Raw genomic sequence first — 117,384 nt, 5'->3', positions numbered from 1 at the left:
TATACAATAAACCTAATTGTCACTCATTGTGCCTAGAAGATACTTTTATACAATGACTATGTTTCACAAAATGGTAAATAACACTGGGCTAAGATATCGTATCAACCATGTAAGGTCTAGAGTTTCATATGTTGCTGGTTTTAATTTGCGAGATGATTCAAATCTTCAGACTACAAACTGTACAACTAGATACTGTTAAATTGTTAAATTGTTAAATTGTTAAATTGAGTTCATTTCTAGCAGGATATACAGAACCATCGTGCCTATCGAGATTCACAAATGTACCTATAAACGATTCTAATATTTACATTCATTTTTAACTAAATTTCGGTAGCAGACTTTGTCGATTCATACATTCTGGATTCTCGATTTTCCATGTACTCTTTACAACGATATACGTCATGTGAAAAAATTATATACAAAAGGGTTTGACCTAAAGTCAGTTTTGCTTGGAAACTGTTCCTAAATAGAACTTTACATCTCAGTGCACTCGTTCATAGATTTAAAGGGCAGATTTGATCCAATATAATTTGTTTATATAATATTTACTGTTTAACAACGATTGTCGTCATTTATCGTTTTTGAAACATTTATATATCATTCAAATTGTACATTCACATTGTACATTCACCATGACACGTTTACTCTTCCCTCCATTGTATCCCGGAGTGGTATTCATACAAGCGTTTACTTGTTTACCAATCCGGTTCCTTCCATTGGGAATAAACATGTCTCAATCAGGTTTCAGAAATAGATATATGTATATATTCTTAAAAAACAAGAATAGAATTAATTTTCTTCAGGACTTTTGTTGCGTGTATGAAACAGTTGTTTTATGCTTCGGTCACACACTCTTTGTCATTTCATTCCAATAGCAGAGTATATATATTCTTGTAACAAGTATAAATATATAACAGTTCATCACACAAACAATTCTTTCGTACTTTGATCTCATACTCTTGACATTTCACAACATGAGTAGAATCAAAATTTTATGAAGTAGGAGCCGTCAAGGTCCGGATAAGGATATTGGTCTTCAGTAAACTACGCTTGTCGCAAGAGGCGACTAACGGGATCGGGTGGTCAGGCTCGCTGATTTGATTGACAGATGTCATTGGTTCCCAACTGTGCAGATCGATGCGCATGCTGTCGATCACTTACAGACCGCAGCCATACATCTGGAATATTGCTGAGAGTGGCGTAACACATATTCACTAACTTGAAAATATTTCTGAAATCTGCATAAAATGTATTTCGAATAGGAAATAAAATTACATTCTTACTCCGCTTTTCTAAGAATAAGATATTCAAAACAATCAGTATTCGGAGAAGACGTATTGACTTAAGTTTGACCATTACCTCGCATTTCGCACAAGAAACGTCTATAGTATCGTAAGGAGCATGACCTTTGCTTTAATTAGTGCCTTCCGTATGACTAGAGGCTGTATAAAAACGGGCTTATGACTAATGGGATACAACCGTTATTAGTACCCTTCTGGTGCACCACACACTGATTGTGGTTATGCACGTGCCCAGTACGTGTACCCGTCATTAAGCAAATACCAGGTTTCACCAAACAAATCTTACAGCTCAAGGGCTTGAACAATCAATTGATTTTGCTGTTGGTAAGCACATTTGAAGCCTCCTCAACAGGCAGTTGCCCATTGATGGCATGTTAGTATGAGGAATCCTGGCATGTCATTGACGGATATCGATGCCTTAGGGGCTGTAATACGTTTCCGGGAATAGACAATAGCCTCCAAGGATTCTTTTTAAAAAACAACAGATATCTTGCTGCCACATATTGAATTCATATGCAATGTGGTTTTAGAAAATGGAACATTTCCGGAAACATGGTCCCTTCGGGTTATTCTCCGGATATATAAGCAAGGTAACTTATATGAACAATTACAGAGATGTCTCTATTCCAAGCATATTCGGAAAAAGTATTCACAAGAAAGTAGTGTAGATATATTGAATAGAATTAGTGAATTAGTGATTCAAACAAGGATATTCTACAATCGACACTATTTTCACTTTACAAGCTATGATACAGAAATATTTAAGTGCCAAAGCAAGTAAATTTTATGTGTTGCTTGTTGACTTTGCTACAACATCTTACTCAGTAGAAAGAAAAAAGTTATGTAACTTCTTAAAATTTCACAGTTTAAGCAATAAAAAAAGAATAAATTAGTATGCAGAATGGCAAAGTGGGTGTCCGGAATAACAATGAGTGAGTGAGTGAGTGAGTTTAGTTTTACGTCGCACTTAGCAATATTCCAGCTATATGGCGACGGTCTGTAAATAATCGAGTCTGGACCAGACAATCCAGTGATCAACAACATGAGCATCGATCTGCGCAATTGGGAACCGATGACATGTGTCAACCAAGTCAGCTAGTCTGACCACCCGATCCCGTTAGTCGCCTCTTACGACAAGCATAGTCACCTTTTATGGCAAGCATGGGTTGCCGAAGGCCTATTCTACCCCGGGACCTTCACGGGTCAGAATAACAGTGACATTTCGGAAAGTTGTACAAGGCATTTGGGAGTTCTCACAAGGGCACGTGCTAGGCCCATTTCTGTTATTATTTGCAGAAGATATTATCCTATTTTCTTAAACTGTAAATTGCCTGTAAAGACAAGTCAACGAAATACAAAGGTATTCAAATGAATACTAAGATCTAAGTCAAAAGTAATGGTGTTTAAAAAGAACTATCAAAAGGAGACAAAATGGTACTGTGAAGGGAGACTTGGAGATAACTTCATTTCATAAATATTTCGGCGCATATTTCAGCAAAAAACCTTCATGGCACAGATATTCCAATCATGCAGCAACATATATGCTACCCTGACGCTGGTTATCTCTACCTCCACACTTTTTTACAAAATATTTGATGGAAGACTTACACAATACCAAATAGAGAAACTAGACTTATGAGCGTGCACGATATTTCTTGGAGTAAATTTAAATACACCCAGCTATATCATTGTCAATGCTTTTGTTATAAACCTTTCCAAATTCAGTTTCTATAAGGACGACCACTTATCAAATATATCTGGTAAAAAAGTTAGAACAGCGTTGGCTCGTCTCGATTTCCTTGTTGAAACTGGTCCTTGTACATATGTCATACAATGAAAACGAATTTGCAAACTAAGTAACTTATAATTGATTTAAGATGATACCACTTCATGATTATCCGACTGTTATTAAATGTCGACAATTCACGTGTGAAAAAAAATATTAATGTTTATAATTTGTGCCTTTACGCCTGGGCATAATTTGATAAATGAATAATTAATTCAATAACAACTCAGCATATGATTTAATGTAAATATGTATGCGCTTTATGGCTTGCCTTTATTGTATTGACATTGAACTGTACTACAGGCCCATGCTTTGCGAGTACTGGAATAAAGAACAAAGATTGAAGAGATGTAGGCTGTCATCCATCGACTGTGGGCTGACTGAACAGGAAACATCACCACAGTAATGGCGTTAAGGGTAGGCAGCATGATGGATGACGAGTTACAGTTCCAAAGGAGGACACAACCCTTCTCAGAATCACCCGTTGATGTCAGATTGTCGACAGAGCGGTCCGCATGCAATCGTATAGAGCCAGGCGGCCATCAGATGCCCGTCGTTATTCCACTGAGTCCACAGGTCTCGAGAGGACTGACCACATATGCTAGAGTCGAGTTGTCGTGAGACAGCTAGTGACTGACATGTCCTGTGTGTGTGGTGGTGGTGGTGGTGGTAGGGGTGTGTGTGTGTTTCTCATGGAATTTGGATGGCAGTTTCTTGCAATAGGATTCTCATTAATACGTTCCACTTTAAGGTTATGTTTAGCTAGTAGTGGACCTTCAACCGTAGACTGAAACCCCGCTGCAGGTTGTATACGTTCTGCAGTCCTGGGTAGTAGAGGAGGGTGAAATTTAACAAGACCATCGCGCAGTGTCTCGTCATGTTTCTCGTAACTAATTAATCTGACACAAATGTGACATGTTAGTGTTTGTCAAGTTTCATGACATCAGCTACTAGTGATAGCCCCAGTGAGCTATGTAGGCAACCTGTGGATTGAGGGTGAGCAACATTTGAAAATCTCCAATGTTGCGGCATCAGGATGACACGCATGTGTGAGTCTGTCCAGTCTCTACAGTCGGATAAATCCCGCGACAAAGCTTTGTGTGATCCTTTTCCCTGCTGGGCATATGTCTGAACAGTTTCCTGTTGACAGGCGAAGAATGTTTCAGTCTAAAGCAGATAACTCTTTTGGGACGTAGATTGTTTATCTATTAATATCTGATGGCAAGCTTTTGTTGTCTGTGATGATGTGTTCCAAGCGGCAGTCTGGAGGAGGTCAGAGTCTAGGTTTGGCATTAGTGGTTGTTTGGACTTGTAATAACCTACGTCTACAAACACCGTGACCAATCGAAGAACCCTTTGTTTTTCTTCACCCCAGTTAAGGGGTTGAGATATACACCACAGTTGTACATACATCCTCTGGACGCACAAACACTCCACTCTCTTCAAGATGGACCCGTGCCCTACCCAGCTTCACCTTGGCTGTTCATATCTTGGTTTCACAAGGGATTATGATCTGAGCATCTTCGAGATGAGCATCTTCAGCCGTTGATGAACATTGATGTCCTGGAGTATGCTTTTCCTGAAATATAATGCAATTTTTGCTTTATGAAGGCAAAATGGCTCCATGTATGTTATGTCCAATTTTGAACAAATTGTCATTATTCCCCGCTACTTGTAACCATCTTTTTGATATTTTTAAAAATTCTTTCTTCAAAATTGTAGCATCTGTACATAATGCTATGAATTATGGTTACACATATCTGTATATATGCAAAACAACAGTTTTAAGCATTAATATTCTTCTTAAAAATAGAAGCTTGATATGACATTATGAAGTTTACTTGCTGACTGCATATAAGTGATTCAAACATGGCATCACTGCTTACACTGATATTATCACTTAACAATTTTCCAAAGCATGTTTATCCAGAAAGTGTTTGGTAAAGCCACAGAGGGGCTGTTAGAGCCTCGGTCAGAGTAAAACGTCAGTATCTGGTGTGAAAACAGACAGACAGACAGTTTAAAACCACGAGCATCGATAACAGCTTGCCAGCGGTAAACCATAGAATAATGGAGATGCCGAATGTTTTCTTGAGGTATGTTTTGACTCTTGCTGAAATGCTGTGTGCAGTTTTTGTAAAGTCTGAGGTGGCGGATTACGCTGACACGCTGGCGTTGTTCAAGAGTATGCCATAGATGTTCAATGTGGGGGTAAATCGGGGGATCGAGAAGACCAAGGGCAACACATGAACATTGTTTTGCTTGGGGAAGTCCAGACAATGCAGCGTGAAATCGAGAATAGTCATGCTCCATAGGTCCGTGGCTGATACTGATGAAGGTCACGACTTGATTTTCTCGTAAAGAATCTAGCTTCTGCGTACTGTCTGCTCAGTGATGTGGGTTGTTATGGATAATGAGGCTGTGGTGTTTGAACGAAGATGTTTTAAACGAATATAGCGATTCTGGGCGACGGTGTTAACTCTAGATCGACCTGACCTGTGGCTGTCATTAACACTCCACGTATTGTTGTATCGGGCCCGTATCTTTAAGATAGTTGTCTGGACACGCTGAAGTGCCTTGTCACCTCATGCTGCGATGCTCACCCTTGTAAATGGCTGATGACGTTGTGTCGATGAGCTTTGGTGAGTCTTTTCATCTCTTGTCTATAGTGGCTTATAGCAATGCATACAGTCATAGGTCCCAGCTCAGAGTGAGCCAGTTGCTCTTCTACATTTCATGTAGGGTGCATTTTACTGGTTCACCGCAGACGTGAGTTTAACGTTACGTTTTTATTCAACGTTTCTGTTTTCAAATGTTTTCTTCCCCTACATGTTGGAATTCAGCATGGTTTGTGTCAAACAAGGTCCCAACATTTACGTTGTTCCTGTGTCAAGTTTCTTTGTTTTTGAAGAGTGTACAATAGTTGTATCATTTAATTCTGTTGACAGGTCAGATGTCGTTGAGCTCCAGTAACTCGTGGCCTCGCAATGTCTTCTTTTGTGACTTCATTGTATTCATTGTTTTGTAAATTATTCTTTATTTTGTCTTTCCTGTTTGTTTTTGCTATGTGGATTGAATACAATGTTTGTTTTTGTTTGTTTTTGTCCTAATGAAGTCTTTTGCTGTTTAATTTTCATGAGGTATTCCACGATATGCCTTTAGTTTCCGAGTATTCGTTGCCCTGGAACCCTTGTTGAATATACAATTGGTTGTTGTAATCAAATGTAAATAGTGGTATCTTTGTTACGGTTAAAAAATTGCCGTGGCAACAGGTGTAAGAAATCCCCTCAGAACCGTCAAAATATACAAAACTGAGAAGTTTGAAATTTTCAATAATTTTGTATTCAGCAAGACAAACACAAAATACAAAGCAAAATATAGAGATTCACAATAGAGGTTTCATATACAATGCAAATGAGTCAAATCTACAGCAATGGGTCACAAATATAATGTCAACTCACCGAAGTCGTGATGTGAGAGTGAGAAACAGTTGTGCAGAATGTAACACAGCGAGCGGTTATGTAGATCAGGCGTTGGCGGAGATTGGCAGGCTCCAGTTATCTGTGTGTGTTTACGTATCGACAACACAGCAACTAGCCTTTACATATACATTCAGTCATCAATTCAAGAAATTTCGAGCACTTACGACCACCGCCACTAATGCTGTCGGTCAGCCTAATGTTTACCTTTTTCAAAGGGAGGTAACTCTAAAACACTTCCTTCAAGGCCTGCCGATACAATACTAATAGCACTGAACATTTATGATACGAAATATGACCTATAATAATTATCACTTAAACACTAAACGTTGTAACCCAATAATAAGTATTACTTAATTAATAATACAATTTACAGAAAATACACTATCGTAACACATTCTGATACCGATCATCTGTACATGTTAATACAATCCTTTGAATGAATTCTTGGGGATGGGGACCAACAATATTATAGAATTAAGCATTACAAAAGCACACAAAGGCCTTGTGGATCTCAGTATTACAGCCATGAAGGTATCAACTATAGTGTATACCTCGAGTTGCTTTCCTTGTATACAACATTTGTTTCTGAGAATTGCAGTAATTGAATGTAAATGCCGCTTGTCCCCGTCAGCTTCTGACGTCATTTCCGAGAACTGATACGCTAGAAACTGTTCCAAACGCCCACGGTGCCAGTCACAGTGTGACCAGTAGGTCGTGGTGGAATCGATGCCTCCCGTTTGGATCAGCTCCCGGAGAAAGGGAGGTCATCGATAGCTTGCCTCCACACAGAGGTAGCAGAAGTTACCATAATTACATAGATACCTGTATGTTGCCTCAAACGTAAGTGTCGTTTTCTGATTGGCTGGACGCTCTTCTGTTATTTTCAATGTACCACGCTTACAAACATGCTACATTGCAATATACCCCGCTGCCAATGACAACTCATTCAGAACTTCGTGGTAGTTTTATTTTCATCTCGAATAACATTAAATGACGCATGATTACCGATGTTTTGCGAATGTAAATCAATCTAAGGGAGATAAGTCTAAATCTGTCTTTCTTGTGTCGTCCGCAAAATCTAGCGATGGCTACGAATGCATTTATCTCTCTTTCCAATAAATAAATTTTGACAAAACATTCAAATGTAGACCCTGTGAATATTAAGAGGGGGAATTACATCGCGGCGACTTTACTAAGGCAATGCCTACTGGAAAAAAACAAAAAGATGCAAGATTCGAATCGTTTGATTCACATAGGTTGATTGAAGTGTTTGATCCGGTACCCATGCTTCAAACAGTTCAAAGGTTAGCATTGAAGTGTCCGGTAAGATAAATACGTTGTTCACTGGTCCCTCGGGCTCAGGAACATGAACAAACATCGAGGGCACATCAACCGATGGCCCCCTCGTGACCAGCGAACAACTTAAAATATTCACTACTGTGTGAACAGAAAATATTTAGGACAAAGACAGTGGTCTCTGGTCACACCTACAGACATCAACTACAAGCAGGGCCTTTTGCATTAAGGTGACGTTCGCGACCAGGCAGTAGTACCGTCTGACAGTATTTGTCAACGTTCAAGCAAGATAATGGCTAGATTTCAAAGTTTCAACGTTTTCAAGGTGAATATGAAACATGAATTCTTTGTCATATTTTGACAGGCCATCTCAATGACTTTTAGTCATATTGTTTTTCTTGGCTTTGCGTGGCCAATGACAACGGTCATCTTGTCACAAGGGTTTTCACACAAATGTCATATATTGACAAATGTATAGCATTTGACGTATTAGTAGGTGATCCTTAGCAAACTTTGAGTGGCATAATGGTGTACTAGTGAAGGGCAGGCAGTTAGGCGCGAGAAAGTCAGTTGCACGTTCGGTTGAAGAGGAAACAGATTGTACGTATCGATTTACGTCCTCCACCTGCAGCTGATGAGGATATTGCTTAAATATCAGTCTTGGTTTTCTGTTGACAAATAGTCTGTGTCTGTATTTTTCCTCATATATCAAATTAAAGGTCCCATGCAATAAAACAAATCAAACATAATTTAAAACACAGTTATCACTTCACCACTGGTTCATTTGTCGATACGTTTAGCCTTTTTGTTTACGGTTTATAAGTACACATACTAATTTCAAATTCCATATGGTCAATGATCAAAGTTGTGCATTGCATATTGCCATTAGTCAATAAACCATTGAGTTTTCCCTGTGAGAGAGTCTCCTTATCATAATCAAAACACGTTGTTGTTGTGTTTTTTTGTTTTGTTTTTTTGGTTTTTTTTATTCTTTTTGTTGTTTTTTTTTGTTTGTTTTTTATTCTTTTTGTGTTTTTTTTGGGTTTTTTTGTTTGTTTTGGTTTGGGTTTTTTATGTAACGATGAGAGTATTTACTTACTTAGGTGACCAAGATAAGACATACTGTTTCAAGCTCAGAGAACCTATTCACTGCCCTTGCGTTATGAGCGCAGCGCAGCATAGCTGTTGAACCACTTTATTCCCCAGCGCTGGGGGAAAACAGTGAATCCTTTGAACTCAGATTTCGCGGGGTCTTTTCATAACGCTTAATTCTTTAACTTTATAGGCTGAATTGGCATTTTTGATGATTTGTTTCGGTAAGTGCATACCGAAAGGTATGACGAGAAGCAGAGAAGAACAGAGAAGCGAGAAAAAGATTTGACTGTCGCCCGAATGTAACAAATATAGCAGAAACGATCAACATAATTCTCAAATAGGCCAGACATTAATTACTGTTCCTATTAGGGTACACCCGTGAAGGTCCCGGGGTAAAATAGGCCTTCAGCAACCCATACTTGCCATAAAAGGCGACTGTGCTTGTCGTAAGAGGCGACTAACGGGATCGGGTGGTCAGGCTTGCTGGCTTGATTGACACAGGTCATCGGTTCCCAATTGCACAGATCGATGCTTATGTTGTTGATCACTGGATTGTCTGGTCCAGACTCGATTATTTACAGGCCGCCGCCATATAGCTGGGATATTGCTGAGTAAAACTAAACTCACTAACTCAGTCACCTATTAGGGTAATGATTAAAAGTACTCGTGCGTAACTGAGTAATGTTCTTGGAAAGTGCGAAGCAGGTAGGCCGAGATCTGCAGGTAGGCCGAGATCTGCAGGTAGGCCGAGATCTGCTGTGAGGCTTCGGCATGATAATGTGGGTATTTGTATAGCTGTACACACAGGTATTTATACCGGCTCATGGCGCTACCATAGGTTCTTATCAAGCAAGAGTGTACTCAACACAGAACCGATCTATATACACAAGAAAGACAACATGGAGGTATGCTTTATAGTGATATTAGTAATATTGCAGTAACAGATGAGAAACCAATGGTTGTTCATGAACAACAATCACAACAAATATATCTTTCCTGTTATACAGAACATCAACTGAACATCTCTGCGTCATGCATGTTAATAGTTCGCAGTGGTGTATGTTCGGAGAGCATATGTCTTTCCATGTCAAGAAAAGTTCAGTTTGAGTACTGTATGATTACACAACGCCATTTCGAAAGTGGTCTTATGTAGCATATGTTATATTTTTTTGATTGCATTTTTTTAATAAGGTACAAATTCTAGTACGTTTTTAGTGTTCTGGAGCGGGTTAGACGGTTGAGTTAGTGTGCTGGCGATTCGATTCCCGAGGGGAATTTAACTCAAAAAAGTACTAGAATTTGTATTGTACTGAGAAAGCGTAATCCCAAATATAACATACCTTGATTACTGTAGTCTGTTTAGTCAGTTCAGATAACTAACGTTCACGATTTACAAATATTGATTTTATACACCAATTTGTTTGCCTTCTCCGTTGACCACGAAATGCCACCTATTGCTCTGGAGACATTGCGTGAAGCACGTCCATCAGAGTTAGCCAGGGAATGAGTGTCCGCTTGGACCATATTTTTAACATCACCCTTCTATTCAGGTGGAGCTTGATTAATACTGTACACATAAAGTTTACATGAAACACGTGCAACCCAGAAGTGTTAAGCTTCACAACACTAGGAAATCCTGATGTCAATGGCACGATACATATAGGGAAGTAAAAACGGGTAAGTTAATCGCCATAATTTGCAACACCATCGTTAGGAGCCATTAGTGATCAACACCGATTCCACACGGATGCACCTCGCCGTCGACGTGTAAGGTAATATTATTCCAACACCTTTGGTTGTTCCGTTTTGACGCCATGGAGCTTCCGCACCACATGCGTACACCAGCCCGGACTTTGAGATCGATCAGTGCTGATCAAACGCTCAGCCAACTGGTCGCTGTGTGTCGGTAGAGTTCGCTGTGTTCCAGTCGATGCTCCCAAATCTCTGTCGGTGTTGGTGTGGTGAATGGCACAAGTTAGGAAGTTGTCATCCCGTGGAATACGAAAGTTAGTCCTGGCATAGTATGAGTGATTGCCATTGTGATCGAAAGCGGGACATATTGTGGTTCCGATGTGTTTGGTGAATTTCAAACTTTGAAACGATGATAGGTTTTCAACGTTAATAACTTTCTCAACTTTGATAGATCGTTAATTACAAATGTAGCTTTTAGTTTTGTCGTCTGCGCTTTTAACATAATCTTGACGATAGAAACCACATGGTGTCTGTTGTTTTACGAGCATGGGCCAGTTGGAGTGTCCCCAGTGCTTTTATCGCCATCAATTCCGCTCATTGGTTTTTCACTGAGGATTATCGGTGGCCATGTTCCTGGTTCTCCTTATGGTGTCACATTCTGAGGTTTTGGGATCCGTCGAACTTGTAAGTACAACATAATATTTATTTGCGACATGACATGCCAAACCCCGCGTTGTTACATCAGCTACTGTAACTACAGCTATCAGTGTTTAAGTTCCGGCTGTGTTTCAAATTGATAATTTGAGTTAATATGTGTTTACGACCCAGTTCTGAAGTTACAATGTTTAGAGAGTGAGCAACAACAGTAGCGTTCACACCAGCGTCATCTGAACGTTGAAGTACACCAGCGGCAGACATTTGTTTCCTGGGTGTTTTATTATATTGCATATTACAGCATGATGCATTTAAAGGAAGGTCTTAATGGAAGTGGTTAAAACGTTTGCTCGTCACGCCGAGGGCTCGGGTTCAATTCCCTACGTAGGTTCAACGTGTGAAACCTTTTTCTGGTGTCCCCCGTTGTGACATTGCTGGATTATTGCTAAAAGCGGCGCAAAACCAGACTCACTCACTCACTTCTATCGACCGATGCCAATGAGCGAATATTGCTTAGCACCATGTGAGCATTACTGGAGCTCTATTGCAGGGAAGATATGAAATTAGGAACTTTCGAGTCGGTCGGTCAAAACATGATCTGGATCAAGTGATCACACAGTGTAAATGTTCTCCATGACATCTTTGTTTTGGGTCTAGATATGTAAAACGAGATCACCTTTCTCGTTGGATTTTTCGGTCATGCTTTTCACGTTTCCTCAGTTCTCGCATAAATTACAGGTGTATCGTGATCATTGTTCCCTGTCCAGACACGTGTCGTGTTCTCACAGTCACGATATATCACGTGATCACATAATCATGACGCTCACCAAACTTCGCTCCCACACCCAGGGTGTGTCGCGGGAGCTATTCTCGCAGCGTGTTGGTGTATAACACATAATCACTGTTCTGGGTCTCCATATATCACATCATCATTGTTTTCATATTTTCGTCGTTTCATTACATCATCTGATAATGTGGACACGTGGGGTGTCCATGTGCGGTATCCTAGGTGCCTACGTCAAGGGGATTGTGCTCCATTTTGCCGTCAATGACGCCCGGCGTTGCCTGCAATGTCAATAACTGGATTTTGATCGGTGCACGACTGTAGAGTCGGGTCTTGCTGTAACATGTGTTTCCTGTCGACATTCTCATCGCACCTAATCGTGACGGCTGATATCCAACTGTCAGTGTGGTAGCGAGGGCAGCTTGGCCCAACACAGATCGCACCCTAATCGTGACGGCTGATATCCAACTGTCAGTGTGGTAGCGAGGGCAGCTTGGCCCAACACAGATCGCACCCTAATCGTGACGGCTGATATCCAACTGTCAGTGTGGTAGCGAGGGCAGCTTGGCCCAACACAGATCGCACCCTAATCGTGACGGCTGATATCCAACTGTCAGTGTGGTAGCGAGGGCAGCTTGGCCCAACACAGATCGCACCCTAATCGTGACGGCAGATATCCAACTGTCAGTGTGGTAGCGAGGGCAGCTTGGCCCAACACAGATCGCACCCTAATCGTGACGGCTGATATCCAACTGTCAGTGTGGTAGCGAGGGCAGCTTGGCCCAACACAAAAAAACAGCATTCGCTTTAAAGCGCTGTTGGAGTCCCATTTGAACCTTTCATCTGTCATAAACTGGAGTTGGTCTTTTCAGATGTTCGTATCCCAAACACAGTAAAATATATTAGTATACAACACCTTCATGATAATATATTTCATGCATGTTCACTGTTAAACAAAGGCGGAGTTGTCTGCTGCCGAGCAATCATGACTTGCACTTTGTACAAACATTCGTTCATGTCTCATAAGATTCGATGCTGTGACATATCTCACTCCACGACCACGCGAGGCCTTACAATGGCGTCCATGTCAGTTGTCTGCAAGCCTCAGTTGTCTGCAAGCCTCATCGACAACACGATCGCACGTACATTACAGAACTTGTTAGAATGAAGAATTTCAGTATCGTGGTACGTATCGTGTCCCCGCCCCCATATGGAGCAACATATCGTTGTGACGAAAATGGAAGCATCTTGATGTATGACATCGCAGGTTGTATGAATGATATCATGAACATCGATCTACCCAATTGTGGATGCACTGGCATGGCTGACCACGCAATCCACTGAGGTGTCGCTGAGGGCAAACCTGTATTGCTGCAGACCAATGTCACTCGGGGTCTTCAGGAAACCCTGTATGTGGTGGAATTGAATCATTGACAGTTGTCTGACAAAGACGAATGACCTCTTTTGATTTATCATTAGTAAAAACTACTTTTGGCATCTGTCGTGTATTGACGATGTAAACGATCTAAAATCCTCAACACTCATTCTACAGAAGATATGACGGAGCTTGATTCTGGATTTCCGATATCCACTGTTCCTCTTGGTGATTAGAGAAAAAAAACAGGCTAGAACATTACTGTTACAATTATGTTTCTAGTTGGCAGGGAAACAGGCCTGCACAGGAGCAACAGGAGACAGATTCTAATCCATTATGCAGTTAATGTAAATGGAACGATCTTTTTAGATGTCTTTTTCAGACCCGCCACGTCCAGGTCTGTGTGCAACCACAAAAAACGTTTTGACACCCGCAATGTAGGACTTTTTCATTCCATTTGATAGTTACAGTAAACATGGGGGTTTATGTATACTTTTTGGAAACGGAATAAGGCTTAAATATAATTGACTGCCTTTTCCATTTTTATGTAACTTTCCTCTGAACCAGACCTGCCTGTTCAGCACTATATGTTGCTTTTTACCGCACTTATATGTCGAGGTAAGATTTTCTGTATTGTCATTGTGACCTAGATGCACGGCATTGTATATTGTCGTCGTTAGTAAACACTCATTCCAAATGGTGATATACAACCCTACGAGAGCGCCGTCAGATTGTTATTTGAGCCTGGTCCATTACCGTATACAGCCGCACAGGGTCAGCAACTGTTAGGGAGAGTCAGAGTGGCGGAAAAGTTAGTTAGATACATGGGATTTGGTGTCCTCATTAGAATCTTGCAAGCGTTCGGAGATAAAGGAATAAGTTAATATTCATGAAACTCATATTTGTAACATGAAATATTGATCGACCATACTATTTAAGCGCTCGTGGCTGGTAAAGTCATCAATTATTGATGTTCATAAAACATCACTTATTGACAGGAAATCTGTTCCCCAGACATTACGAAGACCAGTAGAGATTCAAAATCTCAAAACGAACAGTCTCTGCTGTTATAATTTGTCCAACAATCAGTAGATACGGCACATACGAAGATTAATATTTCAAGCCTTTGTAAAATGTGTATAAATATAAGGTTTAGAAAAGAAACAGCTCACTTCAAGGCATATAACTGTGTTTCTTAAATAAATAAAAGGTCCAACCAACCAATCAACCCAAACCCTAACACGCCAACCATGTCCCTCGACCAGTCTCAATCCTCAACACACCAACCATACCCCTCTGCCTATTTCAATTCCCAACACACCAACCGTATCCCTCTGCTTGTCTCAATTCCCAACTCACCAACCGTATCCCTCTACCTGTCTCAGTTGTCAGCACACCAACCGTATCCCTCTACCTGTCTCAATTCCCAACACACCAACCATACCCCTCTGCCTATTTCAATTCCCAACAGACCAACCGTATCCCTCTACCTGTCTCAGCTGTCAGCACACCAACCGTATCCCTGTGCCTCTCTGAAATCGCTAACATCCCATAAAAAGCCAGGTTAGACCTGGTCTTGAGCATCTCAGGCTTATCTTAATAAGCATCTTAGTAGTTCGGATGAACTATTGTATCTCAATACAATAGGTCGATGTTCATGACGTTGATCACTGAATGTTTTCTCTGATCGACCTTGTCAGTTTTATGTTTTTTTGTCAGTGTTAAGAATAGAAATAATTTGACTTGACATATGGTTTTGAAATGACCACTAATGACCAATTTATACAGCGTGTAAGGCGTTTTCGGGAGAAAGGGGCATTTGATGGACAGCTGATCACGTGGCCGTAAGTCTCTGTTAGCCAAATATAGGAGTAGTAACTTTGGACACGCTATCGAAAGTGAAAGATACACTGGAAAACCAACTGAAGAAAGAGTTTGCATTTTCTGTTCAAATTATGTTAATGTTTTTAAGCATAGAAACATAAAAATACTATTGTCGTTCTGTAACTTTTTCGTGTCAGGAAAATCAGGAAATCCTACATTCAAGGATTACATATCGTATGTACCCTTGAAGTTTTCAGTGACAAATAATTTGTATTTTGGACCAGTACCGGCCTATATTGGATGAAAATGTCTGCCTGTCTCCGTGCAAAAAGAAACTTCAAGCAAGTGCACTCGTTCTTCCGGAATATAGTCAACCCCACCCACGACAACCCTTCCATAAATATGTTTAAGTATATGTATGTGTGTATGTTTCACAAATGTCATCAGAAATATTATCATTGACTATAGTAAATGAACAATTGACAATGCCTGTCTTCTTAAATATTGTTAAGTGAGGGTTTACAAGAATAACTATTTACTTCAAAAACGATATAACTCTGGACACTTAATGATATGTTGCAATATTCGATTTCCATTCAGTGCGGTGACTAATGTATGTTTAAGGCAAAAACACGACTTTATTGAAGGCATTGTGTTAAAGTGTTAAATGTGTCTCACGTCTCCAGCATATTTTCCGGAACCAAACTTGTTTTTCTCCAAGAGATTCTGTTTATATCATTGCTATGGTAACTGACTTGACAGAACCAGTAAGCGTGTTGTTATGGCCATGAGCTTGAACGCCTGCTTCCAATTGAGATGTGTCGTCTGCTGCGATGGGAAGGTGTCTGCTGCCCATGTTGATTTTGAGGAATTTTCACTGAATGCTAGACCTGAAGGTATTAACTGAGAGACATGTGACGTCAATTGACAAACCTCTACAATCTTTTGACTTGCGGATCTATTGACTTTGTGACAAGGCTACTAAGTAGCCAGTGTGTCTGTTTAACAAAGATTTTGTAACATTCCTGTTCTCCAACACTGGATAAAGTTGAACCTATAGCATGCTAAGGGGAACCCTTGGCACCTATAGGATAATGAACGCCTTACCGCCTACATGCAGGTGAGTTGTACACCTTTTAACATGATGAGAAATATATACATGGATAATTGGAGATACATGTCAACAGTCACATCGCTGTTTACGCTTGAATGAACTGACAGCTTAAAAGAATAAACAGTTCGGTAGGTGGTCAGTCATATTTGCAGATAACTCAACAGTGACATCGATAGGTCGACGACCAGGGTGGACAGACAGATGTCCGAGTGTTTCATGGACAGACTGTCTCAACAGTCACATCAATAACCAAGCCCGGAGTCAGAAAGACATGTGAAGTGTCTGTTGCTCAGACATTTAGAATTGTTCGCAGAGCTCAAGAGTTGAAAATACGTTTACGCGAGTGCATAACCCGCCATCTTCGTGATCTATCGTCGAAATTATAGATAAACGCTGCAATGATGCTAATTATCCAATTCCCCTAACAATATAATTTTACTAATTTTACTCGATGATCTAATTCATTAAGCACGAAGGACGTAGATGCCAGTGTGGGTTCTGTCAGGTCAGAAAAGGTCACTTTGATTTTGAAACATTTGGATTTAAGGCTTTAAACTCATGCATATACAAAATACGGATTTCCCATGGTAGAAGTGGAACTGCCTTTCATATGTGTATATACAATATATTAAACAGTGATGGCCTACTTCCACATTCCTGGGAAACACCTTGTGAATTCCCTGATATGAATGAACTCAGAACCGCTGAATATTATCATTTAAATACTTTAATCTAGACGATTTATCATCTTTCAAACGGGTATGTAAACATGAATCATCTCATGCAGTTTCTAAATGACGTTTCCATGCCATTCCATATTTCACAAGATTGGTGTAATTCGTTTTCGACACTTATATTCACTCACACACAGTCAGAAGAAGAACTAAAGCGGTTACGCTTTGTCGCGGTAATCAGTCACGGTCGCAAGCTTCTGACAGTTTGGCCCTCACTCGCAGGGAGTTCATACTCATCAGTTCCTGCATCAATACAGCTTGGTTTATCATAAGCCAGATATAGAGGACCAGTAACTGTTTTTATGCAAATCGCCCACGGGGAATCGATCACTGCTCACAAAGACTTTCATGACAGTCCGCACGATCTCTATGTTCAATGAGCAGATTACCCCTGGGTGCAGGAGCTGATCCCCCTCCGGGGTATGTTTAGCATACCAAAGGCTGGTGGTATCTTACCTCTACAGGCTCGGGCTGAAATGTGTATCGATCAGTCATAATTGTTGCACAGTATATTCATAACCTGTCACATGTCACGGTCACTTGCAATGTTCCTGCTAAAAGACCTTGGAGTACCAGTGTGGTGATAATGGCGTTTCCAAGCGAAAATGGCATTTTGTGTTTCCACACCCACTTCTGTCAATGTTGATGAATTGTTTAACTGATATAGAAGTTGAATAGTTAGTATTGTTTAATGCTTATTAGTATGGGTGGGAGGTGAGGTCAGGTCAGTTCAGGTCAAGGTCAAGGGCGTCATGGTAAACATTTTTTTTTGTATATTTGTCACGGCTAGGATCTGGTCAAGGTCAAATATTCTTGTTGTGAGAACGTTTTTTTTCAGTTAACTTTTTCTATTTTTCGTGACAGATGATAAGGTAAACAGACGGTTGCCAAATACAACCAGCGGCTAACGATCTATGAACGTGCCTCCCGGGTAGTTAATTATGGGGTGCGGCAGGATGCGATCCCTCCTCTGCCTCACCGTTGGTCTACTGTACCTTCAGCTCGTGGCCTCCACACCATCCGCTGTGGGTGAGTACAACGTTAATGATTACCAATCTAAAGCCAAGTATTGACATTATGGTAAACTTTATGGGGTATGGTGTTTTTGTCACTCTTCAGAGAGAGGTATAGTAAATACTGGAATGGCGGATATGTAATAATGGTTTGCCTCCATAGGGAATATTTGCATGGAACCGATCAAATATGGTATCAGCAGTGCCATATTGAGTTGATGCCAGTGCATTGATAAAAGGTACTCTGCGATGGAATGATACAACACCTCGCGACCAAACACAGCATGGAGTGCACACAAGCAGACACACGTGCATTTACGCTCCAACACATGCACGCGTTTAACAGATATTCTAATTTCTTGAAATCTCTTTTTTAAAGCAAACAACGTATCAACAATGAATTAAATCAGATGAAATGGCAACATTGAAGGATTGAACTCATCTTCTCATGACACAGTGATTCAATTTAGATCTCATCCAAAGTGATCACATAAATTAACATTTGCCCCTTTTTATTGTATTGTGAAATCCGGGTGAGCGTGTGCCATGTATATTGACACTACGTGTCCTCATATAGTGGTTGTAACGATTCTGAAGAAAGCACCTCATTAAAATCTGCTTATATTTGTTGGATAAATACCCATTGTTTGCGTTTACACGTACTTAAATACCGTATTTGTTTTCAATAACGCACAATTGTTGGCGACAAGAACACGATGGCAATAGACATCAAATATTTTTTTCAGCTGGTGTTGAATATTTTTTCAAATACTCTTTGAACAGTCCTAAAGGGTACAATTATATTAATTTTGTTCATTACCGACTGCACGTTGATCCCTTTGGGCAAACTGTTCATATGTAATCTGTATTGTCTGTGAGACATCGTACCGTAACATTATGGATCAACGATTGACACTTGTCTAAGTCGAGGGACATGAAGACAATCAGAGCTGTACCTCTGAACTACCTGGCGGGTTGGGCGTCCAAGACACAAAAGTGAATGTGCTGGAGTTAGTGGTATTTTCATTCCAAATTCCAACACCGGCTCCTTTTGTTCTATTCTATTGTGTACAGATTGCTTTGATGTAAATATCTGAAAATATATGAAACTCAAATTTTTAAATATTGTTATGACTCACACTGTTGCCATAGAGTCAGACACAGACAATCCACAGACCATTCTAAACAAAACTTCAACAAGCATAACTGACGCAAGTCAGTATGAAAAAGTATAGAGGCATTGAACACAACGCGGTTGAATCATTCGAATCTGTTGCTCCATTTAGCAGAAACATGAGTGTCACATAACTTTCCTAATATACAGTCAATCCCTATGTCGCTGAACATGCACATGCTCTAATACCAACGAAAATAACTATTGAGACACCAAAGTAAAGATATTGATCCCGTGTCATCTATTGTCCGTCTTGACCAGCTGAGGTCCGGCGTAGTATAGGCCTTCAGCAATCCATGCTAGCCAGTAGATGTGGTAAGAGGCCACCAACGGTGGTCAGACTCGCTGACTTGGTTGATACATGTCATCAGTTCCCAGTTGCGCAGATCGATGCTCATGCTGTTGATCACTGGATCGTCTGGTCCAGACCCGATTATTTACAGACCGCTGCCATACACCTGGAATATTGCAGAGTGCGGCGTAAAACTAAACTCACTCACTCACTATTGTCAGCTTTAAAGCTACACAACAACCAGGCACTCAGCCATAAAACCACTGCCGATTCTGATGCACGACAAAACCCACTAAACCCTAATCATATTATCTTATGTAATCTCTGCTAAAAGCAGACACACTATACGAAATTTTCGATTAAAATGCAAAAACGCCTTGAACGAGATTTTTGCCTGTTCAATTAAACCATAAGAAAGACGTCTAAAATTGGCTCCACTCGCGGTACCACACAATTTATAGATAACTTCTGTAACGTGTCTACCGCCATTATGTAAAATGATTCCAACTCTTCTGGTCGTATTCTAATTGAATATAGCGTAGTAGCATCTTTGAGTATCTGTAATTAGTTCTGATAAATGGGAGAGACGTTTCAGAAAGTGTAAGTAGGCTGTGTCTACCTAATGGTAGCTGACAGGCTGACCTAGGGCGCAAGCTTGGGCCATACAACATCCCCTCTCTTGACTGCTATAATACCTGAGTGAGTTTGGTGTAACGATATCGTGAGCAGCATGTCAGGTGTGGGCATGTAAGCAATGGTTACGGTGGTTACAGTGCTACAGTGGTTACAGTGCTACAGTGGTTACAGCGCCAGTGCTTTATTCCCCACAAACCTCGAGTGAAGTCCATATCAGGTGTATCTTTTCAGGACATTACTGGAATGTTACTGAAACAGGCAGATGAAACACTCTCTGTTGCGTCTGAAAGCTAAACTGAACACCTGGTAATGGGTTCGAATCCTAGATTCTTCCTACTATGATTTCTATTCTGTCTCCCCATGTTGATAGTAGGTGTTGAATAGTGATAACTTTTACAGTTTGCTTCCGTAGATTTGTCCTCGCTTACTATGGTGACGGACCATTATGTGACGAATACTGCACAACGTAATGTTGCGATCTACATCACTATGACACCTATGCAACAATATTCCAAGGTACATATGTTAATATTGAATATTTGGTATCCATAGAAACAAAAAGTAATAACAAGACCTTAGAAGACCTCAAATTGTATTCATCAACAATATACAGTTTTGCATATGCATGATATTCCATACCCTCTCCAATATTCAGACAACAAAACTCAATGCTATGAACAATGCGCATTGCTGGTGAAAGCATGCTCAAGGTAAAACAGTTCCAAAAACAGATATGATCTTTTGAACATAGCCTCACTGCCCACTGGTGAGTCAATAGTCTTTGTTGATGTGAGTACAACTTGCTACATCTGAAAGATATTGACGGAACCTTTGAGAAACCTGTGCAAACACGAAGCAAGTGTTGTGTTAAGGACACAATCAGGTGATTGGTTACCTACACCGGTAGAGAAAATCAGGGGGTGTCGGTGAAGTGAAGTACATGCTTTCACACGCTCAAACTTTTATAAATGTGAATAATTACAACTCCAACCGCCCATTCAATGAACCAGTAAGAAACGGTAATTCGTTTATCGGCGTCGCCCACTTTTGATTTAATCTTATGCAGCGAGTATGGTTTTACGCAGCCTTTTCAGCATTGTCAGCAATGTCATGGTTGGGGTACAGCATAAATGGGCTTCACACTTTGTATCCTTGAGAGAAATCGAACCCAAGCCTTACGCCTGACGCCGATTTAACGCTACCCACCCTAACTGTGTAGAAACAGACCACGAACCAATACTGTGTGCTGATCCAAATGCCACAGCATTTAACATAAGCAACATCCGATACATTCACTTGTGGCCCTGAAGAATACCACATGTGTATTCTTCAGGTGAATAGTTATTGGTGTCGTGGCTGTAGTTGTTGGAGTAGAGGAAGTGGTTATTTGTAGCAGCTGTCTCCGGAGAGACGTTGTTGCTGCAGAAGCCGTGGTGCTGTTGTTGTTGCATCTGTGGTTATCGCTGCTGTTATGATAGTAGTTTGTGTTTCACATGATGTCGTCAATGTAGTTGTTTGTGGATGTAGCGGTAGTAGTTGTTGCATTAAGGTTACTACTTTTTATGGTAGTAGTTGTTGATGCAGTTGCACTGGTAGTAGCTCTTGATGCAGTTGCACTGGTAGTAGCTGTTGACGCAGCTGCTATAGTAATAGCTCTTGATGCAGTTGCACTGGTAGTAGCTGTTCCTCTAGATGTCACTGGTACTAGTTGTTACTGCAGTTGCACTTGTAGTAGCTGTTGATGCAGTTGCACTGGTAATAGCTGTTACTGCTAAAGTTGCACTGGTAGTAACCGTTGCTACAGTTGCACTGGTAGTAGCTGTTGCTCTAGATTCCACTGGTACTAGTTGTTACTGCAGTTGCACTGGTAGTAGCTGTTGCTGCAGTTGCTATAGTAGTAGCTGTTGCTGCAGTTGTACTGGTAGTAGCTCTTGATGCAGTTGCACTGGTAGTAGTTGTTGATGCAGTTGCACTGGTAGTAGCTGTTGATCTAGTTGCACTGATATTAGCCTTTGATGCAGTTGCACTGGTAGTAGCTGTTGGTGCAGTTGCACTGGTCGTAGTTGGTGCTGCAGTTGCACTGGTAGTAGCGGTTGATGCATTTGCACTGGTGGTATCTGTTGATTCAGTGCGAGTAGCTGTTACTATGGTGGTAGTAGTAATTGTTGAAGTATTTTGTTGTTGCTGTGGTGGTCGTAGATGTTGATGAAGTGGATGTGCTTGTCGGTTAAGGCAAGAAACTGTGTCGTGTTTAAACTGGTATTACTTTTTTGCTGAGTTTAACGCTGCCACTTAACTTTAAAGCACACATGAAGTGAAAAAAATCAAACATAATTAAAACACACTCATCACTTTTTTATGACATGTAATATGTACTGTTGATTGTGAAACAAACAAATAAACAAAATTATAAGCGTACAGTCACGACACAAAAGTGCATTATTTTGTACTTGGGTTTACCTCCCGCGAAACTAAGCACCTGGGAGATCGAATCCCGTCAGAGCGGGTGGGTGTCAACTCAAATGTAAGGAAGACTTTTCATTGGCTCTTTCATTTGCCGATACGCCGAGGGCTCATTGTGTGTATATAGATATGATGTGTTTGTAGTTGCTGCCTTAGTTGTAGATGTACTGGTTGTTGGCATAGTATCTGCAGCAGTTGGTGCTGTAGTTGTAGAGGTGGTTGTTGTCGCTGCTGTCGTAACCGTTGTCATTGTAGAACAGAGGTTATTGATGTGGCGGTAGTAGTCACTGCCAACTGACGCATCGCTTTGTAAATGGTAAAACAATGACACACGTGACACAAGTCACTACCATACAGACGTACTGATAGAGGGAACTCAGAGGGTGACAAACATGTCACAACCAGGCGTTGAAGTCATCTGCTGCCAATCTCCGCCAGTATCTATACACAACACCTATCCTGATCACGGGGAGAATGGTTAATAGTTATTGGTGGATCACAGCGATCTGACTGTACACCATATGGTTAGATGAGGTATAGGGTTCAGACACTGGTAGACCATACATAACTAGCCCCTGATAAATGCTCCCCACAGTGGAGTATTATTTCGATAACAGGCTTGTTGTCACAATATATACCGTAATACAACTGCCAACAATGTGCATAGAGGTCATATTCTGTTGAATGAGATGTTGAAGATTGTTTGTAGTAGATATAGTTGATGGGCTTCAAACTGTATTAGCAAAATATTGTACATTTTGCTTAAAAGAAAACGGACACGTTTCAATGCACATTTAGTTGAGTTTTACGCTGATATTCCAGCTATACCGCTGCGGTCTGTAAATAATCGAGTCTGGACCAGACGATATAGTGATCAACAATATGAATATCGATCTACGCAATTGGGAACCGTTGACATTTGTCAAAGTCAGCGGGTCTGACCACCCGATCCCGTTAGTCGCATCACAGGATAAGCAATTACTCAGATCTTTATGGGTAATATGTTTTATGTGTATTGTGCTTTGCATGTGTGACGAAAATACATACACACGTATATTAAGATTCACTGGCATGATACGAATGTGTAATAAAAACACAACACTCAATACTCAATGAAATCTGCATAGGCCACAAAGGTCATTTCAATATGGTTCGATATGATTTCTGAATTCCCGCCAGAAAAATCTTTTTTATCCATATAAATCTGATTTTGATGATGATCGAACAATCATACACACCCGATCACCCGATCACCTGATTGTGAGGCACATTTTGACCTTCATTAGTTAACCCCACATCAAGTAAATACCTGTGAAATTGCATATTGTAGTTGTGGTATGATTCTCGCCACAAATACCAACAGGCTAGTTATGTATACCGCATGTTCTAGAATTGTTTCTCACCCAAAGTCGTGTTTGTGATACAAAGTAACTTATACTTGTTGGGTAAACTGTTTCTCTCAGTACCCTCATTCTTCGTTAAAGCCTTCTTTTAATTGTAATATACATACGTACCATAATTACCCAGAAAGACCTTTTTCTTTTTCAACTTAAGTCTCCAAGGGAACATGGCATATTTTGCTTCATGGGTTCATGCAGACCACATGTCAGGAAGTCTGCTTAATCTGCTTAAACAACACGGTCAATCAGTTATATATCAGTTTCCAGCCTTCTCACAATGAGGACATTTTCTTCAGTTTACACAAGCTGAATATTTTAGACGAGTAGTTTTCGGTGCTTCAGTACATCTAGCTACAGTCATAATAAACCTTATGCTACGGTTTGACATAGATTTGGAACAGATTTGGAGGATTGTAAGTTAATTGTGGCTGGAGGGAAACCGCTTGTGTGTTCCCTCTGGAACTTAATCTCGATGAGGCACTTTGCAGTGGTCATGTGTGTTTAAGTTCGATTCGTCACCTTTGAGGAATATGTTCTGCCCATGTTCACAGCCTTAGATGGAAATAGAACTGAAATTCTGGTTTTATTAAAGTTAGTGGTGTTGAGTTCTTGTTCGTGTGAAAAGAATGGCAAAATAGAGTACCTTTTTATTAAACAGGAAACTGATATGTTTCACAGTCCATTGTGCATTGCATATGTGACAGGTATACAAGCATACTTCCATTACGATTCACTGACATGATTCCGATCGACAAAAGGCTTATTCCTGATATAAGACATACAAGGAGGCCAGACGAGACAAAAACAAAGCCTGCACAAAAATGGTGTGACGAACTGAACGTGAGAGCCAATGCCACATGCATATTTGCTTTCGATTTTGGGGATTGTCGTTTGGCTTCTTCTAGGGGGCAAGAAGCAATCGCCTCAATCTCGACTACGTCACCAGTAGAGTCATGTCTCAGTCAGCTGCCTCATCAACTGTGGACGCTGGACTTGGATCAAAGTTGGGGCTCATCATGATCGATTGACAATCTTCGTCAGTGAAGCTATATAGTTCAAAGTCAGCGTTCAAAGGCACTTTGGAAGCAATGTTCTTGGTGAGATACATCAGTAAGTGGTGTCTTGCGTCTGCCATGCTCTCTTTTGAGTCAGATATAAGTCCCTCTCTATGTACATGACTCACTCCTTCTTTTGGGAGTCAGTCATGCGGGTGGGTGTACGCCCCCATCATGTATACATATCGCTAGAATGATGATTGTGATGAGTGTGATGATTATAAGACCAGTTTTAACAAAGTTAGTATCACATGTAGATTATGTGCCTTTAGTTGCCTCTGGGTGGAATCAAAAATGATGATTGTGATGATTGTGATAATTATAGTCATGAAACTACTGCTAAAGATGATGAGAATATGAATAACATAGATGAAAATACATTTCTTGGGAAGAAAAAATACGTAAGTCTTTCAGTGCATTAGTTTAATAGCAACGCGATCATCCCGAGAAGGCTTAAAACAGGAAGGAACAGTAAACAGCGGAGCTATTGTCTGTGTTCCGACCTCATTCCGTCCGTCTGTGGTTCACTACCAGGGACCAGTAAACAAAGGACAGATCTGACAAAGTTCACTCCTGTGTGACCTGAACTGAGTTTTAAAATACCGCTGGAAATTTTTAACAATAATCTAAAGGGCATTTTTTCAACATAATTACGCAGTATGCAATACCTTTAATTTACTTGATATTTTTAGCACATTTTGACTTTCATTGGTTTCATGATGCGATTCTCACCATAGGGTTTAACAGGCTTTTTCTAATACCATATATACTAAACCCGTTTCTCACCCGACTTTTAGTTTGTTTGTTTGTTTGTGATATGCAGTAACTTGTAAATGTGGGCAAATTGTCTTTCTTTCATCAAAACCTTATTTTAAAACATAATATACTAACATTACTAGAAAGCATCTTTTTTTCCTTTTTTTCGTTTCCAAAGGAAGATGGCATAATTTGCTTCGTTGGTTCATCTACACTCATGCAGACCACATATCAGGAAGTCGGCATAATCTGGTAGTTTTAGACAATGCGGTCAATTAGTTATATATCAGTTTGCAGGATTCTCACAATGAGGTCATTTTCTTCAGTTTAGCTGAATATTTTAGACGAGTAGATGTCGGTGCTTCAGGACAGCTAGCTCCAGTCATAATAATGCGTATGTTGCGGTTTGACATAGATTTGGTACAGAGTTGGAGGATTGTACGTCAAGTACGGATGTTACGACAATGCCCCCAGTCTTAGATGAAAAGAGAACTAAAATTCAGTTTTTGTTATTAATTTGAAAATCTGGTGAGAAGTAAATATACAGTGTTTGTTAATATAGTGCACGATTGTTGCCGATTTCATATGCCTTGATAGGAATGACGGACGATTTATCCCAGATGTTGAAAGACGACTGAGATTCTATGTCACGTGCTCAGCTTCTGATGTTCCAGTTGGATTCTAATTTTATATGACATCCTACTTTCTGTGATAGGATTAGCCAAGGATTTTGTCTTTCTGTGATAGCGCCAGTTGACCTGCCAGTAAACGTTCTCTAGTCTGGAATGTAAGTGAGTGAATATGACCCGTGACATGTACTCACAGACGGGTGACTGATTTCTACCGAACCCAGTCTTATTTGTCACGCCTAGCTTCATCTGACAGGGTGCGATCTACTCTTTGCATCTGCACCATAGGTCTGGACCATATTCACCCTCTGACATCCGTACGTTGTGTATTTTTGCGAAACCTATACAAATGTTGGGGAACCCGCAGTCTCTCCTACATGTCAATCAGTTTGAAGTCTCATGCCGGGAGAGCGTATTTGTAGGTATTTGAGTTTTTTCAGTACTCTAAATGTTATTCGTTCTTTTAGTTATCTGAAGCTGTCACCTGAAAATGGTACTTAAATCTGAAAATGGAGTGTCAACTTTTATAGTGAAGTCTGACCTGTGTATTCCAAGTGTGTGGTGCTGAAAAATGGTGGTTATAGCCAAAGAGATAAATACCAAGTATTTCAATCCCCATGTGCGTAAGGCGTTAATACATGGGTAAGGGTATTCCACTTAGTACACGGGACCTCCAGATCTGCTCGCGTGTCTTCCAAACGTGTGAACAAATCAACCAAATAAAATCGTTGTTACAGGACAGCCATCATCCAAACATTTCTAACAAAAACAAAAACAAAAAACTCTGTAGCCAGGTCATATGATAATCATTTGTTGTTATTTAATCTGCATTCTTAATTTTTATCACTGCCACAGCGTACATCGTCTTGTCGGCTACCTTGTTCCTCTTCGTCACTTCCATTAATTGCTGCATATGACATTTATGACCTTTATTGGTCATCCCCCTTGGCTGTGTCTGTCATCATATCAACTGTAGAAGGAAGTGCTACTGTTCCTCTATCTGTCCATTGTTGAATCTTTGCCTGTCCATTGTTTTTGAAAACTGCATACACATATGTATGCTCACATTTGTGTGAAATGTTAGTGTGGAGACCGGCATTCCGACTGTCTTTGTAGGGACCACCGCGAACAGGATTATGCCGCTCGCAAGAAAGGCCCTGGGGTTGAGCTTGAAGTCCGCTCTCATCATTCATGTATACTTGTTTGGCATGTCTTGTGAAACCAACTGAAGAAGTTTGAACAACTAAACTATGCCTTCGTCTTCATCAACGTATTCATTTGTCTTCGTCAGCGTAATGTTCATCAAAATCATGAGCTAATTCTCCAGTCATCTTAATCATGAACCGATCCCCATCGACGTTATCCACCCGTTGACAACTGGTATTAGAATCCGGCTGGAGTAACGTCTAGCTTACTCCCCATCTTGAAAACTCTCTATGTGCCTAGCAAGTTCTACGTCAAAATGAAGAGATTGCAAGCGTCTTGATCAACATGGATCCTCAAAGTCGCCATCTTGAATGGAGACCATACAGCAACCACCCAATGGACACCCTACAAGTTAAGGAAGAAGCGAGATACCACAGACCAAGCAAGTAGGTACGTCTCTCCCACAGAGATCTTATCACAGCCATCAACATGGAGATCGGGTATTCATACAGAAGACACCTTACGGACATCTTCAAGATGGACATTGTGTACAAGACAGTTCATCAGGACTTACTTGTCTGTGTTGCCTTCAAAAGACTCAGTTCAGGATATAGTATGTGTTATTGTTGATACGTGCAACCAGGTATGTTTGATCATAGACCAGTACATTACTACCTTCTTATGTCTATACCACAATGTATAGAACATTGTGAACACTGATTACTTATGTAGATATAGAATGAAGTCAGAATAGGGATATTCTTTTGTCCAGATACCCACAACCACTTTTCTATTATGTGTCAGTATTAAGCCATTAACGGCAAAGTATTATTCAGCATTTCAGAATTTTGAAGTCAGAGAAGAGTTATTATTATTTATTTTTCTAGGGCACAGAATCCACATTATACGGGCAAGCTCTGGCAACGACACAGGAATAGCACCCATTGTAGGTGTACTTTTTAACTGGGCATAGCACCCACACTATATGGGCAAGCTCCGTCACAGACACGGGAAGAGCACCCATCATACTTAAAAGGGCAACAGTACCAACAAGTACCGTCTGAGTCACGCGGTAAAGTTAGACTCCTGGTTTCAAATTTCCTATTGTGAAATATTTGTTGAGATGTTAAGTGCATACTTTTCATGACACTCATCATTATCATTGATGGGTACTAAGTCTCACTACAAAGCCAGACTCCAGATTTAAATATCTTTCTCTGAAATATTTATTTAATCTGTCCGAAGTGACCAATACCTGAATGTGAAATGTACATTGCAACGATCATATGATTATTGTTCTGATGTCAGACTGACAAATGATCACCCTCTTACTGTCACTGCATAGATATATTTGCTGCACGGGATGTCAACGACATCAAGAATTGCCTTACAGTGATTATGTACTGATTCACACAGTCGACGCACCGACCTTATATGAACGCGCTGACATCCTTATACCATACAGCCATACCTGCATCCAGAATCCAGCACCACACCAAAACACTGCTTATATACCGTTTTCATGTAAATTCTACTCAGATGTTGGTATGACATTTGTTGTCTTGAAAAGGGCCAGCAGGGAACATACAGACTGGAGTGCGCACTAATCACTGAAGAGTTGCGGGTAGCTCTGCCATTCATTTAGCTAGCGTGAGGCAAATAGAGTTAGCACTATGTAGCAACATAGTGTGTGATTAACTCCACACAAGGAAACACACTGTAGTATGATTATGTACATTGCTGTAGTTAATACGTAATCACGGCCAAATCAAATCTTCAAACACTCAACACGCAAGTCACAATTCCTCGAGGAACCAATGTTAGCTCTAGAGACCTTTATCGTTGCATGTTGTCCCCATCCTGCCCGTGCACCAGTATATCGTCCCTGCCTAAGTCTTGTTTAGCAATCTCAGATAAAACACATACCAAATCTTCCTTCCTTGGTCTATCTTTAGAGGTTCACGACAATATGACAACGTTAAGTCACAAGCAAACTGTAGCGCAGATGGGGTTGCGCAACATAGAGAATATGACAAGTCTTCATACATGCGAGCGAAGCGAGCAAAGGTTGGCAACTACTTTCCTCGCTTCGGATCGAAAAATATTTTTCATCTCAAAATAAAATATTGCCACCATTAAAGATACACTCTCATTTCCTCACTTGGTTGTGCTGTCACAATTCCTTCCTTATGTTTACTAATTACTCACGTGAACTATGTTTTATTCAAAAGGTTTAAGCGCCACACGCGGTATTCAGATCGTTCTTCGCCTCCATTACCCCTGCCAGCTTCCGGTTGAAGGGAGCGACGGAACAAGAATAAGCAGAAATTGAAAAGAAATACCATATTGCCTAAATGTATCATGAACCTATCCCTCCCCTATTCCTTCACTCCTTTGAACCGGAAGCTGGTAGAGGGAATGGAGGCAAACAACGGTTGCTCTTAAAATGTTGAATAAAAAATATTGCACGTGAGTAATTTTTCAACATTGGGTTGGAAATGTCAGAGCACAACCAAGTGAAGAAATAGGTGTATACTTTTGATGGTGGCGATATTCTATTTTGACATGAAAAATATTTTTCGAACTGAAGCGAGGAGAGTACGGTGCCAACCTTTGCTCGCAAGAAGACTGGTCATTTTCTCTATGCTGCGCAACCCATTTGCGCTACAATTTGCCTGTGGTTAAGTGAAGTATCATCTAAAGAAAACTTTGAGAACACTGTTAGATGTGCAGGTTAGCCTCCCTCATTGAAGGCATTACCATAAAACAGTTATGGGGCTTATGGACAATGCCTGGTCGCATTGTTTCAATACTTCCATTGTGCGCCTTGTGCAAGGCAAGAGTCGCACCGAGGGTGTTGTTGTCGCTTTCCGTTTCTGTAGAGCGACATCAGTAGGCGGATCCAGAGAGGGATGTTTGGTGGTGGTGGTGAAAATGAATGTACAGTTTAATATATGAAATTCAATAGATTTTCCTCAGATTGTGAAAAAGTGTGTTGATATGCATCCATATTGCAACCGCGTTGGTCTTGGGTATATATTTCTCCAGTTGTGACCACCAATAAGATGAAGGTATATATTTCTCTAGTTGTGACCACCAATAAGATCAAAATACATATTTCTCCAGTTGTGACCACCAAAAAGATCAAGGTATATATTTCTCCAGTTGTGACCACCAATAAGACGAGGGTATATATTTCTCCAGTTGTGACCACCAATAAGATGAAGGTATATATTTCTCTAGTTGTGACCACCAATAAGATCAAAATACATATTTCTCCAGTTGTGACCACCAAAAAGATCAAGGTATATATTTCTCCAGTTGTGACCACCAATAAGACGAGGGTATATATTTCTCCAGTTGTGACCACCAATAAGATGAACGTATATATTTCTCTAGTTGTGACCACCAGTAAGATCAAGGTATATATTTTTCCAGTTGTGACCACCAATAAGATGAGGGTATATATTTCTCCAGTTGTGACCACCAATAAGATCAAGGTTGTATTTCTCCAGTTGTGACCACCAATAAGACGAAGGTATATATTTCTCCAGTTGTGACCACCAATAAGACGAGGGTATATATTTCTCCAGTTGTGACCACCAATAAGATGAAGGTATATATTTCTCTAGTTGTGACCACCAATAAGATCAAGGTTGTATTTCTCCAGTTGTAACCACCAATAAGATGAAGGTATATATTTCTCTAGTTGTGACCACCAGTACGATCAAGGTATATATTTCTCCAGTTGTGACCATCAATAAGATGAACGTATATATTTCTCCAGTTGTGACCACCAATATGATGAAGGTATAAATTTCTCCAGTTGTGACCACCAATAAGATGAAGGTATATATTTCTCTCGTTGTGACCACCAATAAGATGAAGGTTGTATTTCTCCAGTTGTGACCACCAATAAGACGAAGGTATATATTTCTCCAGTTGTGACCACCAATAAGACGAAGGTATATATTTCTCCAGTTGTGACCACCAATAAGATGAAGGTATATATTTCTCCAGTTGTGACCACCAATAAGACGAGGGTATATATTTCTCCAGTTGTGACCGCCAATAAGATGAAGGTATATATTTCTCTAGTTGTGACCACCAGTAAGATCAAGGTATGTATTTCTCCAGTTGTGACCATCAATAAGATGAACGTATATATTTCTCTAGTTGTGACCACCAATATGATGAAGGTATAAATTTCTCCAGTTGTGACCACCAATAAGATGAAGGTATATATTTCTCCAGTTGTGACCACCAATAAGACGAAGGTATATATTTCTCCAGTTGTGACCACCAATAAGATGAGGGTATATATTTCTCCAGTTGTGACCACCAATAAGATCAAGGTTGTATTTCTCCAGTTGTGACCACCAATAAGACGAAGGTATATATTTCTCCAGTTGTGACCACCAATAAGACGAGGGTATATATTTCTCCAGTTGTGACCACCAATAAGATGAGGGTATATATTTCTCCAGTTGTGACCACCAATAAGATCAAGGTTGTATTTCTCCAGTTGTGACCACCAATAAGACGAAGGTATATATTTCTCCAGTTGTGACCACCAATAAGACGAGGGTATATATTTCTCCAGTTGTGACCACCAATAAGATGAAGGTATATATTTCTCTAGTTGTGACCACCAATAAGATCAAGGTTGTATTTCTCCAGTTGTGACCACCAATAAGATGAAGGTATATATTTCTCTAGTTGTGACCACCAGTACGATCAAGGTATATATTTCTCTCGTTGTGACCATCAATAAGATGAGGGTATATATTTCTCCAGTTGTGACCACCAATATGATGAAGGTATAAATTTCTCCAGTTGTGACCACCAATAAGATGAAGGTATATATTTCTCTCGTTGTGACCACCAATAAGATGAAGGTATATATTTCTCCAGTTGTGACCACCAATAAGACGAAGGTATATATTTCTCCAGTTGTGACCACCAATAAGACGAAGGTATATATTTCTCCAGTTGTGACCACCAATAAGATGAAGGTATATATTTCTCCAGCTGTGACCACCAATAAGACGAGGGTATATATTTCTCCAGTTGTGACCACCAATAAGATGAAGGTATATATTTCTCTAGTTGTGACCACCAGTAAGATCAAGGTATATATTTCTCCAGTTGTGACCATCAATAGGATGAACGTATATATTTCTCTAGTTGTGACCACCAATATGATGAAGGTATAAATTTCTCCAGTTGTGACCACCAATAAGATGAAGGTATATATTTCTCCAGTTGTGACCACCAATAAGACGAAGGTATATATGTCTCCAGTTGTGACCACCAATAAGATGAAGGTATATATTTCTCCAGTTGTGACCACCAATAAGACGAGGGTATATATTTCTCCAGTTGTGACCACCAATAAGATGAAGGTATATATTTCTCCAGTTGTGACCACCAATAAGATCAAGGTTGTATTTCTCCAGTTGTGACCACCAATAAGATGAACGTATATATTTCTCTAGTTGTGACCACCAGTACGATCAAGGTATATATTTCTCCAGTTGTGACCATCAATAAGATGAACGTATATATTTCTCCAGTTGTGACCACCAATATGATGAAGGTATAAATTTCTCCAGTTGTGACCACCAATAAGATGAAGGTATATATTTCTCTAGTTGTGACCACCAATAAGACGAGGGTATATATTTCTCCAGTTGTGACCATCAATAAGATCCAGGTATATATTTCTCTAGTTGCGACCACCAATGTGATGAAGGTATATATTTCTCCAGTTGTGACCACCAATAAGATGAAGGTATATATTTCTCTAGTTGTGACCACCAATGAGATGAAGGTATATATTTGTCTAGTTGTGACCACTGATAAGATGAGGGCATATATTTCTCCATTTGTGATCACCGGTAAGACGAGGGTATATATTTCTCCACGTGACTATGTATTTCCCCAGACCGACTGCGAGAAGCGAAGCAGGCCCTGGAGTATGTAAGCAGGGTGGAGTCCAGCAAGTGCGGGGGTGGGACGGAGGAGACGCTCACCCTCGCGTTCAACCACACTGCCTGGATTACCTACACAGACCCCGCTATAAGGACAGCCAATTACTTAAGCAAGGTAACAAATATACATTACAAGAGTTGTTACATTACACATGTTATATATTGCTGTTCAGCTGTTTATTCAAACCTCTCTAAACCACTTCATCCTCAAAAAGCTATAGTTACTATTTGATAGCTGGACTTCTAAGTTGGGGCAGTTTTGGCTCATTTCGAGGAGGTTTAATGCTGTGTCCATCATTTCGCTAGAAAATTGCTGGACGCCAACTCAAATTAGCTCTTACGGCGATTTATTTATCGTCAACGGAGTGAGTGAGTGAGTTGGTGTAGCTTGCTGTGGAAGGAAAGCTTGAAATGATGCAGGCCTCGAGAAAGAATGATTGATTTCTTGGAAAGCGTACAGAATAATGATAAACATTGATATCATTCCAGGTACTTGTGATGGATGATAACACGCTGAACCGCTTCGATGATGCCATGTTCTACTCCTTCGTACGAAACAATGTCCACGGCGATTCGCTCATCTTTGGTTCCGCCATTGCGCTGGAACCCGGGGTTTATGATAAATATGCTCGCTACTGTCCGTATGCTCACAAGAAACAGGACTCAGTCGTTGCCTTTGACATCGCCGTTCGTTACAACTATCTTAGTAACAGCACAGAATGGTATCACGGAGTCAGAGTTAAAGATTTCTCCAATGCTTCCGTCCACATCGACACCGTCACTTTCAAGTAGGTCTTTGCAACGAGGAAAGTGAGTGAGTGCGTGAGTGAGTGAGTAAGGTATTAGTTTGTGAATTGATAGATGAGTGATGCTTGGTTTGTGTTTGACCTTTCGACTCTTAGAATCATTCACTAAGTCTTCCTTTTACCAAAATGGAAAGTACAACACTCATTATCCCTTTGTAACTAAAATAGAAAAATGAAACATCTATAAAGAATGTTTTCTTTCAACTTCGCCCTTGCCGGTTTACCCACAATGAAAATAGTGAAGGTTCATGGAAACACGGAATCTCTTGTCAGTACTGAAAATGTTCATTCCGAGATGAAAGAGGCCATTTGTCTGGTCCATTAGTGACACGTGGTTTTGAGACAGACGCTCACGTATGTGTTCTACAGACCTTCATGGTTAACTCGGGAAGATCTAAAAACTTGTGCTGAGCAATTAGCTTCTTAGTGCTGCTGCACGGTTTGTCAAATACCGCAGGTGGACCAGTTAGTTGCACATGTGTTCATGTAACAATCTATAGGAGATGTCCAGATTGTACTTTGACTCACATGCAAAGCTCCCTGTAGACCCATCACCGAAATCCTATAGCTCAATATGTCTGCATTGTTGATCTTGCCTGCGCTCATCAATATTGTGTTAGGTACGTGGATGGATGGATGACTGGATAGAATGGATGGATACCTAACCAATTAGAAATGATAAAATGAGTAAACTCAAGGCAAGGCCAGCGGCCATAAAATAGGTCTACCGTCCACTCATGAATTATAGAACTTTTTTTTTCTCATAGCCTATCTACGACAACCCCTCGTTGATTCCTCACTGTCCAGTGCTCAGCCATCCCATTATAAATCATGCATTTGTAACTGAACTCCCACCCCCAGCTGCCTTCCGATCATTCAACCAGCTATCCTATAGCAATCCCACATTCAACCATCTGTCTCATGAGAACCCATAATACCCCAACGGTCAGCCATTTGTCCCACCAACACATCGGCCTCCGTTGTCAGCATCATACCCGTGCCCGCTGTATTGACGACAGTGGTGAATATGATCCCCATATCACCTAGGTATATCCTCCCACATAGACTTAACTGAAATATTTTCTCTAACTACAGCATAAGAGCTACATAATGTTTATGTTTATACAACATAAGAAATTATATAGAAACTGTATGATAGATACAATGTCCATTAAGAGAAGTTATTTCTAAAATCAAGCACAAATTGTTTTACAGAAAATTGAAATTTTTCTTGAACTTCCTAGCTTATTGGTGTTAAAAAGGACATTCATTTCATTTATATTTGGTCTCATATAATAAAACTTCTGAATATATTTTTCTCTTTCTAATTCTAATTTAGGACATATAAATGAATAATGAAATTCAATAACAATATCATTTACTGACTGACAAGTATTAGATGAATCGCGACCTAACAAATGACCCCAATTTGTATATATGCGAACGCCCTCCAGAACATTTCATTTGAGGGAAGAGGGAAACAAGGTGTCGTCTAAATATTGAAAAGTTCATGCTTGTAGTAAGAGGCGACTAACGGAATCGGGTGGTGAAGCTCGCTGACTTGGCTGACACATGTCATCTCTTCCTAGTTGCGCAAATCGTTACTCATGTTCTTGATCACTGAATTGTCTGGCCCAGACTCGATTATTTACTAACGGACGCCATTATACCTGGAATATTGCTTAGTACGGCGTAAAACTCAACTCACTTACTACATCTATGGATTAGAATACCGTATGGTTGTAGTTTACCAATATCTTTGAATTTAATAAAATCACACATTTCTAAATGAAGTATTTCCTAATTCACAATACCATAGTCCCATGATGTATAATCTTCCAATATTCCCGACTGGGATTCACATCCCCGATTAAGAATAGACGTTCACATATATCAGATAAAACAGACACGCCATGGTTTAACTAGATCTCTGATCACCCTAATTTACCCATCATCACCAACATCATGCAGATGACCTCTCGCCATCCATCTTTATCCACGCTTCAATGGTTCTTCCATCATGCACCAGCCATGCAAATTATCTACAAGTTTTGTATCATAGTGTCACTGGTTCTACCGCTTTACTTCCAGTTCCTCTGATCCCTCCCAAAATGAAGTGCCTATTCGCCAACCAGTCGCCAGGTATGAAGACGGACGCTGGACGTACCCGTATTATGACTGTGGGGGTGGCGACATCTGGATGGTTACATATTCTGCACCTATATTCGCAGTGAACTCTACCAACGCCACAGTCTTCAAGTGAGTACATGAACACCTTCCTGGGAAACGGTGAGGACCATCTCATATCCGTCTCTGTTACCCCAGCACAGGCGACGCTGTGTGTCCCTGTTCCCCGTGCACAGATGACGCTGTGTGTCCCTGTTCCCTGAACATAGGCGACGCTGTTTGTCCTTGTTCTCCGAGCACAGGCGACAAATACAATTGTCCCTAAACCACAGGTATCAAGATACTTTCCATGTCTATGAATGCTAAACGCCGTTTGGGGGTCAAAGGTTTGAAATACAGGGGTTAAATAAATTAACCTAATGTCTGTATGGTATTTTATCTAAACCTCAATGCTCATCAAATGCAAACATCTTAGGTGTTCATTAAGATACATCGTTAAATACTCACTGTCTGAGAAGCAGGTGCTTGGAATACTGTTTTATATTTCATCAGAGGCGTGGCGACAATCGACATCGAACTCACCAACATCGACATTAACCAGTGTGATGCCAGTGATCACGATAGTTCTGGAGCCCTGGACGTTTTCCGTGGTACCCACAACTGCCAACCCACCACACAGGTACATGCAGAGAGTCCCCGTGCCGATTCCGTCCCCAGGGCTGGTGGTCCGGGGAGACTATATGGGCCAGGTGGTCAGGCTTTGTGATATGTGTGCTTAGTACGTGTCATCGTACATCCAAGGCGTTGATTGTTGCTCACAACATCAATCACTTGATCCATGAATAAAACTGTAAACTTCTGAGGTGTAAACCTCATCCCGCGTAATCTATACGCAACAGCGTTCTTTCGAGTCTTTGAACGTTCCTCCTGACTTACTCACAGTTACTGATCACTAACCTCAGATTTCTTTGTGCGCCGTGGTGTAACTTGAATTGGTAACTGCTGTGTTAGAAATCATTCTATCACAAGTCTCTTTACTTCGTTTTGATTAACCGGAATATATGCATTACACAGATCCATGTAGATATCAAGATCTCCCACTTATGATATTGTTATCGAAATTGGCAAAACTCGGAATCATGGTATGTAAGCAACATGATTACCACAATAATGGTCACGTGACGTCCGCATAGCTTGATCCAGTGTGTGTGTGTGTGTGTGTGTGTGTGTGTGTGTGTGTGTGTGTGTGTGTTTGCTTGTTTTTATTTCTATTGTTGTTTATCACTCATCATAAGTGTTTCTTTTCTATTGTTCAGTGCAAGCCCCTGATTGGTGAAGGTTTCCGTCGCGGAGCATATGAGTGTGCTTGTGAAGAGGGTTACTATTTTCCTAACACCTCGTCGGCAGCAAGTGCCTACAGTGGCTATGACATTGAATCTTTCATTGACTTCAACAACGAATCCAGTATCGTGCCCCGCTTCCAATGTCTGCGTTGCCCCCGGGGATGTGAGACGTGCGTAGATGACACCCCCTGCCTCTACCCCTACAACGTCCCTCTCAGAGTGGTCGTCCTGCTGGTGATTGCCTTCATCATCGCAGGATGTGCTATCGTCGCCATTGTTATTCACAAGAATAGGAACGAAATGGTGGGTAATCATTTAATAACCAGCAATGTTTGTATAGAGAACTGTGGGTAGCTTGTGTTCTGCATAATCCTTGAGTCAGTCTGGTAGTTGTATAGTGGCGACTCTAAGGGTGTGGGTTCGAATCCTGGAAATGCCCTTCTTCAGTCCAGTAAATACTTGTGGCCTGGTAGAGTATTAGCAGGTGCCCGGTTAGAAGCAGTATCCACTTTGCCACAGGGACTTGTGGACACAGCAGCTGTACACTTGTATTACATGAAGCGATCCCAGCCACTCTTATGATGATTCGCACTAGAAGTAATGTTCTGTCAACCACGCTTCCCACTATGTGACTTTTGTACATGATACAAATTTGGACTAAATTTCTTCAAGAAAGACCATTGCTGAGATTGCCCATGCAAACATTAAGGTTCACAGCCTATAAATCCCAAACAATAAACGTGAATCAGTGCACGCATTCAACACTGGTGAGAGAGTGAATGTTATGTGAAACATTGCAGGTATGCTGTCGTGTTAGCGTGATGTGAGTCAAACATCCAAAGAGATGCGAGTTGTATAAGTTTAACTCTTAAGAGAAACCTAAATGAATGTGTGTTACGAAAATGGGTATGATGTTAAACATGACCATTATGCAAACATAGCTGCGCTAACAGAATGATAGAGAGAAGTATGTGAAGAACACCTTTAGGGCATTTATTCTGTCAGACACTGCACTTTCGAGGATGACCCTACCCCCTGTATTTGGAACCAAGCCCCAGTTGCAATGTCCGTGATGTCTGGTCACGTTGAAATCATAAACCACAATCGTACATTCATTGCAGTGTTCCAAACATTGAATATTGTTACGGTTAGGAATTTACAGTGACAAATGACATAAGAAATCCCCTTATTAACCAGCAAAACAGAACAAAGACAAGTCATAAACGTTCAAATTATGTATTATTATGCAACGAGAGCAAGGTATACAAAGTCAATTTCACAATGCTGATTACAAATACAATTCAAGGGAGACAAAATCAAAGTCAGTGGGTCACAAAATACAATGTAGCAAACTCACCAAAGTCTTAGTGCGAGAGAGAATCAACTATGCAGAATGTAAACACAGCGATCGGTGTGACAGCGGATGATGTAGATAGGGCGTTGACGGATGCAGACGATAACGATGATGTAACTGCAGTGATGTGTCCCTCAACATGGCAACCAGCCTTTTTATATATACTCAGTCATTTCCCGAAAGTTCGGGCACTTACGAACATCGCCAACACCTTAGAAAGCCCTCGAATAAGTCTCCCGGAGGTAAACACATAGAAAACTAAGAGCAGAAAATTTCCGGAAAACCAGAATCCTAAAAGTGTTGACCATTTATTAAACGAAATGTGACCCATTATAATTATTACTGAAAACACTAAACATTGTGACCCAATAATAATTATTACTGAATTAATAACAAAATATACAGAAAATACATACTCGTAACAATATATAAAACTACTGTTGTTAAGCGTTAAGAGCACTACGATTAAAATGTCATGTTGAGTGTGCATGCCAATATAAAACCACTCTCGGGATTAGTATGAATTGATCTCATTTCTGGATTATTTCGCTTTCATGAAATATAACTTATTTATGCTTCAGTTTGGAAGTAGTGTTCCAACATTCAGGTTAGGAACCCGTGTAAAATGTCATTATTTAGTATTACGATGTAGCGTAATCCCGACTGGCAACAATGTGAGGAAGTCATTTGGCTGTTACTAATGCCTCCCCCGGGTATTACGACGTACGGGTGTACCCGTATGTATGGAAGAAATCGAGGTTCTATTGATCAACTAGCCATTTACAGAAACCACACTTTGCGTGCCAATGTAGACCAGCCGTGACATAATCTGGTTATCAGTTCCTGACAGCCATTATTTTAATCCTCACCTCCTGGATCAATCATGATCGTTGCTTTTGTCAGGAGCCTGCTTTGGTTCATTTGAAGTCATCTTTTTGTCACTGGGATATTTGCACTAGAAACGCCATGACATAAACCTATGTATGAATGTTTAAGTGCATGGCGGCGTTATTGCTGAAAGCGAGTGAGAGTGATGTGATGTAGGTTGAGGGCATATTTCTATTTACGACGAAACTCGTTCCCTGATCGTAAACAATCTCCATGGTGACTGACTCATCTGATCGTATTTATACCTTACTATGAAACAGGTGAGTGGCAGGAAACATGCTAGTTACTTGTGATCAAGGTACCACCGAACTCTCGAGTACATATACACTGTGCACAGAAAAACGCGCACGTACATGAGCGTACTCACACTCAGTCACACGGACACACGGACACATGGACACACGGACACACGCGCACATCATGGACGGAAGTTTCTGCACAATTTCCAGATTTATATTGAACCCCGGCAATATGAAACTGGACGGTACTATCCGGGTACCACAGCTTGGCAATAATAGCTAATGGTGGGATATAAGCTCTTGTGCTATAGCACCGGTTGTGCCCTTTTGGCCTATTGTTGCTGTTTGCGATACAAAGCCATGGTCCGAATTGATTACGTATAATGAATATTTAACAGCTGATACAGCCATTCATGCAAGTAAAAGCAACAAAGCCTCCATTATAAACCCCGTTAATAGCGGAGTCCATCGTTCTAATTATTCCATATGCGTCTTCGTCGGGATTTGATTCAAACAAACATACTCGTCAGTGCATAAATACGTACCATGCCTCGAAAAATAGAACTACCTGACAACCTAACAAAACATCGCACAGGTTATTGTCACGAGATCTCAGATTCTGATCTTTCTTCTCGTTTCCTGTATCGGAAGCCTTTAATGCCTGTCAGCGGAAATACTCCTTCCTTCCGTCAGAAGTGCCAACATATTTGACCACGAGATGGACGGATGACCATCGCCATTAGGCAGAGTAATGAGAGCCTCCGTTGTCCTCGTTGTTCTTCAATGGCGTGAATTCGTCTGCATGCAATGACGCCCCGTGAAGATAGTCATTTATATTAACAGAATATTGCTCATGGCCTCAGTAGTAAAGAAAACCCTGATCACTCAGCTAGAGAACTGAAACGAAGTGCCCTTGGTAACTGAAATCTCCAGATATAAGTGTTTCTGGCTTATCGAATAATTTTAGTATCGTTTTTCGTGTAAATTTCATACTAACCACACGATATATCTGGTCAAGTTATTTTGTTTTCCCAAAGTTTTAGATAATGTTGCAATCAAGAGAGTGCAGCACAAACGAATTTTCGCTGGGCCTTTGGAACCTAACAATTTGATGTAAACTACGGAACATAACATTTGCAGTTTACACGTAGTTGCTTCTTTCTGTGACCGAAATATAAGGAATTACGTGCGCGCATACACGCACGCACGCGCACGCGCACACACATGCATACATACTAATTACATAATGCTTAAAACATGTTTATTGTACTTTGGGTAAAATACAAGCTGCACCTCTACACACCTAGTAGCAATGTCACCATGTCATTATTTTATTCTCTCACCATTGTCTCATGACTGTCTGTACCTGTGAAATACACGCACAGCCGTCGGGATACATACACTATCAGTTATATAGCTTTTATATGTAATCGGAAACTTGAGTGACTTTCTTCAAATATTATTTCTTACAGTCCCGGTCGATATAACGTGCAGTTATAGTAGTCGCGCCTGTTCAAAAGTTAAGAGTGTTTCTTTTACAGGTGATCAAAACTGCTAGTCCTTTGTTTCTTCACCTCATGTGCCTCGGAGCTGTCATCATGTGCTGTCATGTAAGTATCAACTCATTGTACTCTTGTAGCATGTTGTCGTCATAAACGGTTCATCATAATCCGTCCTCAGGGCTGCCATTGTGTGTCGGTGTGCAGTATGACCACATTTACCCTAGGAACATTGTCTTGACAAGTTTCTACTAATACCGTCACTGTTTCGCACCTTGCAGTCAACAAATGTCACATCGGTATTGTATACAACAGAGGTTGTATTATCAGTTAACTGTATACGGGGGTTGTGTTTACAGTTCACTGACAATACAACCTCTGTGTACAGTTAACTGATAATACAACCTCTGTGTACAGTTCATTGACAACACAACGTCTGTGCACAGTTCACTGATAATACAATCTCTGTGTACAGTTCATTGACAATACAACCTCTCTATACAGTTCACTAAAAATACAACCTCTATGTACAGTTCACTGGCAAAACAACTTATGCAGTGAGAACACCGGCAAGACCATATGTACACCGAAGTGACAACTGGCTTGATGTCTTGCCAGTGAACTGTACACGGAGGTTGTATTGTCAGTGAACTGTACACAGGGGTTGTATTGTCAATGAACTGTACAAGGAGGTTGTATTGTCAATGAACTGTACTCAGGTTGGAATTGTCAATGAACTGTACACAGGGGTTGTATTGTCACTGAACTGAACACAGGGGCTGTATCGTCAATGAACTGTACACAGGGTTGTATTGCCACTGAACTGTACACATGGTTGTTTTGTCAATGAACTGTACACAGGGGTTGTATTGTCAGCGCTCTGTACAAAGGGTGTATTGTCAATGAACTGTACACAGCGGTTGTATTGTCAGTGACGAAGATCCAGGGGGTGTATTGACAATAAACTGTATACAGAGGTTGTATTGTCAGTGAACTGTACGCAGAGGTTGTATTGTTAATGACCTGTACATGGAGGTTGTATTGTCAATGAATTGTACACAGGGGTTGTATTGTCAATGAACTGTACAAGGAGCATGTATTGTCAATGAACTGTACAAGGAGGTTGTATTGTCAATGAACTGTACACAGAGGTTGCATTTTCAATGAACTGTACACAGAGGTTGTATTGTCAATGAACTGTACAAGGAGCATGTATTGTCAATGAACTGTACACAGGGTTGTATTGTCAATGAACTGTACACAGGATTGTGTTGTCAATGAACTGTACACAGGGGTTGTATTGTCAGCATTCTGCACACATGGGTTTCTATTGTGAAACCTCTGTACACAGAGGTTGTATTTTCAATGAACTGTACACAGAGGTTGTATTGTCAATGAACTGTACAAGGAGCATGTATTGTCAATGAACTGTACACAGGGTTGTATTGTCAATGAACTGTACACAGGATTGTGTTGTCAATGAACTGTACACAGGTTTGTATTGTCAGTGAAGAATATCAAGGGGGTTCATTGTCAATGAACTGTATATAGGGGTTGTATTGTCAATGAACTGTACACAGAGGTTGTATTGTCAATGAACTGCACACGGAGGTTGTATTGTCAATGAATTGTACACAGGGGTTGTATTGTCAGTGAGCTATATCCAGGGAGGTATATTGTCAATGAACTGTACACAGGAGTTGTATTGTCAACGAACTGTACACGGAGGTTATAATGTCAATTAACTGTACACAGGGGTTGTATTGTCAATGTTCCTGGTCGATACAGATGTTCCATTGTCATTGATTCTTTATACATGAACTGTCGTCACCAACGTCATGTTTCCACGTTGTGGTGTTGCAGGGGTTTGTGTTGTATGGAGAGCCCAGTGATGTCAGCTGTACTATAGAGATCTGGCCTTTCCACTGTTGTAGGGGTTTGTGTTGTATGGAGAGCCCAGTGATGTCAGCTGTACTATAGAGATCTGGCCCTTCCACTGTTGCAGGGTTTGTGTTGTGTGGAGAGCCCAGTGATGTCAGCTGTACTATAGAGATCTGGCCCTTCCACTGTTGCAGGGGTTTGTGTTGTATGGGGAGCCCAGTGATGTCAGCTGTACTATAGAGATCTGGCCCTTCCACTGTTGCAGGGGTTTGTGTTGTATGGAGAGCCCAGTGATGTCAGCTGTACTATAGAGATCTGGCCTTTCCACTGTTGCAGGGGTTTGTGTTGTATGGAGAGCCCAGTGATGTCAGCTGTACTATAGAGATCTGGCCTTTCCACTGCGGCTTCAGCGTCATGTACGGAGCCCTTATACTGAAGACATGGAGGTACGTGTGTACTCAGCGATGAGTGAGTGAAAGAATGAGTGAGTAAGGGAATGAGTGATTGAGTGAGTGAATGAGTGAGTAGCGTTTTACGTAGTGTTCTTATGGGTTCTGCGTACTTGTTTGTAGTACATGGAGCGAACACTTGAACAGTTTAAACAGTTTACTTTACCATCAAATCCAGGATCAGCGATACTGACGGATGAATGTGTATTACCTTGGTTCCATGTCTATACAACCTCTTCACAAACTAATACTTACAAAATCTTTTCCACATAAATTGCATTTAGCATTGTTGCAGAACGAACGGCATTACTATTTTAAGAAATGAAAGCTTGCACGAGTCATCCCATTGAAACATTTCATCTCAATAGGCCTTCCATAATGGTATGACTGTCAGTTGTATTACCCAGTACGATCACTAAAATCAATGCAACTCATTTTTTTATTCACTCAAAACAAATTACTATTTCCCCTGTGCAACATTTCATCTGAACTGATCTTCCATTATAACTATCAGTTGTTTATCTAGTACGATCACAAAAGTCAATGAAGCTCATTTCTTTTCTTCACTCGAAACAGCTGCGGCTTGAAAAACCTTGTTCGATGTCCTCCCATCCATAAACTCAACACCAATGTACTGGTATCGAGTATAAAACAAACACACCTGTGTTTTGGCCGTTTATAAAGCGGCCACACCCTCATATGGTTCTACCCACACCAGTGCCTGTTATTAACATATCAAAAGCTTACCTGCCAGGGCTGCTAAGATCATTAGTAAACAGACTGATTAGACGGATTGTATAGGTCCTTGAATGGAGCATCCAGACAACGACAGTCGCTTCCAGGTGGTCACAACCGTACATCAATAATGTTTTCCACCATTTTGCCTTTGCTCTGAAAGAGTGTTCTCCTCGCGTGTCTGGGTCAAAAGCCCTTCTGGACACACCGCCCTCGAAAATTGACCAAAAGCCCCTCACTTTATATATTAAAGGGAAAATAAGATTAAAGACAAGAAACGATTAATGACATGAAACTTGCTTCCTAGCATGACCCTAAATAATATTATGTTACCCTAAAATAAATAATATAAATTAGTGTGTAATCATCAAATACTGTTAGTCAATAAGAAATATATATCATTAAACAAGTGATAACGAATCCACCAACAAATTATTAATGACATGAAAAATTGTATTGCATCAAAATCAATTATTAAAGAAATCAACACAACCTAATGTTGTAGCCGAAGGCGCAAAGAAAGTTCATTGATGCCGTGCGGTGGCGTCATCCATTAGCTGTGGCCAGAGAAATTATCACATTTTCTCCATTTCGCAAAACACTTTATGAATTGTACAATAGCAATGAGAAATTAAATACAAAATACCTTTTCCTGCTTAAAATATTGTATACCGTTTATAAGAGCAGTGAGAAATGTTTATTCTTTTATGAAATACATGGATCGAGGGTACTCAAATTAGCAAGTGTCTTTTGTGGTGAGAAGCTTCTGGCTGGTACCCTCTCTTCGCATGGCATGACATATCCTTTAGTTTCGATGTTATGCAGTCAACTTCTGTGTTTTTGTGAGCGTCAAATCCCTGTTGTGTATATGAATTCCCATCTCGAGGTCATTATCCTATATGTGAAAGCCCGTCATGGAGTCCTTGTTGCATGTATGAAGGCCAACCTCATCTCTTGTAAATAACAAACCCATCTCGAGGTCCTTATCCTATATGTGAAAGCCCGTCATGGAGTCCTTGTTGCATGTATGAAAGCCAACCTCATCTCTTGTAAATAACAAACCCATCTCGAGGCCCCTGTCAAATCCCATCTCGACGTTATTGTCGTATCTATGAAATCCCATCTCGAATCCATTGTACACACGAAAACGCATCTCGACGTCTTTCTCTTATATAACGAAAGCCCATCTGAAAGCCCATGTTGTCTATATGAAATCCTATCCCGACGTCCTTATCGTATATATGAAAGCCCTACTCGAATCCCTTGTATACATAAAATCCCATCTCGAAATACACGTCTGGAGTCACTCTCGAAGTCCACATCTTACGTGAGAAATCCCATCTTGAAGTACTCACCGTATGTCTCCGAAACCCATCTCGAATTCCTCGAATGTCCTGTTGTGCATATGAAACCCGAATAACTTTTAGTACAAGCCCACTAGTGTAGTGTAATTGTTATAAAGCATAATGGTCAGCGGGTACATTACACAAGAACACGTATGTATTGAATAACGTATCATTGCTCTCAGATGACACGTGTTGAAGTCCCAGAAACCGATCTAAGCTACCCTGATACACACTAGTAATTAGAGCCCATTGTGCCTCACTACTCACAGACCAACGTGTGCTGATATTCATTTTCTACACTGGTGTCACCGCTCGTCATACAAAATTGTCTTAATCTGGTTTGTATATTCCTCTCGGCTTACAGCCAAACGCTGAAAGAGCTGATCAGATGTCAAGAACAGCGTTACAGTGACTATATACTCTATACTTAGTCCATGAGGAATGGGAGTACTTCAGTATCCCATTGTCGATGACGATTTTCAGATGACCTTTGCTTGAATGAAGATACTATAACATACTATAATGCAGTTACTGTAGATTTCACTGCTCTTCATATTTAAGTGGGTCCTGAAGTATAATGTGCCCCAGCATCTCACTGAGTGGACGACTGAAGTGGGAATTCGGAGGAAATCCTGGCAGATTAGGTTTTAGCTAGCTGTAGGAGGTGGCTGAATGGTTCGGGTCGTTAGACTCTGGCATTTTCCCTGAGTCTGACGACTTGGATAACTGATCATCATATCTATCAATCATGGGATTGTGTAGTCCAGATGTCAATCAATACAGGTGAACGTTACACTACCGGTAACCTAGAATATTGCCGAATATGCCCTCACCCAAGTTTGTCTGTCTATGATATATTCCAACAATAAAATAATAAACACTTCGCTAAACGTATAAGCTGTAGAGATATACGTGAAAGGTATCGTACTGGAGCAGTGTACATTTCACACGCATTTGCTTCCTCCAGCTTCGACAGACATTGATTGCGAGATCAATGACTGTAATCCCTATATGCTGCGCGGTGTCGATACCTTAATCAACTCCCACCAGGTATGCGTTAGGGAGACAGGGGAGCTACAGGTGCCACAACTGAGTCATATGCTGTTGCTGACCTCGTAGAAAGAGTCTGATCGACTGTAGTTAACTGGTAACCTTTTAACACTAAAGGCCGGAGCTGCTGCAAGACAATTAGACATACAGGGGTGCTGGTTGCTAGAAAGAGTCATCAACACACCACGCAAGGGCTTGTGGAGAGTTCTTTTGTGGAACAACACGCTTAACTCTAAGTATGAACCGGTCTCTTGTTGCCTTCCATCGTGGGTACATTGTATTACATTGTACCACATTATATATATAGTACAGTATATTATATTATGCTACAGATATTATACTACAGTATATTACAGTATATTACATTATATTTCATGTTACATATTACATTATACCTTTTTGTGTGCTGTTCGAGTTCTTTTTGCGATATGTATATGACATTGCCTTTTGATATACGTGATGCACAGGTGCTCACACGTTCATATTTAGCTGCGAGTGTATGTATCCACAGCCACGAAAACTCGTGCCATGGATGCAGGTTCTGAAGTAGTGCGACATGTGATCACATGAGGTTCACAGAAATCGTGCCGAGTTTGTCGATGGTCGTCACCACGAACTGTTGCACCTACTGGAATGCCCTTATTGTCGCCTTCATGTCAGATGATCTGTAATGCTAAGGCTGCCCTGTTCGGTCCACTGTTCGTTTTTCTCAGGGTCTAACGTGGTATCCGTGCGTCCCGGAAACACAAAGGAACTTTACAGTTCGGCCCGCAGTCTATTACGTTTCCTCCCGGTCTGTCTCGTTCTGGTGGATTTCCACAATCAAGATTTGACAAGTTGTTCGCATTCTATCAAGACTTTCCACGAATAAAACGCGGGCGGCGGTCAGCTTTGGAGCACGTTTGTGCCCACTGTATCAACATAATGCCTTCCAAGAAATAGCAGCAGGAGAAAAGAGCAGAATGAAATCCCAAGATGAAGATTGAAGATTTTATGTCTGAACCTTTGCTGGGGGCATACATTGAGTCCTTGCGTCAGCAAGAAGTCCAACATCAGCTGCAGAGAGGGAATGCCAGAGAACACAACATGTTGTTCGCGGACGTGTGATAGAACAGGACGAATCGGCTACAACCTAGCTTGCCTGGAGAAAACGGAGAGCAAGGGCGAAACAACCGTGACAAAACGCCAAACTAACTTGGCCGAACGTGACAAAACTCGAAAGAACCGTGAGAAACCATGGACTACACATGCATCCCGTCCCACATCACACAGTGTACAAGTTTTGTTACGGCCTATTATGTGTTGTCACGTGACCGCCGTTACAAATTTTTTAAAAGTTTAAGTATCTGTCACACCATCCACGGCAATCACGGACTGTCACGTTTGTTCATTCAGGTCCCCTACGTTGCCTCACGTCCATCCCGGTGTCCACGCTGTTTCGGCGAAACGAGTCTGCCGTAGCTGTCGAGAATATAGTGAAACCCTAGCTTAAGATCAGACATAATGTAACTACTAGACACACTTCAATATCAGCGACTTGAAACAACCTCTGTGGTGGTTTACGTCAGCTATTTCGATGTGCATAAACCTGAGTGTACTACGAGACAATGTCTCGGTTAAGTACTAGTTGCTGCTCCGATGCTAATGTGAGTAATTTCAGTGTGTGCGTATGTTAATCAAGGATATATATGCAACATAATAATTGAGCAGTCGCACTACTTGATGCTGACTTCATCCTCCCCTAAACGACGTGATGTGGATTGTGACTGTGATTGTGACTTTGATTGTGATTGCTAGTTAAATACACTAGAAAATTACTATCGCCTGAATCATCTCATTCTATTTGAGGATAAAGAGTAACTTTCTTTAATGTCGTTTCTATAACGAGTGCGATACGAAACGGCCAATTACGGTGCTCCTCCATAAACCAAACACGGCGTCAAATCAAAGAAACCCTAATGAATTTCATCCCGCAATAAATTGCCTGGGGATATTCGATCTTTTCACGTGCTTGCTATGTTAGTTATAATCAATGTGATAGCAACAGCAACTGGCGGCAGCACAGTGAATACCAATAAGGTGACATTCCCAAGCCTGACAAACCCGTGAGCGATAGCATGAAGATAGCTGCAGGGAGCCTGGAAGATCTGTCGTGCAGGCCACTGACCAGTGTCGGACAAGTCTACCGCCATTGTGCCCACACGATTTCCTTTAGCTTTATTGTGGAACACTGTTGTCAAGACGACTTGTAAACGTCGTCACTACCACTGAATTCTAATACATAGTATATTACCTGACTTGACTACTTACATAAAATATATATTGGCTACAGTCTATTATTCTCAGATTTCATGATAACGTTTTATATGAGTTTATAAAAAAAACCCAGACATATTTAGAAGCGGCCTTTTCATATGCTGTTTAGCATAACCAACCCAAGGCCAAAAATGTTTCCCTGAAATGAATTTTTCCTAAATTTAGAAAACCAGAACACGCACGCACTCACGCACGCACGCACGCACGCACGCACGCACGCAGAATGTTAATGGCAGCCACCTGTATACACAGTTTTCCAGGAAGAAAAGCAAAAGTTCTGTGACAACTATGAGTAATTACCTCGGCACAGCGTGTATACCTACAACAGTCAGCAACATGACCATTACGTATTACATCACATGTTCAATGGACTGGGTTATAGCTCCTGTAGTCACACCTTGCAGCCACAGGTGCGTCACAACCACGGCGACGGGATAACATCGTTAGTGTAGATTAAACAACAACCTCCAGATGTATTCCCGGGTGGTATCGAGTGAACACGCACCTTGGCTAGTACAGGAGTAGCCGAAACGAGTGACATATACTCAAGATCCAATGTCACTGTACAATTTATAGCTGTAACATCACATCAGTCGCTAGACTATCTTAAGGTATGGAAATTAGCCTTGGGATTGCACTGTACAGCAGTGATCTCACCGTGAGTTTATGGTATACTTTGCATTTCTGAAGTGGCATTTTTCAGTTATCTCACTCATCCACTCACGTAAATCTCACACTCACTCACTCACTCCGGAGAAGCATGACGCCACGTTTGTTATCCCGTAATCCCGTAATTTGCGTCCATAAGCTGATTCTAATACACCAAAGTATGTAACGCGAGTTTTGATTGGTCAGTGTTATAAATTTCCAATCGTATAATCAGCATATGTAAGAAAAACAATTCTCCCAAATGTATCCCTACACTATAGGGAAACGGTATTTTTCAGGGCGCCCCTTCACAAAGCACCTAGGGGCGCCTAAGTCATGAAGGTAACCAGAGTGCAAAGTTGAAGAACTTCTTACGCTCATCCTTAAAACATTGTCCACGATCGAAGTTAAGAATCCTTGGACTGCGAACGTTTCGCGAATAAGGGCTCATTACATTATCATCTTCAGCATATTTGGCCATGGAAACATGGCGTATGGAAACCTTAGTGATATAACCTCGAATGATATCGTGACATAGAATGCAGTTCGTCAGTCTGATAGAGAAACAGTGGGGTTTGTTGAGTCTCTTTCCGTTTCGTCGATGTAAGTCATGTTTTGCAAATAGCAAGGTCGAAACAATATCGTACTTTTACTGTTTCTTTTTTCAGAATATCCGTGATTTTCAGTGTGGGTTCAATGAAGCGAATCAGTCTGCCTGACAAATCCTTGTTACATCGTCTTGTGCCTATTGTCGTTGTGGTTGTCGTGTATTTGTCATGCTGGACGGCAATAGAGCCTCCACGTGCCGTTACTATCACCGCCTCCAACTCACTCAAGTTCTTTCATTGTGGCCCTACATGGTGGATGTTTGCCATATATGGAGGTAAGTGTGTTTAAGTTAAATTTACATAAGTAAGGGTATCTTTATCTTCATGTAGATGTACATTAGTCAGGGCGTGTTTATCATATATAGTTTCTATTACAGAAGCGATCCCAGCAAACCGCCACATGTTGTTCCATGTTATCCTGAATGATCTGACACAAACCTCTACTTCTTAGTGAATGTAGTGTATTCGTGCCATGGATTCTTGAGAAATTAGTTTTATCCGTTATTCAGCAAGTGGCATTCGGACACAGCAAATTATATGACATGTGTCCGACATTTATGGCTGTGATTTCACGATTACGATTACTATTGTAGGCAAGCATAGACAGAGTTTGTGAAATGTTAGAATGAAACAATATTGTAAACCCGAACGCTGACGCCGCTCATAATGTGACTGCAGACATGACTTCACTTACTATTGGGGCGGTAGGTAGCCTCGTGGTTAAAGTGTTCGATCGTCACGCCGAAGACCCGAGTTCGATTACTCACATGCTTACAATGTCTTAAGCCCATTTCTTGTGTCCCCCGCTGTGATATTGCTGGAATATTGCAAAAAGTCGCGTAAAACTGAACTCATTCCTTCACTCACTAGCAAATATTGATTGGTTCGGATGTGTTTTCACGTGATCATTGCCGACTGTAATGGTGATATAGGGACCGACTGTAACGGTGATATAGGGACCGACTGTAATGGTGATATAGGGACCGACTGGAATGGTGATATAGGGACCGACTGGAATGGTGATATAGGGACCGACTGGAATGGTGATATAGGGACCGACTGGAATGGTGATATAGGGACCAACTGTAACGGTGATATAGGGACCGACTGTAATGGTGATATAGGGACCGACTGTAATGGTGATATAGGGACCGACTGTAATGGTGATATAGGGACCGACTGTAATGGTGATATAGGGACCGACTGTAACGGTGATATAGGGACCGACTGTAACGGTGATATAGGGACCAACTGGAATGGTGATATAGGGACCGACTGTAACGGTGACATGGGGACCGACTGGAATGGTGATATAGGGACCGACTGTAATGGTGATATAGGGACCGACTGTAACGGTGATATAGGGACCGACTGTAATAGTGATATAGGGACCGACTGTAACGGTGATATAGGGACCGACTATAATAGTGATATAGGGACCGACTGTAACGGTGATATAGGGACCGACTGTAACGGTGATATAGGGACCAACTGTAATGGTGATATAGGGACCGACTGTAACGGTGATATAGGGACCGACTGTAATGGTGATATAGGGACCGACTGGAATGGTGATATAGGGACCGACTGTAATGGTGATATAGGGGTCGACTGTAATGGTGATATAGGGACCGACTGCAACGGTGATATAGGGACCGACTGTAATGGTGATATAGGGACCGACTGTAATGGTGATATAGGGACCGACTGTAATGGTGATATAGGGACCGACTGTAATCGTGATATAGGGACCGACTGTAACGGTGATATAGGGACCGACTGTAACGGTGATGTAGGGACCGACTGTAACGGTGATATAGGGACCGACTGGAATGGTGATATAGGGACCGACTGTAACGGTGATATAGGGACCGACTGTAACGGTGATATAGGGACCGACTGTAACGGTCATATAGGGACCGACTGTAATCGTGATATAGGGACCGACTGTAACGGTGATATAGGGACCAACTGTAACGGTGATATAGGGACCGACTGTGACGGTGATATAGGGACCGACTGTAATAGTGATATAGGGACCGACTGCAACGGTGATATAGGGACCGACTGTAACGGTGATATAGGGACCAACTGTATTGGTGATATAGGGACCGACTGTAACGGTGATATAGGGACCGACTGTAATGGTGATATAGGGACCGACTGGAATGGTGATATAGGGACCGACTGGAATGGTGATATAGGGACCGACTGTAATGGTGATATAGGGGTCGACTGTAATGGTGATATAGGGACCGACTGTAACGGTGATATAGGGACCGACTGTAATGGTGATATAGGGACCGACTGGAATGGTGATATAGGGACCGACTGTAATGGTGATATAGGGACCGACTGTAATAGTGATATAGGGACCGACTGTAACGGTGATATAGGGACCGACTGTAATGGTGATATAGAGACCGACTGTAACGGTGATATAGGGACCGACTGGAATGGTGATATAGGGACCGACTGTAACGGTGATATAGGGACCGACTGTAACGGTGATATAGGGACCGACTGTAACGGTGATATAGGGACCGACTGTAATGGTGATATAGGGACCGACTGTAACGGTGATATAGGGACCGACTGTAACGGTGATATAGGGACCGACTGTAACGGTGATGTAGGGACCGACTGTAACGGTGATATAGAGACCGACTGGAATGGTGATATAGGGACCGACTGTAACGGTGATATAGGGACCGACTGTAACGGTGATATAGGGACCGACTGTAACGGTGATATAGGGACCGACTGTAACGGTGATATAGGGACCGACTGTAACGGTGATATAGGGACCGACTGTAACGGTGATATAGGGACCGACTGTAACGGTGATATAGGGACCGACTGTAACGGTGATACAGGGACCGACTGTAACGGTGATACAGGGACCGACTGTAACGGTGATATAGGGACCGACTGGAATGGTGATATAGGGGCCGACTGTAACGGTGATATAGGGACCGACTGTAACGGTGATATAGGGACCGACTGTAACGGTGATATAGGGACCGACTGTAATGGTGATATAGGGACCGACTGTAATGGTGATATAGGGACCGACTGTTACGGTGATATAGGGACCGACTGTAACGGTGATATAGGGACCGACTGTAATGGTGATATAGGGACCGACTGGAATGGTGATATAGGGACCGACTGTAACGGTGATATAGGGACCGACTGGAATGGTGATATAGGGACCGACTGGAATGGTGATATAGGGACCGACTGTAATGGTGATATAGGGACCGACTGGAATGGTGATATAGGGACCGACTGTAATAGTGATATAGGGACCGACTGGAATGGTGATATAGGGACCGACTGTAACGGTGATATAGGGACCGACTGGAATGGTGATATAGGGACCGACTGGAATGGGGATATAGGGATCACAGGGTCTCGAATAGGGAAATTAAGCTATGAGAATGAGTGAGTGAGAGTGAGTGATATTTTACGTCTCTTCTGTCATAACTTAAGCCATCTGATGCACGCGACACCCTACCTGAGTCTCCTTCTGATATTATGTTTCTTTACGTTACATGCATGTTATCATGTCCTTCTCTCAGCCGAGGCGCTCCTGTTGTTGTTCGGGGTGTACCTGTGTTTCACGGTCAGGAAGGCACCTGCTCACTTCAACGAAAGCAAGCACATCACGTGGTCAACGTACAACGCCATCATCCTCGGCAGCTTCATCCTCATCCTCAAGTAAGTGGTAAAACGACTACTTTGTTTTGCAGCTGTATTCGGAGACAGAAATAAGTAACGACTCACTGCTCTGTAAAGCAAGGAAGCCTTTAGCTTAATTAGCATGGAACATCGTTGCCGTTCTTTTGGGTCGTATCCGTTTTGGTAATAGTAATGGCAACTTCGAAAAACTCATTTTCTAATGAGTTTTTTGTATGAGTATTAGTTTCACCTAAGTGGTGTCCATCAAAGGCATATATCATCTTTGAAACCTAACGACCTTTTGTCCTCAGTGCTCCGATTATCGATTCAAACAGACGACCTTGTTACCCAGTGCAACTTATCTGCTTACACTAATGACAATGCTTTGATAGTTAATGACCATCAGTTCTTCACTCTAAATGAATATACGCAACGTATCTTCACAATTATTATACCTTTCCCTGCTCATACTAACGACCAGTTGATCTTCCTCTGCTAACGCAAATGTGTTATGCCTACCCCGTTTTATTAACAACACGTACACCTTACCCGTCTTGCTAACAACAATTATACCTAACCTAACCCCGTCGTGCTAATTATACCTTACCCCGTCACTCTAACAATTATACCTCACGCCATCATACTAATAACTATACATTATAAGGTCACGCTAACAATTATACCTTACCCCGTCATGCTAACAACAATTATACCTTACCCCGTCATGCTAACAACTATACCTTACTGCGTCATGCTAACAATTATACCTTAGCCCGTCGCTCTAAACATTATACATTACCACATCACACTAACAATTATACCTTACCCGGTCATGCTAAAAACTATTAATCCTTACGCCGTCACTCTAACAATTATACCTTACCGTGTCATGCTAACAATTATACCTTACTGCGTCAAACTGACAGTTATATCTTATCGCGTCATGCTAACAATTATACCTGCATCATTCTAACAATTATAACTTACCTCGTCATGCTAACAATTATACCTTATATCGTCATGCTAACAACTCTTGCACCTTACCGCGTCACTCTTACGATTATACCTTACCCCGTCATACTAACTGTTATATCTTACCCCGCCATACGAACACTTATACCTTGCCTCGTCATGCTAACAACTATTATACCTTACCTCGTCACTCTAACAGCTATACCTTACCCTGTCACTCTGAAAATTATGCCTTACCCCGTCACTCTAACAGTTATACCTCACCCTGTCACTCTAACAATTATACCTCATCCCGTCTTACTAACACTAATTATACCTTACCATGTCACGCTAACAATAACCATATCTTAACTCCGTCATGTAAATAACAATTATACCTTACCCCGTCACTCTAACAACAATTATACCTTACCCCGTCACTATAACAACAATTATACTTTACCCCGTCAACCTAACAACAATTACACATTAACCCGTAACTCTAATAACAGTTATACTTTACCCAGTCACTCTAACAATTATACCTTACCCCGTCACTATAACAACAATTACACCTTACCCCGTCACTCTAACAATTATACCTTACCCCTTCACTCTAACAACAATTATACTTTACCCCGTCACTCTAACAATTATACCTTACCCCGTCACTATAACAACAATTACACCTTACCCCGTCACTCTAACAATTATACTTTACCCCTTCACTCTAACAACAATTATACTTTACCCCGTCACTCTAACAATTATACCTTACCCCGTCACTATAACAACAATTACACCTTACCCCGTCACTCTAACAACAATTATACTTTACCCCGTCAACCTAACAACAATTACACATTACCCCGTAACTCTAATAACAGTTATACTTTACCCACTCACTCTAACAATTATACCTTACCCCGTCACTATAACAACAATTACACCTTACCCCGTCACTCTAACAATTATACCTTACCCCTTCACTCTAGCAACAATTATACTTTACCCCGTCACTCTAACAATTATACCTTACCCCGTCACTATAACAACAATTACACCTTACCCCGTCACTCTAACAACAATTATACTTTACCCCGTCACTCTAACAATTATACCTTACCCCGTCACTATAACAACAATTATGCCTTACCCCGTCACAATTATACTTTACCCCGTCACTCTAACAATTATACCTTACCCCGTCACTATAACAACAATTACACCTTACCCCGTCACTCTAACAACAATTATACTTTACCCCGTCACTCTAACAATTATACTTTACCCCGTCACTCTAACAATTATACCTTACCCCGTCACTCTAACAACAATTATACCTTACCCCGTCACTCTAACAACAATTTCACCTTACCCAGTCACTCTAACAACAGTTATACCTTACCCCGTCACTCTAACAATTATACCTTACCCCGTCAATCTAACAACAATTATACCTTACCCAGTCACTCTAACAATTATACCTTACCCCGTCACTCTAACAACAATTATACTTCACCCCGTCACTGTAACAACAATTAATCCTTACCCAGTCACTCTAACAATTATACCTTACCCCGTCACTGTAACAACAGTTATACTTTACCCCGTCACTCTAACAATTATACCTTACCCCGTCACTATTACAACAATTACACCTTACCCCGTCACTATAACAACAAGTATACCTTTACCCCGGCCAAAATCAAGACCATTAGACCTTACTCTGCACTCAGCAACCGTGTGTTTCAAACTCACTTCAAATTGCAATGGTATGTTGTCCCGATTTTCTGTTCCTGGAGTGTTGCTCCTTGAGTACAGTTGATGACCAGTTGATGATGACGTTGATGAATGTTTCAGTCCTGTGAGAAGTCGTTGATGAATGGTTCAGTCAGCTGACATATTGTTGATGCATGATCAGTCAAGTGACATGTCGTTGATGCACGTTTCAATCTGACATGTCGTTGATGAAAGTTGCAGTCCTGTGACATGTCATTTATGCATGTTTCAGTCCTGTGATATATCGGAGATGCATGCTTCAGTCATGTGACATCGTGTTGATGAATATTTCAGTCCTGTGGCATGTCGTTGATGCATGTTTCACTTTGACATGGCGTTGATGAATGTTTCAGTCATGTCACATGCCGTTGATGAATGTGTCAGTCATGTGACATATCGTTGATGAATATTTCAGTCTTTTGACATGTCGTTGATGCATGTTTCAGTCAGTTCATCGTGGTGTCGGCAGGCCCGGACATCGTGTACCTCCTCCTGATGGCCAAGCTACAGGCCCTCGTCACCATTACAATGGCTCTCATCTTCGCTCCAAAAGTAAGACAACAATGAGTTGTTGATGTTTACTTATGAATGCATTCATATGATTCATTAAGAGAACAGTTAGGTGCAGCTCAGGTCGAGAGGGTAGGTCACTGATGCATCGATTTTAACACACGCTTAGATCGATGGAACACCACGCCGCCACTAGCAGGGAACAGTTACTCTCATGACACAACGATAATCAACTTGCATTGCACACAAATTAGTAAGAATAACTAATTGCATGACCATGTTTCCATGAAGTGAAGGTAATCAAGTGGGCGATGTTGAAGGATGAGAAGGAGGTTGTAAGTAAGGTTAGGAGCTAGGAGTGAAAGTAATCACGTGGGAGATGTTGAAGGATGAGAAGGAGGTTGTAAGTAAGGTTAGGAGCTAGGAGTGAAAGTAATCACGTGGGAGATGTTGAAGGATGAGAAGGAGGTTGTAAGTAAGGTTAGGAGCTAGGAGTGAAAGTAATCACGTGGGAGATGTTGAAGGATGAGAAGGAGGTTGTAAGTAAGGTTAGGAGCTAGGAGTGAAAGTAATCAAGTGGGCGATGTTGAAGGATGAGAAGGAGGTTGTAAGTAAGGTTAGGAGCTAGGAGTGAAAGTAATCACGTGGGAGATGTTGAAGGATGAGAAGGAGGTTGTAAGTAAGGTTAGGAGCTAGGAGTGAAAGTAATCACGTGGGAGATGTTGAAGGATGAGAAGGAGGTTGTAAGTAAGGTTAGGAGCTAGGAGTGAAAGTTAGAAATGGTTATATAAGTCATTTTGAAAAAATGTAATTCACCAAAGTAAAAGTAATCGATTAAATGTAATTCCATGTTGTGTGTATGTGACTAGAATCCTATCCGAATAGACACCACGCACACTCACTGAACTGGCAACGTTATGTGAAATAACTACGCCCATTTATGGGTTTTGCAATTACTTCCGGCTTCGTAACGAGAGACTAAACTAAATCGATCGTTTTTCACCGGAAACCCTTGCTACCCATTTCCTGAAATCATGTAATATCAATACTAGCTATTACAGATATTACATTCATTAGCAAACTATCTACAATTATTTTTTGTTCCTATAAAATATTCCATAAAAGGATATTGACTGTTTGAATTATAACATTTAAGAATAAGTTACTGGGGTTTTACGAAATCATAAAAAAACATACATCATGTGACAGAAATACCACTGTATGCCGGAACAACTTTCAGACTGTTCCTAACAACCCTACATTGCCTCTTAGAATGGCTTTGATAAGCAGTAAGATAGATAACCGAAAGATCAGTAGCATCACATCATCACATATTTCTTTTGAAATTATTTCATATTGATCTTATTTCACTTCTACTCATGGACTTTGGTCGATCGAAGAAGTAATATTTTAGTTGACAAACACGTTTGACATTTCAACATTCATTAGAACTTACGTAAATAGAAAGAACTATCTGTATATCTGAATAATATGGTGAGTTGCATCGTGATTCTCCTCTCCCTACAGTTCTGGGCTCTGTACAGAGGTATCGACCTTCAAGATGGGGGAAGTGTGGGGGTGCCGCAAGCAACGACCATCACGGGGAGGGTGAAGATGTCTGTCCCCACTGTCAGCCAGATGCAGGTGGAGAGACGCAGTGTCGGCGTCCAGGTCATGCCAGATGAAGTCTACATCGGCATTGTAGGTCCCGTTAATATCAATAACACACAACTCTGATATGATGACTGTGAAGTTAAGAATGAGAACGTGGCTGTAATCCATTTCAACATCTGCACGTTTGGGACCGAGAACAACACAAAACAAGTATATAAGTGTAACATATGTAAACAAAATGCTCATCTTGTATGTAGGTATACAGTGTGAAGACGTGAGATGCACATGGACTTGATCACTCTTAGGGTTTCCTTTCAGATTCCCTTCTCACTCATTATACACATATTTGTGTAGTTGATCATGTTTGAAATAATAATTGTTGCAAGTGTTAGGTAAACGCAAGATACCTAATGTGTGCACATGTCTGATAATTTTCATATAGTATATGCAAACTTCAGCCTTAGAATCGGACATTTCCAATGGGTGCCTAAAAGAATGTTTATATTACCTCACCCTATGTTGTCTTTTTTGATCAACCTGAAATCTGTGTCATTGGTTACTTCCAGAAGTTCTTATGAGGTTTATGTTCTTAATGCAGTATATTGTTATGAATCTGGGACGTCATAAAACCGAGTAATATTAGATTTCTGTTCTGTATGATGTAACATCGTTTTCAAAATGGAATTCTAGGGGCTTACTTATTATATATTATCGTCCTCATCGAGCCTACAAATACCGTTGTGGATGTGCTCTGCAGCAATAATTGGAAACGGTTATCACGGCGGAGCGTACAGATCTTCTTGCACGTTACGCTGTAGCAATAAACATGGTAGTCTGTGATCGCCAGTCGCCTCGCATGAGTGAGTAAATTGTGTTTAACGCCCTGTTAGCGGTGTTTCAGGTATTCCGGTGAATTCAGCGTTATTAGTGAGTGTTTTTAACGTCAGTTTTAGCAGTGGTTCAGGTATGTCAGCATTATAAATGAGTGAGTGTGTGTAACGCAATTTTACTTTAATTGCGGCCTGCAGGTTTTTCAAATCTACAGGCCCTGAATGAAATCTGCAGGCCCATTTTGTTAAAGCCAAACCAATGAAAATATAATAGACTACAATGGTCACAGCTGAACACTGTTTCTACAAAATCAGTTAGCGAATCCTGTGGCGCAGTGAGACGTTTTTATTTGTTAAAGACCGGTGTTGACATTCTTATGAGGAAAGCGTTCAAATGCCGGGAACTGAAACTAGGTGGTCGTAATATGGTGGATCATGGATGATTCCTGGACGTTAATAAAAGGAAAAAAGCAAAGGGGAGATTCCAGTTGTAAGAAAAAGGCAGATAACGATAATTCACTGAAGGGCCAACAGATATTTGAAACTGCTGGCCCGATGCAATATCTACGGGGCTGGACTTCCGGACCGCCGATTATTTCGAACGCTGGATGTCTATGTGAGTTTAACGCCGGTTTTAACAGTGTTTCAGGTATGTCATCGTGATGCATGAATGTTTCAGGTATGTCATCGTGATGTGTGAGTGTGTTTAACGCCAGTTTTAACAGTGTTTCAGGTATGTCATCGTGATGCGTGAGTGTTTCAGATATCTCAGCGTGATGCGTGAGTGTGTTTAACGCCAGTTTTAACAGTGTTTCAGGTATGTCATAGTGATGCGTGAATGTTTCAGGTATGTCATCGTGATGCGTGAGTGTTTCAGGTATGTCATCGTGATGCGTGAGTATGTTTAACGCCAGTTTTAACAGTGTTTCAGGTATGTCATCGTGATGCGTGAGTGTGTTTAACGCCAGTTTTAACAGTGTTTCAGGTATGTCATCGTGATGCGTGAGTGTTTCAGGTATGTCATCGTGATGCATGAGTGTGTTTAACGCCAGTTTTAACAGTGTTTCAGGTATGTCAGCGTGATGCATGAGTGTGTTAACGCCAATTTGAACAGTGTTTCAGGTATGTCATCGTGATGCGTGAGTGTTTCAGATATGTCATCGTGATGCGTGACTGTGTTTAACGCCAGTTTTAACAGTGTTTCAGGTATGTCATCGTGATGCGTGAGTGTTTCAGATATGTCATCGTGATGCGTGACTGTGTTTAACGCCAGTTTTAACAGTGTTTCAGGTATGTCATCGTGATGCGTGAGTGTGTTTAACGCCAGTTTTAACAGTGTTTCAGGTATGTCAGCGTGATGCGTGAGTGTTTCAGGTATGTCAGCGTGATGCGTGAGTGTGTTTAACGCCAGTTTTAACAGTGTTTCAGGTATGTCAGCGTGATGCGTGAATGTGTTTAACGCCAGTTTTAACAGTGTTTCAGGTATGTCAGCGTGATGCGTGAGTGTGTTTAACGCCAGTTTTAACAGTGTTTCAGGTATGTCATAGTGATGCGTGAGTGTTTCAGATATGTCATCGTGATGCGTGAGTGTGTTTAACGCCAGTTTTAACAGTGTTTCAGGTATGTCATCGTGATGCGTGAGTGTGTTTAACGCCAGTTTTAACAGTGTTTCAGGTATGTCATCGTGATGCGTGAGTGTGTTTAACGCCAGTTTTAACAGTGTTTCAGGTATGTCATCGTGATGCGTGAGTGTTTCAGGTATGTCATCGTGATGCATGAGTGTGTTTAACGCCAGTTTTAACAGTGTTTCAGGTATGTCAGCGTGATGCATGAGTGTGTTAACGCCAATTTGAACAGTGTTTCAGGTATGTCATCGTGATGCGTGAGTGTTTCAGATATGTCATCGTGATGCGTGACTGTGTTTAACGCCAGTTTTAACAGTGTTTCAGGTATGTCATCGTGATGCGTGAGTGTTTCAGATATGTCATCGTGATGCGTGACTGTGTTTAACGCCAGTTTTAACAGTGTTTCAGGTATGTCAGCGTGATGCGTGAGTGTTTCAGGTATGTCAGCGTGATGCGTGAGTGTGTTTAACGCCAGTTTTAACAGTGTTTCAGGTATGTCAGCGTGATGCGTGAATGTGTTTAACGCCAGTTTTAACAGTGTTTCAGGTATGTCAGCGTGATGCGTGAGTGTGTTTAACGCCAGTTTTAACAGTGTTTCAGGTATGTCATAGTGATGCGTGAGTGTTTCAGATATGTCATCGTGATGCGTGAGTGTGTTTAACGCCAGTTTTAACAGTGTTTCAGGTATGTCATCGTGATGCGTGAGTGTGTTTAACGCCAGTTTTAACAGTGTTTCAGGTATGTCATCGTGATGCGTGAGTGTGTTTAACGCCAGTTTTAACAGTGCTTCAGGTATGTCATCGTGATGCGTGAGTGTGTTTAACGCCAGTTTTAACAGTGCTTCAGGTATGTCATCGTGATGCGTGAGTGTGTTTAACGCCAGTTTTAACAGTGTTTCAGATATGTCAGCGTGATGCGTGAGTGTGTTTAACGCCAGTTTTAACAGTGTTTCAGGTATGTCATCGTGATGCGTGAGTGTTTCAGATATGTCATCGTGATGCGTGAGTGTGTTTAACGCCAGTTTTAACAGTGTTTCAGGTATGTCATCGTGATGCGTGAGTGTGTTTAACGCCAGTTTTAACAGTGCTTCAGGTATGTCATCGTGATGCATGAGTGTGTTTAACGCCAATTTGAACAGTGTTTCAGGTATGTCAGCGTGATGCGTGACTGTGCTTAACGCCAGTTTTAACAGTGTTTCAGGTATGTCATCGTGATGTGTGAGGAAAGTCAGACTACTTTAACCCCATCCGTGTGTCCTAGCGATAGACATGAACACAAACAGCATAAAATACCGGTGATTATAATCAAGCCAAATCTGGAACTCGAACCAAACATCTGCGTATCCTGCAACTGCAAGGGGTGCAACTATGTACCTGCAACACGTTAGACCACTAGCTAGCAATACGATGTTTTATACTGACGTGAGAGCTAATGGCATCTCCGGTGCCTGAGCAACTCGAACGATACAATCCATGTGTTCCACCAGCAAGAGTGGATATGTGTTTATGTAAATATATCCTGCTATTTCCATTATTTGGGAGTAACAATCCACTACGACTATAACGAACTCGAGAGAGACCAGGGAAGAGGGATTTATAGTTCGTTATCACCTACTGAACAGTTCGTTATATCCGTTAGCGTGTTCACTATAAACGTATGTAACGTTTATTGTATATATTTATATTTCTTGCAAGTGTCGAGGACATCTGCCTTAAGGATATGCATTGTGGTGAGTCGTATTAGTATTCTAGTTGGAAAATCTCTGCTGTTATTTACATACTAGCGGGAAAAAGTGACTGTGCCTCACATAAAATTAGGTTATTGTTAATGAAAATAATGTAATGATAATTAGTGTTTACAATATGTAATTCACCAATCAATAGGTTATAACAGGAGACAGGGCGACATGCCTAAATATAGATGCTGTAGCAACTCAATTAACAATGATAATATTAGATGTGACCACCATTGGCCTTCATCCAGACTGCTTGTGCGCTTATGTTGTAAATGTTCAAAACGTCTGTCACAACACGTGTAAGAACGTCCCGGTACTCCATTAAAATGGTGAGCTGAGTTCTTCAATGATTTCTGATGCTACCAGACACCGTTACAATACAAACTGACGACGTTCGGCAGCGTCGGCAATACTTCCTCCTGGATGCTTGTAGACTCCATCACGAGCACAAGGACTTCAGATAGTCATGTGTGACCAACATACTGTTCCAGCCTTGACTTCCTGACCTCAGATGCTGTCCACATCACGGCGTGCCTGACAGTGACGTCTTTGGCGCATAGTTCGGCGACGTAAGATTCTTTTAGTAACTCTATTGAAGAACTCTCCGATGATGTGATCTGTCGGTTTGGTATCTATTCGGCACCAACAGACACGTTTGTCTTGATGGCATGAGCTCACAAGTGGGCCACCGGCCCGGAGGCAAATCTTGAGTGTTGCCATGAAGTCGATAAGGTCTCCATGGAGATAGCATTTTGTTTTTGATCTGTGGATGATCTTTCAGTTATGTAGGCATTACCGCCTTTAGCATACCTATATCACGTAGACGTGGATTATAGAAAGGTGTAGCACTGTAGATGTTATTCAAATCGTTATGTAACATTTGGGGCATTATGTAAACCACCCACATTGTAGGTCAGGGGGCCTTTAAGTCAAAGACTTTCGTAGATGAAATGTGTTGAGAGATACATGTGCATTGTATAATTTCATACATATTCTTTATTAAATTTTATGCGAAGCACAGTAATTTTTTTCCGTTGGTATAACTTTGTCCTCTTCCTTTCATGTTCCCTTACACAGGACTGACGTAGTTTCTATGATGGCTTTCTAATATTCCGCCTCCACCTTCATTTGTTCTCATACAGTTACCTCTTAGAATCGTTCCTGGCTTATCTCTGATCCAGCGCAACTAAAACAGCTACCTTTCGGGATTGAAGTCCACTGACTTGTGTCATGCTTCAAGCGTTTGAGTACTCAGTGTTTTTCAATTGCCTGCAAATACACAAGGCGTGTCTATAGTCATGCCTATGACCGGAAGTCAACTGAAACCAACCTTTCCTGATATTAAAATGATATACAGAGCTCATGACCCAAGGCTGTAGGATATCAGACTTTCCGTTTGGTCGATATAATCCGAACTCTCGCCGTGTTGCTTTACTGTGGTTAAGCTAGGTCATCAAGGCGGCCTATGTATTTCTGGGTCATTGAGGAACGTAGCGTAAACAAACCAGTGGAGTATTAATAACAATAGTTGACAGATGTGGAATACAAGGGTTATCCTTATGGGAAGTGGAGCTGGAGATGCAAGGTGTACGTCATGGGTAGTAAAACTAGAATAAAAGGGTTATCCTTATGGGAAGTGGAGCTGGAGATGCAAGGTGTACGTCATGGATAGTAAAACTAGAATACAAGGGTTATCCTTATGGGAAGTGGAGCTGAAGATGCAAGGTGTACGTCATGGATAGTAAAACTAGAATACAAGGGTTATCCTTATGGGAAGTGGAGCTGGAGATGCAAGGTGTACGTCATGGATAGTAAAACTAGAATACACGGGTTATCCTTATGGGAAGTGGAGCTGGAGATGCAAGGTGTACGTCATGGATAGTAAAACTAGAATAAAAGGGTTATCCTTATGGGAAGTGGAGCTGGAGATGCAAGGTGTACGTCATGGATAGTAAAACTAGAATACAAGGGTTATCCTTATGGGAAGTGGAGCTGGAGATGCAAGGTGTACGTCATGGATAGTAAAACTAGAATACAAGGGTTATCTTTATGGGAAGTGGAGCTGGAGATGCAAGGTGTACGTCATGGGTAGTAAAACTAGAATACAAGGGTTATCCTCAGTGGCAGAAAAGCTGGAGTACAAGGGTTATCTTCATGGATAGTAAAGTCCCATTCCTCATCAGGGTGTGAGAATAACTCACCGTCTTTACGCATTAGATAGCCTGACTTATTGTCATGGCTGAACGTGCGTTGTCGCATCTTTGCGTAGTAGGATGTTGCTCATGACGTCAGTCTCTGGTACGACATGACTATTATATTTCACGGACTGCGGTCATTTACCAGGAATTTCCAGGCGCTGTATGCTACAGTTATGTGTGAGATGGAGACAGTGGACGTTAGTTACACTCAGGAGCATTTCACTGATGTTTGAATGTCTTGCTTGGTCTCACAATTGACTGGATAAGAGACGTACGTTACAATGTCCTCTACTGTCCACTTACATCTTCCCTCGAGTCCTAATGACGTCGGCAGTCAATGTACACTTTAACAGTGAGATATAGATTCTGTTTCTATTCTTTTGTCTTGCCACAATCAAGTTGACCCGCATGTCTGACCTTCCCCGTGATACAATTGCTTTCCTGGTTAAAGCTGACTCCTGACATCCTCAGTTACGAGGAAATGAATTGGGTTTTGTTCAATACCAGACTTTACTATCATCTCTCGAGAAACAGATGTTCTACCATGTAGAATGTTGATTTATAAATATGCCTTTAACCACAGAGAATCGCGATTTTATAATCTGGTAGGACAAGAAAGAAGGACATGATTAAAGTTTTGAAAATAGATGAGCAGGGCTGATCCTCTTTGACCATCTTATGATCCTCATTTCTGGCAGCAGACAATGAACGTGTTTGTGTGTTTGTGTGTTTGTGTGCACGTCGGACTGTGAACAACAGAGCCACTGATTCAGGCAGCATGGTCATGCCAGGCTTGCAGTCTGACAGACAGAGGCTCATATAAACTCTGCGCAGACTGTGGCAAGTTTGGCGTCATCTTATCTCGCCGGTTTCGGAAAGGCTAGGAGATAGTTTTGGCAAATAGTGACTTTTGCAAAATAAAATATACTTAGCTCAAATATGTGTGAGTATAATAGCACACAAACACAATTTATAAATTAGTGTGGTGGACGTAGTGATTCCGATTAGGATTTATAAGAGTTACGTCACCATGAGGAATAGATCTCTCCTTGCTTGCAAACCCCAAAGACCAATCGTTTTTCACAGATACAACGGCGGATGACACTCAGTTCAACTAGTGTGGTTGCCGTTTGAAATTCTTGAAAGTACAAACACGAATACATGACACGTTTTATGGAGGGCGACTTCATATTATTCTTTATAGCTGTTGTTGTTATGTTAAATTACTAAACATTAATTGAACGTTTGAGCTGACATTTTGGAAAAGTTCTTCTGATATTTCTTGGTGCTTAATGCATTTCGGCGCACTTGTGTATTTGCTGAATTTACAATTTCTCCTATTCTCTCCTGCAACGAACGTTTCATGACCTAACGTGTATATTTCATATTTCCTTTTAGTGACTCTGCGCCTATACTCATTTTTTAGAATGTTTACACATGCATGACCTTTTATATGTTCATGCTTTGTCTCACTGTTTCTTCATTGTCAAGCATATATTCCATTTGGGCGTTGTCAGGGTTGGCTTTGTTAAATATTAATACGTTACAATCGTCCAAAACGCATTGAAATATTTCTTTGAAGAATATGTAAAACCAAAGGAGGTGTCACATGCGTAGTGTTTATACCTGTATGTATGAAGTATACTGCTCCTCGCGTAGCCTGTATATGTCAATGTTCTGGTGTGTCAAGTATCATATCTGCACAACTGGATCCCTAGCGCCTTCCTCCCACCAGGTCATCCATGTTGAAATGCACGCCTGTATCGGAATTCGCCCGGTCATCCTCTTCCGCTTTGAAATGCATGTTAATATCTAAAAATAAATCAACCCTAACTAAAAGTACATAATTATTTCAACTTGTACCCAGCAGTGCCTATTGTTTTACTAAATGTATGCTCATCTCGTATCCCATCCCATTTTATTTCATTTATGTCGAAGTACATGTCTCTCTCGAAATCTGCCTCATCCAATCCGTCCTATGTTGTCATGTCAATCTAATGTTCCCATGCACCCACCGTAAACTTTCTGTGGTTCTTCCAAAGAAACAGTGATCATTTTTACAAGATCAACTTCCCGGGCAATGCATCAAAGCATCCAAGAGTTTCCTGGAGGAGCCACAAAATCTAATATTTTGTCACACAACATATATACCATGGAATAGAACAGGTCCAGCGAAATATATATACGGAAAACAGGTATCGCAGCACTCTATACTTTTCTTAATATCATAGTACCATGGAAAGGAAGCGTATCTTAACCTCACCTTAAACTACTATCTGGAAAAACTGCCCTTCAAGAAATAATCAAATGGCAAATCTAAATGCAAAAGGAACGGAAAACTGTAGTTTATTCAGCGCAGCAGGCATGTTACTTCCTTGACTCCAAAGGTTATAGCTAGGGCGTATTCTGTGAAGCCTACATCCACCATGGGACTGATATCCTGGTGGGCAAATGTTGAGTTCCTGTCGAAAAAAGTCACCAGTGATATGTGCATTGTCGTCAGTGAAGACTGCCTTAGTGTTCAGAGGATGGTCATCGTAATGTGGTACAACAACCCTGACTAGGGTGTTAGAGACGTGCCGTCAAATTTATTGTCGTCACAAAGTCCCGTTTACAGTCACGTGAGAGGCACATCAACACCACCAATAAACCATCGCCAAACGGTGCTTGCTCTATAGGATATTCAGTGCCGTATATGGTAGTGTCTCTGTGGTACCAAACGGTGCTTGCTCCAGGATATTCAGTGCCGTATATGGTAGTGTTTCTGTGGTACCAAACGGTGCTTGCTCCGGGATATTCAGTGCCGTATATGGTAGTGTTTCTGTGGTGCCAAACGCGAGTTCGGCAGTTAGTCTTGAAAAAAAAGAAGTCGACTTCCGTGAGAGCAGTGGAGGCTGTCCATGTGACGTCCACTCTGACACCAAGTCCTGCTTTGTGGACTTGTGGACGGGCGTCTGATAGGTCTTTTTCACCCGAGGAAAATGTAGGCGATTTCAAACTGGTCTGTTCGAGAAACGACGATGTGGAAACTACCATGTTTTCAAAGCACCACTTCACATGAACTAGTCAAATCTTGTGATTTTTGACAGTATCCTTAATGAAGTTGTCACACCTGGTCGACAACGCTGACGGTCCTTTATTCGCCGATGATTTCTGGCCAGTCAACTGATAGTCGATGGGTAGCAACCAACATCTCTTGCATCTGGTGATGATAGTCGGAGCTCGTTGTCCGTGAATATCTAAATCAATCTACACCAAAGGTGTAGGTGTTGCGATATTTCTTTCCATCTGCATACTCACTTTTAAGGGATAAATCCAATTAGCTGCAATTTCTTCCAGCCACCTCTCCCTATAGCCCACCATCCCCACCCCCACTCCCACGCATGTATCACATGGCCACTGTCTCTTTCACAGTAAAACGTTCCGTTGTACGTTCTATTGCGCCGCTCATAATGAATGTATTCATTGTATGATGCTCGTACTTGATCATCCATTGCAGGAAGAATCTTCACAGTCCAAAAAGAGCGTCAGTGGATCAAAGAAATCTGCGAAGGTAGTTCCCTTGTAACAGTCGGAGGTCGTGTTTGAATCGTCATCCTTGACAAAACACAGGCGACGGGTTTCTTCAAGGTCGTCTCAGCTTGTGGTCAGATATCATGACCCATCGACATCCCCCTGACAACCTCGATACACACTGTCAAACACAGCTCCTTTAGCCTGTCCTCGGACCCTGGTTAAAGCCACTGACGGAAGCAACGTGACGCTAAAGAGGCGTTAAAGAGTGCGCCGGCTGGGGTGGGTGAAGGGAGACTGGTGATGGACGGCGAGGGTTTGAGGGGGATCGGGATGGGGTAGAACCCTCAAGTACTCCATCCATAGGTAGTCACGGTAATTATTTTAATGTAGTGTGGGAAAATGTGCTTTACCTAACATAATATTGGTTTAATGTCACTGTGACCACCAACAGTAAACCTTTGTTTCTGGAAACAAGTCTGTTGTTGAAGCCTGTACCGTCACAGTTGGTGAAATTGATATCTTCCTCGTATGACAGTAGTTAAAAGCTGCATATCACTCCCCCGTATCGCGGTAGATCACAGATCCCCCTTACTCCGCCACTGCAGGTCACGCCTGTTGGTAGTAGCTCTATCCGTTTAGAAACCCAGAAGCAACATTTGCCAATGGGAGCTATAGTTCAGTGACGTGGTCTGTTGTTACACTTCCCTCCGACATCAGTGAGGAGACTAGTAATGGGACGGCTTAGCGGGATTGATTTAAGTAGTTCAACCACTATGTACTCGTACGTGGTCGTCAACTCGGGCGTAACGAAGCAACGTAATATACCTTTTTCCTGTTGATGTGTTTCTGAAAATAGGCAACATTTAGAGCAAGTGAAAGTACGGACGTGCAGATAGGTTTGTGTTTCGTCAGTTTAGAAAGTGTACTATAACATTAATGAAAGTTTTAATACGACATTGACTGTTGTTACCCAGGTCTGCAGCAGGACAACAAAACTGAGAGTCATAGGTGGGCTGATACAAGTCAGTAGCAGGTACCTCGGGTTTTAAGATGTGAGACAATCTACCGGTTATGATAAAGGCTCAGTAGACATGCCAGTCTTCGCTAGATGTTTCACCTAACTGAGCTGAGACACATCTAACTGGCGGAAGAAGGCGACACGTAGAGAGTCTGTTCTTCACTGTGCATCTCGTGATGTCTTTTTCTGTGTGTGAAAACATTCCGTCCACTGTATAGGATGTGAGTGTGTCGGCACAGGGGTTATCATTTCATTGAAAGATTTACTTTGTACATATCACTTCTAAAGTTAAATGTTAATTCTATGTATTTCTCATGAGTTAATTATCAACACACACAAAGTCAAAGTAGGTGTATCATTTGACCTGATTTGCATTTTTCTTTTTGCTTTGGAAAGAACGCATGTACTGTGATCATCCTCAGAGAGTAGTGATGAAATACAACGGGTCATATACGGAATGGCATGCAGTAAACCTTCGACAGAAGCAGTAGCACAAAGAGAGAAAGTATGACAAGTGTAGTGAATCTCCCATTGCCAAGATGGATGTTGGTGACACAATATTTGATCAGCAGCAGTATTCAGTTACGTTCGGTATTTATATGGAATCTCGTAGATCCTGCTTCAAGCAATTGATTCTTGACAGGGAACAAGCGTCAGTCACTGTCTCACACTGATCTCTTCGTGTGGGACCATCGCATCCTACATCATTTAGCGGGTATTGCAGTCATGTGGGTAAAGGTCCTGTATCCAGTCTCGGGTTTTGTGACGTGAAGCAATGGTGGCATAGTTCAAGAGAAATAGTAGTCCTAGCCAAATTGGTTCAAGTCTTCCAAACACCTCGTTAGTCTAGTCTACCGTAAGGCACCATCGATTCTATGTGGAATCTGCGTCAAATCTCTCTGTCACTAACATAGAAAACTACCTCTCATGGGTTGAATCCGACTTTCCTTATGTTCAGTTCCAACGCAGTTCCAACCGAATCTACAACAAGCATGAGTCCAGCGTATATATTCTAACATAGTTGATGCACAATACACCTTTTAATGGAAGAGTGACCGTGTTTGGCAACTTGACTCCTGAGAGTTTCTAGGACTTCAGTCCTGCCCTACAACGAAGCACATGTGATACCTGAGGTCTCATCTTTGGCAAGTTTGTTAAAAAGTTGCCTCTGTTCATTCAGCAGAAAATGGGTACCTGGTTGCATAGGGTCATATGACGGTTACATACTAGCGCCTGACGGTCAGTTTGGGTTATCCAGAGTAATAATGATCAAATTCCGATTATAGAAGATTACTGATTATTATTATTTAAGACTGAACGGCTGCTATGTCGGCTAGTACTGGCCGTTATAGGAACACTTGTCTTTCATCGCCGCCTCTGCCTTCTGCGTGATGCTGTGCATGACGTTGATGACACAGATGCTTTCATATATATGGCAGTGACACCTGTACTGAAGCCGGCTATACTGTCACATGTCCCAGGTTTGCTACAGTGTCTCTATTCACCGCCAAGGGCTCAGTGTACAGTGCATGTAAATACTGGTGATCGTTATGTACGAATGTATGCCAACAGTTGTTGACTAATAAAGTATTTTGTTTGTCAGTTAATGGCCAGGTGTTATTACCTTGAGATGTAGACATGAGTAGCGTTCAGAAAGTTTGAAACTTCGACCCCAAGAACCTGACTGCTGATTTACAAGTGACATACAAATAGTTGCCATGGCATCCTGTTGAGTGTTATATTAAACGTAACACCTGAGGCATTACGGCTTCATTACAACTGCATCGCGACAGCTTGCCCATTTACAATTTAGGACGAGATAAACCAATGGTTAACAGCATAAGCAATGCCCTATGCCATCGCTAAAACATAAACAGTAAAACATCCTCAGTTACATAGTGTAGTAAAGCATGTCTCTTTCCACGGAAGTCCTTTCGCGCATGGATCTAACCTGATTGGGCGACTCCTGAGTCTATCATACAACACTGAAGCTATGGAAGGAAGTCTGTGCACCACATTTGTCACAATAGGATGTACATAGGCACTGCGCGGTTTAGGCATGATTATTTTTCTTACTGAAGAATTCTAACTACCTAACGTATACCAACTAGGAGCCATTGATAACTCTACGATTTTCCACACAATACCTGCTCTTGAATTATCGGAAAAGCTGTAACGCATATTCATTGACTGTAGAACATACCTACAGGAAACAGTATTCGAGGTCGCATTCAGGTAGTAAGTCAAACATCCCGTGAGGAAGACCCTTGAAGTGGCGTACTGCTCAGTTCCGTATATTTACTTTGACATTATAGGACAAGTTATTTCAGTACACAGTCTTTCCGCCTCATCCTACATCGGCAAACACCATCGGATATTACATTCAAGGGTGAGAAAGCACGTCTCGACACTCAGTTTCGATTGGAAGTAGTGAAACGCGAGACGCACTGATTTATAATACAATCAAAGTGCCTGGAACAAACTTGGAATTGTGCAGGAAACGGCATGCACACAGCGCGTTTTCTTGTTTGACTCTGTCATCAACAGCAGTGATAGACTGCGGTTGAGTGGTCCTAATATTCTGTGTTGAATCAGTCCTAAGTGAAGGCCCTTCAGTAACCGCAAATACATTAATCATAACAGGCGTTCCACTGCGGATGTAAAAACGAGCATCCTGGTTTGTGGCTAACAGTTTGTGTTCCATGAAGACAACTCGTTTGTTTGTACGAAGAGCATATTGAACGTTTAAAAATATAGGTTAGTGAGGTGCTTCAGAATATTATTGCAGTATCAACATTAAAACGATAATTGCCACTCTCAAGCCTTTTTGCACCTTAGTGGCAAGGAGAATTGGAACCGTCTGTGACTTGTATGTTTATTATCATTTAAAATCTCTGCAATCCAGCAGATGTCAATTCCGGATCTCAAAATGAAATGACGCTCCCGAATATGTGTTTACACGGAAATCAGCGCTGTCTAATCCGGTGTGCGGGAAGAAGTCGGCCAGTTGTGTACTGTCACCAATTAATCCTGCATTTAAACATAGTTGCCAAAAAGATAAATCGATTTCTTCAGTCTCGATCAGTGCCGGTTTAGACAACTTCCATTGTACTTGAGAATATTTCGCTCATTTAAGGAGGAAGATGTGTGATTATGTCTGACTGCTTGTACTAGCCGTTTAATAGTACTAGCTCACTGAGATACCGTGCCGCATGAGTACCCCATCGTGCCGGCCAGTCCTTGTTGTACCCATTAATGCCGAGAGCCCGGCAGGGATCAACAAGTACCATATTCCAATGTCTTTTGCATGACATGGACGTGGATCCAACAGGGGCATACGCTCTAACCGCTATACCACTAGGCGGTCTTGAATCTTGGAAACAACAGATATTGCAGCATGTCATATACACAAGGGGCTGTAGAATCCACTTAGATAGTAACGTAGATCAGTTGTGCGCCACACTGTTTTTAAACAGACATGTAAGATTCCATAGGACTTCGGACAAACCACAAAACAAGTACTACTTGGGTACATGTGAATAAGAAATTCCTGTAGTTACGAAGACAGGAGTACATTGCATGCCACTACAAAACAGAAGATCAAGCTCCAACCTTTTCCATACCCACTGACAGATCATGAAACCACAGTTACATGTTTCCGTCATGACAACTCCATGCCAACACAGTTTTATGGAAATCAGTCTGTTTATCAACAAACATTGTAGCTATTCAATCCTCAGTTGCTGTTTTCACCCCACCCAGTTTGTTTAAAGCTACTCAACAATTTCTGTAAAAAGCACAATAGTTAAACTAAAAATATCCAGATAAATGCATTTATTTCACATATCACAATATTTGATAAGTTCCTACTTGCTCATGTTCAGCAAATCTCATTCGACATGTACACAGTTTCCAGATATGCAAGGTTGATAAAATCAACACATAACGTACAAATCACCCTAAATCCCCCTGTCTCTCCTCTGCTTGTTACAAATTGAAGTTCACAGAACAACATATTAACATTGCAGCAATGATACACAACCTTGCCAACAGTAATAACACATTCCTCCAACACAAGGTCATAGCATGGCGCTAGTACAGTGTCTAGTGAAAATCCTCTTCTGTGAGTGAGTGTTTGTGTTAATGCCTCTTTTAGTGGCAGTAGACACCAGAAATGTTGTGTAAAAAATCAAAGATTTGAGTTCAGCATGACAACCCACCTCTGTAACATCAAGGATACAATGTCACCCCTCCACCTTAGTTGACAAAAACCAGTTCCTAGTATTTCTCACAAACAATATCCATTTTCACATACTTCTAGAAAAAATCAGTTCAAAATATAGATCAAATTCTTTTCAAGTGCACTTTAAGGCTGCCATTGACAAGAAACACTGAAATTATCTAATGATGAAAGTGCTTACATGTAAATATGACTATGGTAATTACTCCCCTGATATATCAAAGTTCAGCTGAGGTATTAAATAATGTAACATTTTATTGTGATGGTCACATTAAAATTCTATTTATCATATTCCATCAGACTGTTTAATGTGCTCATACAGCCATTACACCAGGACCTGTGGCATGCCTCTAATTCACACCATAACAGTCAGTCTTGTCCCAGCCAGGTCTGTCATGCTGGTGATACATACTAAGTCAGAACAAGAGAACAGGTCATGAATGAAGTTCACATAACAGTAACATATACTGAAGAGCAAAAGAAATGAAAGTTTTGAAAAAATGAAATCTCATAAAAGTAAGTGCTAACGCTAATGTCTTCTATTTAAAGACTTGACCAAAAAGGCTGCATGTCTTTTGATGTTCAGCAATACTACTCTAGAGAAGACCTGCCTTTCCTTCCTGTTATTCCTAACAGCATGAGAGTCAGCTCCTTTCAACGGTGTTTCACTTACATCAAGACATGTGTTTGATTTCTGCAAAAAGCTCATTATGTTTTATGTTTAAAATCTGTACAACTTTTACAACCAAAAAGTACAGGAATGGTCCTGAGAAACTTAAAACAATATTGAGCACTGAGCACATATTCCAGTAGCAATAACATCCAGCAAGTTCACAAGACAGGAGCATGCCACAGTGACACAGCTAGTCTATGGAGGTATTGGAAGCCAAGGGCCTTGATTTTCTTTCCTCTCTCACAGACAAGATAGTTGTTAATGCCATACATTAACATTAGCTTACGACTATCTTAGCTCCAAAAGATTAAAAAGTCTAGGCCTTCGTATTTTCATCAGCGTTCATGGAGTTATATTCATTGAATAAATAACTTCAAATCAATTAAACTGAAGAGGATGAAATGATCACAATCGAACCTGTTTCTGAAATGTATTCCCACTACCAACTCCAGCTGACCATGCATCGGTGAACACTTCGGTCTGTGATGAAGATGACCTTCCCACCATAAACACAGTACACAGGTGGAAAAACTGTCTTGTCCCTGTTCAAGAACCCAGCTCACATTGCATGATAATATATTGTTTCATCCATTCTGATGTGTACATACTCATCAGATAAAACATGCTACAGCAAAGCAATAAGGTCATCGTCCTGTTATCCTCACTGTTGTTATACCAGACACCATGCTAGGGTTCCTCTTTTGAGACTTAGCCCCAGGGGGTCCGGGTGGCACTGGGTGTGGTCCTCCCTGAGGTGGGGGTGGGAATCTAGCACCTGGTGGGAATCCTGGTGGGGCACCTGGAGGAGCCCCAGGAGGTGGGGCACCAGCTGGGGGGTAACCTACTGGGGGTGCTGCTGTGCCATGTGGGGGTGGTTGTGAACCATACTGTGGGGGGTAAGGGTAGGCAGGGGCAGGGTAGGGTTGAGTTGGAGGAGGGTGGGTGGAGGCTGGGTAACCTGTTGGGGGAGGGTAGTTAGGGGGAAAGGCTGTATTGTAGGGTGGTCTGGGTGCTGCAGTAGTTGAGGTTGCAGTGTACTGGGGGTTAGCTGTCTGAGCATATGTCGCAGCAGGTGGGTAGCCTGCCTGTGGGTAGCCTGGGACAGGATAGTGGGCAGGGGGTGCAGCAGCAGCAGCAGCAGCAGGCTGAGTCTGACCTGGGGGGTAGGTGGGATATTGTGCAGACGTGGAAGGGGTGCCTGATATTAGCGGCTGGATTGCCTGGCTCCCTTCCTGGGACATGAAGGATGAGGAGTACATGCTGCGGTCAACATAAGGGTTGTAAGAGGAGATACCACTAGTGGGCACTGCCGTTGTCACGGCAGTTGTTGGTGGAGGGGGAGCTGATTTTTGGGTACCATTCATGCTCTTCTTTTCAGGAACCTCTTTTCTTGATTTCTTTGAATCATTTGGAGAGCTCTGAGAAAAAAAACAGAAAGAGATTAAAGGCAGTTAAACACATCAAATGATCTTACATGACTAAACATGAATAAACAATGCCTTCAGAAAGTGATCAAATCCAATTTATGCAATACTTAAGTTTGCACTCAGAAAAGAACATATTCTGGAACAATTTGTGGTTGAGTCATATGTGGAATTCGAACTTGCATCTTCATAGTGATGTAACTCAAGACATGCAGTCAGAGATCTAACCCACTGAGTCTGACAAGCAGTCTAGATCACAAACTACTCTCATCCGGCCCCCAAAAGTAACATGGAATCACAGCAAATTTGAAGGAATTGCATCTCAGATGTAAACAAAAGCAGCCAATTGCAGTGATATCGGTAGTTTGGCGGTAATAACATAAACACATGGCCCTACTGGAAGCATTGTCCGTAATACACGAAACACACTCGGCCATCTTGGGAGATTTCTCGTCTCCAATCCGTGATTTGTCGGTCGCATTTGGGAACTCACACATCAAAACATAGCGTCACTGGAAGGAGCATCCATCTCAGTGAGTTTTGTTTATAGTTCCTACTATTTCATTTTTATAATTATCCATTTTTGACCACCACTGTTGAATGTGGTTAGAAGAGTATATAAGTCATGCCCCTGGAATTTGTTTACATCTGAACATAAGAAGCCATGGCATGTGGCAACCCCTTACTTTTCGCTGTATGTTCTCACAATAACTGGATGAAGAATTTATCTTATCTAGTTGGTGAATAGCAAACAGTATATGCATGGAAAACATTTGCATTTCAATTATTTGTTATCATTTCACACACACTTGTTCCTAATCATTGGTGTAACTTCCGATGTTCAGATGTAAACAACTTCCAGGGGGCATGACATATGACACTCTTCTGCAGTGATGATCTTTTCCTAAAACAGTAATCTATAGCCCTGCCAACACCTCATAGCTAAATACATTCAAAGGGGTGGTCAAAGATGGATACTTATAAAAGTGAAATAGTAGGAACTAAAAGCAATACTCACCGAGACGGGTATTTGTTCAGCAAGCGGGCTGCGCTTGTTTACATCTGAGGTGCAAATCTTTCAAATTTGCTGTAATTACTTCAGTTATTTAGGGGACCTGCTCACTAGTATAAAAGGGCTAAACCTGAAAAGGTTGCATTAAGTGTAAAACAAGACAAATTAACTGTAATTTTCTCAATACAATTGATATTTTAGACTTATCCTGACTCCTGCTTAATTGCTTATCTCCTCCCTGCGAAGGTAGTTGAACAACTGGAATCCCTTGAAGTTCCCTTCTAAAAGAAGCAGACGTAAAATACTCACCCACCGGAAGCCTCCCTTTCCCACAAAAAAGGTCACATGACCCAACATGCTTGTCACGCTCTCCTAACAATAACGCCCAACATAAAAATACAAGAATTCAGCATGCCTGAGAGAGGCAGCTGGGAGGGCTTACGTCAGGAGTCAAGAAAAGTATAAAATATTAATTTTATTCAGAAAATTACATATTTTTCCTTATCCTGACTCATGCTTGTTTACAGAATCCAACGTAAATGGCGGTGGGTCAGACGGTACTGGATTTTGCTGGCTGTCAAATACGTCTGATATTCCCCCCTCAGCCCTGTTCTTCAAATATTCATCTGTAATTTTCCAGGTGGATCACATCCATTTGAACTTGTCTTCTTAAGAAGGCTTCGTTGACTGGAATGTGATGATATCTAGATTAACTAGCATCCTGCTAGAATCTAATGCAACCGAATGTCAAGTCTAGTTACGACCCTTCTTCATGTACAAGTATCTCCATTATGAGTGCAGGGTCATAATCACTCATGCTAGTCCGTTCGAGATGTGCGCATAGATTCTCAACCATTATATTCTGCAGAACGTCTTGGTCTCCACAAGTCATATGATAAATGGGTAAGTAAACTCAGCGCCTTTGAGGAACCGTTAGTTGCTGCGCAACAACAAGAGGCCCAAACTTATGAACGCCAGGCAATCCTTTGTGGTTAGACTCGTAGATAATGATTGGCAAACACCATGTTTGATCTCCAGAAGCAGCCCTCCATTATAGTTGATAGCGAGCAATTTCCATGCAAAGCTAGTGTAGAGGCCAATGCTCTAACTTCATGTGGGCTGGAGGCTCGCTGAGGTTCTAGTCCTGCAGCTTTGTAGGTCCTCACTATAACAGCTCTTACCAACACTGAAATAGTATTGCGAGATACTTCAATAAGTGTCTCACTAAATATAGGGATAAATAGGCGCTTGAAACGTTGTCTTCTAGACTTGGTACGTGTGAGATATATCTTTGCGCTCTGACTGGGCATAATGATAGGTCTTGAGTAGCAAGAGGCTCTAGGACTGAGGATTATGCCGGTATGTGGGATTGTCTATCCAGTTGACCTGGCAGTTGATTTTTCGCAATAAAATCCCATCTTAAACCAAGATGTACCGTCTCTTGACGACTTCAGATCTCATGCAATTGAAGTCTACAGCATGAATTTCTGACATTTGTGCCACTGTAGCCAAGGCAAGCAGAAGTCGTCTGTGTCAGCAGTTCAAATGAAGTCCAGTCTAGCAGCTCATCCACATCACTTGTGAGATGTTGGAGCACAACGTTTAAATCCCAAGCTGGAGTCCTAAAGCTGCATTGTTGGTCTTCCAAGAAGAAGGAACGTAATAGGGCAAGTAGCTCAGGTACTTTCGTCAACTTGATTCCTGTTTTCATGGTGATAACCAAGCTGAGGGACGCCAAGTATGTAGATAATGTAGGACCTTTCAGACCTCTGAATGTCATAAATGACATAGATAATCCACTATTTGAGGATGAGTAGCCTTCATAGCTGTGAATCCTTTCTTCCTCGCATATGTCTCAAACCGTTTCCACTTGTCATCATATAAGGTACGAGTGGATTTCCGTAAAGCTAGGGTGACTGCTTTTGCTGCCCTCGCAGATTATCCTCTGTGTGTTAAACAGGCTTTAATACGGTCCATACATGAAGTCGGAAGGCAGATGAATTGCCGTGCACCTGTTTGGTGTGTGGATGGACGAGAAGATTCTTCCAATCTGGTAATTGTAGAGCTGGCAGTCCCATTTCTTCTATGAGTATTGGGAACCAATATCTCGTTGGCCAGTAAGGCGCAACCAAAATCAGTTGTAACAGTTTTGTCTCTTTGATTTTCTTGATGACCTTTGGTAAAAGCACTGGAGGGGGAAACGCGAAAGCGTTTAATCCTTCCCAAGGAATCCAGGCTAATGGATCTGGTACCGGTGACACAACAGTGGTTGTTTGTTTGTTGAACTTGTTGCAAATAAGTCTATTTGTGGAAATCCGAATGTCTGGCTGATTATATCAAATGCCTCCCGATGAAGCATCCACTCTGTTGGTGATGGACGAGGAGGACGAGATAAGGCATCTGCCATGATGTTGCAAGCTTGTGGTATGTGACATGCTTTTATGAGGAGATTCAGATTGTCAACTATGTCGAAGAGTAGAAAAGTCACGTGTAAAAGAGATGGAGATCTCATTGACCCATTGACCTTGTTTGTTTATGTAAAAGGCCACTGTGGAGTTGTCTGTGTGAATCATCAACCGCCTGTCTCTCAGTACTGTCAACCAGTGATGGATAGCATGAATCACCGCTTTCATCTCCAATTGACTGATTTGAAGAGCTCAATCTTCCTTCCTCCAGACTCTAGATGAGCACCTCATCCTTGGAGAGATTCGTCTACGTAGAGATGGTTGTTTGAGGGATTCCAGGTGTTCCACCATCTTCGCAGGGAGGGGGAGATAAGCAACTAAGCATCAGTCAGGATAAGGAAAAATTTAAGATTTGTTACATCAGATTGTCAGAATCAACAGATTATCAATCTGGCTAAGGAAAAGTTTGTGTTGAAAGATGTTTAAGACATGTTAAAAAGAATCAAAATACATCTGAAATTTTCATCAGTATATATCATTAATCAACAGACTCAACCTTACATACATGATTTCTTTCTTAAAACGCACTAGCACACCACAATATTGTTACAGTGAAACAATTTGTGGGCAACATCACATCAAATCTTTGTCATAGGAAATAATCAGTTGAGCCCAATATATCACAGTATAATCAACATTAGGGCTAACTGGAATCCTTGGTAATATAACATATCATTGATAGGATGCTTAACGATTATTCATAATATCTTACACTATGTTTTGTGACAGACAAAAGTTTAAACTTTCTCACACCATATACAAATTATATTATTCTTGGCCTGCTTCTAAAGTATGTTCAGGATGTTGGTTTGGTAATAATGCATGCCAAACCATACATAAAAAATATTTTCAGACATTTTTGGTATTTTTTGCTCAAAGTTACTTCTTACACATCTATCAATAATTGATCAATGTTTAGTTAACAATGATCCATTTCCATATTATGTCAATATTGATAACAAGCCCTTTTCAAAATGCTCAAACACCTCCAAATGTCCTTGGTCTAACACCTATTAATGAATGTAATATTTCATGACTTGAGTCGTTACAGAATGGGTGCGAAAAACAGTGTAGTGGGAGATATAGCATGTGGTGTCAACTTACTGTTCTCTTTCGATTTGCAACTGCAGGAGAGGGAGGGGTTGGAGCTCCCATCTTGGGTGGGCTTGGTGGTGGGGACTCCCCCTTCTGTAGACTGTCCTTGTTCTGCTGAGAGTACAGGTCCAACACTTGATGACACAGATCTGGAGGAACAAACATCAAGTTTTTCAAAAACAGATCTAGCAAGTATTAGTCCACTCAAATTCTGTTGGTGTTTGTGTAATACCAAACTTCACAACATTTCATATATGTGAGCACAGAGTGTCAATTCTGCAAGCACCAGACAATACACTGATTAACATCATGAGCATCGATTTATGCAGTTGGGATACATGCATAAAACAAACTAGAAAGTGTCAGCACTCGATCCCATTAGTTGCCTCTTATAACTATTACAGGTAACTGAAGACCACTTCTGACCCAGGGCCCCATTTCACAAAACTCTCGTAAGCCTAAGAGTAAGATCCTATAACTTTTCTCACAGCATTAGCCCCTCATATATTACAGCATAGGTGGTAGGGATGCTACGAGGGAACTTATGAGATCTTAAGCTTATGAGAGCTTCATGAAACCGGCCCCAGATCTTGACTGGGTGAGGGCATGCTACTCCATAACAAGTAGAGTGACAGTTTCTTCAGCAAGACTGCAGCAATGTCATATGCTACACATACATGCAATATCTGTCATCTAGTTTGCATCAAGATGGTTATGTAACTCTTCCATAAACAAGAGGGACCCTCCATATACATTCTAGTGAGCTTTGGTCCGTTCAATAAATAATGATTCATGGAACAATACACAAAGTGCAGTTTGGAAGCAAGGTTACAATCCTTAACTTTTGAAGATCCCAAGATTCCATGAGAAACAATAAGTAAAAAGTTTATTAACTGAGGGCAGAATATATTTTGGCATAATACCACAAACATACCACAGAGATCTAGTTACTGGTCAGTCACAGCGGAATGGAACATGCTTGGCATGTAATCAAAGCATGACATGCTCAAACGGTGATTGACTAAACTACAAGCCCAACTTGTACTCATATTTGCTAAATAGAGAATCTCAGGCAAGAGTCTGCTGATAACAATTATATCAACACAAGTTGATAAATATCCGAGGCTTACTGAGGATATATTTACTTTATCAACAACTGTTGAAATGGTAGGAGAAATGGCTAAGGCGCCAGGCTAGTGATCTAGCGAGGTTGAGGTGTTGGGATCGAGTCCATCACTGACCGAGTGTAAAAACCTTGGAGTCAACTTTCTGTGCAGACTCTTTCAGTGTTGTCACAACCCCTAGTGTACAGTACATAAGACGATTCACTTAAAAGAAGCCACAAATCCGTACAAACACCCTGCGGCTACAGCAACGTGCAGTGAACTTGGACAAAGTACAGTGATTGATAATACCTTGTGCTGTTGAGATCAACCTCCAATGATTGAGGGAAAAAATACCAGCGCCTTGAGCATGCACTTGTGTGTGGATATGCGCACTATACATATATTCTGTATCCTATCCTATAATTGATATTAGTAGACACAAGGGTGAGATTTAATTTATCATAAAAAATCATTCTTCACTACTTTTTAATGAAAATATACATCTCTTGACTCTGTACTACCACTTGACTTGCAATGCAGAAATGTTGTAGCATTGTGACGCCTTTAAGTTGATGACATCATAGCATTGCAGAAAATCTATTGTCAAAGCGATATCTCCGAGGAGATATCATATGATCTCAAACAAGGGATATCAACTGAGGAACAGATTTTGGATGATAAAAGTCTGTCGGCAACAATGACTTCCAGCTCTGATTGTACATCTCACCACGAGAGAACTAAACTAGTAACAATGTATTGTGAAAAGATTGGTACTATAATTATGTAAATATACTTAAATGGATTCAAAACATGAAGCTATATGAGTGTGGAATGGGCAAGCAGCGTAAGTTGATGAGTTTGGGTGCCTCACCTTCCATCAAGGGCATGGACAGATCTTCAAGGAGAAACTCCCACCACTTCATATCTCTTCCAGGTATTTTCCCCTCCCAGTCTGTGATCTCGTACTTCTGGAGGCGAGACGCCAGGTACATCAATGATGTTGCAATGATCTCTGGTTCCCACTGGAGACACAGCGTGGTACACAGACTGCAGGAGACATCATAGAAATACTACAGTCTCCAGTCAATGGCCTCCTCATAACTACCAAAACACACCTAGTATTATCTTCATAGAAGTATCTTTGACTCTGTACTAAACAAGCAGCAAAGGAACTTACCTATCATTGATGAATGTCCATGCCATCTGTACAATCTTCTGTACCTTGTCCTTGTCACCTGGAACACGAGATCAAGGTACAACATACAGATATCCATACTGATACACTGATTGGGAACCTGATACTCCCAGACTACACTTATTTGCATGAAATGCTGAGCACACCTTTGAGAATTTTGGCAAACTTCAGCAGGGAGCTGTGAGGGTGCTCCACTTGTAGGTCAAACTTGATGGTCTGCAGCAGAATCCTTTCCTGTGTCATCACTTCCTCCTGAAGACAGAAACAGCAGGGAAGCATTACACACACCAGCAGATAATTATCCACATGGAGAAAGTATTTCACACACGAGTAGAACATCATACATACCCAAGGAGAGGGCATTACACACAGGATGGGCATTAAACACACAAGGAGAGCATTACACACAAAGACAGGGCATTACACACACATGGAGGGCATTACACACAAAGAGAGCATTACACACAGGAAGGGCATTACACACACAGGGAGGTCAATACACACACAAAGAGAGCATTACACACAGGAAGGGCATTACACACACAAAGAGAGCATTACATACAGGAAAGGCATTACACACACGAAGAGGACATTACATACACAGGTAGGGCATTACACTCACAATGAGGGCATTACACATGCAGGGAGGGCATTACACACAGGAAGAGCATTACACACAGGGAGGGCATTACAGTTACACACACAAAGAGGGCATTACACACACAAAGAGGGCATTACACACACAGGGAGGGCATTACACACACAGGGACAGCATTAAACTCACAAGGACATTATACACAAAGGGAGAGCATTAAACACACTGGAGGAAATTACACACACAGGGAGGGCATTACACACACAGGGACAGCACTAAACGCATTGGAGGACATTACACACACTGGAAGGGCATTACACAGACAGGGAGAACATTACACAGACAGGGAGGACATTACACAAACAGGAAGGGCATTACACAGACAGGGAGGGCATTACACACAAAGGGAGAGCACTAAACACACTGGAGGACATTACACACACTGGAAGGGCAGTATATACAATGGGAGGGCATTACACATGCAGCAAAGGCATTATGCACACAAGGAATGCATTACATACAAGGGGAGAGCATTACACATGCAGGGAGGGCATTAAATATACATGGATGCGCATTACACACACAGGGAGGGCATTACACACAGGAAGGGCATTACACAGATTGGGGGGTAGGGGGCTGGGGAGGCATTACATACTAATGGAGAGCACTACACATGCATGGATGGGCAGTACATACATGGGAAGGGCACTACATACACGGGGAGGGCATTACATACACACAGATGGGCATTACATACACAAGGGGGCATTACATGCACAGGGATGACATTACATACAAAAGTAGAGCATTATACACACCGGGATGACATTACAAACAGGGAGGGCATTACACTCACAGGGAAGGCATTAAACACACTGGGGTGGCACTACACACAAAGGGAGGGCATTACATGTATGGGGAGGACATTAATCACACTGGGAGGGCATTACACATACCATGCATACAGGGAGGACATTACATGCTGGGGGAAGACATTATACACATGGGGAGAGCATTACAAATACATGGAGAGTGTTTAATGCACAGGTAGGCCATGACACAATTGGGCAGAGCAGTACATTCACAGGGAGAGAGTATTTCACACATGGTGAGAGTATCTCTCTCTCTCTCTCTCTCTCTCTCTCTCTCTCTCTCTCTCTCTCTCTCTCTCTCTCTCTCTCTCTCTCTCTCTCTCTCTCTCTCTCTCTCTCTCTCTCTCTCTCTCTCTCTCTCTCTCTCTCTCTCTCTCTCTCTCTCACCCTTCTCACATACAAGTAGCTATACCACATGATTTTTTCATATTACAGGTAACTGAATACAAATAATATTGTCTGATAGCTGTCATTCTAATGATTTCAGATCACTTTTCCTTTTGAAAATCGGACCATAAATACATATTTTAGAGGCAATTAAAGTGTTGAAATTCTGGGTCCAGGTTTGGATCAAGTGTGTTCATAATTACTGGAAAATCGCGGACCACTTTTTCGTCGAAAATATCTTAATTTTTCCATAACTTTGCTGTTTTTGGGTGTATTTATACAAAATTTGGCACATAAGGTAATTGGATACCCCTGATTTCATTTTTGGCATCAGAATTCAGATACATGTAATGGATTAAGAGTTATTTTATATATTCAAGCACAAAATTAAATAAACAGCGCATGCCCAAGTAACATGGACCATGACTCCAGGGGAAGCACACTGTCTACAACTCTGGAATTCATACAAAGTTGACTCCTAAATATCATTAACCAAACAGCAAACACCATTTTTGGATATTATTTACTTTAATATGTTGTCTAAACATATCAGAAGACATAATTGAAAAAGATTCAATAGTTTTTCTGTTGTATACGAATAAAGAAAATATTCCAGGGTAATTAGCCAAATCCAGTCAATTAGTGGGAGCCTGTGGTATAGCTAATACAAGAGATGACAGACCATCTCATGTACATGTTACATCACTGACTGTTCATCGTTTCTCCTACAGGGATCTAGTATCTAGACACTGGAAGACTCACTCTGGGATTATCTCCAAAGGCAGCAAAGGCCTGGGGGCTGAGGAGGCCATGACAGGTGCGGATGATGTCTTTACACTTCTTGGGCGTCTCCTCCACCTTCCCTGCCAGGAACAGGCAGCATGCGGCTGTCACCTGACACACAAGAAGCTACAACCTTACACATCTTCTGTCTCAGGTATAAATGTTGATTTATTTGTGGTTTGAGGTGCAATGGACGTATAAGACAGAGACAGACATAATGCTTTGCAAAATGAATTCAGAAAAGTCAAGAAATACTAATCATGTCATTTTTGTGCCACATACTATCTGTGCAATCTGACGTGAATACTTACATATCTGTTGAACTCCTTGAATGAGTGGAACATGTAAAATCTGTGAAAGTACACCACTCCTGTTGAGCATGTATCATACCGACTGTGCATCATTAAGGGATAACATTCTCAGTAAAATACACACGACAGTTCATACCATGAACACAGTTAAGAATTCAAAAACAATACCACACTGACTCGCAATGAAAACATGTAAACTTTTTTTTGTTTTAGATCATTTTTTGAAACATAAGGGAGAAGTACTAATGATGCAATGAATATTTGAAATAAATGTTCAAAACTTGATTAGGAACAGTTGTTTGTGTTAAAATCCACTTCATGCTTCCGGAAACAGAAACAGTTGTGAAACCACATTTTTTATCATTCATCAAACAAATCAAGGCAATCCTGACAATGAAAACGCATGTGCACTTCGTGAGGTCTGTTCCATATAATGCATGAAAGACAGCTCAGTAGCTAGTCAACATACCGTCACTGAATCTGCAGCAACATGCACATGCTCTGAAACTCCTTGAAGCCGGTATTTCACATTATGTTGTTACTAGGTGCCTTAATCATCAAGTTAATGTCAACCAGTCCACCATCATCCATCTTGTCAGTCATCACCAGATGACAGGGAGCATTGCCTGCCACCCTCAAACAGGATGACTTCCAGTTACGACGACCAGTTAAGATCAACAGATGCAACTGGCGCACCTTCGAAATCACTTCAGGATGCTAACAGGAACAGCAATGATTGGTAGCCATGGGAGACGGATCCACCCATTGACAGTCATTTGACACCTGAAACAGGCCAAACTGAACTCTCGATATCCATACCACTGCCCTGCATTCCAACCCTGTCACTGTCAAGAATGATGTCAGATCGGCCAGCAGTATGTGCAACAACTACTACTTTTCTTTCGTAGGCTTGTCTTTTCAGATAAGTCATGGTATTGTGTGTCATTGTGGATGGAAGACAGAGTGTTTTCAGACATCGTAGGGCATGTTATGCAGGCACATGAATTTGGTGGTGGTACTGGTAGTGTAATGGTTTGGGGGCCCATCAACATGTTTCAGGAATGATCTGCTTGTCATTAAAGGTAATCTTATTGCACTGTGTTATGTGGAAGAAGTCCTGAGGCCCTTTGTGGTTCCTCTGCTGCACCATCACCAATGCCCCCAACGTCCACTAACATTCCAACATGACAATGCCTGTCTTCAATCTGCCAGGGTGACAAAAGCATTCATTCAACAAGCTGAAGTTAATGTAATGGACTGGCCAGCTGAGCATATGTTGGATGAACTGGGTCGACATGTTCATCAACATCAGTCACCACCAACCAACGTCACAGATCTTACACTGGCCTTGCAGTCAAGAACAGAGGAATATTCCTATGGCCTTTATTGCTAGCCACTCTGACTCATTGCCTCATGGTCTCTATACTTGTATCAGGGCAAATGGAGAACACACAAGATACTGACAGTGTCTAAAGGAGTGGCCTTGTTTGACCTTATCTGTATCACCAGTGTATGAAACTCCAAGAAAGCCAGGAAGCCCACAGGGCTGATAACTAAAAAATGTTGCCGCCCCTGTTGACATGAAACCTTTACAATTGTAAATCATTTTCGGAATATTTCACGTAGTCAATGGCATGGTCAAATATGTATCCTTTGACAAAGCATTGGCCCAGTAAGTCTGGCATATAACTAGCAGGCAGCAGGCAGCAGGCTGCCGGTCAGACGCTATTTCATACACTGGTATTGCTCGCATTTGCTGATATCAAACTTTTTCAAAACCATAATCACTGCTTGTTACCCATGTCATAAACTGAAAATGATTTGCATCTAAACCTTTGAGTTTTGTTACTTATTCCACATCAACATCAGTTAAGCGTTTTCATTGGAGGTCAGTACATCTTTATGTTACAAAGAGTCACAGACACAGGGTTCACGTGACAGTCGAATGTGTTTCTCTTGGCATTTACAGGATTAACAGAAAATGATAGATCAGTAGTTTAACACTGGTTTATATAAATGAATATTCTGAGCACATAACATTAGAAATAACAACTCATATTATTATTGTACTTGATAACTTCTAAAATAATAGTCACTGGCATATGGACACGACAAGTATCAGCAAGTTGCCCCTCACAAGCAGTAATATCCTCTTGACATGCTGGGTAAGTAAAATTGATTTCACTCACTGTTCCTACCAAACACAACAAATTCTTACGTCACTATCTTAGGACCTAGCATCCATTTCAAAGGATCTATCAAACTGCATGTGCACAGCACTTCGAAGTCAAGGATACAGTCCTAGCTTGGTACCAGCATCCAGTATAAGACGTGCTCCCTCTCGTCGGTACCGTGCCTCAGTGTTGGCATCCAGGCCATGCTGCGCGGATGCTGAGTTGCGGATATCTTTCTTCTCAAAATACCAACAAGGCATTTCTGAAACAACAGAAAAACTCCAGCTACCAACACACTGCTCCCGTATTAAAGCATTCCAGCAAGAGTTACTAGAGTGTATGATAGGCAAGAATGAGAGAGTATAGAGGCAAATCAGTATTTCCGGTTTTGCAAGCTAGACACAGCTCTTAGACGTGATTTTACATTGTAAATCAACAGCCTAATGTCAGTGGTTTGTCTATCTTTTTCAACAGACAACATGTAACGAATCTCCGTAAGCATTAACCAGCAGAATTATTGCGACGTCATACGTTTCCAATCGTCATGTTTTCGATCGGTCATTTTGATTCCCATTTATGGTGTGATAATGCGGGAAAATCCATGAGAAGCACCCTGCATGTCAACAACATGATCCCCGCTATTGGTGGGACATACATATACTATGAATCAAAGTCTCATGCATCAACAACAGTTAAAAACCAACGAAAGATTGATTTTAACTAGGGAATCATTACTGCAATATCTACCTCATAATCAAATGCATAAAAATCCTAAATCTTTACTACAAAGATGCCATTCATGTTTCGCCTGCATGGATTACATACTACCTTACAAGATCACATTACTAGTCATTTGACCACGCTGCTAGATTTATTTTCGTGGCATGCCAAAATGGCAAAATTGATTACGTAAAATCGGAATTGAATTGCAAACTTCATTTCCAAGGAGACACTAGTGCCGCTTCAATTATTTTGCCTCTTGAAGGCTATCAACGCAAAAAGGCCAGATACCGGCAGTGTAATTATTATGCTCTAAATAATGATGATAAGGTGTAGCTGGATGGGGAAACCTAAGACTTTCCATCTCATAGGGTAATCACCACTGACATGGGAAATCTACTTTCGCAGGTGTATTGTTCCAGGTTACAGTTAAAACGGTTTTAGAGCAAATTAGAAAGGGAAATTCTTTATTATCTATGTAAATCTGAAATGTTTGACTGTATAGTGCGCGTTTTGATACAAGGGGCACGTTGTACTATCACAACATTGCTAAAAATATAAAAGGGTCGAAAGCACATGACGTCACGTCCAGCGAAACTTTGAGATTCTTTCAATAGCAGTGGCGGCTTAATGATAGAAAATGTGTGATATGCATGGGAATATAACAGTTTATGAAATATAGGCTGAACGAATTTAAAAAATTGTATTTATTTTTCATTCACAAAATATTTTATCGTTATCCGATCGAAAACCCATCACACCCGGATATTAATTTTAAAATATGGAATCTATCTGACCCCATCCATGAAACACCTGTTTTAACTTTTACGTTTCACATATGACCCTTCCCACTCCATCTGAACTACGTCGTCTGCATATCCTTGTTGCCAATAATATAGCTGAAGTGGTGTCATGAGCTATATTTATAGCGAAATGAATTTATTAATAAATGTTATCATGGTTATTTGGGATGGGGGAACGTGAGGAACTCTTGCCGGGTCTTTTTTCAACAATGAATGATCATCCGGCTGCTACTGAAAATCAACCCTCACTTATTGAAGAGATACCCTCGCTGAATAATGATAGTGACATGTGGATATTATTATTATCGTACGTGGGACTTCCACCGGCGGTCGTATCTGGCAGTAGCAGTGTCCTAAATTGCCTTTGAGTGATTAGGTCTTGTTTTCGTCCAATCGAGAACACTACATGAGATAAACGTGTTGTTTTCGGACAAATATTCACATACAGAACTTTCGTGAAGGGAGAAATACTTACGGAAGTCTCTGAAATCTTGACAAATGTAACAAAACGCAGATTTCGAACGAGAGGACGAGTTAGCTCCCTTGGCTACCAGAAATCTGTTCCTATGTCGTAAACGTGCCGGTCAGACATGTGGATGACTAGTTTATCGTTTATCAGTATGGATGATCTAGAATGACGATTATTCAACATGTGTCACCACAAAATATGTCTAACAAGAGATGAGATAATATAATTTGACAAAACAAGCTACTATCGAGCAAAACCAGAAATTACCAAAAGTTGCAAATGACAGCAATTACTGAAAATGATTTCACCTAACAGAGAGTGAAATCTTTAGAACTCCAGTTTATTTCACCTGGTTTATCAGTATACTTCATTTCCAACAGTTGGCAACATAAATAGTAGTAACGAGTTGAATCAACAAATTAGAATTGCTTTGGGTAGGTCGTTCAGGATCACAACGGTCTGTATTTAGATCAAGAAATATTTAACTGTAACACCTAGCAGTTGTATGCCTTAGAGACTTTGGCGTGTGGCAAACTGTCGTTTGTATATATAAACAGTACTTCCATGCTTCCAAATATCGTCATCGTTCGTTTTTTAAGACAATTATCTAAAGTTTGGATTCCCCGTTTTTAAGACCGAATGATCCGTGTATTTATGGGTATACAGACTGGTTCCCCTGCCCTATTCCGCGCTGCGCTATCGCTGCAGTACTTTGTGTAGCCAGCCTGCTGAGCGTAGCATAGGCAGAGTACCAGTCTAATTGGTATACTGCTTGCCATATCAATTCTAAATAATACTGTCATTTCCCGGACCGATTTTGAATTCTACATATACACCAGAAATCAGTATGATATATCGTTATTTTGTTTCTAATTTTCAATATAGGTTCTGTCACAAATTTTCATAATTGTACCGAGTAACTAAAAAACACACAATTTTAACCAATTATTATAGGAAATAAGTTGTTCAGGAAGTAGCATTGCAGCTATCCGCAGCCATATTGCCATGTAGCAGACAACTTTCAGGAAGCGGAGTAAGCGAGAAGATTTTATGACAGGTAGCATGACTGTTGACGCTGGAAAGGGGTTCACCCTTCCATCAGGCCCCTCGTCCTTATGTTTCGACAAAGAAGAGTTTATGAAGGTAGTTATGTATTGGATATCCCGATATATGAGGTCTGGTATCAAGATCTGTTGATACAATGTCAGAGTAACTATTTCGACGTCGTCGCATGCGAAGTCCATCATATCACTGAACAACAGTGAGCTGGTGACGTAGCCCCTGCATTATACATATTACATTGAACTAACTTAGAGAAGGACATGCTTAGAATTTTATGGTTTATGGGTTGTTTTCTTTATTGCTATCATTTTCAATCATTGATCAGGTTTAATCATATCAAACCATATATATGCAAATCAAGTCATATTTCATCTTGTTGTGAGCGTTATCACCCCATTTTCAAACAGTGTTATTGTCAGGTGCAGCTTTATTAGTAGCAGTGAACAAACATGGGGGATGAGTATCCCATATAATCTATGTGCACTCCCATTTTCTTCCTTGTCTTTGCAGACTGAGTTCCATGTGGACCAGTTTGTCATTGAATGTCGACGACATGTTCAGCTGGAGACACTGCGGGATGATCTCAATATATACCTCAAAATTCTTAAGAGTGCCATGATAGAACTCATCAACAAAGACTATGCTGACTTTGTCAACCTCTCAACTAACCTGGTTGGTACACTCATAGTGTTCGTTAATCTTCAGCTGGAATATTGTTGTCTTCCATATGTAATCACCACAGTTCAGCCTGAGAGACTGGGCTATACACAGGTCCAGCAGGAAAATAGTAATGCCATATTTTACCTTATTGCAGCAATTCTGTCCTCTATCCATTACATTGTTAGTTTTATAACTGTAATATCAACTCAGTACAAACAAACTATTTGAGCTAAAAGTATGAATGTTTTGCATTGATAATAAATATTTGCATAGAAACATACTTTTTTAGTGGATTGCATGGCCAGATTTTGCACATACGTGGATAATGTTGTATGCTGTTGTTATAACTTTAGGTGGGAATGGACAAAGCCATAAACAACCTGACTGTCCCCCTTGGTCAACTGAAGGAAGAGGTCTTGGTATGTGAACTTTTTGTCATCACCAATTACAAATATTGACATCTTTGGGTCTAGTTCTGGATGTCAGTGTACTTAAGGCTATGAGTTAATACTTGAATATATTTAATGCTTGTCATGGACCAAAACATGAAATGATTTTGAGCAATAGTTGTCAAAAGTTGGATCAGTCTGAAAGGGTTCCTGAAAGAACATGGTGATCCATTCTCCCAGCATAACTTTCATTGCTTTCCATTGTTTGTATGGAAATGTTTACATGTTGTTGTCTTAATTAGGTTTGATATATTTCAAAGCACGCTCAAAAGTTATGAATTTCTTCTTACGGTCAAGTAGCGACTGGAAATTGAATGAAACCATGTCATATTTGAAAAAGAAACAATACACCTTTCAACCATATGTGGGTGATGATTCTTGCATTATCACTGAAAAAGGTAAGATGCCAGATTGAACTCTGCAGTAGTGTCTTACTGATGTCATTGCTTAAGGTCACATGCAATGTAAAGCAGGTCTTTGCACATTCTGATATCTTTCGGTATGCACTATCTGAAACAAGTCATCAAAAATGCCTATTCATCCTAGTAAGTTGGAAAAAACATGTGATGAAAAAAAAGCCCTCGAAATCAGAGTTCAAACGATTGAGTAATTTTCCCCCAGCACTGGAGGAAAAAGTGGTTTCATAACGCATGCGCAGTGAATAGTTTCGTTGATTGTGATAAGCCGACTCTGTCACAGAGAAAACTCAACGTCTGGTTTATTCACACTTATATCTCTGCCTGCCTGTATGTTAATTACAATGCAATGCACAACTTCAATCGTGCAATTTCAAATTAACACCAATCAGGCTTATAAGCCATGAACAAAGAGCTGGCTCAGCGTATCGACAGACTAACCAGTGGCCAGTGAAAAGGCTTTGTTACACTTGAGTGCACCACCCACTGGCTTTGATTGGGTTTGGTATCGCATCTGCTTTGTTGCAAGGGAGGTAAACCCAAGTACCAGTGTTAGATTTGGGTGAAATTTTGAGTGGGTCCAAATTGATGAAAATAATGTTTCTGGACCCCCCTCCAATGTTAAATACATGGGTAGATGTAAAATAGAGGGGGTCCTCACTGAATTTGATGAGTCAAAACACTTCAAAACCCTCACTTGAGCCAACACTTTTGATTTACAATTATACGCATCTAATTTTGTTGATTTTTAACTTACCTTACCATAGGTCTTATGCACATTACCCCAAGCTTCGCATACACAAGATCAAACAGTTGTTGAATGGCTACCTCATGTATCGACGAATGTATAGGCACGGAAGTGATGTGATCTCTGTACCAGTGCAGGCACAGGCCTTGGTTTGCTTACATTGAGACTACCTATCGTTTGTGATTAAAGTTGTTACTCTTCATCGGTTGGTAGGGCTTTTATTATGTGTGCGTAAAGATGAAGGTTCTTCACTTACCTGGCTACCTCGTGTTGTTCATTGAATTTGGGTGTTTTCCACATCGCCTCTTTGTTGTACAGGTGTTTGGGGAGTTTGCAAGTCCTTTGGCTTTCTTCTCATTTGTACTCCATATTTCAGCCATTTTTATCATTATGGCTGGTATATTTTTTGTGTTTGTGGCACGTTTCGCTCGCATTGTGGGGGCAGCCGTCTTGGTTGTTTCGCTTGGCTGCTTTGCATAGTGGGGCGTTCTCATTTGCAGGAGTGTTTCCTACACTTTTTGTCTAAGGTTTTTTTTTTGTCAGTATAATATTTTGACGTTCTTCCTTTTTTTGCATGTTACAGTGTCTGTGCATGACTCGTCAGTTTTGCACTATTTGTAAAGTCCTGAAATCACCCCTGGTATCCCGATTGTGTGACTGTTGCTTGCACTTTGGACCAGCGTTGCCATCACTGTGTGCCTCTGTCAACTACCAATTTCAAGACCTTCTTAGCTGTCAAGAGGAAACACTTCACACAGCACCGTCAAAAGATGTCCTCTCCAGCATTGTCTCCGGGATCATGATCGTCAGTGCTTGATACATCAGATCAACTCCCTCCTTCAGTGCCAGCCTTAGAGATCCCGCAGGAGTCAGCAGTACGTGTGTTGTGGCTGCCGGACCAACATCTAGGCAACGCCGTCATTGACTTGTTAAGGCCTGATGCACTCACTCATCCGGAGGTGCAGAAACTTCTACGTTCCTTGCTTCTACCTAGCATTAACCCAACGCAACCGACTACTTTTGCCTCGGACTCTACTATGCCGCCGCCAGTTCCTCCGCTGATGGACAGCTCAAACTGTCCTGCAAGCCAGCACCGATACCTACGCCGGCTGATGCCAGTGCCTACACTGAGCTCGTCCTACAAAATCCCTTGTGTCTCTCATACTATCTCTCGGCAGGAGGATCTGCAGCACCAGGTAGTGGAGGAAAGAGCACGTTGCCTTGAAGCTGAACGTCCAGAAGATCTCAGTGAAGGACTCAAAGACGTCGTCGCTCACGTAACCTCTATCGGAGCTGTCAAGGTCAAGATCTCACTCTCAGAGTTGATCTGGAAAGACGTTCCAGATCGCTTACTCATGACAAGCGTCACCACAGATCTAGGTCGAGATTGCAGCGGCGCTTTCCTTAGCATTACCATTCTCCAGACGCGGCTCTTGTCTCCAGGAAGATTCTCATCTGCTGTCTACTCCGCAGGGTATTTCCTTACCTTCATCTTCCTAGCGCCTAGCTCCTCATGCCATCTCTTGGGAGTATTCAGAGGAGTGGTTCTTCTCTCTTGATTATGATGAGGAGATATGGGGCACTTATTTACCACCTTCAGCAATATATGAGTGGATCGCCGATAGGCTTCCGGACTGCCCATCACTGCCTGCTATCAACAATGACCCGTCTGGCATTAAACTGTTTTGATACTGCTGTATCCTATTGTTGCCTACTCTGTTGCGCTCCTAGGTGCTGATTTCTCCAAGTTGTCGCTCAATCCTACAATCAAAGGTCCTAAATCAAGGAAGGCAAATTATAAAGTTCATAGTCTGGATTTTGCAGATACTGGTGCTATGTTGGATGAATCATTGAAACATTTATCAGGTTCACCCCAGACGTCGCACCGAGTTCAAGACCAAAGCGTTGGCTATTGATACGGAGTGAAAGCGTATGTTGAAGCCTATATCAGTACTTACTTCACCTCAGTGCATGGGACCTCACAGAGGATAATGCTTCCAGGATTGAACTTTTCTGAACGCTTTTTCATTGGCAACAGAAAGTGCTACATGATTTACCTGCATATTTATGAGTGGCGTTGGCTATGACGTTGACTTTACACCGTTCCGGATTTTCAGAACCTTGTTCCTGGCAGGAGGAGTTCAAGAGCCAACTGTTTAGAGCTCCCATTATATCTAGATTCTTATTTGACGACAGACTCCCTGTAGTATATCAGCAGTACGAGGAGCTCACACAGAAGTTTCTTTTTCCACGTTTGAGGTGCCAGTCTTTGCTTTTCATGGAAAATCAGTGACAAGAATCAGGGGTAAACACTGTTATGTCCCGCAAAGTGAGTCCATACATACTTCCTTTGTCACAGGCTGTGGATGGGGAGGAGCAACGCCGAATATCAGCGACGACAAGAAGAGCGTGCCCATGAGCCTCTTGCTACACCCCAGTCATGCGTGTATTCTCAGGTACAACATGCTCTGTTAGCAGAAAACACTTCAGATTTTATTAACCAAACAGGCAATAGAGACAGTGCGAGATCCCTATCAGTTCCCCAGGTTCTACTCACCCATCTTTGGGGTACATCTGAGGGGTATAGAGTTTGACCCCATTATAGACAACTCCCTCCTGAACAACCTCGACCCTCAGTTGCTACGCAAACACTTGGACTTAGCTGCTCAAGACCTGACACTCAGGGGACGTTTGTTGCTTCGACCGCTTCAACGGTTTCTGCTGCCTTTTCACATTCAAGCAGAAGTTCTGCAGGTCAGAATCCTTCTGCCTTTACATCTCCATACATAGCTCTGCTGGTGGACAGTCAAGTTGAATGTCGGCATTAGAATCTCTTTCACCGACCACGATTCTCTGTCAAGACCCTGCAAGCCATCCCCGACAGAAAGGATGCTCCATCTGGAAGCCTTTCAGTTGCTGTGCCTCAATCACGGTCGCCCCCTGATAGACCTATTCACGACAGTCTCAGTTGCCTCTGTTCGTGCCTCCCATCCTAGAACCAGAAGCTTGGGTAGTCAATGCGATGTCTCTGTCATAGGAAGGGCTGTATGCCTATGCCTTCCCGCCGTCAATCCTTTTTCCAGCAGTCATAGCCAAACTCAAACAGACCAAGAGGATACGCCTGCTTTCGGTTGCGCCCTGGTGGCCAACCAGGTCATGGTTCCCAGATCTGCAACGTCTCACCAGCGAAAATCTGCTGTCCTTACCAGATTGGCCTCAACTTCTACGCCATCCCCACAGCCATCAGTTGCATCCTGCATCCCCACAGCCATCAGCCTCCACCATGGCTTTACTCAGGAACTGCACTGTCCCGGCCGTAATGGAAGGCTGCTTTTGGAAGTCATCCACAGTCTTCGCCAGTCATTATCTGAGTGACTTGGCTGTTGAAGACGTGGAGTGTTTACAGTCTTTCGTCCTGTTCGTAGTTGCCCAGCAGCCCACCTGGCCAGCCACCCATTAGGTAATTGCTTATATTTACCGTTTGGTCTTATGGATAACTCTCACCTTTTAGGTGTTTTGGTTTTCCTTCGGAATTCTTGAGTGACCTACTGTCTCATGTTTCAGGATAAGCCTCTGAATACATTCAGCTTGCTTCTGTATTCCTTATGAGTTTTTTTGGGATGGTCCTGTGGGAGCCTGACACCACCATCCTTCTTTCAAAACCATATGCATAAGACCTGTGGTAAGGTAAGTTAAAAATTTATTAAAATCTAAATATTTTAGATGTTTAAATACTTACCTTACCATAGGGCGATAATTCCCTCCCAACGCTGGACGCTCATCCTCTCTTTGGGTTCTACGGACCAAGTTTTCAGCAAAAGTGATTTCTGGATGTCCCGTCCTTGTGCGGATACAGAGATCACATCACTTCCGTGCCTATACATTCATCGATACAGGAGGTAGCCATTCAGGGGAATTGGCGAATCAACAACTGTCTAATCTCGTTTAATCAAAGCTTGAGGTTATATGCGACCTATGGTAAGGTAAGTATTTAAACATCTAAAATATTTAGATTTTAATAAATTTGTTTTTTCCTAATCTGCACTGCATTTTATATATCATGGAAAAGTTATAACTGTGTTTAAATTATGTTTGATTTTTTGGTTCCATGTGACCTTTAATGGGGGACTGACTCGCGTACATGTTATGTCCTCTACTGACTATTTGATTGTTTGTGTTGCATAGATGAAATGTGTAAATTATGTGGTAAAATAATAATTGAATGACAACACACTGCTACTCAGGTAGGAATTGTGGCTTTTATATAACTGGTTACTGTTGTTTCTTGAATTAGACTAATTTAGAGCTGTGTATCGACAAACTAGCTTTAGAGAAATCCAGCTATAACCTCATAGCATTTTCATATTTAATATCGATATATCCTTTTTCACAAAGCTTTTAAGTAAGTACAGATGATCATAATGATGTTGTATGTGTGAGCTTGTTTTATGTGACAATGCACTGGGGTTTTTTAGCATAGACAGTTTCAGAATGCTTAATGAATGTTGGCTGATTGTGAAGTCATTCCTTTCAGAGTGTCAGATCTGCCATGGATGAAGCAATAGCAGCTGTTGAAAATAAACTTAGAAAACAACAGGAAGTGCAGAAAAAGAAGGTAAAGTAGTGGCAGCTCCATCTGGGTGAATTACAAAAAAATGTTTAATAACCCAGAGAAGAAAGAAGTATATTGTAAGAAAAAGAAGTCAGTAATACTAGTTTATTACAGAGTCTAAAGATTTCTATCAGGGCTAGATTTAAGGAACTCAGATGATGTTGCATCAGGTGCTTGTTGCTATGAAAAGCTAGTTGCACCAGAAAAAAACATGTTGAACCCTAGTCCGATTTATTTTCCAGCTTGAAACTTGGGTGCATAATCTAGCTTAAATAAATAAAGTCTTAGGAGTTTTAAGTGTGCCATCAATTACAAGGGATTACTGCTTGTTTCATACAAAAATGTTTATTAGTTTACATTGTTCAATGATGAGTTCCACAGGCTTATGTAATACAGATTAACTGAGCTTAGCTGTGTCAATTTTTAATGATTTTATGTCTATATAAATGTTTAATGAAGTGTAACCATGGAACTTCCAGGCCTGCTTGCAGCGTTTAATGAACATAACCCAGTCTGTGGAGAAGATAGAACGTCTTCTTGGCATCCAGGGATCGGAGTCAGGTGAAGACTCCCAGCATCCAGGGTAGGACCAACTTGTATAGTTAAACCTTGTTCTTTGTCCAAACCTACACTGTCATTGTCAGTATTAAACATTCAGGCTGTCTTCACACATGCTTATTTTGATTTGCTTTGAGGGACTTTAGTATTTTACTCTTATGATCAGGACCCCATAACAGTAATGTTACATGGTCATTTCTAAAGACTTTTGTCTGCACACAAATGCTGAATATATATATGCCAATTAGTTATAAAACAATTTGCTGGCCATGCTGCATTATGTTTACACTAGTTCCTCTTACCTTAATAGTCTGATTCAATGAGCTGATATGTGTCTGTTATATGTTGCAGTCAGCTGAGTGGTCAGCTAATAGAGAGAGTGGCCACTGAGTTCAATAAGCTGCAGTTCTATGTGACCAAGAGCCGGGGATTGCCGTTGGTGGAGAGGATCCGACCTGTAAGTCTGTAACATGCCTCTGCCACATCATAACATTTGTTTGTTGCTGGAACCATACTATACATTGTTTATTTGATGCAGGCCTTCGCAAGTGTTTCTTATATTGTCCATGTTTCAGGGTAGAAGTGATCGCAATACAGTTAAAGACTATATGTGCTTTTGTTTTAGAAAGATGAGGACTTAAAAGTACTTTTAGAGAAAAAAGTATAGTGTTAATGAAATGCTTTAGCTCAGGAAAGTTAGAAGGCATACCAATATAAGCAAATTGTAGCAGTGCCCACACAGCTGTGCACTTAGATTTGCCCCAGTGAGGCTGGTGCTGTAGTTTTGCTGTAAATATGCTTGACGTTTCCAGTGAAGCCTGGTAAAATCAGGTATTATTTTGTGTTTAAAAGAAGAAGTGTGATTGGTTTGTGTGTGTTACAGAGGATAGCCAACATCACCACAACATTACAGTACAGCCTGGAGGGATCCTTCCTGGACGGACTGGAGTCTGGCAACACAGACATCTTACGCCAATGTTTGAGGACCTATGCTCTCATTGACAAGACCAGAGATGCTGAGAATCTCTTTAAACTGCATATCGTGAAGCCTTACATGGAAGAGGTATCAGATTTTTGACATAATGTATAGGATCACTTCAGTCAGTGTTTGAAGCTGTGGAGGGATTCAAGGGGAGATTTGTTTCGAGTACCTTGTTTCTGTTTTGAGGCATTTATTGGGATAAAATATTGCATCCACATTTGTTTGTTCACAGTTCATCAATGAACAGTTCATCCGTTCCAGTAGCCAGGGCCTCCAGGGGCTCTATGGCAAGGTGCTCGAGTTCATCCCCAAGAAGTGTAAGATACTCAAAGATGTCACCAGTGGAGGTTCAGGGTATGCCTCTTGTATATCTGTTTCACTGATGACATTTTCCTGTAGTCTTCAACAGGTTTTAAGGCTTACCAACACTAATGCTGGAATTAATGACAAACCTAGTATGTTGAAAATGACTTACTATCTTGTAAACAATTTTATAGTGATTTTCAAAGCTACAGATGCTTTGCAACTGATATAACTGTGCATTTAAATCTACAAGGGGAAAAGCATGATGCCATAAAGAAGGCTAGTAGCTGTAAATCTAGTATAATGGTTTCTAGGGCTGCAGTGATTCACCCAGACCTCAATTGTCAATACTGGATCCCCAATTCAATCATTTTTGAATCAATTCTTCATACAAGTAATAACATCATATTTCATGTAATTCTCAGAATTGGCATTTTAACATGAAATCCATCCATCAGCGTGTCAATGTCTGCTAACTACAAATCCCATTGGATAATTAGGCTGGCTTCAAGCAATCGTGTTTCGCTTTATTTCAGCTCTAGAAACTGCTTGAGGTGGAGTCAAAGTTATGTTCTCGCTGTCTGGAACTAATTTGAATGGAATCGAAATAGTGATAATGGTTATCTAAAATCAAATTAAGGTGTTTGATTCGACTTTTTATCAGTCAAATGGAATAGATATAGCACTAATGGTGTTGTATGGTGGCTGTTTACAGGACTACTGAGATAGTGAGGGGCTATGACTTCCTGGTCAACTCAGTGTGGCCAGAGATTGTGAGCAACCTGGAGGCCAGAGTTCCTTCCATATTTGCACCAGGCAACCCGAATGTTTTCCATGAGGTAATTGCCCTGTTACATATGTATTGTCTCTATGTTTCGGTGGAGCCATTATCAGATAACTATGATAAGATGGTTCATCTCTGTAAATATTCTCTGTTCCTTCTCCATCTGACCAGAAATACCTGATAAGCATGGATTTCCTCGGAAAGTTTGAGCGGATGTGTGGTTCTCAAGCCAGCGTGAAGCGTCTGAGAGAACACTCGAGCTACCACACATACATGTCCAAGTGGAGCCTCCCAGTCTACTTCCAGATCAGGTACAGTACTGGGGTCATCATACCGTGCCTAGAGTATTTATTACTGGAGGCCTACAGTGGTATACTGGAGTCATACAGACTGTTGATTACTACATACTACTGAGGTTGCATCATCAACACATTTGCTTATATTTAAAGAGAGTGTATTTCCAATGTATAGAGAGTCAGCGAATGTTAGTTAGGGCTACGTTTGTGTAAGAATAGTTGAGTATGAGAATTGTTCAGTTGAAAGGGATGTAAAAAGCTGTACTTTTTCCAGACAGTTTAGAAAATGTTGTTCATCAGCAAATATCATGACACTGTTTCTGTGATCACTGTAATATTTGACAGGTTCCAAGAAATAGCAGGGTCTCTGGAAACATCGCTCATGACTGGATTCAACAACTCACCAGGTTTGATGTTTATCTTACACAACTATAACTGACATGGCCCTTCAGTTCTTCTTCCAATAGAGGAGAGCCTGCAGCCTTAGTTTTGTGCATACATGTCCAGGGCATACCAAGAACATTAATTTAACTGAAAAGTGTTTCAACATCACTGATGTATAAGCATCCTTTCAACAGGTGGCTTTGGTTGTTTTTTGAGTGGATAAAATCAATGATTGTTTTACATACAACTTCCATGATTTAGAAGGAATTTCTATGTCACAAGTCATATTAGGTGTTGTAAACCAATGTTTTCCCTCTCTGCCACCAGTGCAGACAGTACAAGGGGGTTAATTATACATTTAACTTTTAAAAGAGTGAAAACTTTAAGGTCATGTTTGAGTGTGTAATTGCATTGTCTTGTAGAACAGTTATTCCTTGGGGGTGACTATTGAGAGGAGACAACATACTTCTGCAACAGCGATTTGTCTAGTACAACTAATTACAGTGCAGGGAAGATAACGATAATCTGTTGAAACATACTTCTGCAACAGGAATTGTTAAATACGACTTAGTACAGTGCAGGGAAGATAATGATAATCCGTTGCAAACACACTCATGCAACAGCAATTGTTTAGTACGACTAACTGCAGTGCAGGGAAGATAACGATAATCCGTTGCATACACACTCCTGCAACAGCATTTGTCTAGTACGACTAACTACGGTGCAGGGAAGATAACAATAATCCGCTGCAAACACACTCCTGCAACAGCAATTGTCTAGTACAACTAAGTACAGTGCAGGGAAGATAACGATAATCCGTTGCAAACACACTCTTGCAAACACACTCCTGCAACAGCAATTGTTTAGTACAACTAACTACAGTGCAGAGAAGATAACGATAATCCATTGCAAACATACTCCTGCAACAGGAATTGTTTAGTACGACTAATTACAGTGCAGAGAAGATAATGATAATCCGTTGCAAACATACTCCTGCAACAGGAATTGTTTAGTACGACTAAGTACAGTGCAGGCAAGAAAACGATGATCTGTTGCAAACATACTACTGCAACAGCGATTGTCTAGTACGACTAACTACAGTGCACTCTGTCCAACTCAGACTCTGTCTTTCACTTATTGCTGTGTATATCGGACTGAACTCACGGTCCCAACATAATCTTTCTTTATAAGAAATTTCTGTGTAACTCAGAATGCTGTCTGTTTTGAACTTTTTTGTCAGTCCCAAGCCAGTGTGAATTAGACACAGTGAACTGAATTCCAATGCTATTGCAATAGTTTTTTCTCTCATTTGAGAGAATGGTCTCATTTGAAGCCATTTCCCAAATGATGTATTCTTTGTATGAAATAAAAACAAGTTGAAGTAGTTTCAATCTCTTTTAATAACTTGAAACCCAGATCAAGTAAACAGTTAAAACATAAATTCATTGTTATTCACAATATTAAGGTCCAAGTTGCATGCTGTTTGCTGCCATATTTGTTTAAGAGGTGACATGGGCGGATAACTCTGAATCAAAGTAAACTAAACTGGATCTTCCTGTAATTTGCGTAGCGCATTTATCAGTGGAAGTCAGTTACTAGCCTATCGATAGTCACTTACACTATACATGCATCTATAGTTTTTCATTTCTACCATTGATTAAGTGACTTGGCAATTGCAAACATGACAGCACTAGCTATTCCTAAAGATTACATTCTCTTTCAGAAAATCCTAATGGTTTCCACTTACTATCAACGTCATCCCTGTGGGACTCCCTCCAGATCTGTTGGCGAGATGGAGTGTACCTGTCTTCACTGTCTCACAGGTTCTTGAAACTCAACCTGCAGATGCTGTCACGCTACACGGCCTGGCTTGAGGAAGTGCTGGAAGAAGAGGTTGGTGGAGGAAGAGGGCATTTGACATGGTTGGAGGGCTGGGGTTGTCAGGGATGGGGTGAAATAGTTTAGGCAGGGTGAGGACTGGTTTGAATGCAGAAGGCAGGGTTGGGATGAGGGTGTGGCTATGAATAAGACAAGATAAGGAGATGGAAGGGGGATCTGGAGAAAAATGATGGTGAATGAAAGATTAAAGAAATTTAGAAGTAAGACTTGATTGAGGGAGTTTACTAGTAGTGTAAACTGTTGGGAAGCATTTTTGTTGTTGGCTGCATTCTGTTTCTCATTTAACAAATTGTCAAATAGTTGTATTACCTTACATAATATTAGAAATGTCAAGGATTAGAATTTGATTAATTTTGTTTTGTGATAGAATGCAAGAAGAAAAGAGTCTCAGCTGGAAAAACCATCCAAACTGAGGACAGTGTCCTCCACAGGGAACCTGGAGAGGCTGAATGGAGTGGGTGACCTGCAGAGATCCTCCTCCCCACAACCCCCGGAGAGGTCTCCATCGCCTGCAAATCCACCAATCACTATTGGACAGATTGTGTGTCTGCTGGCAGATGCGGAGAAACTAGCTGATATGGTTAGTGGCTTTCACTTGCATTTAACTATTTGCTTCTTATGTATTATTTGTCAGATTAATACTACATTTGTTCTCAGTCATAAGATCTCCAGTACTACAGCAATCATTTTTACCCCCTGAACAACGATTTTTGCGGGCGATGTTGAAATGGACTTTGTCCAACTATCCAAGCTCTTTCGACTTTTCTAAGGCATATATATTAATTCGTTCAATATTTCTTCGCCAAACTTGGCATATAGATAGGTCTGGTGGTGTACTAGTGCCTTTTGGTAGTTTTGGAATTCTGCATTAGATAATGTTGGCATTACCATGGCAAACAGTTTGACTTTGACTCAAATTGGTGGTAGTGCTTTTTCTGGAGCAGAACTTAAAAACCTTTCAATACTCTCCGTCCACTTTGCTATATGCATGCCAAAAAATTTGACATAATCATAACTTGTAGACATATAAATGAAGAGTATTTTGCCATTGCGAGGATATTAATGATGTTATCTTCTTGTATTAAAATTGGCAAGAGAAAGCAGCAGGATATGCACCTGAGCTAAATTTAAGGAACCTTATTGCTGTTTTTATGAACAGTTTATTGGCTATAACAGTTTACATAGGTGATTACAACCATTCTTTGTTCTGGACTTCTCCACTGTTCTCATGTGTGAGCCTTGTTTTTTAACTGTTCAGTTGGTGCCCTCAATGTTTCAGCTCCCAGACCTCTTCCTCAACACTGTAAAGCCTAAACTAGAAGCAGATGGATTTCCCAACCCTGACAGCTTGAAAGGTTAGACTTCAGTGACAATCATTATTTCTTATCTTGTGAACCATGACAAATTAAATAGATTGTGTTTCCTTACTAGACACAGCTTTATTGTTAATATCAGCAAGGGAGCTTTTCTGAAGAAAGTTAACAGTCAGAACAAGTATTTGACTTCAGTCGGTAAAAATTGATAAATGAGGATCTCAATCCAGACACATTCTCCTTTTCTTTCAGTGCAGTGCCAACTTTGAACATAAACCTTCAGAATCAACACTATTATTTATAATGTTTATATTGTGTTTGCTTCAGACACTTTTGTTGAATGTGGATCGTCTGTGTTGGAGAGTCTGCCCCAGTTCCAGGTGTTTGTGTCAGGAGACTTGATTGGTCAGTGCTGTGTCTACCTCAAGCAAGTCAGTGACATCCCTCGCTTGTACAGAAGGACCAACAGAGATGTGAGTCAAAATATCAGTTGTGTCCCTTTCATTCATTGATTGTGAGTTGTGAGATTCTTGGGTCATTACCACCGCTACTTTTATGGAGTGCAAGACAGCCAAGAAAAGACTTTGAAAAATTGTGTCATTAGGTAAACTTCTGTTTTGTATAATGGTACCCTCAAGTCAGAAGTTTGAAAAACTGTTGAAATGAAGATATTAAAACCATGGATGTCATTGAATCTCATCTTGTGGTATTATCACTTGAATACAGAGAGGTACAGAGATTTGATTAGCTCAAGCCTGAAACAGACTGATTGATGATGAAATGAAGTGTATGTATTTATCTGCTTTCAGGTACCCAGCAAACCGTCAACATACATCATCAGTTTGAGCAAACCACTGAAACTGTTTCTGGATGAGCATGTAGAGACCCTGGGAGGGAAACAGCGAACAATCTTCCTCAAGACAGTATTCAGCAGTCTAGCAGAACAGTAAGTTGCTGACTACATCTGAGTACATGCCTTAGGACCACTACCTGAATCTTCTGGATTCATTGTTGCTTGTATGTCAGTGAGGACCACCTGTATTTCTCCAGGTTGAAATGCCATCAGAGAATAGGTCCCAGTATCCCATGCATGTTTCCAGATGGGCATGCCTTATTTCTGTCACAAGAGCTGATCCGGTGATTGAATTTTCATCAGAAGGCATAGAGTACATGTATTTTTTACTTACCTTGCCATAGGTCTCTAGCATATTACCTCAAGCTTCACTTAGTAGGAGATCTGACGGAGTTGAATTGCTATTCAGTCTTGAATGGCTACCTCGCAATCGACGACTGTCATGATTCGGAAGTATCTGGATCTCCCCACTGCGCATGAGTGCAGACTCCCTGTGAACTTCACTTTTACTTCAAGCGTAGTCTTGTCTAGACGTGTTTGCGTTGCTATCTTTTTCTGCTAATAAAGTTTGATTTACTACACTTTAACACCGATTCCTTCTATAATGTCTTGGTATTTGGGTAGGTAACATGTTTCAGTCTTTGTGTTGATTATAGCGTATAAATTGGCTATTGTCAGCTACCTCGTACGAGACACAGTTGTGCGTCTCCTATTTTCGATGTTGCCTCTGTAATTTTATGTTGATCGGTTTTGTTTGTCAGCAGATTTGTTTCTGTTGATATTTCTTCAGCCGTATTTAAGCTTTTGTGTTTCTTTTTTTGTCAGATGTTGCTGTATCTAGTGTATTTTTGCTATCCCTATCGGAGGGGCAGCCATTTCACTTGTCATTTGCAAAGCATCTGCTGTACATGCAAGTGGAGCAGTCCATCATGTGATAAGGGGTGTTTTTCATTTATCCTTATTGTCACGTTTATATTTTCGGTTTTTTACAAAAGTTGTGTATGACACAACACTTGTGCGTGGTGTGTAAAGGCCTGAAGTCCTGGTCCTGATTGTGCTACGGAGTTGTGCACCCTTGAGCAGCGTTGTGTGGCTTGTACGAGTTTGACAAGTGCAGAGTTTAAAGTTTTTCTGGCTGTGGTTAGGAGGAGGAAAACTCAGAAGTTAAGCAAGATGTCCCGCTCGCCTGCATCCTCATCAGGATCCAGATTGTCGACGCCTTGTACACTGGAGTTGCAGCCAGTGCTGGAGAAGCCTGGGGCGGCATCTTATGCTTTGTCGAGAGTGGAGCCGACACTGATGCAGACACTGACGCCATTGCCGATGCTGATGTCGATGCCAACACTGATACTGATGCAGATGCCAATGCCAACTACCCAGGCTGGGAGTTGGGTAGACTTGTCAAGTCCAGACGCCCTAGCATACCCAGAGGTACAGGGGATTCAACGATCATTGCTAGTACCTATCCCTTCGATGACGTCAGGCGCATCTCAGGAGCTGTCGGCACCTACTACTAGTGCTCCATCATTGGTCGCGGACTTAGCAGCAACACCGAGAGAGGAGCACATAGGTTTACCGACACCGGCTCCTGTGGTCGCATCTCAATCAGCAGAAGCTCCGGGCTTGATGATATTGGTGCAAGAGTTGGGCACTTCGGCGTATTGAGCGCCTAAAGGCGCCACTACTGTCACCAGCGCTAGAGATCAAGATGCACAGAGGCAGCTGGTCAAGGAGCATTCTAGCAGAGTGGGAGCAGAGTGCACGGGTGTGAGTAGATCCAGATCGAGAAGCCCCCGGAGCAGCTTGTCAAGCGTGTGTTGGCGTCGCCGATCTTCCTCCCGATCTCTGGATGGTCGAGCCAGATCTCTCCATTGTAGGAGAGGGAGCAGTCGTCGCATAGGAAACAGGCGCCAGAGCGCAAGTCGGGTGTATTTTCGGATGTGGATGAGGAGCAGTATTTTTTCCCCCAATCATGGGAAAGACCCTGCTCACGTGGAACACGCTTTCTGCCAGATTGCCCTTCCCGGTCGTCAGGTGTGGACAGCACCAGGACTGTCAGAATTGTGCCAGAGTTGATGATTCTGCCACATCCCATGGTTCTGCTTGAACGAGGACTTTGCCAAGTTGTCATTAAATTCCACAATTAGGGCACCCAGGTCGAAGAAACGGGACAATAAAGTTCATGGTCTTGATTTTGCAGACTCTGGGGCAGTGTTAGATGGGGCCTTTATGAGACTATACTCCTACTCCACATATAAAGTATATGATTCCAGAATACAAGCGATTGATACGGAGACTGCGGCGTTTCCTGAAGCCGGTCTTGGCGCTAGCGTCGGCAACGTCAGCGGCGGCTGTTGATTTGACTGAAGTTAAAGAGTCCAGGTTGGAGCATTTGACGTCGTTATTACTGTGGCAGGGCAAGATGCTTCACAACCTATGTCCATACAGCGTTAGCTATGATGATGGTGGTGCGTAGGATGGGATTTTTAGATGCATGTTCATGGCAGGAGGAGTTCAAGCAGCGTCCCTTTTCCTCAGAAGTCCGCTTCTGAAATGCAATCCTGGAGGTATTTAAGGAACACACGAAACCAACTAACAACGAGGTGTCGTCAGCATTCGAGGCCCTATTCTCCTGCCTTTCGTAACAGAGCTGGAACACGTGGCAGGGGGGGAGATACTCTACCTCCCGAGGAGGTAATCTGTCAGATTCACCTTTGCCAGAGGTCGCGGCCAGGGCAACGTGGCAGCCGATCGATGCAAGCCTACAGACTCAACCAGGGACGACCCTGCCACCCCTGGCAGAGGGAAGGGGAAGCGCCCATATTCAAGACGTTGAGGGTGTTACATGTCACGACTTGGACCTCCTTCCCCCAGCAGTGCCAGTTTTTCCTATGCTGGTAGGTGGGAGAGTGGGCATCTTTTTTAGGAACTGGTCCATCCACAAAGTCCTTATGTTACAATTTGTCTACATCAACTTCAAGCGGTGAAAGTATTTTGTCGCGCGGTTTACTCATCTAGACACATGCCCAAACAGAGTGGTTACCAGGCGAAGATCCCTACTACTATGTCTATGACAGCGGTTTCTGGGTCATGGTTTCATGTCCTGACTGGTTTACGACATTGGGCATCTTGAGACCATACCTGCTATGGTAGACTTGCCAGTCAATGTTTGCGCAGGAAATTACATATTAGAGCCGACATTCAACGACCATCTTAAGGTAGACACGTCTCTCCAAGGATGGAGTGCCCATCTAAACAACAAAATTGCTGCAGGATTCTGGAAGAAGGAAGACCAATCTCTTCACATCAGCCAGTTGGAGATGAAAGTGGTGATGCATGTCCATCATTGGTTGACAACACCGAGAGACAAGCTACTGATGATCCAGACAACTCAACAGTAGCCTTCTACGTAAACAAGGGTCAACGAGACCTGGACCTCTACTACACCTAGCGTCTCTACCCTTCGACGTGGTCGACAGTCTGAATCTGCAAATAAAAGTATCTCCCATACCAGGAGCCTGCAACTTCATGGCAAACGCCTTATCTCGCCCTCTTTGTCTATCACCAACAGAGTATATGTTGCATCGAGAGAGGTTTTAACTTATCGGCTTCCAGCGTGGGATCAGTTGCTACGCCATCCCCACAGTCGGACACTGCACCCGGATACGGCACGGTTTCATCTATGTGCCTGGACCATCTGCAAAAGACTTTGAGGGCTGAGGGGTACTCATCTCAAGTGGCAAAGATCATCGCCCCGGCACAGAGAGCTTCCACTCAGTCACTCTATGATGACAAGTGGGCTACTTTTGAGGAATTCTGTGCCCAGAAGTCACAGGACCCATTGTTAGCGTCACCCCAGTTCCTGGCAGAGCTTTTAAGGTGCTCGAGGAAACTCAAGGGTAGTACCATTGGGACTTACCTGTCAGCATTAAACTCAGTGTTAGCTGTCAGAGGAGATAAGAAGGTCTCAAACATCCCGGAACTGGTTGCTATGTTGAAGGCATTCAAGCTGCAGGACCAAAAGGTTAAGTTCCGGCCGCCTGCGTGGGACCTGAACATCGTGGATGTGACTAGGGTCCAGTTTGAACAGACCAGACATGGTACTGTACACTTGGGCCTTCTCTGGGATTTCCTGGCGAAGAACGAGCTGCCAGGTCAACCGGACATTCCCCCTCTGACTGCCATCATCAGACCAGAGGATCAGGAAGAGCAGTTACTCTGTCTGGTTCGGGCCCTCCGATCATATAACAGGAAGTCCTCTCCTCGTTGGGGAACCAAGAAAATGTTGTTCCTGTCTTTTTCCATGACTACTAGAGGGGAAGTCACCAGGAACACAGCAGCCTTATGGTTACGGCAGACCATCCTGGCAGCTTACGACGCACAGAATCTTCCACACCCGTCATCTAACAACCCGCACGAGATTCGAGCGTTAGCCTCGACTATTGCCCTGCATAGGAACTGTACAGTTCCTGGCATTATGGCTGGATGCTTCTGGCGGTCCTCTACAGTATTTGCCAGCCATTACTTGTGGGACTTGGCGGTGGAAGATATGGAGGGGCTACAGTCTTTCAAACCATTGGTAGCTGAACAGCACCTCACGCGTCCATCCGTCCTATAGGTACGATCTTACTTACCTTGGTCTATGGGGATCTTGTACTTACATGAGGAAATGTACCGTACCCCTCCAGTACCTCCCACATATACCTCGGGGCAGACCGGCATACAGTGAATCAGTAGTGGTCCGGCTGCCCCAAGGCATATGTGGGATCATAAGATGCTGACGGTCATCTGGAGTCCTACACCACTGTCTGTTGTATCCATATGCTCTAGACCTATGGTAAGGTAAGTAAAAAATTTGTTAAAATCTAAATGTTTTAGATATTTAAATACTTCCCTTAACATAGGGCGGTTAGTCCCTCCCAACGCTCCTCCCCACTACAGACTCTTCGGACTTAGAAGTAAAAGTGAAGTTCTCGTGGAGTCTGCGCAGATGCACAGTGGGGAGATCCTTCCGTATCATGACAGTCGTCGATAGCGAGGTAGCCATTCAAGATTGAATGGCAATTCAACTCCGTCAGATCTCCTACTAAGCAACGCTTGAGGTAATATGCTTAAGACCTATGGTAAGGTAAGTATTTAAATATCTAAAATATTTAGATTTTAACAAATTGCTCAAGCTGCCAACCGCTAAGTGTGGTTACAAGCCATTAGAGAAATAATATGAAGTCAACAAACAGTATTCTCAACAAAATGATGTTCTAATACATTACTCACTGAAAAACAGTCGACACAAGATGTTGCTATGCACTGGATCAAGACTCTTGGTATGAACATCAAATTTCCAGATATTTTGGCGTCACCTCAGAAGTGTTGTCGTCAGTCAAGAAGATGGAGGACAGTCTGAAGCGCCTGAAGAAGGCTCGGGGAACAGACAAAACTGGAGGGGGACAGGGGATCTCAGATGATGACAAGATCAGGCAGCAGCTTATCATTGACATCGCCAACTTTGGGGAACAGGTCAGTAACCATGGGGATACTTGATAGAACAGGAATGTGGCAACCAGAGCAGTCTGGAGGCAACAAATATGTTACCATGGAATACCCAAAGAAAGGACATGGTGGGGCTTTGGGGAACTAGGCTCCATTCCTGGGAACATGTAGGCAATAACTATTTTAAGTCAGAGTGAACCAACTTAGTCTTGAAACTGTTTAGTGTGCTTCATTTTCCTACAACTCAACTAAAGATGGAATGAGCAGGATGATAACCTCCCTTCATGTGAGCAATTTGTCCAAAGCAATGTTCTGTATGTTATCACGCTTATGTTCCAGGTTGAATCCTTTGGTGTTTCGCCAGGCTCGGTCGAGGGATACGACAAACTGCAGGAGCTCTCACAGGAGGCTAAGGCAGCTATGACATCACCATAGATACAGCAGTCACACACTGCTGTAATACACTTTATACAAGAACAATGTTGCTCATGAGGGATGTACCCCGAGATAAACAAAAACTTATATGTTTTACTGCATGTGATGCTTGCGCATGAGTGAACACATTTAATTATGTTTTTATTGGATACAAGTACTTGGATGTGCTGCAAGACAGATGGAGGATTGTGACACTACTGTAAAAAAGATTTGTACATTATGTTGTGACAAAGTCTCTGTCTACCTGTCTACAGTCAGGATTGTATGGATGTCAGTGGATACAGGAACATCCATCCCTGTTTCCGTGATGTAATATGAACTAAACACTAGGGTTGTGAGAAGGGGTTTGTTATCTTATTGTTTCAACCTGTCTTGTGGGGCATTTAGAGTAAACCTGTCAAATATCATGTTATATAAGGTTGTATTCAACCTTAAAGTTGTTATGTTTTCTTGACCCAGTTATGAAATCACTGTTTGGTTAGATATACCATGAACAATTTATTCTGTATTAACAATACTGTGTTTTAATTCTCCTATGTAGGTTCACTGCCTGCCAGTACAAAGTTTACCTGAAAACCAGTTTAAAATTGCACAAATGCTTTAAATTGAATAAATATCTGAAGAGGCAGGAATGCAACATTTGCCTCTAACATCTGTGATGGTTTATTGAAGGATTTTGGTGCAGTAGAATTACACTGGAGGCTTGTCTGTCTGGATATGCCAGTGTTTACAACCTGAAACTTTATAGATACATTTGGAAAACTTTTGCAGTCATATTAACTAATAGCAAATTGACTGTAGCAGAGATAAACTAACTAGATCATATTCATATGACAGTTTTGTGGTAAAAATTTGTTGGAATATTCTAATGAATTGTAGAATATGTGAGAGAATAGGTATCAATATTTTATTAAAACATACTAAAAAGTACTGGGAATGTCTCTGATTGCAGAGGGTACCATAGAGCTCTCCTGCCCATTTAATGCTTGGAGATCATACATACTCCAGTGTTTCCCTGTAACAGGCTTGACTGTCTATTAAGAACCATGTATCTTGTCATGACTGTACAGTTATTCGATGAAGTCATTTATTTGATTTTATTGTTTTCATTAAGCATGTGGGAACAGAGAGAGCATGTGTGAGATTTTGTCTGACTTGCCATAGTCAGTGTATGTAAATACTTGTACAGTTACAACTACCATGGTGATAACAGATATTTGAGCATACAGTTGACATGGCAACTTACATGAGGGGATATTTATAGCCAAATAAAGGTATTTTCTCATATTTAAGGTCTCTGTTTGCTGCTACTGCATGTTGTGTCTAGCCTGGATCTATGCACCACCAACAAAGTGAAGCAACCACTCTGATACCAACCTTCCATGCAGGATTTACCTTGACCTACAAAACTAGTACCTCCATTTACTGTCAGACCTCATTTATCTGAACACTTTGGTTTTTTAATGAATTATTCAGACAAATGAATAATTCAGATGTCTGAATCAGAATGTAAGTGGTTGTCGACACATGAAATCAAAACAACTAAAAAATAAAATTGAAACATAACATCTTGCATAACAAAATACAACAAAAATTACATCAGCTGGAAAAAAGCCTTTCACTGATGATTGTTGACAGACAGAGTTATTATTTGCTGCTTAGATTTGAATTTCCTGGCTGCAATAACAGACCGTTTACATTGTGCAGATGTGCTAACCATCTTGCTCAAATACTTACTCAGTCAGAGGTTCAAATCTGTCTGAACTCAATGTCCAACTCTTCTTTAATTAACCTACATGCCCTGTGATAAACATTCAGTAAACAATGAATTATCTAGCAGCCAGCACAATGTTTTAACACGCAGTAGACTTGGAGGTTTGATACAACCAACAGACCTGGGGTTTTGATATAGGACTGATCAAAGGTCAATGCAGTGAGTATTGTTCAGGAGTGGTAAACATTGGACATCTTCCTGACAACAGCCTTGATGTTCGGATATACGAGGTAAATTTGTACACATTTGCTATTTCGTTACCAAATTCACCTTTCAGATAGGGAAACTGAACATTTGAATATACAAGGTAAACGGTAACTAGAACATTTTGTTTTTTGTGGAGAATGTTGGGAAACTAAGGTATACAGATACATGAAGTTTAGATATACAAGGACTGACTGTACATCACCTCAAGACACAGAACATCTTCTTGAGTGGTGCTTTAGAAGTTGGGAAGCAGCACTGAGCTTGACTACAGCTCAGGAATATTCTTCGAAATGCTGAGAACACAGAAGTTGTTACCTGTAAAGTCTCTATATCACAACTTTCTTAAGAGCTCTAGCCCTAGAAACAAGTTCCCAACCATACACCTTGCCGTCGGATGCTACAACATTAACTTAGTCAGCTGTGGGATCAAAGAGAATTAATATATCTGAGGATACAAGCTGTTTATTTACATATGAGGAAACCCTCACACCAGTGAAGTAATATAACAAGGCTGATTCATGATGTCATCCACCAAATTCTGACGAGTGACATTTGGGACCACTGACTGAAGTACTTATTGGCTTCGGTCTGTAAATAATCAAGACCAGACAATCCAGAGACCAACAACATGAGCATCGATCTGAGCAAATGGGAACCGGTGACGTGTCAACCAAGTCAGCAAGTCTAACCACCCGATCCCATTAGTCGCCTCTTACGACAAGCATAGTCACCTTTTATGGCAAGCATGAGTTGCTGAAGGCCTTCAGAGGTTGAATATTTAAGGAATCATTGTAGGATTTTGAGATCCTATAAATCATATTCTTTTAGCATACTTTGCAAATCTGGCTACTGATGGTTACTGTAATATCAATCGTTCTCAATAACTCTTTGGATTAGTAACTTTTGAGCCAAAAACATCCAAAAGAAATGAACCTATGTCATGTCACATGTGACTGTTGACATGTATGAGCTAATTGCCCTCCACTTTTGGCTCATCTGTTTTGGTAAATTAACACTTCATTTTAATACAATAGTGCATCAATGATCTTAAAAATGACACAATTTTCATATAATCATGACTAGTTCTTCCCAAAGAAAATATTTTAAATTATCATTTTTTTTCAGTCGTCCCTGATACATTGTATTGAAAGGATTTTAAAAAGTTTTCATGAGCGCTGAATGATAAATCTAAAACTGACGTTTTCATTCCTATCAGCAAACAATCAGTCCACATAAGTACATAGCATTACAAAACACTTGCCCAATCAAAACATACACTAGACATAACCATGTGAAAGGGCATCTCTGATACTTATTCTGCAAAAGCAAATATATATCTATTCAATACATCCTCAGTAAGTATTTAGGCCATGAACAAGTTCATGTGTAAAGATTCTTATTAATCCCTGTAGTTTTCAGGTTAAAAATAACTCAAGAGTAGCTGCCATTCATTACAAATGGTGATTTACCTGTTTCACAAGACATGCATGTTATCCAACGAAAAATACATGAAAGAAGTCAAATACAAAAACGATTCAAAATATGTTTGAAAGATAAAATAACCAAGATAAAAGATAAAATGACTACAAATACATCACATCCTGCACAGAAATTTTGTGCCTTTATGTCAGTGCTGCATCTGAAACAGCCTGTATAACTTGCCATACTGCACTTGTCTTTTGTGTATATACTGCAATTTTATCATGATATGAGTAATGTAGAGCAAGTGCCAGGAATTATCAATAAGAAACCTTAAACCAAAATGTGCACTGCACAAAAGCTGGTCAGGAAGCCCAACACTTTGTTACTGACGATCAGCATGTAAAACTGTAGAGGAATGTCAGGGCTGTATTTTAACTTCAATAAACAAAACCCACACCATACGGCATCAATGAAATTCATTGAGAAACCACTTGCAGCCAGAACTCTCATTTGTGTCTTGGCAACAACTCTTGAATCTTCCTCAATGTCACCGCATCAATGAACGGAACCTGCGCCATGTCTGAGTTCTTTCTCAAACTGTTCAGCAGTGAATGTCCCATCCAGTCTCTCACAGTTTGGATTGAACACAGAGTATGCACTGAGGCGTCCATCCCGCCTCGGACCTGTCCTTGTGTTCCTGTACAGTATGATGGAGATAGACACAATGAAATATACAGCTCCAAACCCAAGTTCCACAAACACTCCCCACAGCAAGAACCACAGGATGATCTTCAGTATCGTCTCTGTGGAGAAGAATGGCGTCTCTTCAGTGAGGATGTCTCCATCAGTTGATATCGAGACCGAACCTTGTATATGGGCAGCTGTTGCTGATTGTTGCTGCCGTACACATCGAGGACTGTTTTCCTGCAGGACAAATAACAATGGGTAATGAGTTGTGAATCGGAAGATAAACAAGTTGCCTTCATTGGATGATAAACACACTGACTTGTAATCTAGATTTAATTTACCTGTAGAATTAATCATGCTTGACTGATTCTGGAACTGAATGAGCAAAACAAGTAGTCACAAAACGTTTATTCAGAACATATCATGTGGCAATGGGTAATGACATATGAACCAAATGTAATTTAAATTCTTTGTCATCGACGGATATATACTAGTAGACTTTTTCTTGACTAGTCCCATGTTCAAGCAATGTCAAACAAACATAAAGACTATATCATCATTTGTGTGACCTCTTCCTACCTTTAATAGTAGGGTTGGTGCAACTACAGAGTCTGTTTGCTAGGTAGGTTAAGCGTTGGATTGTGGGTATGAACATATTTTGTTGGGGTTCCAGGCAGTGTAGTTTTGCCAGAACAAGCCAATGGTCTGCTAATAATTCCCAATTTAACCACAAGGGAAAAGGTGGGCTAAAACAAGAGATACGTAGCATCCAGGGGCGTTTACAGGTAAACAGATGGTTGATCGTGTTCTATTACTGAACAACACGTAAACATTCCCTACACGTCATCTTATAAGAATTTTGACGGAATTCGACAAATCCATTGCCGATCTGACTGAACTTTGATGCTACATCCGTCAATATTATGTTTGTTACCCTTTTCCGTGAGCTGAGAATTCCTGAAGTAAAGCTGTATACTGCCGATGACAATGATCCTTTGGACGCCTCCTTTTCTTTCGCCTTCTTCGCTCGATAGGCTGCCAGCTGCTCTTCCATGTTTGTTGACAATGACGTTGAGAATTAGAGTTACTCCCCTTTGAACGCTCTCCGATGGTCCATATGAACTAGCAGTTACAGTACTTCACATAGCGTTATTTCACTGTGGGCTGGCCCAAAAGAAGCTCTGGGTGAATTAGGCGTGGAGAAATCACAGCTCCTGTACTGTACTACTTAAACTAAGCGACGAATAGGAATATGTAGAGTGTAAAGTCGAAATCTTTCG

General features: G+C 41.4%; 4 protein-coding genes across 5 annotated transcripts; 2 read left to right on the top strand and 2 right to left on the bottom strand.

The window, feature by feature from the left end:
- The first annotated feature begins 10,654 nt into the window (after nucleotides 1-10,654).
- Nucleotides 10,655-72,053, top strand: LOC137294651 (probable G-protein coupled receptor CG31760). Of its 2 annotated transcripts, XM_067825712.1 has the most exons (14): nucleotides 10,890-10,966; nucleotides 18,002-18,166; nucleotides 33,649-33,809; nucleotides 34,184-34,482; nucleotides 36,592-36,759; nucleotides 37,180-37,306; nucleotides 37,944-38,273; nucleotides 41,993-42,061; nucleotides 44,168-44,277; nucleotides 51,044-51,258; nucleotides 54,568-54,706; nucleotides 57,847-57,952; nucleotides 59,438-59,611; nucleotides 69,412-72,053. In XM_067825712.1, exons 2-14 carry the CDS (start codon nucleotides 18,079-18,081, stop codon nucleotides 69,478-69,480), a joined length of 2,055 nt encoding a protein of 684 aa, XP_067681813.1. In that variant the 5' UTR covers nucleotides 10,890-10,966; nucleotides 18,002-18,078; the 3' UTR covers nucleotides 69,481-72,053. The 2 variants fall into 2 exon arrangements, with proteins under 2 accessions (XP_067681814.1, XP_067681813.1); XM_067825713.1 differs by lacking the exons at nucleotides 10,890-10,966; nucleotides 69,412-72,053 and adding an exon at nucleotides 10,655-10,732 and having other exon boundaries at nucleotides 59,438-60,557.
- A 2,212-nt stretch (nucleotides 72,054-74,265) lies between these two features.
- LOC137294284 (cyclin-K-like) lies at nucleotides 74,266-90,866 on the bottom strand. The gene is made up of 9 exons (XM_067825290.1): nucleotides 90,777-90,866; nucleotides 88,902-89,040; nucleotides 86,605-86,686; nucleotides 86,273-86,404; nucleotides 83,803-83,908; nucleotides 83,639-83,696; nucleotides 83,333-83,508; nucleotides 81,365-81,504; nucleotides 74,266-76,777 (listed from the first exon to the last, which is right to left on the bottom strand). Exons 2-9 carry the CDS (start codon nucleotides 89,036-89,038, stop codon nucleotides 76,004-76,006), a joined length of 1,605 nt encoding a protein of 534 aa, XP_067681391.1. The 5' UTR covers nucleotides 89,039-89,040; nucleotides 90,777-90,866; the 3' UTR covers nucleotides 74,266-76,003.
- Nucleotides 90,867-91,747: 881 nt separating this feature from the next.
- Nucleotides 91,748-113,301, top strand: LOC137293911 (conserved oligomeric Golgi complex subunit 2-like). Its single transcript, XM_067824723.1, has 18 exons — nucleotides 91,748-91,913; nucleotides 92,343-92,504; nucleotides 92,846-92,911; nucleotides 98,640-98,720; nucleotides 99,197-99,300; nucleotides 99,627-99,732; nucleotides 100,159-100,338; nucleotides 100,490-100,611; nucleotides 101,276-101,399; nucleotides 101,516-101,655; nucleotides 101,986-102,047; nucleotides 103,748-103,917; nucleotides 104,291-104,503; nucleotides 105,203-105,278; nucleotides 105,564-105,709; nucleotides 106,046-106,182; nucleotides 111,435-111,606; nucleotides 111,919-113,301. Exons 1-18 carry the CDS (start codon nucleotides 91,821-91,823, stop codon nucleotides 112,012-112,014), a joined length of 2,250 nt encoding a protein of 749 aa, XP_067680824.1. The 5' UTR covers nucleotides 91,748-91,820; the 3' UTR covers nucleotides 112,015-113,301.
- Nucleotides 113,302-114,441: 1,140 nt separating this feature from the next.
- On the bottom strand, nucleotides 114,442-117,178 carry LOC137294078 (SAYSvFN domain-containing protein 1-like). The gene is made up of 2 exons (XM_067825013.1): nucleotides 117,039-117,178; nucleotides 114,442-116,341 (listed from the first exon to the last, which is right to left on the bottom strand). Exons 1-2 carry the CDS (start codon nucleotides 117,156-117,158, stop codon nucleotides 115,973-115,975), a joined length of 489 nt encoding a protein of 162 aa, XP_067681114.1. The 5' UTR covers nucleotides 117,159-117,178; the 3' UTR covers nucleotides 114,442-115,972.
- Nucleotides 117,179-117,384: the final 206 nt, after the last annotated feature.

The sequence above is a fragment of the Haliotis asinina genome, chromosome 8 (assembly GCF_037392515.1).
Source record: "Haliotis asinina isolate JCU_RB_2024 chromosome 8, JCU_Hal_asi_v2, whole genome shotgun sequence".
NCBI lineage: Eukaryota > Metazoa > Mollusca > Gastropoda > Lepetellida > Haliotidae > Haliotis > Haliotis asinina.
This window is presented reverse-complemented; position numbering and strand designations above follow the sequence as displayed.

Excerpts from the sequence above, each read along its gene's own strand:
- LOC137294651 (XM_067825712.1), top strand. The coding sequence starts at position 18,079 with ATGGGGTGCGGCAGGATGCGATCCCTCCTCTGCCTCACCGTTGGTCTA. Across the intron at positions 33,810-34,183 it reads CAGCCAATTACTTAAGCAAG|GTACTTGTGATGGATGATAA; the intron begins GTAACAAATATA and ends ATATCATTCCAG. Across the intron at positions 57,953-59,437 it reads CTCTCATCTTCGCTCCAAAA|TTCTGGGCTCTGTACAGAGG; the intron begins GTAAGACAACAA and ends CTCTCCCTACAG.
- LOC137294284 (XM_067825290.1), bottom strand. The coding sequence starts at position 89,038 with ATGCCTTGTTGGTATTTTGAGAAGAAAGATATCCGCAACTCAGCATCC. Across the intron at positions 86,687-88,901 it reads GCTGGTACCAAGCTAGGACT|TCGGTATGATACATGCTCAA; the intron begins GTATCCTTGACT and ends AATGATGCACAG. Across the intron at positions 83,509-83,638 it reads TGGACATTCATCAATGATAG|TCTGTGTACCACGCTGTGTC; the intron begins GTAAGTTCCTTT and ends TGTCTCCTGCAG.
- LOC137293911 (XM_067824723.1), top strand. The coding sequence starts at position 91,821 with ATGACAGGTAGCATGACTGTTGACGCTGGAAAGGGGTTCACCCTTCCA. Across the intron at positions 92,505-92,845 it reads TCAACCTCTCAACTAACCTG|GTGGGAATGGACAAAGCCAT; the intron begins GTTGGTACACTC and ends TTATAACTTTAG. Across the intron at positions 100,612-101,275 it reads GTCACCAGTGGAGGTTCAGG|GACTACTGAGATAGTGAGGG; the intron begins GTATGCCTCTTG and ends GGCTGTTTACAG.
- LOC137294078 (XM_067825013.1), bottom strand. The coding sequence starts at position 117,158 with ATGGAAGAGCAGCTGGCAGCCTATCGAGCGAAGAAGGCGAAAGAAAAG. Across the intron at positions 116,342-117,038 it reads TTCTCAGCTCACGGAAAAGG|GAAAACAGTCCTCGATGTGT; the intron begins GTAACAAACATA and ends TTTGTCCTGCAG.